General features: G+C 39.3%; 2 protein-coding genes across 3 annotated transcripts; both read left to right on the top strand.

Moving 5' to 3' along the window:
• The first annotated feature begins 3,986 nt into the window (after nt 1–3,986).
• Nucleotides 3,987–64,868, top strand: HBS1L (HBS1 like translational GTPase). Of its 2 annotated transcripts, XM_048296545.1 has the most exons (18): nt 3,987–4,136; nt 6,719–6,784; nt 8,560–8,697; nt 10,852–11,046; nt 39,442–39,550; nt 47,757–48,013; nt 48,479–48,644; nt 49,695–49,812; nt 52,403–52,549; nt 53,202–53,276; nt 54,042–54,159; nt 54,346–54,414; nt 57,631–57,735; nt 59,740–59,830; nt 61,412–61,520; nt 62,117–62,217; nt 63,106–63,250; nt 64,204–64,868. In XM_048296545.1, exons 1-18 carry the CDS (start codon nt 4,094–4,096, stop codon nt 64,213–64,215), a joined length of 2,064 nt encoding a protein of 687 aa, XP_048152502.1. In that variant the 5' UTR covers nt 3,987–4,093; the 3' UTR covers nt 64,216–64,868. The 2 variants fall into 2 exon arrangements, with proteins under 2 accessions (XP_048152502.1, XP_048152503.1); XM_048296546.1 differs by lacking the exons at nt 3,987–4,136; nt 6,719–6,784; nt 8,560–8,697; nt 10,852–11,046 and adding an exon at nt 21,733–21,803.
• A 1,185-nt stretch (nt 64,869–66,053) lies between these two features.
• On the top strand, nt 66,054–79,003 carry ALDH8A1 (aldehyde dehydrogenase 8 family member A1). The gene is made up of 7 exons (XM_048296547.1): nt 66,054–67,431; nt 72,008–72,155; nt 72,528–72,683; nt 74,423–74,572; nt 75,232–75,488; nt 76,298–76,459; nt 77,868–79,003. The coding sequence occupies exons 1-7, from the start codon at nt 67,294–67,296 to the stop codon at nt 78,318–78,320; spliced, it is 1,464 nt and encodes a 487-aa protein (XP_048152504.1). The 5' UTR covers nt 66,054–67,293; the 3' UTR covers nt 78,321–79,003.
• Nucleotides 79,004–125,197: the final 46,194 nt, after the last annotated feature.

Below are 125,197 nucleotides of genomic sequence, written 5' to 3'. Positions count from 1 at the left end.
CACAGTGGCTTTAGCTACCATGCTCTTGGCAACCATGCTTGAATTTGAACTCCTTCTCTTCCAGCTGTGTAGTTCAAGGCAGTTTCCCTCTTTGCAGAGACTGACCTTCCCTTTCTGGGCCAATATTTGGGTCACTACAGATGGGAAGCAGTCTGAGAGCAAGCAGGGAGGCAGCAGGGTGACAGGGGAATTTGGGATTGAAACCAAAGTGTTTCAGAAAGTATAGATGCAGCTAAAGTCACCAAAATATTTTATTCCTTATTGTAACAGGAAGTTTACATACTTGTCAGGAACACAAATGTGGTGGACTTGACAGCGTTAGGTTTATGGCTGAATTGGACTCAATAATCTTAAAGGTCTTTTCCAGTCTTAATGATTCTATGTTAAACTATACAAATAGGTTACTTTTCCAGATTGAATTGCCATTACATTACCATTTGCCATCAGCTGCCATCTAATTTAGCTGTTAATAAATCCTGTTGAAACTGCGTAAGGTTTTGACTTAACATAAATCACTCCCTTGTGAAACTTGTTGTTCTGCACTGATCCATTCCCAAAGAAATAATAAATATATTTAACAAGCTCATTCAGACTGGGGAAAATTGGAGACACTTGCTATTTACCATATGTACAAAATAATAATTTATTAATACTCTCTGTTTTCTAACTTTTAAATCGGCATCTGACTACATGGCATCATTTTAGACGAAAACAGACATGTATGGCTGCAGTTCTTTTGAGCTAGTTAGATCATTTACCAGCTGGAAATGTGTTTAGTGACATTAATAATACCTATATTTTAGAACTTAATACCCACACCTGGTAGTGTGGTAAAACATCTGGAATTATGCTGTTTTTTCCCAGACTAGGTCCTGCTTGACTTTGGTTTAAAAGGACAATACAATATTGAAGTAGACTGAATATTTTGTAGCTAAGACTATTAAACTACTAAAAAGCTTGGTAATTTCACTTTAAGAAGAAATAACATCATTTGAAAGACCTTCCACTTATCCAAAATGAAATTATTAAATATTTTATTAACTGATTCTTACAGTTACAAAAAAAATAATCGTAGTGCTGGGGCTGGGAGTGCCCAGGAGATTGCTGAACAAAACAGGATTACCAGAAAGGCTGCCACCTGAATCGAGACCAGTGATCTTGGTTCACGTCTTAAGGCACACACCTTAAAGTAATATATAATCTCAGTGGGCAGGAAGGAAGTGAGTGCCGGAAGTTACCTAGTTAGCCATTCCTCAGTCAGAGCTGCTGGAGCCAGATTGGCGAGGTTCTCTGATGGTGCTCTAATTGCTGCTGAAGGAATAATGCTTAGTTACAGACTGCTTTGCTGTCAGATGAATAGTTTTCATGAACCTTGCATTCACATACAAGTAGCACGAACTGAGGTAGAGCTAGGGCTTGAGAACTAAAGCTTATTATTTCTTGAACTCCTTTCCCTAAAATAGTTACATAGGTCTCAGAATGAAGAAAAGGCAAGGAATGATCACAGTGTATTTATGACTCTTTGAAGATACTACCATAACATGAAATAACTGTGCTCCTGTAAAAAATTGTTGTCTTTGGGTTCTTTTTCCTCAGGTCTCGTATGATATAACCTATTACACTTCAAATGAAGAAAAATAGCAACCTTTCAAGTTCACTGTTAATGCCATGGAAAGACTACATAGTATATCATGTCCTCCATTTGGCTTACCTTTATATTCACCTTTGTATTTTCACAACTGTTATTTATTTTGAACTAATTTTGAAGTCTTGAAAAAATGTTACATTTGACTATCAAACAAATGAAATGAGCATCATATCTGTGAAAGTCACAGCCACTGAAAATTAAGAGAGGCAATACAAAAAAATTCAAACATGAAAAATTTATTATTTGATAAGCAGCTGGTAGTCTATGTAAAAAGCGTCAATAAGAAGAATAAAAGAAATATCTTTGCAACAGAATGGTCAGGTGTGAGAAATGAGAACTGTCACTACCTGAAAGAAAAAAAAAAGCTAAATTTACATGATTAATATTTACTGGAGTTTTAACATTTGAGGAATGGGATCTAAGTAATTTAGAGGCGGGAAAGTGTGTCTTTTCCAAAGTAAAGCTGTTGGAGGCAGACTGGGAGGATGCTTTATAGTTGTAGTGATACAGTGTCTTAGGTTACTTCACTGAAGACTCAGAGAGCAGATGCTGGAATCAGGTTTTGAATTTAGAAGTGTGCTACCATGGCCATAGCAATAATGGATGATAGCAAGTCTTCACTTTTGTATCTTCAGCTCATGTCAAGAGATTGGGATAGATAAGGATTAGCACAACTACTGTCAAACCTCTGCTGCAGAGAACATTTGGGACACTAAAGGTCAACAGGACACCAGTACTAACTAGAAATCTTTGTTTCCAATTCTGTTGTAATCCTAGCACCATACGAAAGCCACTGTATAGAACCTAAGCCTGTGAGCTGCATGTGCTTCTCTGTAGAAATTAGTTAGAAATATGCAAATAAGGTAATGAAACAATCTGCACCTTTGCATACAATTTGTATATGAACACAAACTTTGGCTTATGGTTAACAGTCCCTGCCTCTGGCGGTGACCAGGAAGGATGTGGAACAGTAGATAGTGACAGTTTTGGCATGTGGGCAAGGACAAGACAATAGTTAGGTGGCAGTTACAGAAGGGCATGTGTGTTCGTAGGGATGTTTGGCGGTGTGCTGGGGTATCAGAGGACACCTGGAGCATGCAGCTGGCTGAAGGGGGCTCAATTTCTCATATTGTCAAGACTGGATGAAAAGATGGTAAATAAATTATTAAAGTTCTCAAAGATGAAGACACCTGACTTCAGAAATATTAATAGGATCACCGGCCAAGCAGCTCCCAAGCCCATAGATGAATGCAAGTATCTGGGGAACAACTGGGGCAGATACAGAAGCAGATTCTGTCAGAGCTGGAGCTCATGAACTGGGATCTCTATCCCAACTCCCTTTCCCACCAGAGCTTAAGGTGTTGTCTGCTTGTCCTTCTCTCTCTGCCCCAGCATGAGGAGTAGCTGTAGGGACATTCCTTGGTCATCTGAATCCTTGGCAGTGCAACTGCTCCTGCAGGCTGAAACTTGGTATTAGATGGTGTCACAGTAATGTGCCAATTAAGTCAGATCAAGGCTCCATGGAGCCTAATGGTTTGACATTTTGCTTCTTAACACTGCCAACAGCAATGCTAATTATTACAAATTGTATTTACCTACAGCAGTTCATCTAACCCTGGCCACTAGTCAGTCACTGGATTGTAATGGCTACTCGTCACCAACAAGCCAGGTCAAGTGATCCAGAATTGAAAAAGGCCTTGTACTTAATTTCAAAGCCTTTCAAACTCTCTTCATGCGGTGGTGCACAAATCATAGACTTTGTTTCAGATGTGTTTAAATGACTATGCCCTTGGTGAACTTAGGGCAATCCACAACGCTCCCTTTTCATCGATGATGCAGCCATTTCTGAATAAGCTTTAAAACACTAGCTTGCATCTGTGCATGTAACACTTCCCATATCTGGCTTGAATCAAACCCATCACTGACAGAAAATGGGCATCTCATACCTAGTTTTCCCTTGTAACTCACATTACTACACAGACAGATATCACAGGCAGACTCTGTACTACTAGACCCCATAGAATCGCAGCAGCACTTATTCACGTTGGAAGAGGCCTCCAAGATCATCGAGCCCAAACTTGAGCTGGGCTCCACCACGACATTTACACCTCAGCACCAAGTGCCACCTCCAGTCGCCACTTAAGCGTTCCGTCACCGGGGCCGGTGCTTCCCGCCCTGCCTCAGCCGGGCCGGGCGCGTGGGCGGAGCGCGAGCGCCCCAGGGAGCGGCCCCCGGCTCGGCGCGAGCCGCCGGCCCGAGGACGCGAGGGAGCCGGGCGGGCCCCGCCGCGCGCATGCCCAGCAGCGCTCGAGGGCGGAAGCGGTGCCCCGCGCGCCTGCGCAAGAGGCGATTCCGCCAGGCGCCGCCGGACTTCAACATGGCGACCTAGGCCGGCCGCGCCAGCGCCACCGCGGGCGGGCGAGCGAGACCGCCGCCGCCATCGTCATGTCCCGGCACAGGAACGTCCGAGGATATAACTACGACGAAGGTAGCGGTTATGGCGAGCAGGTGCTGGTGGCAGAGCTGCGGGGCCCGCCCCAAATCTGGCCCCTCCACGCTGCCCCCGGCCCGCGCCCCTTCTACCGGCCGGGCCTCCCGTCCCGGTGGCCGCGGGCAGCAGGGTGTGGCGGGGCCCGCGCCGCGGTAGGGGAGGGCCCGGGGGGCTGTCGGGGCGGTGGGAGGGGAGAAGCCGCCCCCTCACCTCCCCTCGGCGGGGGTTGGACGGGGCTCCGGGCGAGGCCTCTCCCCGCCCCGTTCCCGGCCCGTTTCACGCCCGAGTGGAGGGTCCGGCACACGTGGCCGCTCTGCCATCCAGGATCTCCTCCTGCTGCCGGGGCCTCCCGGGACTTTCCACACGGGGAGAGCGTGGCCTTGCTACGCCGTCCAAGCCACAGCTGGGTTCTACCTGCGTTGCCTTGAGCTCCCCAAGTTTGACTGTGCTTTTCAACAGCGGCATTGGCTTGAAGAAAGCCTCAGTCAGTTGAAGCCATCCATCCTTAGTCTTGTAAAACTTAAAAATTGGTATTCACGGCCAAACTCTAGTAAAGTATTGCTGATGTTAATAGATGGAGTCACCAGCTGTTACCTGAGGAAGAAATGTAATTCTTAAAGATGGAGTTGTGCATTTAGGGAATAACCTTTTTCAAGCAGCTGTCTCATTTTACTTAAGCTTGTGTGGAATGAGCAAGTTCTTCTGTAAGAACTTGGCTTGTACCTGCACTTTCTTTGTGCCCTGGCCCCATTAACTTAGCCAAACTGTAAATCAGAGGGTTTTTTTTTCCACTCGAAGTCTTTACTTTTGTTGGCTTGGGCCATGGAGAAATGGACACACTTCAGTTGATACCGGTATTTTAAAGAACCCTTTGGTAAGAGCAGCGATTTTGTTGCTTCACTTTGTCAGATTATTAAAAAAAATGCAAGAAATGCTTCAGCCGGCCTCTGGGCTTCTGCTGAGTGACCAGACTACGCGGTTTATATGTATGATAGTAGCACAAATTGGGTTTTGCACTGCAATCTTGGAATTTCTTGGAAGTTGTAAATTCATGTGAGCTGTGCTGTGTGTTCCCACCTTGCAGTTTCTGCTTGTGTAAATTTGCCTAATATAGGCAAAATATTGGACTAGATTGGGAATTTTACTGCTTGATTTTTCACCCTCCAGAAACCATTTTTCATCACAGATTTGTTGAAAGTATTTCAGCTGAGTCTCTGGCATTCATAAAGTTACGTGTGCAGTCCACAGAGTTAATTTCAGTGTTCCTACACTCATCAGACTCTCTTTTAATGAGTTTTGTGAGATACACAGTAATTTGCTGTAGCCATTAAGTTGCTGTTGCTATTGCTATTGGAAACCTGACTGTGAGGTTACATGTCAGGTCTTGACCCTTGTACCATATACTACCACTGTAGTCACACAGAATCATTTATGGCCCAAATGAAGTAGACTTTGTGTCTTCCTCTCTGTTAAATGCTATATATTCTTTTTATGCTGCTTGTGATTCTGTAATGTCCAAATATAAGTTGCATTTCTAAACTAAATATTTACAGTATTTTTTGATTCCCTTTCATAGGAAGACTTCTGAGGCCTTAGATCTTCTGGTCTTCATTTGACCATGTTCCATTTTTTCCCCCTCCTTTCTGAGATATTATGAATGTAACCAATGTGATATTCCATCTGCAAATATGTTGGCAATACAGCTGGAATGCTTCAGTAGCTTCTACTCTTCTCTGTAATTTATGTGATTTTTAAATACTTTTTTTTATGGTCAGTGCATGTTGTGGTCTGTAAGTCTTTTAAAACAGTAAACAATAGATGTTACTTGTGAAATTGCCAAGTGCAGTAGTGTCTTTAATAATAGTTTGTTATTTTTTTCAGGTGTTTCCTTATTACTTAGTGAAAATTACACTTTTTTAAAAGATTGACATAATAGGATTAGATTTTGGAGGGAAAGGTGCATAACTTACTCTTTGTATTTCTTGGTGCCTTTTTTTATGAGAAAAGAATATTTTTAAGTAACTGTATGAGATACTTGCTTTTTGCCTGAAACAATTTTGTGTGTTTAAAAGGGAATTGTGAATTGGGATTTTTGCCTTGCTGAACTTCATTTGAAAGGTGGATAGGTGTGAGGACAAAACGGAGAAGAAAGGTGAGGAGTGCATAGGAATGGAGTAGAAATGCTGATCCTGAGTTGTTGGAGTAGAAATTGCAGTTGAACTGTCTGTCTGGGGTTAAGACTGAGAGGTCAAGTAAAAATATCAAGAGAAGTGCCATTTTTGGAACTGGATTTGGTCTGTGAGGGCAGAGGAGATGCTGAAGGAGGAGGTGTGAGGTATGGTAGCTCTTGAAAATTTTCGGCCTAATAAATAGAGAATTAAATGTTAAAACATATTATTGTAATAAAATTTTATTACTGTAATGTAGAAGGTTACTTCTTACCTAGGTAAATAAACAGAACTTAACTGCACTTCTGGAATACAGGAAATGAATAATTTCATAAAACCTTATGCAAAACCTATGCTTTGAATTATTATTTAGAAATTGTGCAGATTAATTTTGCTGTTTTTGCCTCATAGACTTTGAAGATGATGATGTGTATGGCCAATCAGTAGAAGATGATTATTGCATTTCTCCTTCAACAGGTTGGTTCAGATAATTACATTCAAGTATTGTTCATTGATACCTGCTCTGATATTTATTTCTAAATTAAAACAATATTTAAAAGCTAGTGACACTTTTCGAAAGTGCCTAGTGGCCATAATCCTATTACAGTCAGTTACGTAGTGTTAGGCATTATACTTCTGAAAGTCTTATTAGACAGCTGGCCACATTTTGCATCCTATATGTACATTGTCTTAGATGGTTGGAATGTACTTGGTAATGTAAAAATCTGGTCTGTGGGAATATGTTGATAATCTTGAAACATTTGGTATCTTTTCATATGGTTAGTAGGATCTACCTGGGCTTAACAGTTGTTATTGTGCACCTGGTAGTCGTTCTATGCAACTTCGAGTAAATATGGGGTAGGGAGTCTTATTGTGGGTTGCAGTGCTGGTCCTCTCGTGCAAGATCATGTGGAGCTAATCACCCTTCCAGCATTTGTAATGTTGCAAAGTAGGTTTAAAATAGTGATGGCTGTGTGCTTAGGTAAGGCATAATTGTAGTCACTCGGCTCAGCTGAATTCAGCCTGGCTGTAGAACATTTAAGTTGTGTTCTCCAATCAAGTCTCTGACAAGATTATCAGTTTAGGGTTTCCCCAGATTTGGTGGCAATGTTTCTAGAGCTGAGTAGGCCCTGGAAATAGTACAGCTAGTGTTGACACAAAGCTGTGCTACTGCAGGTAGCTGGTCTGGATCCAGGTCCACTGTGACTGTGATGTCGTGTGTGACCTCTGGCCACAGGAACTTGAGATAATTTGTTCTTTAAAACTCTGGTCCTCTCTCATGCTCTCGATTTTAGTGATGAAAATGTGCAATGTGTACTTTTTACTCAAGTATAGACTGATAAATGGCAAAATTAATTCCTGCCTGTGTACAGTAATTTTCCTAAGAACTCTTCATGTGTAAGCTTCAATTATAAAGTAATCTGATCTAGATTGTTTAACAATCTTAATAGTTGCTTCAGTTATGGGGATTGAATATGTAATGCTGTGTATGCATTTGGGAAACAGTTGCCAAGGCTGTACTACTTCTGGATATACACCTGCTTTCAGTATGGATTTCAGAGCTGCAGAGACTATTATATAAGGCAATTTGTTTACATTATGCTTTGCACATTTCTGAGAGTATGGAATGACTGGGGCTCTTGTTCAGTGAGGAGTTTTATTTGTATATGCCTTAACATTGCTAAATCAGAGTGATGCCATGCACTTGTTTAAAGTTTTGTATGAATATGCATTTTTACTCATGGGCTGTATTTCAAATGAAATTCTATGAAAGAAAGGATGTGTTCAACTCTGTTAAATTCTTACCAGTAATTTGACAGTGACATGCTGTAAGAGCAATGTTAATTTCGTGCTAACTTTTGAAAATTGAGACTGAGTTTAACAAAAATGGTTGAGTAAGGTTCTGAAGACATTAGGCCATAGATTTGTATAGAAGGTACTGTTTTTCAAACCTGGAGTATATTCTTTTTTCTAATGCTGAACTTTGCAGAATTACTGCATTCCATGGATACAAGGATATTGCCCAGCCTGTAGTTTCACTGTGATGAATTTATATATATTCCAGCGTGAGCTGTTGTATGCTCTGTGCAGTCCTCAGGTAGTAGTAACTATACAGCAGTGTCTCACCACCCCCTTGAAACCACTGCAACAGTTCAGCATCCTAACTTATTTTACCTTTACTTGTGTTCTGCTTTTAAAGGAGGAAAAACATTTGACTTTTTTTTTTTACTTTGTTTTTTTATCTAATGCAGCAGCTCAATTTATTTACTCCAGACGAGACAAACCAGCCACATTTGCTGAGCCATTAGAAGAAGAATATGGCTATGAAGGTACCGATGCTGCTGCTGATTGTTTTCCATCCACGCATCAGTTGACTGAAGTTGATAGAGGTAATTATGGAAAACAACTATCAGAATAACCTCTTACATGAATTAAGGATTTACTAGAATAGTCTTAAATTAATGTTTCTTACTTGACTGACACGGCTCAGAATTCTGGAATCTTGTTATAAAGCAATACACTTCAGGAGCCTCCCTTCAGTGGTCATTCTTCAAGTTCGTAACTCCCTTTTGTGTACTACTTGTAACTTGGTTGCACACATTGAAACGTGTTCTTAGTTTCTTACTAGAAATAATGAGATTTCATGTGGAGACATTAGAACATCTGTACTGACAACTCAAGTCTTGACTTGAATATTATAAACTGAGTATTTGTAGAATGATTTTTTGGTTGTTGTTTTGCATTCCAAATTATAGCAATCAGCAGTATTTGAGAGGTTTTCAAAGTCTTGCATTTCCTTGAAAGAGTAGCCAATATTCTGTACAATCTTTTCTTATCCTGTTTTGAATTCATGAGACTTTTGTTTCCATTCAGTCTTGCAGCCGTGAATTCCACGTTTCAAGCTGAGTTCTGAGCTGAGTGGTTGGGGAAAAATACTTGCTTTTGTTTTTTAAGCTTGCTGCCTGATTGCTTAATTGCTTGCTTTGTGAAAAAGAGTCACAAGTCTCTTTTCTAAGTGTTAATAGTTAATGTAGTTTTTAATGTTTTGGAAATAATCAGGGTTATTTTTAAATGTTGATAAGATCGCACTAAAGTGTGTTGAAATTCAATACTTCAAAAACGTTGCAGAAAATTGTGAACAATTCTGGACAGTAAGTTAGAAAGAATTTTGATTCTGTGTCAAGTGAATTGGTAGAAGTTAAGCTAATGCTTAGAGATATGGTTGAATATGGTATATTGGGTAATAATATACATGTTTTTACAGCAGGAAATTAAGCTGTAGAGGGCGATTTGAAAGAATGAGCTAGTATAATGGTACAGGTGATCTAGACAATGCAGTCCTCTGGCTTTGCAGAACACTTTTGACACAGTCAGCTAAGAACTGCTATCGGGGCAGGAAGGAAAATAACATTTTGGACTATAAAAAAGAGGGAAAAGAAACCTCAAAATATCCACTCCTACTGTGAAAACAGCAGTGGTCTCACAAGACCTAATATGTTTGATACAGTATGTAGTGTTGGCCATTAATACAAAATTATTGATGTAGCCAGTGTGGCTGCAAAGAGTTTCACGAGGTTGTTCTTGTTGAGTATTAGATAGTAAAATGGCAACAAGCACGTTGTGCAGGGCTCTGCCCATACTTGTTTTGCAGGGCAGATGTCTGGGGAAGATTCACTTGCTATTTGAATTACAGGTAAAGGGTGCTAATATAAGTAACCTTGTAGAGGTTGGAATTCTGTGGTGTTGAATTCCTTTAAGCAAACTTCTTTAAACATCTTCCAGGAAGTGTTCAAATAAAAAGATGTAGTTGTCTTCCTGTTCTTCAGCTCCTGTTTTCTAAAATCTGAACTGGCAGCAACTGGACTATTCAGGAAGATTTTCTTGTGCTCTTTAGTGTTTGTATGGCTTCCAGTGAGTGGCAGCCTGGTGAATTTTCTGTCTCTTGTTGTGCAGCAAGTATCTTAGTAAATGCTTATAGTAGTTGCAGAAATACGCGCCAAAGAAAATTGATTTTATCAGCCAAAAATATATTACAATTTTAGAAAAAGTAAAGATTACAGGTAGTTTGAAACCTGGCATGTTGATCAGTTTTCAGTTAAGGCCTGAGGACCCTGAAAATGCTGTTGTACTTTGGGTGTTAATTGTAGCCTCTGTAAACACTTAAATGTGCTGTTCAGTGGGATTTTACGTTGACTTACTAAATTATTTTAGATAATTTTAAGGTGATTATTTGTATTTCTCCTCTGCAGTGAAGATACATATTTTACAACATCAACATATTTCAGTACTGAGACTTTCTAGAATAATAAATGGTAGTCAGTAAGATGTTCTTCATTGCAATATCTGAAATAGGTAAATATTCTGCAAGGTGTGGGAACAAAGTTTATCAGGGCAATAAGTGAGATTGAAATTAATTTCTAAAGGTTTTAGCTCTTACTGTAATATTTTTCCCTTCTGTTCACTAGTCAGAGGTGTGGTGCTAGTGGTTAGGCCATTGAAGACATATTTTTGGGCAGCTTATAACAGTAATATGTTTCTTTCAGCCCGTCTTAATTCATGCCTTGATCAAATGAGAGAAGTTTTGGCAGAGTCCATACCAGAACAAGCAATGGTGCAAGCAGTACTGGATACTAAATTTGATGTACAAAAGGCTTTGGATCTTGTGCTTTCACAAGGCAGTAAGCAAAATGTGAAGACCAAGAATAAGGATGCTGTGATTTTAGCAAAGACTACAAAAGGTATACTTATATTTAATTGTTTACATTCAAGGTGATTCATTTCTATCTACAGTTTAATTTTGGCTTTACAAACTGTGAAGACGCTTATCATAGCAATAGTCATTTCTTGGAAAATGAAAGAAGACTGACTTACTATATGTGTGTTCTAAAACATTTAAAGGAAACAGCTTTTCTTGAGCTAGAAGTCAAAATAACATCTCAGTGTCAGTTAAAATTCAAGCTGCGACCATCTACAGTTCATGATCAATTTCTGACTTACATGATTTAACTGAATTAATGCATGTCCTTAAATCTTTAATTTAAACCATCTTTAAATTTTTAGTGCTTCTCTTGTTTATTTGATGAATTGACATCTCCCATCCCTAATACCTCCCTTTTTTGGTAGTGTCTCTATAGTAGCTTTCTTATTTTGATTTGTACTTAAATATTGGTAGTCTTTACTGGCATTCTCTACTAATTCTTACAGTTCTTTATGTATTTCAATAGATACCTGTAATTTAATTGTTGAACATTCCTTACCTTTGGATAACACTTAGTAATTAAATGCCTTTTCATGTTTCTTGATTTTTTTTTTTTTTTTGTTCCTGCTGTCAACTTTTAAAAAATGGGATATTTCATTGTGACTGGACTTCCATCTGAAAATTATTGGCTATTGTAAGGTAAGGAGACTTACATTGTTGTCCAGAAATGTGTATTGATACAGGCAATTTCTCTTGTGCAGTAGACAATTTTGCTGACAACACCAACAGACCTGGGTTTGGAAACTTGACAGCCAAAAGTGGTTCAGCTCTTTATTCTTTAACTACAAATTTTGAAAAATCTGATATACCTTCATGTGAAAGGAAAGGATTGAAATCCTCTTCACTTGTTCTGTCATCTGCATTCAGTGAGGATTTGTGTAAAGGATCATTTTGTGAACCTGTGAATAAACAGGCAGAGAAGCAACTACCAGAAAATGCTAATGCTGTAAATCTGGTTCCTGAGAGTGAAGATGTTCACTCTAGCATAGGAAATAACTCATTGAAATGCAAGGAAACACAGGACTTGAAATCCTTGCTGATGCAGAATGTGGTTTGTGATTCTCTGAGTCCTGAACACAGCATTCCTCTTGTTTCCTCAAAAACTTCCGATTGTAATAGTAATGCACATTTTTATAGTCCTCCATGTTTAACAAGTGCTTTAGGAAACTTGGCTCTTGATAATGAAGTCAGTCATACTGTAAATAAAAGGAATGAACTTCTTGAAAATTTTTCTTCACTTGCGCATAGTCGAAAACAAGAAAGCCCCTCTTCAGATATGGCTGCTTTGCCAGTGTTAAGACCTGGAAGCACATCATTGGCTGACTTGCTTCAGGAGCACCAGGAAAGCAGTGCTAGCCACTGTTACTCTTTGGCTGATCTTTACACCCAGTCAACAGCAAGTCTCACTGATAGGAAATTGGGAACCTCATCATTATCACAACTAGTAAGTCAACCCCAGACTTCAGGTGGGATGCCAGAGCTAACAGGATCTTTGTCTTCTCTAGCCCTTTCTAAAGTTTCTCCAATAAAGGAGGTTGAGAATTTATCACTCTCAGATTTAATAGCAGAGACCATTGAAATAGATAAAACTCAGCTGAGAACTGACTTGGCCACGCACAATGTAATTGAATTGAGGCCCTCCCAAGGAACCAACATTGATTTAAGTGTCCTTGTAAAAAATGCAGAGGTATCTACAGAGAAAAGTGTGGTAGGACAGTCAAATATACTAAGTCCTGAAACGAAACTTTTAAAAGAAAAACAAGGAAAATGTTCTGGTTTTGCCAAAACAAGCAGGAAACCCAAAAAAGGGCATGGTCTTAAGAGGCAGGATTTGTCCCTTTCATGGATAAAGGCACTGCGTGCAAGACCTTCAGCTTTTGCTTTAACCTTGTGCCTCCGTTATCCTCCAAAAGGATATAAGCAGCGCACAGTTGGGATACATAAAACTTTCCTATACAGTAGACAAGTACAAGATGTAAAACCCAAGGAAACTGGTCCTACAATAGCCATAACACCATTTGACTTCAAATCAGCATCTCCTGATGATATTGTGAAAGCTAACCAAAGGAAAGCTTTTACAAGACAGTAATGAGGGAAAAAAAAAGCATCAGTATTAATATTGCATTATATTAAAAAAAATTATATAGGACCTATTTATGATCCAGAACTGACTTTTTAAAAAATTTTTTTAATTGACATATTACAGTTCTTGCTGATAGGCAGAAATTTGTATGTGAACTTTGAAAGTGTTGCACTGAATATCTCAATTTTTGCATAATTTTCACTGACAGTTTAACATTCTTAACTTTTGGAAAGTCTTGAACTTTACTGTATAGCTACTGCTTGTACAAAATTCTGTAAGCACCATTATGTGTTCAAGATACAGTTCATTGGGAAGAACAGTGAATGATTATTTTGTAAAGTAATTTACTTTTGCTATATGGTGTATAGTTTGGGGAGCAGGAGCCTCAGTTTATATTACAACTGTTTTATTAAATGTTCTTAAGGTTAGATATTCTGATAAAAGTATGTTATTAACCTGCCAGTCTTGTAATGGATGTTTCCAGTCAATGTCATTATTCTGTTTCTATCTTTATACTGATCACACTATTACAACAGAAATGCCTTTAGTTTTTAAAAGCCTCAAGGACCTCAGGTTTTGACACTTCTGGTTGTGGTAATACACGTGTAGGTTTTGATAGGACCAAATTTGTAGGGGAGCAAGCAATTAAATTGTTGTGCCCCCCGACTGCAATTAGCTATCAAAATGTGATATCCAGCATTTTAAACCAGCAATTTTATAGGTATGTACATGCTGCATGTATTTCATAAGAAGTTTCCCTAGGATTCTATTGTTTATTTTCAAGTCTTACAAAGAAGTACTGAAGTATCAGTTCTTACAACTGTAGCATGAGAGTCTCTGCTCAGTGGAAAAAAAAAATCAGGCAAAGCCTAAGTGCTATTTGTGTCTGCCTCTTGTCTTTTTTGAAGAAAACTTCCTTTAGAAATGGAGATGCATTCTCTTCTACTGTTTGTACCCATTGCTGTTACTTTGAATCCTTAGATGAAAGATCCAAATCAGATCATTCTGGACTTATTATGGTGCCCTGTTATTCAAATTAGTAGCTGCATGTATGTTTGAACTTTCCTTTTAGTACACATTATGACTTCTAATATATTTCCAGTGTCATTGTCAGTATTTTAGATTCAGAACAGCAATAATTTCAATAGAGATACTGCTGCAACTAGAAAATGTTTGTTCATACACTTAATTCGTGCTAAACTTGGCAGCTAGTATGAAACAGTAGATATGACTTTCATCTAGTTTTAATCTAATTTTTGTTGAGCATGTTACATCAAAAAGAAGACAAACGCTTTAGGTTTATTCCTGACTCCAGGTTGCACTACGATTTTGTTTCTAAATAAAATAAAAGAAAACACGTTCCAGTTCTCTCAGGTACAAATTTAATGGTCTGTATATTTTGCTTTTTGTCTAGTTGTCTTGTCTGTCAGTTGTCATTTAGGACTAAGAGCAGTGTGATCTTTGACCTTGTGAATGAAATTAATGTTTCTTAACCTAATTAATAAAAGTTTTATATAATTACAGTGCTGCAGTGTTTATGTTCTAGTTGACGTGTTAATCTAGCCATCTGTATCCTAACCTATTTGGGGTTCCTTTAAAGGATTAAATAATGCAATCTAGTGTACATACTATGATCTGATAAGTTCATTAGCAGGAGCATAATTGATTTCCTGAGAAGACTTTCCATAGAAGTCTGGTTTGATACTGATTGTAATACTGGTTGTTTTATTAATTAGTCATAATAGCAAATTCTACTGTGTCAAGAATATGAAATGCTTTTCAGTGATCTGTTTCTCTGAAGTTAATCTAAGCATTAACTTCCCCCTGCTTAAAAATCCAAGTCTGTTTTTCCTACTGACCAAAGGGTCCTATTAGCAGAGTTTGTAATTAAAGCTCACTTTTCCCAAAACCGTGTGTATTTTTCTAGTAGAGAAATTGTAATTTTTCAGCATAAAACATGAGTGCAAAGTTTGGCATTGTCATGCCTGTTATATTTGTAGGTGGTTTTGCTTTCCTGTGTTTCTAATACTCCAGACTTAATTAATGTCAATAGATTTTTCTAATACATGTGGGTCTTTTAAAATTGAATAGCTTTGCTTTCCCATCTGAATCTTTTCTTATTTTCTCTGTCTAGCTTCTCTTTGGTTTTGGTCTGTTTTCTCATTTCCCTGGCTGCCCTTATGTGCATAAAACTTCTTATAATTTGTAATAGTTTTAGAGCATGAACTGGATATACAACTAAATATAATAAATATAATATCCTGTGGATACCATTGGAAAAAGTAGTAGGGGGCAGTGTGTAGTACTTGGAGCTCAGATTTGGCATAGTTTTCATGCAGATTAAAGTTTGAACAAGTGACAAGCTAAAGGGCATCAGCATTGTATGTTAATCATGGATCTTACTGTGGGATTGTTACCTTAGTAAACAACTTTGGATCTTGTTAGGTACCTAGATTTTCATATATAATTAGTTTTTCATTGGCATTTGACTGTGGTGTTTGTGGTCATGAAGGAGCAGTATATGCTGTTCAGGGTATAAGCAGTAGGGGAGGGATTTTTCTTCAGTTTGCAATCCTGAATCCTGAAATGAGCCTTGAATTAATACAGACCTGCAGGCTGAACATTGGAGAAGGTGCCTAAGTGGTGGGTAAACCTGAATTCCAGTTAATTTTCAGCAGAGATTTAATTTCATGCCTAGACAATTTTATAGTTTTGTTTTTCTAAACAAAAGGTATTGTGTCACTATATTTGCTTTTTAAATTAAACAGGTATTTTAATAGTTTCCTTAATTATTCCTTTAATTTTTTTACTGAGAATGAGGCTTATGGTATCAAGGACAGTTTTAATTGTGTTAGAATACTGCATGATAGGGTATGTGGCATTTTTGTGTAACAACTGTGTTTGGCCTTTGCACCAAAGGGTTTGTGCCTAATGAATGCTGGAATTCTAGTAAACTTAATCTGCCTGTTTTAATATGGGTTGTGTTACTTGTTTTGGAATTCAAATATTAACATTGCAAAATACTTGTCTGTCTTTCCATATAAACAGAAAAAGATAATATTAAACTGCATAGACATACTACTACTGTATAGTCCTAAGGCATTTAGTACATCAAATTTATTTTGTGCATAGTTTTTAAGTGGCTGCTGACTATTTTTAATACAAAATTGACTTCTGGATGTTGCTTTATATATGTAAATAAAATGCATATTATTAAAGGACTGAGTTAATTACAATTTCTTGTTAACTTACCTGATAGAGTTGAATGTTCTGTAATGTTTGTATCTATTGTGGAAACAGACTCCAGTTCTTACCTAGGTTTGCATGGGCATTCTTTGCACAGAAGATTCCTTTGGAGAAGGCAAGGCAAAATCTATATGAACAGTTCTCAAGATCTTAAGTTTCACATGCAGCAAGCTGTTTGAATTTCTAGAAATGCTGCACAATAATATTTCAAAATCTTATTTCTAAGTGACTAATGGGTGCAGTGAGGTAGTCTTTGCAATCTTGTGTTTTTCCCTATTTCCTTACTGTGCCATTCAAAAACATTTTCCCATAATCAGCAATTTCTCAAAATCTGCATTTCTGCAAAAAGTTAAACAGCAACAACTACTACTGCAAAAATGAATATCTGTACAAAAGATTTGTATGAAGATAGGATACAACTCGTCTTTTTATGAAGCAAATGTGGTTTATTACAGTCCCATTATACAAGGGCAGTAGTTTACCTTTATACAGGGGCTGTAGGTTAGGATTATACAAACATTCATTCACATCTTTTTCAAATCTAAAGTACTCGACTTCTCAAATTTTTAAAATCTCTTTGTATTAGGTATTGATTATGGATCTATATTTCAAGCAAATACTTCATCAGATTGCAATTCATGTAGTAAAGGTAAACTTCCTCAGGTGCTGAAAGGGGGTGTTTTTCTGTTTTTTGGGTTGCGTTTTGGCTGGTTTTGGTTTTCTTTAAATTTTTTTAAAAAATTTTTTTATTTGAGTTGAATTTTTTAGATGTCTTACTTTTTTTTTTTCTCTGAAATGTAGAAAGCTGATAAACTTAGATTTTATGTTCAATTTATTGTGTCCAGGCTTCTAATGAGATAATAGGAAATATTATTAGTCCAAGTTATCTGTCTGCACTGGAGAACAGTGTTATGAAACAAAAAGCCAGTGGTGATTTATTTATTCATTTAAGCATGCATTTGTCTTCCCAAATTGCTATCTTAATGCAGTTCAGTGGGAATGGGTTTCTATTTTAATATTGCTGTATTATGCAGCCAGTTGCTTCTTTGTGTGGTCTGTGCACGTACACCATTTTACCAAAAAGTAAAAGCTAATTGCGGTTTGTGATTTTAGGTGATTCTTGAGATGAACAATCTGTATGAAACTGCTCATCAGCTTCTAGTGTCATCATGGAAGTGTGCTTTATCTGGTTTGTGGATTTGTTACATTGCATGCTTAAAAATGGCCCATTAGAAACAGTTGTCAGTGACTTCTGAGGTATGTCTGTAGTTTGTTGGTCAAATAATTGATTTGTATGCTTAGTGTTGGTAGGATTCCTTTAGAAAATAACCCATTGCCCTATAAGTTTCTGGTAATAGTAAGACCAGAAGATGACTAGAACGTGTAAAATGGTTGTAGTCTGTAGAGATTAAAATATGTGTTGAAAGAGAATCTTTGAACAATTTCTTAAGAATTAGACTTATGAAAACACAGTGAAAATTATTTTATTCTTTTTATAATGAAATTATGGAGATTTTAGAGAAGAGTTGTTTGTGAAGCATTTACTCATCATCAGTGAGGTCCCGCTGACTGGAAGCTGGTGAGCATTGTCCTGATTTTCAAGATGGGCATTAAGGAGGACCCCAGAAACTACAGGCCTGTCAGTCTCACTTCAGTGCCTGATAAAGTTATGGAGGAGATTTTTCTGGGTGGTATTGAAAAACATCTGAAAGACAGCACAGTCTGCGGTCACAGCCAGCATGGCTTCATGAGAGGAAAGTCCTGTCTGATTTTGTTTTATGACAAGGTAACCTGCCTAGTTGACCAAGGGAATGCAGTTGATGTAATCTTTTTGGATTTCAGTAAAGCTTTTGATACTGTCTTACAGGATCCTTCCTGATAAAAGGTCCAGCACACAGCTGGGTAAACACATCGTGAGATGGGTGAGCAACTGGCTCATGGGTCGGGCACAAAGGGTTACAGTGAATGGGGTGACATCAGACATTGCTAGTGGGACTTCACAAGGCTCCATCCTCGGGCCTGTGCTCTTCAACATCTTCATAAATTACTTGGAACACAGAACTGGAAGGGATAATGAGCGAGTTCACAGATGATAGAAAACTGGGAGGACCTGCTGACTCTCTTGAGGGCAGGGAGGTCCTGCAGACAGACCTCAATAAATTGGAGGGTTGAGCAATTCTCAACCAAGTGAAGGTCAGCAAGGGAAAGTGTCAAATCCTGCACCTGAGATGGGACCACCCTGGCTGTATGTACAGACTGGGGAATGAGGGGCTGGAGAGCAGTGCCACAGAAAGGGATCTGGGGCTCCCGGTCAGTGGCAAGTTGAACATGAGCCAGCAGTGCCCTGGCAGCCAGGAGAGCCAGGCGTGTCCTGGGGAACATCAGGCACAGCATCGCCAGCCAGGCAAGGGAGGGGATTGTCCTACTCTGCTCTGCACTGGGACAGCCTCACCTCGAGTGCTGGGGGCAGTTTTGGGGCCCACAATACAACAACATTAGAGATCATCCAAAGAATGATCTGGGTCTGGAGGTGAAGCTTTTTGAGGAGCAGCTAAAGTCACTCAGTCCGTTTAGCCTGGAGGAGACTGAGGACAGACCTCATCACAGTCTGCAGCTTCCTCATGAGGGGAAGAGGAGGGGCAGAGACTGATCTCTCTGGTGACCACTGACAGGACCTGAGGAAATGGCCTGAAGTTGTGTCAGGGGAGGTTCAGGTTAGATATAAGAAAAAGGTTTTTCACCCAGAGGGTGGCTGGGCACTGGAACAGGCTCCCCAGGGAAGTGGTGACAGCATCAGCCTTGACAGAGTTCAAGAGGTGTTTGGACAGTGCTCTCAGGCACATGGTGTGATTCTTGGGGATGGTACTGTGCAGGGCCAGGAGCTGGACTTGATCTCTGGGGGTCCCTTCCAACTCAGGATATTCTGTGATTTTGTGATCTTGTCAATGTATGGAGATAATAGCTGATGAAGACGGACATTATTTTAATATTTCAATTGGCTATTTTGAGTCTTTTTATCCATAACATGAAAGAATGAAACCTTAATACAGATTTCTCCTTTTGACTGGTGCGTATGTTCTTGACATGTGTAGAATTTCTCAGGTGTCTTTTGCTCTGGTATCAGTGATATTCAGAGATTGCAATTTGTAACACACTCTTGTAATAAGGTGCTCTTACTGGTAGTCAAAATAAGCAAAGATTTTTGTTTCAGGAGTTGTAGCTGGTATTTATGGATTCTCTGAAAAATCTTTCATAAAATTCAAATTTCTAAAAAGTATGTGTGTGAAAATGGTACCCTTAGTCAAAAAGATCTGCATTTTCTGCATCTTCGTTTCATTTCTGCATGTTTTTTTTCTGGCTAAACTACATTTTCATTTCTTTTTGCTTGTGTTAGTGTTAACAGAACAAACAGATACTGGTGAGTGAGCAAGGTTCTATTCCATTTCAGGCACCGATAATGGAATTGTTAACCACTTTATGACATTAAGATTTTTAATTTTAGTGATGCTTGAGCAAGAAGGAGGTCAGATGTCTGTAAATGTGCAGTCCTTGCAGGAAATAAAAAGTGCTGTGAACTGAGTCTCTTTGGTTTGATTGCCGTTGGGGCAGCAAGGAATCTAGAATTGAGCTGTCTTTGTGGTGGCACTGGCCATTTTGTTTTATGGTAATTTCTCAAGAATAGCACCAAGAACAGGTCTATTTTTATAAATATTTAATAAGAAGCAAGCTTCACAGTAAAGAGTCAAAGTTGAAAGTAAGGCACAGGAAGCTGAAAAAAAGCCTTACTCATGACATGCCTGATAATCTGGGAGTAGTGCACACGTCTCACATTTAAATCTAGTTTTGTAGATACTGGGCTTTACTAGTTTCTTAATAGAGAAGCAGTTAATAGATGTTAATAGAGACACAGGTATTTCTTCACTGGCATGTATTTTTGATTTATGCTTTTTATTAATACTGCACATGTTCAGGATTTTGACATAACTGTTAATACAGTGTGGGCAGTTTCAAGAAAAGCACGAATAAAGTTGGCAGGTGCTTACCTTGCATTTTGTTAATGTTTCTTTTCATTTTCTGAATTTTTTTTTTTTGCCTCTCCTGTGTAAGTATCTTCTTCAATTTTGCTTTACACCAGTTGCAGTTAAAAATGAAAAAATCATACAAACATCACCACAGTGTGACTCGATGTCACTAGCTTTTTCTTTTCTGTCAGTTGAGTGCAGCAAGATTTGGTTTTGGTTCACAATGATAGGTGATTCTCTTTCCATGAACAAATACTTATTTGTCTTCTGTCTTTTTATGTTGCAGATGGAGATTGTGATAGCAGTTACTTCCTAGTGCAAAGTGTCAGAATGCAGATTATTGTGCTTTAACAGATAACTTTTATCACTTATGCTTGTGGTTAATGGACAAATGAAGTTGGGAGCCTTCAATGAATAAAAAAGCAACCAAACCCAGGCAAACTGATACTTTTGGATTTTATTTATAGGGAGAATTCCAACGAGGAGCAAACATTCTGAAGGTTAATGGTGATGTACAATAAATTTTCATTAGCTTTAGAGTTCCTCAGGTTTTTCTGTCATTTATCATATAGGGCTCTGATGCTTTGATTTTGCGCATTTGAAAATCCATTCTTTATACATGGATATCTCAGAAGAAATTTTTATTCCCAACTTCAGTTGGCTGTGGTAACTTTTCTGTAGCATTACAATTCTCAAATGCCTGCTATAGAGATGAGGACCTGTTGTACTTAATTACACTGAGATATGCCATGCATTAAGTCTGTGACAAAGAAAATTGTTCTTTTCTCAGTGGAAATGTTTAAAATCTGACATGATATATCTTAAATCATGGAAAGTAAATGAGAATTTAGGACTTCCGTGTTTTGGGTAAGAAAAATATATACACAGACTTTGTGAAGTTACTGAATCTTGACACTGAGAGTGTACTGTGTGGGTTTTAGAAAGGAAGTGGCTTATTTCAGGGAAAAATGTGTCACCAGCAATGAAAAGTTTTTTAAAATCCTTTGAAATACATTTTTGAGATTCTCCTCATACATACTGTACACCTACACTGGAAAAAGTGACACTCCAGGCTTTTTCTGAGTTTTCCTTTATGGTCCTCTTAACACTAGTTACTTTTGTTAGGACAAAGTGTAAACCAATACAAAGTCAGTAATTTCTGTAGTTGAGTGTATCATGTATGAAAACTGGGTGTTTTGCTTGGAAGCGAAGGGAACTTGGATGAAACTAAAAATGATTGTGTCCTTTTTAGAACTTTGGGATTCCAGAAGAACCAGAGATCCTGGGGAAACCGTAGCTCCACTTGCTCTTACAGTGTCCTATCTCGGTCCATTCAGGTCACGGTAAAGATCAGCTATCACATGATTTTCTCGGTGTTGTTAGAAGGTAAAGTGAAGAATTTACTAAGTCCTCAGGTGGGATTGCTGGGGTGTCAGGAAGGTATAATTGGAGAGAGAATTCTTTTAAATCCTGCCTTAAGGATGAATTAATCACTGCTGCTGTAGTGCTATCATACACCAATTTAAAGATTGTAAATCCTACCTGAAGTTTGCACTTTGAGTGCTCAAAGCAAGGCTGTTGGGAATGCTGACACAGGAGTATTTCACAGTTGAAAACTAATGCATTTCAGCTCTAGAAACTAGTAAGACATCTAAATGTTAGAAGTGGCATATCCAATCCAACATAATGGGAGCAAAAGAAACAGTTTAAAATACATTACATACTGATAAAAAGGAGCTTGAGTGCTAACAGGAAACCTGGGAAAATTCAGAAAAGTAAAAGCCAGGAAGGTGTAAAAATGCAAGCTTTAAACACAAAATTACTTCACAATGTCTGTTTATGCTAAGTGTCTTTCGCTACAAATACTGTCCCTTCCCTAGAAAATTTGTGTCATCAGTGCAAACTTCATCTCTGTACTGTCTTCTGGATGTGTTTCTGCAGTATTGTGGCTGACTCAGAATTGTTACAAAGCATATTAGTTGCATAGTCTAGTGTATTATGGCACGTACATATCAGACATAACAGAAGTGCCACCTCTTGTTGTACCTCTAGTTATATTTGAACTGTTTTCCTCTTGGGTGACAAGATTTTACCCATTTTTCATCATCTCAGTTTTTCAGTCTTCAGCGTGGACACTTAAAAATATGTGAAGTACCAGTTTCCTTCCTTGTGTAATACTTGTGATGATTGAAATGCCCATTAGAATTAAAACTCATGAGTCTACTGTCAGAATCCCTGGGAGAAAGTAGAAATTCATGCTTAAAATCCCAAGAGCTTGGAAAACCTAGCTAATTTTGTTGTGGAAAATACTTGTCTCTGTAGAAGTTGTAATGCCATATTGTCAAAGACATGGAAGAGCTTTGAGTGGTTCTTGCTTCAGTTCTTTTTCTATGTTTTTACTGCCTATAAAAGCTCACCCTAAGTGGAAATTTTGTATCTAATTAATTCCAAAATATGAGTTGAAGTTATTTTGGGTACTCCTTGTTCAAGTCCCTGCTGCAACTTTTTGTGGTTTTAGAATCACATTTTCCTATTTTTAATGTTTTCCTCTTCCCTATTGCTGACCCACATAAACAGGAAAATGACTAACTTTGCTTGTCCACTAGGCAAGATGGCATAACTCTGTATACACCAAGTGCTGTGCTTAAGTTCAAAAAAGGAAAATAAGTGCTACCCAAAGATGTTAGATAAACATTTTTCAAGGCAAAAATGTACTTTAGATTTGAAGCTTTTGATGCTATTTTTAGGATAACATGTATGCAAGCAAACTATTACAAGATTGTAGATGCTATCTGTGTGCTTACAGGTGCTACTGTAAATGTGAAGTGTAGAGAAAAACATCAAGCAATGAACTTGAGTCCATGCAGGTTCCTTTCTTAAGTCATGATAGAGTGAAATGCACTGCTTGAGTCTGGCAAATGAAATTTTTCTGGCGTTGATCCACATCTGATAAATCTTCCAAAGCTCATCTAAAACTATAGGCTGTACTTTACTATATTCAATTTTGCTTCTAAACTCAGATATGCAGCTTTTTATAAATCAGTTTATGTCTCTGAACTATTTTGGCAATGAAGAATAGAGTCTCAAGTGTTATGTTTCATATCACATATATATATATAGGTTGTTGTTCTCTAAATATGGGTCTCTCTTTTTCAGATTATGGTAATAATAGGTCTCAATTTTTTCTAGTCTTAATTAAACGAGTTCATCTTTGATAATGCTGGGGTTCAGATAAGTTTGGCTGATGCCGGATGAGTTCATAGGAAAATGTGGAGTAAATTTTCAGAGTAATTATATAAGTATTGCAAGTGTAGCTAAGTAATGCAGATAATGTAGAATAGCTGCAGTTAAAAAGAGAAAACATTTCTTATGCTGAAGTATGGTCCAATTTTTATAAACTTTTCCTACATTTTAATGCAGAGGTGATAAAGTTTTTAAACGTATTTTGTGTTTTTCAAATGTGTGCTGCTGTGTATGTCAAGTAGCTTTTTTGTACCTTGCTTACTTCAGCTTGGCCAGTATCTGTACTCTTCCTTGCAGTGATTTCCCTGATAAATACAGTTAGAGCTCAATTCTAGGATTTTATATCAGTTAGCCACTCAAAGGCCTGCTGTCAGCTTAATCATCAAATGAATGGTTGGTTCTCTAAATCTGTAGTAATGTCCCTTGTTGCTGTTGCCATCCGTAATGTATTCCTTAGGGAATTATGTCTTTCTGGTATATAATGTGTTGTAACTAGGTGTTTGTACAAACTGCGTAGTGCACAGCAGTGGTCCAGGAAAACTTTGGGACATTTCAGATAGCTTAAGTTTAGTCTCTAAATTTGTAGTAATAGTTGTGTGAACTTTTTTTCAGTTATTTTTTTTTCTGCTGATATGTTGGTTTTGGTACTGTGGAGATTCTGGACTGCAGATAAATTAAGTACCTTTGATCAGCCTGCTGCATTGATGCAGCTGAAGTTTGTTTTGCAAGTTAGATTCAGAGATCTTTACCAGATTCACACCTAGCATTCAAATATTCTTTGTATTGCCAGTAAGATATTTAAATAAGAAAGAATGCTAAAGCTTTTTTTTTTTTTCCTTTGTAATTTTAGTAGCCATTGCTTCCTCTTCATTTTTGCCCTTCCTCAAATGTACTCTATTTATGAACAGGACAAGATGACAGTGTGGCAAACTAATTCTGTTTATTTAGGAAATGAGTAGGGTACCTTCCATTAGAATTGAAGGAAGAGCAGAAATAGATGTTGAATGAAGCCTCTTGATCTTACAGTGAAGACAAAGAGAAAATTTCACAAAAATGGAACTAGAAGAAAATTACGTGAAGTAAAGTATGCCTTAGTAGTATCAAACTTCTTTATCTAACAGTTTCCATCTCAAGCTGTGATAATATGGTCATCCTCTCCTGTAGGTGTATTTAGTTATTACTTGTCTTTTGTTAAAGATAGCTGCTGTTGATTAGGTTTGTGTGTGTGATAATTGAGCTTTGATCTGTGTAGCACTGAGGACAAAACTGAGATTGCACTCTTTCTTTCCAAAAGGCAGGAGTTGCTTGAGTTTAGGAGGTACATGCAAAAAAAAGTGTCCTTTACAGCACAGGAATACCCGGAAGGTCTACCAGCTAGAGAGGCTAGTGGTGATGTAGCTAGTCATATCAGAAAAACTGAGCTTTGAATATCAGTAGTAAGGTAGAATAAAATGCTGGTTCACCAGCGTAGTTATGAGCAGTCAAGGCTCTTCCAGTTGAGAGCAGTCACGTGGAGTAACACAACTTCACATACCCCGTTATGTTATGGACAAATTACCAAAAACTGGTAGATACAAGTGTGACTGGACTCGAAGCCTCATTTCCTTTTGTTTCTCTTCTGATGTTCCAGCATGAGTGGCAAATAGCATTGAGAGGGGAAGATGTTTGCAATAGTATCTAATAAAAAAATAGTGAGAGCACCCTGCTAAATAATAGCACGTTGTGAAATGTAATCTCTAGTATTGAACTGAGGGTTGTGAGCATATTGTAGAAACATTTGATGGTGTACCTACAACCTTTGGTTTCATGATGTAAGAACACTGAAAACAAAATTCAGCTGGAAGGAGGAAATCTTAAGTGTTTTCTCCTGGTATTATGTTTTTAAAATTGAATCTCTCTAGAGTACTTAAACTGTCCCAGCTACATAGAAATAATTTATAAATCTAATATTTTAAAAATTATTTTAGGCTGAATCTGGTATAAGAAAAAGTGTTAAACTTTATGTAGCTTTTCTGAAATTTCTGTGAAAGAATTGTGATCCTGCAGTTATTTTTTTAACCCCCCCACTTAATATTTTGATGTTGAGTAATAATGCAAAATTGAACTAATAGCCTAAAACATCATCCCTTAATCTGAAATCTTGGAACAGTTAAGGAGGGGAAGAGTAGGTTGATCAATATTAGTCTTATTTGGAGAAAAAATGCAAAGGAGAAACAGCACTTTGTTAATTATTTTGCTTGGTTCTCTTCGGTGTTTTGCTTCATTATGTTACATTTAATCCTAGTAAAACAAGCACTATCAGAGGTGTGTGTTCACTCAGCATGTTTCCTTTGAACAGATTGTGTGAAATGTTTAACTTGACCTTATTTACATGTGCAAAGATCAATGTATTTTTAATTCCTTTTGTTTCCGATTTGTCCTTTCTTGACATTTATCCCTTCTGAATGGTAAAAATCTGAACATTTAACATTTTTACCTTCAAGGTAATTGTTCAAGTGACTTTTAAACGTATGCATTTAACTGCTAAAGATTCAGTTTTCTAAAATAAACTCAGTGTATTATTTAACTTTTTACAAGGTTACACATTTTCAGTAGCTGCTTAAGTTTTGGATATTAAGGAATTAGTTGGAATAGCACAAGAGGTAGGATTTTCAAGTTACAGTACCTTTGAGCTATTCTGTTTTGTAAAATTGTAAATACCATCTCTCTTACTCTATCATCTTTATTACACCCCTGGTAATTAGGGGCCTATCAGCTCCTAGGTGTGGGAGTTCTATATTGGCACCTGTCAGAGGTACCTTTTCCATCATTCACGTGTATTATTAGTTCATGTGCGATATTTACAGTAGTTAGATATTTATCTTACATAAAATACATGTGTGCACTGCTACAAATACCTGCTCTGAAAAAAATTCCACTTTTTTGGGGGCACATGGGCAGGGCCACTCTGCTAGATTGCCTTAAAAAAGTGAGAGCATGTATTAGATGTAACATCTTAGTTCCTATTTCACTCCTTGGGTTTTGTTTTTTTTTGTTCCAGAGTAAAAGGTGTTGTTTATTCACTGAGCTAGAGGCCTTGCATAGAACACCACTGTTTCTGAAGGCGAGCTTGTTAAGATGTCATTCTTGTGTTTTACTGGTTTTATATTCACTGGAGCCTACCTTCCAGCATCATTATTTCCATTCTGGTTAATACTGTCAGCTTTTTCCTTGTCACTTTCCTGAATTTATTAAAATTGCTCCTGATCAAGAAACCCAAACACTATACGTTGTTTTCTGACAATTTGGAAAATGACTGGGTCTAATTTATTTGATCAAAGTGATATCTTTTAATGATTTTTATTTTGGGATTGAAAATAGCACACTTGTTTCACTGTATTATTGTTGGCAATGTTTTTTTGTGTTCTTGTATCTAATTGTAGTTTTTAATCTAGGGAATTGTAATATTCTTTGGTACATTTTTAATATGAATATTTAGAGTATTATTTATGTTTCAGAAGAAAAAGTTCTGGAACTTTATTCATCTTTGTTCCTTAGCATTTTTTTCTTCATTAGCAGTTTTCTTTCTTAGTGAAAGCAGCACAATGTCCTGAAGCAATTCTTCTTGAGTTCAAATCTCCACTATGGCTATGGGCTCTAGAATTCAAGTGGCATTTAAGTATTTGTAGCAAAAATACAAGCTAGGTCTGCTTTGAGTTCTGTGTATGAACAAATACTGAACATAAAGATGGTTCTGAACTGAGGCTCACACCCAAAGCTGGTTAGTAGTTATAGTGAAGTGCTTTTTAGTGGGAAGGTTGTCTCTTGCCTAAGTAGAAAAAAACCCGCTCAAAATATCAAGAGCCTGAACATTTACTGTGCTGCGGATGATACCCATATCATCCACAGTTTCTGTCAGTTGTAGTAAAGATGGAACTTAGTTTTGCCAGATCCCAGAGAACTACCCTAACTACTGGCTGGGGGAGATGTGTCCAGTTATGTTGAGTAGGTGGTGGGCATGGCAAGAATGATCAAGAAGTCAGTTTCATCAAACCAAAAACCCCTCTTGAAATCTAAACTGTTTCACATGATGTGCTTCCATCTTTTCAGTTCCGTTTCTGCTGGCAATCCCATACCTCCACTCCTACTGTCTTTAATGAAATTTTAGTAAATACTGTCATTTCCTTTTATCTTCATTATAAATAAAGCTTTCAAAATGGGAGTATTTGTCTGACTTCTTGTAAAATATGTAAGTAGAATACATCTATGTTTTGTCTTTTTAAGGGAAAAAACTCACGAACTGAAAGGGGATGTCTCTGAGGATTTGCTGTTTGATTACCATAACCATGCAAGCAGAAATGCAAAAGTAATTGGCAGTCAGTGAGTTTCTCCCTTGTACTCATGAACAACTCCTAGTTTTTGTTATTAAATGCATTTGTGTATCAGTTTATAGTAAGGGATGGGTGTTTGTGTATACACAGTATTATGAATAATTACTGTACTGCTGGACCTTGATTTTTTTTTCTTTTAAACTATACTCTATATACTATATACGTGTTGAATACTTGCTTCTTTAAAATCACATCTTATGTAAGCCCCTGAACTACTTTTTTCAATAACTGATAAATTTTTGATATATGATTAGACTTTTGGCATTCTGAAGCCACCAGTCTTCCTCTCTGGAATGTGCCTTACGCTGTGGCCTTGCCCTATGTGGTCTGCATTGCCATCTCTAAAATCATGGAACTAACTTTACAGAGAAACAAAAAAGCGAATGCGTGGACAAGTGAAATTTTCAAATTTGAGTTTTAAGACAAAAAATTATTGATTCGCCCACAGATACATCAGCTCTCTGGCCTGTTCAGGATCTAGTGTGATTGTAATGTCACCAGCAGAGTGGGAGGGTTGAGAATTCAGAGAACCTAAATTAAATAAGGCTTTAGCTAATCCTACCTAGAAGTTTTTACTGCACTAAATTTTTGCAATTTTCTGTAACATAAAAATGTTAAAAATGTTGGCAGCTTTTACAATCATTGGCCAATAAATACATTTTCTTCTGTAACTTTTAAAGGCTACCTTATTAAGTTTCTGGAGAAAATTTGCAGAATGGTTGGGGAAAAGTTGAACAATTGTAAGATGGTTTTACTCTTCAAACACTGTCAGTTCTGTGTTTTTCATGTTCACTGTTCTTATATTTAAACTTCTGTTTCATACTGAAATAGTTTCAGTGCAAAAATAAAAGTCATGGATCAGGAAAGCTTTCTTTTTGTAAAATGCACTGCACTCCTTCAATACAATCAACAAGAGTGTACTTAAATAAATAACATTGACATGTAAAGGGCATGATGTTGTTTCTGAATTACCTGGATGATGTACAGGCAAATAGCACCATCCTCTGGCATTATAACGTTAGTTATTAATTAAACCTGAAATTGCTATTTGTTATTTTTGGAAATTCAATACAATTATGATAGAATGTACATATTGTACTTTCAGTTTTACATACTCATTTTGGGCCAGGGTTTAACAGAAATTCTGGTAATTTGCATGGACTCTGTGTTCTGTTCAATTAAGTGACTGGCTAAAGGGGATATCTTTTTCGGGTTATCCTGCCCATAGTGCTGACTCTGCTCTTTACATGACCATTTATGGCAGGAAGTTGCACTTCAGAAATACCGGACTGAGCTTTTTCTAAATCTCAGTGAAAGACAATTCACAGTCATTTAAGAAAAATTCGTTGAGTTAGAAAACACCACCAACGACCTATGGTTGTGTGTAAAGCTGCTGTAACAGAACAACTGCAAATATCTAATAAATTATTTTTATAGGAGATCGTAGCTTCAGTTACGGGTTGAGAATGGGTATCGTTGGCATTGCTAGAGTGCAGAGCAGTACACCTCCCACAAATTAGGTTTCAGTAGTTACAGGATGAGTTGTGCTGAGTTACGGTCATGTGAAGGACTGGATTTTAGTCCACTGAACTATAAGCAGTAGGTATGAGAAATACCACAGGGACATTTTTTTGAAAAACTTGGTGGATGAGAAAGTTGCTGTTTTCATTGTTGAATTCCTGTTGGACCTTTACGCATTTTTTGTATCGGAAACATCAAAAGGAGAGACAGCTGTTTGGGTGCTTTAAAAGAAAAAGTACACCACCCCCCAGTCTGCCTTTCTGTACAGGAGAACTCCGTTCTTTTACAGGGGAGGTGTTGGCTTAGTGAAACTGGAAAACTTAAGAGTTTTGCTATAGCATCAGTGCCTGTCTTTCCCCTAACAGATTAACCACGAATGCAAACCAGACCAGTTATCCATGTTTCTGGAAAGACTGTACCAATGGTCTACATATAGAATCTGGTCTGTGCATTTCTTTGCTATTGTGTGTTGCTTAAACATAATTTCATAGAAATTGGAATGTTGTATTAAGCATCCAAATATTTAGACGTACAAGTTTAAGTTGTGAGAATGCTGAAAGCTCCCAGTTGTAATAGAAAAGAGTAAAGTCTTTCTATATAAAATATATTTGTACTCTGTTCTCTGAGACATGTTTCTGTAGCAACTTTAGATATTCTAAATTAAATGTACAGCATTCAATGGAATGATTGCAATAAGGAGTCACTGGGAAAAAATAGTTTTAATAGGTGCTACTTGCAGGCTTGGCTATACGTAATTTAAATAAGTCCTGATGGCCAGAAAATTCTCACGGGAAGACATTTGTTTCAGGCGAGAGGAGCAAGAGAATGCAGCTGTAACTGACTGCTGGATTCTGTATCATTTGGCTTCATTCAGGGAGGTAGTATTGATGGCAAGAGACATGGTGAGACTCCAGAAGTTTTGGCTATGTTTCAGACAGGAAAGAAAATGTGTTGTTGCCTTGTTCTAACACATTCCACTCCCTCTGCTTCAACCTGATCTAACATCAGTGTCTGTGTCCTTCGAATCCTCTTACTTGTGTTCAGTTTTTTTGTTGAATTCGTCTTTGTGCTGTAAACACAGTATTTCCTCATGTCAGTCCACATTTTTTATTGCAGTTCATTTTTTCTACTTCATAATTGCAAAGTTCTTATCTAGCCATTCCCAGTTTCCTACCTATTTTTCCACTCATTGGCCATTATTATTTTCCATGTTTGCTCTTTTCCAGTCGTAGTTTGCATTCGCTTTCAGTTCTGCTCCTGTTCTGCTTACTTTGTTCATGTTTAGCTCTGCATGTAACTTGTCATTGAGTATGTGGCCTCTTACTTTCTCCCTCTCCTTACACACAGCTTTTCCCCAAATTAGGTTGTTCACTATTACTGGCTTTTTTTTTTTCCCCCAGTCACTCTATCTCTCATTTCATCTTCTCTTCTTGATTGGTTTTCATTCTTCTAGTCTTTGTCCTTGATAATCTGTGTGTTTTGCTGCTTGCCAGTTCTCACTATATGTTTTTCTTCTCTTGCCCTCCAGTTTTGTTTGTTTTTATGATTTACCCAAGACAAATTTATGCCTCCAGTTTATTGATGTGGTAGGAAACTATGGAGACCATAGGAGAGGTAAAATTTGAGTTCAAGCGACACAGCTGTGTCCAGCCTGGACAAAAATAGTCGCAACAGCTACATACTGAATGTTAATGAAGTGTTTCTGGGATTTAGTTTTAAAAACTTAAGCCATAAGAGCATGTGCAAACTGTTTTCTAAGGAAAAAATCAAGTGGGTTTTCAGACTGTGGAAAGATCACTTGAAGGACTTAGTTTATGCAAATAATACTTTCCTTAGGTGCCATTTTAAAAAATCTCCTGTTGTATCTTTTGTCTTCCAGTTTCTCTGTTCTCCTGTTTGGAAGTAAAAAAAAAAAAAAAAAAAAAAAAATCAGCCTCAGGCAGGAGCCTCATTTGAACACATTAATTTTTGGACTAGAGATGTCAACTTGCTGAAAGTTGCAAACATTGAAAGTAAAGCCAGAGAGGTGAGGAGTGCCAGCTGGCTGTAGCAGGCTGCCAGGCCTTCTCACTGTGGCTGCTGCACACCCAGTTGTTGCAGCTGCATGTAGTGAAGCAAACTGTTTCTGGAACTTCAGTCCTGGGGTAGCGAGTTGTGCTGTTTGTGTATTGTGGATCCCAGGAAACTGGCTCATGATGGAGAGACTCAGGAATATCACCACTCAAGAGCCTGCTGTATCCCTCTTCCCTCTTGCTGTATCAAACTTTAAGAACAAAACAAAAACATTCTTGTAGTTAGGTGCAAGTGGACATTTTTATTTTCAGCATTTTTCAGTGAAAATGCCTACTCCCAGTTTCATGAAAAAAAAAAAAAATCGTATTCACCATCTGAAACTTTGCAGAGAAGGTAATAGTTATAACAACGAGACCAAGTTACCTGGAAAGCCCCTGACTGTGGTTTCTATTAGGAAATAACCTTTCTTTTAAAAAGAAAAAGTTCAGTGTTCTTGTTTGGAGAATTGTTTTCAGTAGTATCTTTAGAATGGCTGTCTCTCATCACTGGGTGGTGACTTAGCAAGTTGCCTTTTCTATTATTTTGGACTGTTGCATTAGATTTGGAAGTGCTGTGGATATTCAGTAGCATCCACTTGCATATTGTGGTTCATAGTAGCATGTCATACAGTTTCCTAAAAATGGATGTTTTGAACCAGTATAATTTAAGTACTGAAGTTTGCATATGAAAGAAATTCTGGATGTTGAAGTTCTCACACATGCAGACTTTGTCACTGCTCTTACATCCAAAGGCATTTAATTGATGGGCTATAGGGATGATGCACAGCAAAATATATGCAGGCAGAATGTTTTAAAGGTTAGGAAACTGTCTAAATTTAGGAAATCTGGGATGTTCTGAGTTCTGTAGTCATGTTATGTACTGGTGGTACATTGTTGAGAGTCTTGGACTTCTGGTATTGTTCTCAGAATTGTGATATGTTGGTAATACTAATACCCAGTACCAATGCCACTGATGATACAGTGTGCTACATCCCAGTGTAAACTTAACTAAACTGTAAGTTGCCACAATATCCTACAGCATTTTGTAGAATTTGACTTTCAAATAATTCAGTTGAATTACAAAACCAAAATAAATTATTTTCAGTAGCATATCTCTCTAATTTGACAAGTTTTGCTATTTCCTTATGTTGTTTTTTCCCATGTGCTGTGAAATTTGAAGAGAGAAAAATAAAATTCTACTGTATTTAAGGCAAATTTAAAAATTAAAGGCTAGAAGCTTGTGAGGTTTATGGCATAAAAAGAAGAATGTAAACAATTTTAAGTTTTTCAGGTGGGTTATGTTACATGATGGATTTATTAGATGTTAATATAAACCCAGATATATGTGAGCAAACCGGTGATACATGTTTCTGGGCATGAAATTGTGTGTAACCAGCTGCATATCTAACATCTACTTGACTCACTCGTCTATTTCAAAATATTTGAAATATTTTCACAATTGTAGGGCCTTAAAATTAGTTTAAAATCATAGCACAGCATATAGGAAGGGGAAGTATTATCTTGAGAGGGGCCTGAGTTATTAGTTCTGCTTTTCAGATAAAACTGTCTTCTCATGATGTGCGCCAAACTCATGACATGATGCACAAAGCCAGTGCCCTGTTTTCTTTTAAGTAATTGGCTGTTGCTGTATAATCAGCAGACAGAGATGCAAGTGGCTTGTTTGTGGTTATATAGAAAGTCTGTAGCAGAGGAAAGGATGCAAACCATATCTTGTAGATTAGAAAGCATGGTGTTACATGTGTATTATTTTTCATGGCAGTGCTGGTTTAGACAGCATTAGGAGGACCTGCTTAAGTTACTTTATTCTGTCAAGTATTCATTGAATGTAGGATCCTTAGCCTCATTCAAAATTGAAATAGTATGCAGCTGCCTTCAAGTGCACATGCAGTTTTGAAAAGAGACGAATCAATATTACCAATAAAAACGTCAGAAGCATGCAAGTGAAAAACTAACTGCATTCTGTCTACAGTTAATTGGAACATAATTCCCTTGAAAGTGTGATCCTTTGCCAGTGCTTATATACCATTAGTAATTGGTTTGTGAGTAGAGATGGGATTGCCATCTGAAAAAACATGGACTCAAGACATGCCTGACTTGTTGACATTTGTCTTTGTTTTTCATGCTGAATTCAGGCACATGAAACATTCTGGTTCATTGTATCAGAAACAGGCTTCTCTGTGCAATGGGGTAGTTGAGTGTAAAGTCTCACTACCAATTTGCAGTTTGATGAGTGAAAGACTAGTTGGGAGGAGAAGCTTACGTGTGTAGGAATTGAAAGCAGTGGCATTTTGTTTCTGCTGTTGAAAAGATATGGTCATCTGAACAAAGTCAGTGTGGATTTAAATACCCAGTGCTCATGTTCGTTTCTCCAAATTTGCCAATATCCATTTAGTGTCAATGTGTATTTCTTGAGAGAGTGGCTGTATAGCAGACTCCTCTTTTCATTCACCTCTAAACTACCTGGGAACAGACTAGACTGTCAGTCAACTCTTCCATTTACTGAAACCTTCCATACCTCTGTCATAGGTTAGCAAGCATAGTCCCGGAAGGGACGTCCTTGCTAAGGGGTGCTTACAGCTTCCTCTGGGATCTGATAGAACCTATCAGCTGGCCAGTTTGAATATGGACAATTCTCTAAGCCACTTAAAGTTGTGACCACCTCTGTGATCCACATTTAAGAATAGGCAAACTCCCCCTCCAAGCTCTCTCTCGTTTCCGGCGCTGGCACAGGTGGCTGCGGGCCCCGTGTGGGGGCCAGCGGGCCTGGCCAGGCCCTGCTTGGGCCAGGCCGGGCCGGGCCACGGCCATCCTGGAGCCATGGACCTGTTCCAGCCGTGGAACCCCCCCACAGTCCTGCTGTGGGCAGCCGGAGTGGCTCGGCTCTCCCCCCTCTCCACTGCGATAAGAAACATTCAACATTCCAGCTGCAAAGCTGCAAGGCCGAGGTGAGATTAACCCTTTTACTGCTGTGAAGAGCTGAAAACCTGAGGGAAGAGAGAGAGGAGATGCTTAAAGCTGAAATTCTGTTGTGAAGCTATGATATATCAGAGTATCCCGTTGTAATTTCATGAAGATATGGGGGGTCGAGTGTTCAACTCGTAAGCAAAAGCACCTGCGCTGAGATAGGCAGATGCTGACACAGCTGTAATTTCATGAGAAGTTTGGACAGGGAGAGATGAACCAGATGAGGACTTTTGCTCCAAACGGGAAAGGAGAAAACCTCAGTCCCTAGAGATGCTCCCAGAGATAGTCCTAACGATGAAGATGATGAAGACCCTTTGCTCCCAGGGAAGGAGAAGGGCCTCTGTTTTTGTTCCTGAACGGCTCAACCTTAAAATTGTACCCCAAAAAACTTCAAGAGTGAACCCTCGAAAGCAGTTGCGGGAAAAGCTGCAAGTCGGGGGAAAGGACTCACACGCAGGCAGAGAGACTCCTCTTCCTAAATGGACTGAACAATATTTGGAAGTGGGCGGCTGTCTCGTTGTGATAATGTTTTCATAGCATGAGCAAGAAGAGACTTCTCTTTCTAAATGGACTGAACAAGGTTATTATGGAAGTGGTAAACAGACTGAACATCTTAAGGGTTGTCTTTTTACATTGTCAGTGGGATAAGGGAGGAAGGTGGGGGGAGGAGGAGAGTTCTGAAGGTAGTATAATTTTTTTTTTCCCTCTTTTAGGTCTGTTAATAAACTTCTTTATATTCTTTCAAGTTTGGTGCCTGCTTTGCATTTCTCCTAATTCTTATCTCACAGCAGATAAACAGTAATGAGTATTTTGGACCAAACCACTACAACCTCCAACAGAATTAGAGAAAAGATCAATTTTTATCTTCCTGTTACTTTCAATCTCAAGTGTGTCTATGAACCAAAACTGAAAAAAGGACTCATCAAGCCTGCTAGGTTTGATAATGTAGCCAGAGTAATCTTTGGATTTCTTTGTACAGATCTTCTACAGGTACTGCTTACAACCAGTTTTAGAAAAGAAATCCAAAGGGAGTTGCTCACAGTAAAGGAAGATGGTTGACTATATACTTTTGCTATTCCATCTTGAACATCTAGAGAGACTGTGTTAATTTTTAAAGACTGTCCATATGTTTTATTTCTTTCCTGTGTATGTATGTGTCTGTGTCATGTTTATCAGCCTGCAGGTGCTTTATTGTGCCATCAGATTTTGGGCTTGTACTTCTAAAAATTTTGAAGTTATATCAGGTGTCACTAGTAATACTTTTTGACTAAGTCAAAAGTCTGTTTAAAGTCAGAAGACCAACTGGCAGTCACAGGAAAGGTAAAAAACCAGCCAAGAATAATACAAGAGAACTTTGTCAAAGTGTCATACCCTCCAGTTGTGCTGGAGTAATGGCAGTGCAGGCCTGTAACAGTTCCCTTTGGTGTTAGGCTCATCCCAGTTTAATACTGAGACAAGGTTCATCAGTACACGTTTAGTTTTGTAATACTGTTTGACTTGTAGCTACAGTGCGCTTTAGCCTAGGTACTCTGATGTTAGTGCAGTCCAAATACCTCTCTGGAAGTTACTTCACTTAAAATAGGCTAGAAGTTTGGAGTTCTAAACATTCTGAATTGTGAGAACTATCATGCTGATAAGCCTTTAAGGTTTTACTTTTTTATTTTCAGTTTTAGTTTTTCTGGTTTATAAATGTATACTATGTGTTTTCATGGCAGGAAAACTTCTAAATTTTCCTAGTGTTACGTCAATCAGTGCATTTACTTGTAGGGATACACACCTAGATTTACTTCTTGCAATGCTAGAGTAGTGAAATGTAACAAGGAGGTATTGGGGCTTCTTTTGGAGTTTGTGAAAGATGTATCTGTTTTTATTTTATGTGTACTCTTGATTTAGGAAACACTGAATTACCTAGGTATGTGTTTGAGAATGTCCAAATGGCAGTAGGCATGAAGAACTTTATGAAGGCCTTCTTGGCAAAAATCTGTATATCCTTGTAAACCTTTCCCTTCAGAAGTTGTTTTTCCACAGCTGCTCTTGTCCTAATCAGATTGGGATTACTGCTTCTGCATTTTTTCTGGCTTTGTAGTGCACTTCAGTTGCTATAGGGTACCCTGCCTGTAGATTAAGAAGTGTTTTAAGAATTGTATCAGCTTTGTGCATTGACTTCCTTTTAGTTCCAAGGTGCAATTTAAGGATTTGCATGCAATCTGTTAAGTGCCGAATAGCTTTTGCTTTGCCTGCTAGAGCAGATAAGAATTTATCATGCAGTTTTCTCCGGTTCCCTATAGATTAGATAGTAAAGTATACTCCTTTCCCAGCCTTCTGTCCTTTGTAATGAAGCCATAATTATTAATCTTTAATGGCGCCTGCAATGCATAAAAGACAGACTTGGTCCTTATCTCAAGGTGCTGCTTGATTTTATTGTGTTTGGTTATAAAAACATTGAAGGCAGAAAATTGTATTTGATGCTTCTATCAGTAGTGTAACTAATAATTCTTGCCTTGTCTTTTCATCTGTTTGAATGTTGCCATTCTGGGATTATTTCTATGGTTTGATTTGTCTTTATATGATCCCAGTCTGTTTCCTTGCTCCACCTATGCTTTGGTATTTATATATTTATATAATTATTATTGTTACTGTTACCTATAAAACTAAAGTATATATATAAATAAAGGAAAAAAGCCACCCAAACTGTCAGTTTTAATGGACCATTATTGTTTTACTTTCTCGTGTTCTTTGTGATTTTAGTTTTGTATCGTCTTTCCACTTGCGGTGTTTCCCAAATTCTAGTTTTATTTTTGTGTCAAATACTCCATTTGTTGAATGTATTTTGTCTTGTACAATTTCACTTTGAGTCTGTGTCAAACACTGCAGCACTACTTGTACAGAGTAAAGCTTAATTTCAAAATTGATTAGAGAAGGTATCTTTTGTAAAACCTTTGACGTTTGGAGTAGTAGATTGCAAGTTATTTTCAAGTTATGTAATATAAATTTGTCTTTTCTTTAAACTAATCTCATTTCAATTTAATTGTGTTTTACTAATTATTAGTTCCTTGCAGCCAGATTTCAAACGTGTGTTTTTCTGAGAATTAACTGTATTTTAGCTTTCAAATTACATGTAAAGCAGTTGTGTTTACCTGTCAGTCAAAAATTATGTCTGCTTGAAAATTGTTAGAATTTAAGCAGAAAATACCATACCAATTTGGCAGCAAAAGTAATTTTTACTGTAACTGAAGTGTTTAAAAATGCCGTAGGGGATCTATTTAAGAGCTTGAAGATAGAACACAATCTTTGTGCTTAGCTAATAGTCCCTGTCCAATGAGAATTTTATATTCTGAATATTTATATTTGTTAGTTACATGATTTGAGATTCTTGTAAGCTGTGCTTTCTGCTGTTGTCTTTATTTCTCTTACTTTTGTTTCTTATTTACAGTGTAATTTGTATGCAACTATTAATAAAACTCATACAGGCTACTTCTTCCAGAGATCTGCAGGTGGCATATAAATAAAATAGCAGATAAGACAAATGAGGGAGATGAAGACCAAGTCGTCAGATAAATAAGAATGTCTCCATCTGTATTGTGACTGCTTGCTTTTTTGGTTTGTAGTTGTAGACGTGTCTGTGGTATTCTGTTTCCTTGTCTGAAATCTTCAGCAGCCTTGACCGCAACCATTTATGTAACCTGCAAACCAATATGATTTTGTGGTTTAAAGGTGTAGCCGTTGTGCTTCAGAAGGAAGCACAGCATTAACATAAATGAGTGGGGCCAAATGGCTCCAATAGTTCATCCTAATGTAGTATATCTAAAATACTTGCAAGAGTAACTTGATATTCACTTGACTCTTGAGTATCCAAATTGGTCTGATACTGGAAGAGTAGTGGCATTTTTCTAGCTTTCAGATACACTTGTAGGTAAAGCATGTTTAAAAATTGCAGCTTAATTCTGAATTCGGGTTATTGTTTTGCTTTCTCATGTATGTAACATCCTTCAGAACACAATGTGCAGCTACTGTCACAAATGCTGTAAAGCAGGAAGTCTTTTTCCTTGAAGGAAGAAAGGATCCTAACATAATAACAAGGAAATTGTGGAAAGAAAATAACTAGTTTACTTCTTTTATAGAAACTCCTCCTCCGCAGAGTAAATAATTCGTCTTTTTTTTTTACAGCTTGATAAGAAACTAATAGCACTGTAGTGCTGTTAGTTGTGCAACTAGTTTCACAAAATTAAGAATGAACTTTAATTGTGTTTCCCTTTAAGTTATGGTAAAAGTTAATACCCTTAATGACTTAAGTTACTAAATTCTGGTAATTATTTCTAAATAACCTTTAAACTAGCTAACTTTGGAGTATTGCTTGGCTTCTTGAGTGTAATTCAGTACAAGACAACTCTGTTTACAGGTTTCAGGGAAGGCCTTACAGCCCACACATAGCTGGTGCTGCTGCTAGCATTCCCTGAGGTGGAAATATTTTTTTGCTTTACAATGTTAATAATGTTAAGGCAAAAGAAAAACTCTAAAGAAGAATTAATTCAATCATCTAGTGAGCAGCTGCAAAGTATTTCTTTATGCTTGTATTGTATGAAATGCTTCTGGCATCCTGCAGAGCTGCTTCTAGTAAAGCTCTTGGATAGTGTAGGTGTCAGGTGAATGCTTGGAGATTTTCACAATAGATCTAACTGTAGATTATTTCGATTAATTATGTAATATGTTCAAGTAAGATACTGAAATGTGAGAGTTGGTCATGAAGGACTGGCATCTTTGGGTTGGAGAGAAGTAATGGGACTTGTTAAACTTTGTATTTAATACCTGTTAGTCACAACCTTAAGTTCAAACTTACTTTTTGTCTATTACTAGGAAAAACAAGGGATTCCCAGTCAACCAGAATGGAATCTGAAATTGTGCCAAAAATTACCAAAATGACAGTGTCTGGAAAGAAACAATCTATGGGATTTGAAGTTCCATGGTAAGCCAAGCCCTCATACATCAAGGTACATCAGCAGCTCCTCTTTCAGACTGATGCACCTGTAGCAAGTTTTCTTCTTATTTTTTTCTATTTTTCACAGCAGTTTTAGTGTCTCTCTTCAGAACTAACCATCTCAGCTTCTTGTTTGACTCAGAATTACTTTCAGAAGATGGTACCTCACGTTTTGAATTTAACAAATCCTTTCACTATGAATAGTGCATAGAGATATCAGGTAGTCAGATTATTTAAACATCCGCTTCATAGAATACTGAACTTTCTTGGGGTTCGTTTATTTTAAATTTAGTTCTCTAAGTGGAATTATGAAATCAATAAATCTTAACTGTAATTGCTTGTTCTTCAAAGGAAGTAATATATTTAAGAATAGTTAATGGGGAAAACAATCACTTATGGCTGAACCTTGCCTTCCTCTGCAGCTTTTATTAACTTTAACAGGTGTCCAGGGTACAACTGTTGTAGAGTTCAGTCCTGCTTACGCTATAGCTAAATTAGAGTGGTTCTAATTTTATCCTGACTTGGAACTGTTGAGGGTGATGTCTCATGAGAGCAAGAAGACAGACATCTGGATCAGAGTCTACCTACAACAGTAGCTAGCAGTGAATAGTTAAAGAAATATATAAGGACGGGGCATGTATTTTGGGAATGTGGTCCACAAAATATCACTGAGTAGTGTTCTGTGCCTCCCCACAATTTTTATTTTCTTTTTGGTTTTGCCTATTTCTATTAAGAAAGGTCAATGTATTTTTCTTACTTAGGTACCCTTATTCTGTTTTTGAGCCCAGTCTTATAATAGCCACCTAATCTGTGGCAAGAGATTCCATAGTTCATCCTGAGGTCAAAAAATTCTCAAGTGTAAGTGCCAACATCACACCTCATCCTTCAATGTTTGTGGTTCTGGTCTGGAAAGCATTTTTGGGAGTACAAGGGCAGCATGCTTTATTTTACAGTATCTTGTGCTTGTTTGATAACTGAGTGGAAAGCAAGCAGTTTCTGCTTAAGGACATTTAATACAGGGCATGAAGCTGATGTCATTATTCCTTTATGCTGCTAAATGTCATTGCTAAAAAACATCACCTTCATTCAGTCTCCTTAGGTACAGTAAGCTCCAAATCAAAAATTTCTGTGACTTTCAAAATCTTTTGTCTGTACTGTTTGAGAGTTGCAATATATAAAGGAAGCATAATTTTTTTTCCCCTTGCTGTCTACTAATCAGTGTCTCTGGGTTTGAAAACTGGACTTGATCATGAAGTTTGGGGCACCTTCATCTCTTATGTTCCTACTAAACTTCTCAGAAGCTGGAGTTTTTCAAGGGGGCTTTCATGTAGTAATTTAATTTGGATAGAAATTTATAAATAGAAAGGAATATTAAGTGAGTGAAGACAATCTGCCAGCTAGTTTTAAGTAGTTGTGATTGATTTTTTTTTTTTAGTCTGTCATAATGACTAATTTAAATGTTTGTTTCCAAAAAAGAGCAAATACAGAATTTGTATCTCTGATACTTAGCATGTGTGCCTGCTCCACAGGGAAGGAGGAGATAAGAAGAATGCTTCCTCATCTGTAGACTAAAGTAATTCTTGGACAGGCTAGTGATGACTCAGTCTCTGATGAAAGATGATTGTCTGCAACATGGTCCTCAGCCATTCTGCTTCTTTTCAGGGACACTGAAATAGTTTGTTTCATGCTTGCTTACAGTTCAGTGGCAGAAAAAAGACCAAGCCCTCATGACCTGTTGGTAAATGCTTTAGATAAATCCTTAATATTGCTCTTGTGAGGCCCCATCTCAAGTGCTGCATCCAATCCTGGGGTTTTCAGCACAGGAAAGACATGGACCTGTTTGGAGTGGGCCCAGAGGAGGCTACCAAGATTATTAGAGGGATGAAGCACCTCTCCTATGAAGACAGCCTGAGAAAAGCTGGGCTTGTTCGACCTGAAGAAGAGAATGCTTTGGGGTGACCTTATTGCAGCTTTCCAGTACCTGAAGGGGATATATAAGAAAGATGGAGACAGACCTTTTGGAGGGCTTGTTCTGACAGGTATAATGGTTTTAAACTGCAAGAGAGTGTTGATCGTATGTAAGGAAGAAGTTTTTTACAGTGAGGATGTTAAAACACTGGAGCAGGTTCCCCAAAGAAGTGGTGGATGCCCCAACCCTGGAAACTTTCAAAATCAGACTGGACCAGGCTCTGAACAACCTGATCTAGTTGAAGTTGTCCCTGCTCATTGCAAGGGGTTTGGACTAGATGACATTTAAAGGCCCTTTCCAACCTAAACTATTCTGTCATTCTGTGCTTGTGAAGATGGTTTTTAATTCATCTCACTTAGTGGTACTGCTGAAATACTAACTGAAAACAAACTTCCCTTTACTGTAGAAATTGGATATACATTAGGTATTTAGCTTTAAGTGGGAGGAATAAGTAAGAAGTAGAATGATCTGTAAAAGAGCATGACATTTGGGGCACAGCCAATCAATGAATATGGAAGAAGATAGAATTTAAATGGCAAAGTTACTTGCATGTCTTAATGACCCCTGCTTCAAGGAGTCTGATGAAGGCCTCCGTTCTTTTTTTGTCCAACAGACTGCTGTGGAGGCACTGCCAAGGCCTATGACTTTGACTTTATAGAAGCAGAGAATCATCTATTTCTAAACTTGAAAAACAAAACAAATCATGAACCTCCACCTCAATTCAATGAGTATTAGGATTGTTTTTTTTCTTCTGCAGTTACCTCCTGCATTAATAGCAGGATAGGGATAACCTGTTAGGGAGCAGAAGGAATCTGTGTTTATTAACACCTAAGAAAGACTTGTTCCTTTGACCCTTATCATACCTTTTTTATGTTATTGTTTCATTGTTAATTTAATACAGGGTGTTTATAATTATACAGCTTTTTAAGTACATAGTTTATGTCACTGACCAAAAGCACTGGTATGAATTACTCAAAGCATTCTAAATGGATTCTAAAATGTCTTTGACTGCCCCCTACTTTCACCCCAAAATATTTGCATGGTGCTGGTGCAGATACCATTAGAAGGGGGTTGTATAGTATATATGAACTAGTTTTTGTTGTTACCACTATGGGATCTTAAAGGTAATTTTTGGACCATGTTTTTAGAAGCAGCAACACTGGAGTAGCCAAGAAACCCATTCTTTGACTAGCTATTCAGTCTATGATTCAGTCTTTTTATGGGGCATAACCTCATATTGATCAGTGAATCTTATTTGAAATGGATGGATTATTAGGAGTCATTAATTGCTTTGAGCATTGATTGCCTTTGTTGCTGTGTGTTAGTGGGATTGGCTACAGAAAATGGAATTTGCTGGTAAACTGGTGCTCTAGCAAAACTGTTTACTAGGCTTTTTCTTTCTGTTAAGTAATAAAGGAAGTCAGAAGAAGTTGTGACCAAAAAGGGTTGATTATTTTAACTAGTATGACCAATATTTTGTAATTAATAATTTTGAAAGGGGAAATAAATGCAGACATTTCTGTAATGACTGTAAGTACTCCGAAAGAGTCGGTTCTGTAAAAATAATTCACCCAGCATCCAGACTAGAAGATTGAAATTAATGTTTAAAAGCTAAATTCTGAAGAGTTAATATTGAGCAGATAAGCTTTCAGGTTCCTCTTTGAATGCATAGTAGTGTGAACCTTTCAATACTTATGGGAGATTGAATGCCTTCTAACACATCTTATAACAACATACATTGTATTTTTTAATATTCCCCAGTAATGTAACCATAACATTTTATTCAGTTTACTGTTGTGGTCCTTGTTGGCAAGGCAGCATAGGAAGTTTCTGGCCTGGCAGTTTTAATTTTGACTAAATGTTGGCACTTGCCAGGCTTCGGTTTGTCTGCTGATTTCCAAAAGAGCTGTTTTGACATTTGTGTGTGAATTGCTGATGGTCAAGCTTTCTTGAGTATGTGATTGCAGTGGGCATACAAGGTTCATGATAGTTCTGTCCTTTCAAAGAAGTCGAGTTGCATAATCAATCAATGGCTCCATGTTACCAGCTAGCAGTGGCTGGCAAACTGAGACTGCTTTTGATAGTTCCATCGAGTTCTCAAACAACAATGCAAGCAATTGGTTAGGAAGTGGTCTTCCTCCAATATAAATTTTTCTTCATATGGTAGGTCATCATGGTTCAGACCAAGCTGGAACTTTGCTACCAAAAATGCTTTCTAGTGCAGTTGACTTGCTTATATCCTGAACTGCCTGCACTAGTGACACACTAGGTACTGCCTTCTGACAGAAATTTTCAATTCAATAATTTTGGAAAACCTTGTGGGAAGAGGCTTGCTGAAGAGCATTTCCAGTGTCATTCATTTTGTTTATTAACTGTCAGAAATGGAGCTCCTTAGCATTTTTCTGAGCCATTATGAAGCTTTTAATAAATTACTCATCTAGTTGCTGTGAAGCATAACAAACTGTCAGAGTATTACTGTTGTTTTTCTCTTCATGTACTTCCATGAGACTGGAATTTCATCTGCCCACTTTCCTGTTTAGGTACCTAGCAATAAATTTGCTCTCCCTTTCCCTGACACTGGTCAGCAAGAAGCTGAATTATATTATTAGAGATACTCTGTAAGTAGATCATACGCTCTGTCCATTCTGGTGTTTCTTCTCTGGAATGGCAAGTCTAGGTTAATCAAGGCACAAGTTGTTTCCAAGTTTCCAAAACACACTAATATCTGAAACTTTTAAAACTCTAGCAGTGTACTGACTGTTCAAATACTGTACCCTTGAAAAAATAGCAAGTCCTAATGATGGCTGGAGTCATGTTTCACTCATTTCATTTGTATCTAGCACTTTTTTCTTTGCACCACCCAAAATAAAAGCTATTTGGCAGCCTTGAGCAGTGGTGGTTGCAATAAAAGCTACTTAGAAATGAGAGAGTATTTACTGTTTCTGGCAATAACCATCGTTCTTTCAGGTGCTGTCATTAGTTTGAATTCTACCACACAAAATCCATCCTGTTTTGGGGAATCCTTACTGACATAGGCTTTGGCCTGCAGGAAGATCTTATTAGCATCTGGGATTAGAAAAAGAATAATTAGCTAACTTAATGACATAAAATTTAGAAGCTTACAAATAACCTCTCTTTGAAAATACATTCTTGTCTGTTAATAGGCTGATGTGACAATGCTTGAATATATTTTGGAAAGGTATAGAAAAACATGAGAGTTATGTTTTTGGGTCATACTGCTTTCAGCTTCATCTAAATAACTATCTTTTAATTTTCTTTTTTTCTTTTGAAAATTTGGTTTGGGAAGAAATGCAGACACTGAAAAGGAGAGAAAACTATTGCCAGCTGTAAAGGCTGCTTTGATATGACTTCTTACACAAATACTTTCCTCCAGAACTTCAAATATTAGACTTTCAAGGAAGAAAACTTGATACCAATGTAAAATACCATATTTGCATTACAGTGTGACCTTTGCATATTGGCACTAGTCCTGGTACTTCAATGTGAACATGCTAGATATTATGCTGAGACTGAAGTGAAGTTTGCCTGAAAAAAGGGAAAAAGATGGAAGAGTCTTAATCTTGATGAAAGTTGTCTAATGCAAATTAATTGTAAATACATGAGGCTCTCTTCAATGATTGAGACCAAAATTATTTGGTATACTTTACATCATTCAGATGATTTTAAATACGTTATTAAAATATGTAGAAAACTTTGTTACCACAATTCTCTGCAAATTTACCCTCTATCAGCTTGATTGTTTCCAGTCTGTTTTCATGAAGTAAAATTTTCCTGCAGAGACATTGGCAAAAATAATTGTTTTGCCATTCCTAAGTAGATTTTCAACTAAAACTTAATGTACTATTTAAGTAATTTTAGAAGCAGAGCCTTCTGTTCATCCTTATAGAAATGCACTTACCTTTTCCAGTAAAAGAAAGCATAAAGGGTTGTAGTATATTTTTCCTGTGAAATAATTCATGTGTAATCAACGTTCTTCATAGCTACATGTAGAGCAGTGATGGCCAACTGTTGTTTTGGTTTAGAGAATCAAGTATTATAAAAGTTATTCAGCTTGTCAAGCTGCAATGTTATCTATAACATTGGAGCGGTAGTTGGTGATACAGAACACTTGGCTTTGTAGTGTGAATTCTGGAATGTCAAGACTGTGTGACCTAAGGCAATAGTTTGATATAAACTTGTCCTTCTCCTTCAAGTGGTTTACAATATTTTGATAGGGTAACTTCTTTTTAGAAAATACTTCAATACAAAAATATAAATAGACTTTATGCATCTATATTTTATTTAATATCAAATAGGCTTTATACAGAATTGTCTATCCATTCTGCAGAAGCACAGGTACCATCTAAACCCCTGCAACCATCAAGGCTGGCATAAAACAGGTTGTTTGCTTAGCTAATTTGAGAAGCATGCCTGGGTATCCAGCCTTGAAGCAAGAGCCTGACCTTGGGTTTTGGAACTGTAGCCAAAAATATGAGTGTTGGAATTTCTGCTTTGGTCTCACAATCAAGAGAAAGACTTGGCTTTGGGCCTTATGAAAAGGTGTCAAAATCAATCAGTCTGCTGCAGTACTGATAACACAGGTGGGTTCTAAAACTGTGGGGAAGAAGGGAGAGCCACAAACCACTGATTATTACAGTATAATGAAAATCCCTACAAAACACTGTATTTAAAATTTTATCCAAGGGGAATAAGCTTCTTTCCCTGGAAAACTGGAAATCCTTTCAAGTTCAGTGCCATCATGCTGTGATGTCCCATGTTACTTAGTGCTGTAATGAGAGGCTAAGTTTGCATTTGACCTGAACGTTTATAATATTTAATTTTTTAGATCATAACTCTTCAGTAGACTAGCATGTTTAGACTGTATTGTTCCATGAGATCTGTGTAATGGAAAGGGACTAATGCAGTGCAAATACGCCTACACAGACAGAAAATGAGAAGGAATGTCAAATAAAAGCTGAGATGTCACAATGTGGGATTCTAAAGTACCAAAACAAATAGTTTTGTTTGTAGAAATTGAAAAGATTAAAACTGGGTAGTTAATTGTGGCATGTAAACAGAAAGTGGAGAGTGAAGATTTCACTGTGGATGTGGAAACACTTGACTCTTTAGAGCCTGCATGAACCTGTTCCTGAGAAAGCAGTCTGCAGCATGATGGTACTGAACTTGAAAGGATTTCCAGTTTTCCAGGGAAAGAAGCTTCTTCCCCTTGGATAAAATTTTAAATACAGTGTTTTGTAGGGATTTTCATTATACTGTAATAATCAGTGGTTTGTATATTGACGTTTGCTGTGATAGAATGTTGGCACACCTGTAATAAGAGCTTCTGTTCCTGTCTTGTTGCTTACATTAGTGCCTCATCATGCAGCTGTCAGGCAGTAAGAAAGTTTTTGCTGTCTTTAAAATGTTACTTAGTGTTTGTTTTTAGTGATCATCTTTGCTATGATAGATGAAGAATAATATTGTATATTCTCAGAAAGCTTGTGTAAATCAGGAAAATATGTTCATTTACAAAATGGAGACAAAAAGAGAGAGTGTAAGAAAATAATATATTGAGGATTATTTACCATTAGGATTAGTATGGTGATCTGTGGGAGAACAAGGTGTTAGAAAAAGGGAGTTTGAGAATCCAAATCTCTTTAGTCCTAGGTGCCTTGTTTTATGCATGAAACAATTTTTTTCAATATTGATAAACCTTAAATTATCTGTTATGGTTCTATATAAGCATTGCACTTTAAATTGCAGCTTACACGTGCTTAATATCAACTCTTTATATTGTATTGCTGTTCTCACAATAGGACATCACTATATTCAGCTGCAGTAATTTAGTGTATGTGGAAACTGTTTCAGGATCCGTGCTGCAAAGCTGACTTGGGCTCTTAGTTCAGAGGAGACCTGCTCTCTGTGGTTGTTCTGCATAATTGTCCTTTCCCTTCCTGGTAGAGTTGATGGAAAGCTTGTTTGTCTATTTCATATATTTTACAAGATTACTTCTTATCTTGCTTTTATAGACAGTGCTTTTCAGACAAGATGTTCAGAGCTGGTATATCTGCAGTTTGTATCCAGCTGCTTATCGGTTCCACCTTAATGGGCTTATCCCATACTCTAAGGGGCTTACACAATACTGAAGGGGAAACTCAATTTCTATCCTATATATCTATGTCTTCTTTGCCATTTGCATTCTTTGTGTTTTCTTTTTTTCCCTAGTGCGATTGCTGAGGAAAATGGCCACACTAACACACCTCAGAAAGGACTGTTACCTGAAGACGCCAGAGTAGCTTCTGGGGTACTTGAGGCTGTCTCAAAATCTACTCTTCCACCTCAAGTAGTGCAGGTTTCAGAAGAGCAGAATATGGTGCCTAGTCCAGCAAAAAAGTCAAGCAAGGCAAAACCACAAATAGATGTGAAAGCAGAGTTGGAGAAGAGACAAGGAGGAAAGCAACTGCTGAATTTGGTGGTAATAGGTAATACTGTAAAATTACATTTTTGACAAACATAAAGTTTAAAAAGTGCGTTGATTGAATCTGGAAGTGATACAGAAGCAAAACTGTCCGCACTCCAGGGAAGGAAAATCTGATATTGTTTTCAGTTGCATCTGCATTCTTTGGAGGGAGTACATTCAGATGCCTTTGACGTGGACAGTGAGGTTGACTTGGCTTCCCTTTGAGCATACAGTAGAACATGTTTGGTTTGGTTTCATTGTTGCAGCGTGTTTAGTATGAATTTGGAGGTGCTCTATGGCTGTCATGCTAACTGGCTGTTAAGGATAAACTGTCTCCCTGTGTCTCTGTCTCACAGGATTATGAAGTTCTGTGGATTACACAAGCATTATTAGTGCATGTGATGTTCATATGTTTAGTATATTTCCTGTGCTCTACCTAAGTTGCATAAATGAATAAAATTGCTATAATATTTATTTTCCTCCACAGGACATGTTGATGCAGGCAAAAGTACTTTAATGGGTCATTTGCTCTACCTTTTGGGAAATGTGAACAAAAGAACTATGCACAAATATGAACAGGAATCTAAAAAGGCTGGTAAAGCTTCATTTGCCTATGCATGGGTCTTGGATGAAACTGGTGAAGAAAGAGAAAGGTAGAAATACATTTTAATGGGAGTAACTCATCTTTCTCTGAAAGAACAGCACTTGTTAGAAAATATTAATGTAATAAACTAAGCGTTGAAATGTCAGTTCATCACATTTGACTTGTGTTACTTTTAAAATTAAATCTACAAATTAATTAAATTAGCAATTATATTTGTATGCTTTATAAAATGCCTTTATTGATTTGAAATACGAAGTTTAAATTACATTTTTGTATTGAAGAAGTGAGTTTTCTGAATTGGTATTTTCAATTGATTTTATTTTCTCTTTGCTCTGAGATTTTTATTTTTAGAGAAAAACTTTCTGGAGTCATCCATAAATCGTTGGGATTTTGGGGGGCTTGTTTTGTTGTTGGGATTTTTTGGTGATTGGAAGTAGCATACTAGAAGTATCTACTACTACAAGATGTTTTGTCCCTTGAAAGTTTCTATCTCTCTTAATTGTCTGTAAAGGGAGATGCAGATGACTAACCCAGATACAGACATGTGTACAGTAGACATTTGCATTTGATGAGATGAATCCTATCCTGTGTATCATGCAGAACATGTAGTGGTTAGTGAGGTGTGGAACTGAGGCCAAGCATGTTGTGATCCTTCCTTGGTAATTGGGAGGTCTGCCTGTGGATCTTTGCAAATATGTAACTGTATCTCTATAGTCCCATACCACTTTTTTTTTTTAAACTCAGCTATGTTTCTCTTACTCTGATGATACCTTTTTCTGACGAACTAAATATCAAAAGTATAATTAGTAATGATTTAAATGTGCAGTTCAGTTTTCATGTTCTCGCTGTGCTTGTTGGGACACAGTCTGTGGGTGCATGGGGTTAGTACTGGGAATTTTGGGTGTTTTTCTTATGACTGGATTTACTAAAAGGCAGCTCTAGAGGTCTGCTCTTCCAACAAGCAGGTATCCCTATGGTGAAGGCTAAATCAGTGAAAGATATGAAGTGTATAAGTGCGTGGTTGTGTTTTTGATACTTCATATCTCTGTGAAGTTTTCAAAGCAGTTTTAATGGTGTGTTGCATGTATGCTTGTTTAAGGGGAGTGACAATGGATGTGGGTATGACCAAATTTGAGACACCGACTAAAGTAATTACGCTGATGGATGCTCCAGGCCACAAAGACTTCATTCCAAATATGATCACAGGAGCTGCACAGGTAGAGATGGTCTCAAATGGTTTTTCCAATATTGTTTTTTTCTTTTAAAATCTAAGATCGAATGGAATCATTGATGGTGTTAGCATATCTTTGAGTTTTCTAAACTTAAAAAAGAAGGTGCTTGTTAAACATTAAAGGTAGTTGCATTTTTTTGATGCTAACATTTGGGAGGAGGGTTTTATTATGCAAGTAATTTAATAGTAAGTTTCAGTTTGATAAAATTGCAGTTGAGTTTTGAAAGCTATTTAGATGTGGTATATGGCTACTCAGTGAGTAGTTCTGTGAAAGTCATCTTGTAAGTTAAGATTTTAAGTGATTTTGAGCTTAAAGAAAAAGGATTTATAGGTCAAACAAAACATTTTTCTGTTTTACAGTGTATTTTTTATGGGATGAGAAGACATAGATAACAAGGTTTATACAGAATGCATCTGTCTTGTCAAGAGGGTATTTGCAGAGACTGCATGTCACTTGTTTTAGGAACATTAGGCAAAGTCAAAAGTATTGGACACTACCCATTGAATTAAGTATGGCACTCACCAGTAATCTATAGATTACTTATTTGTGGAAGTAATACATCAGAGGTGGGGGAAATTAATATGGTTACATGACATTAAATGAGTGATTTTATTTTTCTTCACTTAAAGGCATCCTTCTTTAAATAATAAAATTGATTCTCCAAAGTAGAGATTTAATCAAATTTTTTTTTCAAAAGCAAAGCTGTGTATAGGTTTTTGCTTTGTGTGTGTCACAACAGTCTGAAATATGGGTTATATCTTAAGATCTTTGTTGAGTACTTGGATGAGTACTGCTAGTATGATCTTACAGATAGAGAACTACACTGTAGGGAGACTGATTTGTCCCAAGTTCTGCTTTAGCTCTGAAGCAGAGCCTGAGTGAGAACTCAGACCTTGTGACCCAGTGGTTAGGCTGCAGAATAGTCAGAAGTTTGCAAATTATGGTGTAGTGCTTATACAGCCATCTATACAGTGGAATATATGTTGTAGCAATTTTATGAGTTTAAAAATTAGAAGTGTATCTTTAGTTTCAGAGCAGTGGAAAATGTTGACTCAGATGTGCTATTTTCTTTACAGTTGTTATTTAAATAGTTTCTTCATTTGGGAGAAAAGTAACACGGGCCAGAAGTATTAAGAGAAGAGTTGCAAATCCCCCAGCAATTGTATCAGTTCAACAGAAGATGGTGCTGACCACATAAAGCTTGTTATCTTTGTGTTCCAGCTCTCAGGATGATGAGAGGCTGGTCTGTTCTGAAGCCTGTTAAGGAATCACTAAAACTTTGCAACTTTCCATTGCCTGTTAGAGTAGGCTCAGTGCTGAAGCAATGGCTGGAAATGGCTTTAGTGCCTTTTTATTGTGGAGAATGCTGTTAGGAGGTGAATCCCCAACTGCTGTTATGCAAAATGCAAATCAGCCTTATCAAGGCCAGCATCTGGCCTTTGATACACATTCAGTAAGTCCTGAGGTACTGTTTTTGTAATTTATAATTTAGAAAATGCAGGATGTCTTCTTTTTTTTTTTTTTTTGAAGGAGAAGTTCACTGCAATGCACTTCTGAGGCTGGGAGCTCTGGGGAAATTCATCAGTCATCCTTTTCCCGTTCTCACACTCCTGCTGTCTCTGAATGAGCTGTGGGGATTTCATGCCTAGGATGAGGCGAGGAGAGTTCAGAGTCAGGACTCAGTTCCTTTTCTTGGCATTCTGAAGCATGGGTGTTTAAGGAAAGGGAGAAAATACCACTTCTTCTTCCCTCTTTCCGTTATGTCCAACTCCTCAGGCCTATGAAATTGTCCTACACTTGCCTGTTGACACCAGTACCTTTGTTGTTCTTGTCTGTTGCCCTCACTTAGTACATGATGATGATCTAACTGGCAATTACTTACCAATGGAGGAAAAGTGCAAGAAATATTAGCAGCATTTAAGGCTAACAGCAAGAGCTGTGTTTTTTCCCAGTGCTTACATGCTGCATGACTTTCATGCAGCACTGTAGACTATATGCTCTTAATGCTTTGGTATTAGAGAGTTTGTCTAGGTGATAAAATAGGCTACTTTGTCTTTGCCACCTTGTGATTTTGGCAGGCTCTAGTGTGTTGAGTGGACTGTGAAGCATCCACATCCTGCGTACAGCCAACTGGTTGTCCCAGTTGTATAGTGTGGGGATTTGTTTGCTATTTTTGCAGCTTCTCACTAACAAGGTGTCCAGACTGAGACAGGGGGAACTGGACACTGTGCTCATACGTTGTGTTCTAAAGCTTCTGAGCACAGGCTGCTTTTGTTTAGATCTGTGCAGCACCCACAGTGGGTAGATTGAAGGGCACAGGTTCCCCAAACCAGCAGTTGTCTTGTGTTTAACCAGGAGGTGCTGGTTTATGACATGAGATGACATAATGCCATAATATCTCAGCAAAGTGGGTATGATACAGATGGGACTGAGCAGTTTCAATTACCTTTGGAGCACATCAGGATCCCTCCTCTGTAAAGTACGTTGTGTGCAAAATGTTACTGATTGAGGTGTTTACCCAGATTATTTCCACCTTTTGACCACTTTTGATTTTTTTTTTTTCTTTCTAATGTAGGCTGATGTGGCAATTTTGGTTGTGGATGCCAGCAGAGGAGAGTTTGAGGCAGGATTTGAGACAGGTGGACAAACTCGAGAACATGGATTATTAGTGCGCTCTCTTGGAGTGACGCAGCTGGCTGTTGCAGTCAATAAAATGGACCAGGTACACGCTTAATTTCTGTGTTTAAGTGAAGGGCTTCTATCTAGATTTGTGGACAGTAAGTTTAAGGATCAGTATTGTGGAACTAATAATAAAGCATTGTTTTTTTGCTTTCCAGCTCTGTCCCTTATATTTAGACTTTACGATGCCATTCTTTTCATTTATGGGTGTATTTTCACAGTACACAAAAGGTTAATTCTGGTGCTAAAATGAGCAGGGGTCCCTTTTGTACTTGTGGAAATCTCACATAATGGTTGATCTCAGTGGCATCTCTAAGATCATCTTGGTGGTCATTCAGGTCAAGACCGCAGTAGTTTTATTTAAATGTGTAAAGTGTGTTAAAGATGACTATTTATGTTTTAAGTTATTACTGTGTTGAATATATCTTGCTGAGTCTGAATTTTGTGTAAACTTAAAAAAAAAAAGTTGCTGTTGAAATTAAAAGGGCTTGCAATTTTGGTGGTGTGTTGTTTGTGATCAGTAATTGCTAATGTGTATGCTCTTATATATTCAAGTATGAATGCACCTGGAAATCTCATGTTTATAAATACACATCTGTTTCTACTACAGAATTGATGACATGCAGCTGTATGTTCAAGTCATGGTTAAAAATCTATCATTTTATTATCATATCATAATCTGTGCTTTATTTTAGGTTAATTGGCAACAGGAAAGATTTCAGGAAATTACAAGTAAGCTTGGCCAATTTCTTAAGCAAGCTGGCTTTAAGGTAATACATTTATGATGCCTTCATTGCTTTGTTCAAGCATTTGCTTGGAATGAGCTTTTCCTACAGTCAGGTTATTTTGTGTCACTTTCCTGCTACTGCTACGTGTGCATAATATAGCAGATTCCTTTTCTTACTGGTAGGGTCACACTGAGCCCTGGATAAGGGTAGTCAGTTCTTTAATACTCTTTGTGTCGTCATCTTTGTTTAGGTCTGTTGAATCTTTGGGGTACTCAGATCACTTGTAAGTTCTTGGGATTGTTGTTTACAAAGCAGAAGAGACCAAAAATGGTCTGTCCTAATGTTCACGATTACGTGGATGACAGTAGAGAGTTTTATACTGCAGCAGGTGTCAGTGTGGATTATGAGCTCATGAGAACCCTCTGCTCACGTTTTCTCAGTTCCAACTACTATTTGTTTGGACTGGGTGTGGTCTTCCTGCAATCTCTATGGATAAAGCAGCAATTCAAACCAAAGTTTTGCCTGTCAGACATGGATGAGTTTGTTACCTGAACTCAGTTTCTAGTTGTCAGTGTTGATATCATCATATTTAAGTATCTCCAACTCTTTTCTGGAGCAGAGTGATCAGGCAAGAGGTGTAACCACAAAGGAAACGGATCCACTGAGTAACCTGCTTTCTCCAGGGGAAATACAGATGTGACAACTATTCAAGTTTAGATGTGTAATGTTGAAAAAATGCACCTTTTGTTTCTGCTAACAGATCCTGTTGTTAATGTATGCTTCACATCTGTTTGTTTTTTTCATTAGGAATCAGATGTGGCTTATGTTCCAACAAGTGGCCTTGGTGGTGAAAACCTAGTCACAAGGGGTCAGTCAAGTGACCTCACACAATGGTATAAAGGAAAGTGTTTGTTAGAGCAAATTGGTAAGTGCAATTTTCCTCACTTGAAAACTAATACATCTTAATCCTGTGTGTGTTAAAACTTTTATTTTGGGGAAAACGTGAGACAAAGTCATTGGAATGCAACATAATTAGTTTCTCTAACTGAGAAGTTGCTGAGATAGTCATTATATGCAGAAATTCTAAAAGATCTTATCAATTTATTTGCAGATTCTTTCAAACCACCACAGAGATCAGTGAATAAACCATTTAGACTGTGTGTTGCTGATGTTTTTAAAGGTTGGTTGTTTTTATGATATTTTTACCATCATTTCACTGATATTTAACACAAGTGTTGAAAAATGCTGTCAAAATAAGACTTAAAGTTGGAACTTCATGTATGTCAGTAGTCTTGGACCAGAATAGTAAGTTTTCAAGTACTATTCCTTGTCAGATTTTAAATAGTACTGCTGAAGGTGAAACACACTGGAAAAGAAATTGAGAATAATAATCTGCATGACCAGTTATTTGTCTATGTAATGGGTTCACAGTTCTATGGGACAGAACGTGGGACTTTCCCAAACTGGTTCTACTGGACTAAATCAGTGTTTCTCAAAGTTTTTATTAGTGTAGCTTTGGGCTCTTTTGCTTTCCAGTCCTAGATTTTAAACAAGTTTGTCTTGTTTCTTTTCTGTTCATTGTTTTAGTTGTAAATAATGATACATTCCTTCAGTTTTGTATAAAAATTTGGGCAGGTGACGTGGAAGAAAAGGGTGGTGGTGGCTATTACAACCAATCAAGGATTTAAGGCAGTGAGCTATTCCCTATCATTAATAAAGATAGGAACAGCAAGAAGTATAACCAGTTCTTATTTTGATTGTCTGGAGAAAATAGACTGCCTCCAGCCTCTAAAATTTTCATGGTAAACTTGGTTTATTTTTTTTTTCCATTTAGTCATGTACAGTTGGAGGTAACTTAGAAGAAATACGGTTTCTAGACCCATCCTGTTTGAAACATTCTGTAGGTCTCTTGAGGAATGTTGCAAACTAAATGACAGCATGATTTGAAATGTTGTAAATATTTGTAATCAAGTATTATTATTGAAGTTCATATTTTAAGAAATTTTGCTTGATATTTAGGGTGTTTATAGGGGAAGTACAAAAAAAATCAGATCAAAATACTGATAATAAATGGAAATAACCAAGTTTGTGCAATTTTCATGTGGGCCTTTGAAAAAACACTAGATATTCTACATGCCCTTGGTTAGCTGATTTTACTGAAGCCATAATGCTAAATATTGAAAACTTGCCCGGGAATTTACCCTGATGTGATAGCACGGTTTTCTTCATCTATGCCATCACTGTGTTTATTTTTTATAATTTCGTGAGCTGTGGGAAAGTGTTGTTAGGATTATTGATTGAGATCTTTCAACATACTATCACAGCTTTTCAGCTGCAATAATCATTTTTGTGTTGAGCAAAGTTTCACAAAATGAGCAATTTTGACTAAATCTGTTTTGCTAAAGTATGCAAAAAAATAATGACTTTGGAAGGGACTCAATTTACATATACAGGGTTTATCACTATATGCGGCCTTTTAGGTGTTTTTTTAGGCTATTTTTTCTTACCTTATGATCTCAAAACTTAATTAACTTTGATGCCACCAGAGGAAGTAGCTGCAGATACAAGTACATGAACCAACAGTTGGTCTCAGCTCTGTTCCAGTACCTGTGCATGCTCAGGAGGAGCTGTCCATAGAAGTGTGTAAAAAGTGAGAGTGCTGAGTGTACTCTTACATGGTTTGGAAAACCCCTTTCTGTATTAAGGCTGCCCACATATATGATTCACCTGCCTCAGGCAGATTTTAGCTGTTATCTGCCACAGGCCTCCTAATATTCATGCTCTCCAGGCAAACTATCTCTTGATCGAAGAGGTCCCTGTAAATCCCTTCACTGCTTCATCGGTCCCCACTTACCGTATTATAATTCTGCCTAGGGTATGACTGATCTAACCCTGAAAGAGCCTTGTCCATCAACCAAATCCTGAGGACAAAGAACATGCCCTGGCAGAACCCAAATACCATAATGCACAGAAATGGGGACATTTTTTATGCCCTGATTCTGTCCCCCACTGTCCATTTTGCACTTACACTGATTTCAGGGGGAACTGAAGGAACTTGACACCTTTCAGGAAGCAATCAGCATGGGAGTTGGTGAAGCTTCAAAGACCACATTGGTTTACCAAGCCAGACCTGGTGATGAGGGGAACAAAAGATAAATGGTTCTCAATTGTGTTTGGGAGTGGTTAAGAACCTGGAATTGGTTCATGTTTCTGGTTGCCACCAGTGCTTGCAAAGCCAGCTTCAGGTTCTTTTGCGTTCCGTATTGAGGTGGTATCTGTAACGTGGCTTGGGTATTCTTTTTCTAGACAGGATCAGCTTTGACAGTTTTCTGTTTGACATTTGATGTCATCTGTTAATTGTCTGTGTTCATATCATTTGCTGGAATGAATAGAGGAAAATTAGCACGCAGGCATACTGGTAATATTTTTCCAGGTAGAAAGATGGAAGCATTCATTACACGGAAGCATTCATCACTATCTGTGAAGAATGCAAAGAGCAAGTTGGTAGTAAGTGACCTCAAGATTTGAGATCAACTTGTTCTTTTGAATTCAGGTTTAAATTCAGCTTTTAATTTAATGTGAGACACAAAATACTAAGATATTTGCTTATATCACTGAATTCAGCAAAGGGTTATTTGCTGTTTGTGTGGATACTGAAAATGTCATTGTAGAATCAGTTCAGAGAGTTCTTTTTAAATAGACCTGCAAACGCATGCTAAGAAGATGAGGCATTTGTTAAGGTGTATGTGCATAAATGTGCATGTGTAGCATATCTGTGGAAAGTAACTGGCATATCATTCAAATGATGAACAGTGTTAGGACATGAAGAAGAAAACTTTGCAGATCTTTTATTCAGAAATACTTAAATCATCTCCAGTTATAATAGTTTCTTGTGTTAAATAGGCCTCAATCATTCTTTGACTTTTCCAGGAGTAAAACTAATATGCAGACAGAGTATGTAGGTTTCTGACTCAGTTAAACAGTAAGTGGCATAGGAATTTGCACCTGTATGCATGAGAATTATTATGAGAGGTCTGTCATATGCCTTTAATCTGTAATTGTAGTGAGAAAGTGATAAATAATATTGCTAGAAATAAAGGGGCTTAGTCTAATACTGAAAAAACTAAAAAATATTTCTTTATGTACCTACATTTGTTTGAAAAAGAATGTTTCTTCCTTAGTTCTGAAAAATGTAAGATCTAGAGGTTTTGAATTTAATGTTTCATTTTCATTATGATGTGCAACTGGCTAACTTGCAAGTACTGAACACTCTGCTGGGAGGGGAAAAAGTCTTCATTATATTAAAAACTTGGCTATGCATTGATGAAGGACTAACTTGTCATGGGAAATGGACTGTATTATTAGGTTTTTGAAATTGTTGCTGTGTTTATTACAGACCAAGGGTCAGGATTTTGTGTGACTGGTAAAATAGAAGCAGGCTATATTCAAGTTGGAGAACGACTTCTGGCAATGCCTCCCAATGAAACTTGCACTGCAAAAGGTATAGTCTACAGAAGCATGTTTACTTTCAGGTCAATACTGGGCTAGAAACAGTTACTGAAATGGTAACAGACTGTCAAACTGATACTAACTGTCAAACATAGATTGTGAAAGCATAAAACGAATTTCTTTAGATGTGACTGTGTCTGTATAAATATGTCTGTGAAGAGTATGTGAAATCTTGCATGCATTTTTTTTACCATATCAGATAATCCAAATGTTATAGCCTTGTGGCTTTTGACATTGCTTTATGAAGAGCCTGTAAAAAGCATTTGAGTTCTAGCAATGTCTATAAAGATATTCAGTACAGGAATCATTAGTAATCAGCTTTACTGTGGAGTGTTTCTGCTGTTAGGAAGTGTGAGGATGTTGAACAACCTTTAGAAATTAATCTTATTAATTGGTTGTGAAAAAGCTTGAGAATTAAGTCATCACTCTTGTTTGATGTTGTAAGATTTGTCACTGATCCTTTCATAGTATCAAACTTTCAGGTCTTAAGCATCTAGAAAAGAGAAGAAAATTGGATTTAAATTTCAATGTATTTGATTTCTGAAAAGAGGAATAGCTAGACATTAAGTGCTTAGCTGTTTCCTGATTAAGCTTGCTGTCTTTGTACTGCATAGTTGGTTTTGTTTCATATGCAAATAGAAAGATAAAATTATGATTTTCCTACATTGACCAGTGAATAAAAAATTGGGTCTTCGAGGTATGAATAGATTTTTGTATCTAAGTATTTAGCCTGAATTCAGCAATGTGTTGGTTTCGTTGTCTGTTCTGTTCCAAACCCAGCTTGTTCAATGCTAATTTGGGAAGCTCTTCAGTCTATCAACTTACACAGTTCTATGCACATTTTTCACATGCACAGGAATGTTACAATAATGTAGATGAATTTGGGTAGCAGACCACTGTAGTCACTCCTCTGTGTGGGGAGTGGAGGAAGTACCATGGAAAAAGATGTATTTTGTCTGAGTATCTCCAGCAGCATGATTCTATGGTTTTTATTCTGTAATGCCTCTCTCATGACTGAAATGCAAATGAAGGTTGGGGATATTAGTTCATTAAGCATGTACTATTTATATTTAATGTAAAGAAGTAATAATTTAATTTAGCATACAGTATTTACTAAAGACAGTGTGCACATTAGGATTCAAGTTGTTCATTTCAAGAGGCTGAATTTCATTCATTCTGTGATAAGGACAGATAGATGAAATAATTATCAATGCTGCTTAAAAAATGGTACTTAACGTGCTTATAGTTGAATCATGCTTTCTGGCATGTTTTTGGCAGGTGATTTTGGGAACAAATCTGCAAGTCAAGAGGTACAATCTGCAGCAAAATGGAACTAGATCCTATAAATATATGCAGTATTTCTAAAATACAGTTTTTTTCTTTCTTTCTTGGTGCCTACTAGAAACCTCAGAATGTTTAATCAGAGCTAATTAGTCTTGCCCTCACCCACCAACCAGGCTGTCTTTGAAAGAAATTAAAATACATAAAAATCAGAATTAAATTACTTGTAAAGGTGCTTTCTAATAGACGCGATGTTGCGAACAAAAGGCGTCAGTTATGCTTTTTTATGAAAGAGTCAGCAAACCCACTTAAGGTAAATGAAAGTTGACACAGTACCATTAAAGTATATGAAAGATGCGGTCTAGGGTGTGCGTGTGCCTCAAAGGGTGGGTGGGGCAGATACAGAGATATTAGTACTACAGCGTTTTCGGGATTGCGTCATCTGTGCCAGTGACAAGGGCCAGGTCCCCTCCTCTGGTTTAAATAAGGCCATGTTATGGTGCAGGGTGTGGTGAGAGAGAATAGCGAATCCTCACCAACGGGAAAGAAAAGCTTCCTTGGTCTTCTCAGTTAAAAAGCTTTTACTCTCAACCCATTCATACTGAAAATTGATGAGTAATGGTTGATGAAGCACAAATGGCCCAAACAGAGCTGTTTGTTTGTAGCTCAGAACCTAGGTACTTCACTGTGAGGTTCTGTTCTTACTCATTTCCAGGAATCACACTGCACGATGAACCAGTTGATTGGGCTGCAGCAGGAGATCACGTTAATCTCACTTTGACCGGCATGGATATCATCAAAATCAAGTGAGCAGAACTGGGTTTCAGTCTAAGTAACGGTTTGTTTTTAATGAAAAGCTATATAACTATTACACTGGGCTGTATTACAGCGGTTTACTTGAAGAATGATGTGGCTACCAGGATATTTAAAACCAAAGTGATGCATATCACCTGGCTTGCATGTACAAACGTTGGAAACATCTGCCACATGTGCAACGGCAGCCTCAGAAGAATACTGTCAGTTTTCATCCTTTGCCCTAGTGCTGACACCAGTAACCTTCCAAGCCCTTTTCTTGTAGACTAGTCCTTGGACATTTTAATTGCCAAATAAATTAAACCTGTGTTGCTAAACTAAACAGAAAATTTTTAAAGAACTTCTCAAATTATCAGTTATTCTAACGAGACACATCCAAACAACTGCCATTTTGTAGTAATGAGTAAATCTGTACAAGTGGAATTGATGGAAACTGTTTATTCAACACATTTAGCTGCTTGTAAGATTTGTTTTCCTAAATGTTTTGCTGAGGGGTGGTTTGATAGTGAGACACAGCAAATCTTGTGTCTTTTCCAGTCTGTAGGTTTCATGCTAAGCATTAGCCCCAAGCTTTTAGGTGTCAGTTGTTGTTCAGGCCAGGTAACTGGATCCATAATTTGTTCAGCTTCTTTACATTCCAGTTGGACTTCAGACAGCAAACTTTCAAGGTATTCTTTGAAAATCTTGCATTGATAGCTTTTCAAGTTTATACTCTGATTTAAGAGAAAAGTACAGGTATTCTGTATTGCTATATTGGGGTGGGATTCTTAGTGGTAAAAGGGTGAGGGAAGTCTTGTTCTATTTGTTGAATGAAGTCTTGAGTCAATTTGTTACCTTGATGTCATTCATCTTTTGGAGATCTGCTAGAGTTGTCAAGAAAAGCTCTGAATTTTCAAGTCCTCTTGATATTGATGAACTTTGATGTACATGTTTAATTGTGCTGTTTGTTCTCTTCCATCATGTTTTCCTGTGTGGGATTAATTTTCCTTTCATTTTAGATGGCTAAAACTAGCCCCTGTAAAAAAGCTATATGCTTACTAAGTTGTAACAAGCAGCAGCTTTCTTGTGTTCTCCATGTAGAATTTTTTGGAAATGAGTGCTGCTGAGAGCTCAGGTTTTGAGTCCTGATCATGATGTTCCCTTATTATCCAGAAAACATTTTAGCTACAGGCAGCAGTACTGCAATTTTGGGGACACTGCAGTATTTTATGCTATTAAACGGAAACACTGAATCTCTGAATGAAAGTTTAACTCTTAAAAATACCTACGCACAGGAAACAATGACATTTTCAGAAACTGATTATCAATGGACGTAATTGTTCACTGAACTAGACAGAGCCCTTCATGCATACACATAAAATAAGGTAGACATTGTCTAGGAACTCATTTTGTTACAGGCTTTAATACAGTGTTGCTGGATATCCATGCACCCACAACCCCCCTACTACCCCGGTTATATAAAAGTGGTGTTGCTTTTCCTTTGCTTGTCTTAATCACTGCACTGGAAAAGGGTAATTATTTAATGCTTTTATGTCAAGACACATCTGTTTGATTTTTTTTGTTCTCTCTTGTAGTGTGGGCTGTGTATTTTGTGATCCCAAGGAACCCATTAAAGCTTGCACTCGGTTCAGAGCTCGAGTTCTCATCTTCAATATTGAGGTTCCAATCACTAAAGGATTTCCTGTAAGTCTCTGTGAAAACTGTTCATGGCAGGTTGCTCAGGGCTTTTCTTCTCCGTGTTCTACCCCTGAATACGAGACACATTCAGAATCCAGAAGTGGTTCTGTCTCTCCAGAGGAAACTGATTCTTTTATAATTCAAAGTGGATAAAAGGGGCTACTGTGGCTGTCTATGCATATTTTTACTGGCTTTTAATACATAGCTGAGCCATTTCAGAGAATGTGAGTTTCATCACATCTAGGCTTTAGAAGCTCACATCTTGTGGAAATATAATGATGGACTCAAATGTAAGATACCTTTTAAAATAAGTATCAGTTCATGCTATAGAACTGCACTGAGTTGGCAAAAGCAAAACACTAAAGGATGAAAAATGTATTTATGATAACATAAAATATGGCCTTTGTGTCATATCAGTAATCATCACAAAGTTTAGGAACTAGGAACAGTTACTGGATGTGAGGCAGACACTCCTGTGAGAGAAGTTTTATAAGCATTTCTTTTAAAAAATCAGTCTTAAAAGAAGCAGCTGTTTTCAAGTAGTAACACCTAGGATTGCTGAGTATTGTAGGATGTTTAATAACTGCAAAAAATGTTTTCAGGTGCTTTTACACTATCAAACAGTAAGTGAACCTGCTACTATTACAAGGCTGTTGAGTGTCCTGCACAAAAGCACTGGTGAAGTGACAAAGAAAAAACCTAAGTAAGTGTTTTGAATAGTTAATAATTACTCAAGAAATGGGTTGACTTTTAATACACAGTATGTCAAACAGGTTCTACTATGAATCAGTTGTATGTTATAAGAATATGCTTTTATTGTTTTAGTTGGTTTCGTGTTTGGATTTCAACGTGCTTTGCAAAGTGAAGAACCTCCTGCCCAGTTGATAAATGTGGAGCACCTGAGAAGTGCAATGACTTAGGCCCAAGGTCACTTGCAGAATTAGGAATGAATCCTAGATCAGCAGCCCTTCACTTAAAGGGTTTTTTTCTCTCTTTTTCAGTATTTATTTTTTTAATGTCAAAGTATGGGATCCTTGCATAATTCTGGAGGTGGCTAAATGTCTAAAATATACGTGACTAGACAGCGTGTCAGTGCAAAAGAAATTTAATGAGTCTTCCCACAGAACTACAGTATCATCCCTCTAGTTATTTAAAGCTGTATTTGGGTAGAAATGCTGTTTTATACATACAACATTTTCAGAATAATCCTTTTCCAGAAATTGCATAGCTGAAACTGTTGCAGACTTCTACAAAGCAATGAATTGGTTTTTTATTCGTGGGGTTTGAAACAAGACTTGATTTCCACTTGACATGAAAAAACAGGTGTTAATGAGATAATTAGCTTCAAAACAATTTGTTAAATGCTGTGGTGAATGCCAAGAAGTTTTTGAAGAAAACTCAGATGCCTTATTAAAATGTATACTCCAGGCAAATGAGTTTTCAGTCTCATGGTTTGGATTATACTTGAAATCAAGCTTGATAACTATACTTTGGGCCTTTTAAGATGATTTTTTTCCATTTATTCAGTGTTGTTTTATTCATTTATCCATGCATCTATTTCTAATAGAGTTTTCTGCTTTTTTACCTGCAGGTTCTTGGCTAAAGGACAGAATGCTCTAATAGAACTACAAACTCAAAGACCTGTTGCTTTAGAGCTGTACAAAGATTTTAAAGAGCTGGGGAGGTTTATGTTACGCTACAGTGGTTCCACTATTGCTGCAGGAGTTGTTACAGAGGTATGGCATTTTTGTAATAGACTTTCTATACCGTAGAGGAACAACGATATGGTTAAGTCTTGTTTTACACCCTCTAGCCCAAAAAGCGAATTATTTCTGCTAAAAAAGAGACAATGCTTCAGCAAGATGTGAGGAAAACTTGTCATGATTCCGTTTAATTTATTAGGAGTAAAAATTACTCTATTTAGAATTTCCCCTCTTCCCCCTTGAGTTAACATCAATCTTTTTGAAATCTGCCTGTATAAATATACTGGAAGCAGTTTGTAAATAAGACGTGTTGGCCATTTTTACTGTGTCTAGGTTGGGTCCAGTATCTTTTTCTGTTAAAATTAAAAACTATTGTACATTTGATTCTTACTTATGCCTAAAAACATTTTCTGATCCTGTGTGAGATGAAGCAAAGACTGTGGGGCTAAACATAAATGTTTTGTCTTCTACTGAAAGCAAAAAATATGAATGTCTCTCTATCTGTCCCTTTAAAAAGTCTTCCTGTGATTTAGACACATTAACCAAGTCCTAGTACTGAGAACTAAAGGCTGAGTCATTTAATGTCAAAACTTAGAGCACGAACATTTCTGGTTTCTCCATCCATGCATAGGAATGATGTGCTAGGTCAGCCAGAGGCATTATGGATCTGTCTGGTCTTAAATAAGATCCAGAAATAGGATGGATTGCACCCATTTTTCATTAAATTTAGGTTGAGGTGACTGGGGTTCTATTTAGATCTGCTATGTTTAGATCTAGACTAATGTTTGTAGAATTGGGACTAAATAAACTCTTTGATTTGTTATTTGGGAATTGCTACTTTAGTATCTGTCGTCTTGTTCTGAGAATTTAAGCGGAAAAGGAATTATTTTTTCCACAACTACATAATACTGAAAAACACTGTGATCATTTTACACTTAGTACTTAATTTTTCACCATAAGGTTTTTTCCATTTACTTGTATTTTAGATTAAAGAATGACAGCGGTGACAGAATTTCCACCGTCCAAGCAAAACTCAATCAGATATCCAAACTTCTGTTTAAGAATCCAATTATTTCAGTTGAAGGAACAAGTGCAATTAATTGGGGAGAAGATGGTGGTGACAAAAGTCAAATTGTGTGAGACATCTGGGGATCCCTTCATCAGTCTCTCCTGGTGCAGAACAAGATGCCAACTGACAAGGAACTGCAAGTGTTGCACTTCTTATCTCAAGAATCTCATATGTTTATCCATGTGGAATTTAGCCCTTAGAGAAGTTGATGGAAAAATATTAGAAAGTTGAATTAGAGAAAAAGATGATGAATTATCATGAAACAAACTCCTTACTTCCAGACACAAATTGTTTACATATTTTCTTTGGTTGCTTTTTTGCTGCACATTAATTCAGTAAAGTAACTTTATTGGTCTAATATATTTTTAGTTTTGAGTTGAATGCGTATTCAGGGAAAAAAAGAGAACTATTTACCTTGTTTTCAAGAGAACAGCATGTAGTATTATCATGGGATTGTTTTCCCTTTCCCAAAATTTATTTAAAAAAAAGAAATTTTCTTTTGCTGTGTAGTGGAAGCTGTGCCAACTTTGGCTAATTTTATTTTTTAAACAGTAAGAATAATAAAATTAATTTGTCTGAGCATTTTTGTCTCCTTCATCTTTTTTATTTAAACACTCCTAAATTGTGTTAAATTATTCTTCACTTACCATAACTGAGACGTTTCAGAGTAAACTTATGAGTTAAAATGCGAAACTGGCATCCAATTTGGCTTTCTGAAGAAATAATTTCAGTTTTTCTCATGTAACTCAGTGCAGCCACTGTGCATACACCTCTTTCATCCAGATTTAGTGCTCTTTTGAACAAAGGCTGACAGTTTAATCTTGTGGTATCTGCTAAAGCCAAATTGTGCTGACTTACTCCTGTAACTCCTTCCTGCTTTTCAGTAATGGGGCAAATGAAGTCTCCCAGCTGAAAGGAGGATCCTTCTGCCTCCTCCAGCTCAGAACAGACACACTTTACTACAACTTGGAAGTTTTTTTTTTTGGGTAGGAATTTTGAGAGGATGTCAGATATTTCAGGACCTGCATATGAGTGCAGAGTGGAGACAATTCACCTTTGCCCAGAGTTAGTAGTGAGGGACAGGAACTGAAGCAGTTGCTCCAGAGTGTTGGTTGCTGTGGTTAACCAAAGGAAAGCTGTGTCCAGAGTTGTGAAGAACACAAAAATGCTGTTTGTTATTTAGTTCACAGTCCTTCATGGTCTGTACCTACTCTTCCCACGTGATTTTTTTTTGTAGATAACTTTTTTTGCACTTAGGTGTTTTAGCCCCAATTCAGCAGCTACCTGCACTTGACTACATAGATGAATTGTATTGTTGACTGCATGGATATTTGTAGAAGTATCAGCAATGCTTTATGTAGAAATGACTTCTGTAAAATCTTACCAATCTGAAACACCTGAAAACTGTTACTGCCAAAACTGAAGCTATGAATTACCACTATTTGTTATGTCTTTTTATAGACCAAAAATTGCTCTTAAATATTTATCAGTTTCAACATGCCACTGTGAAGGTTTTGGTGCCCTTGTTGGATTCCAGAGATTTATACTGCCAAGCTCCTGCATTGAACCTGTTCCACTTGAGCTTGCTTTCAAACTTTGAAAGTGTTTAGGTTGCTCTTAAGTCAGGGGACAGTTGCAGTCTTCAGTTTTAAGACTTGCATTAAGTTCCTTACTGTTTATGGACAAGGAAGTGTGATACAGGGTGAACCTCTGATAACTCTTCTCACACATGGTTGCATTAAATTTTGAGGCTCACTCTTCTGTGATAACAGAAAAGCTACTGCATGTTTTCCCAGTTTGCATCTTGGGAGAAGCATGGTATTACTTAATCCAGTTTCAACTTGTCTGCACTACCTTTCAACACAGATTTGAACTCTGCCCGGAGGTGCTGCTTGGTTGAAGCATAAATGATTTGTTGTTGTGCAATAGAAGCATATCACCTTTCTTCAGTCAAAATATTATTGCATGTTAATCCACGTGAAACTTGATGGCTTGGCAGTGGTCTAGGATGCAAAACCTTCCTGAACTGCTGATTGAGATACTAACAATCTCCTGATGAGAACATACTGCTCTCTGGGTGTAGTGCTTTTAATATCTTTGGAGAGCAAGGAGGTGGCATGCAATCAATCTTAAAGCAATTTGATAATCCTAAGCATTGTCTTGGAGAAAATGTCTTCTACACAGCTCTTACCAGGCAGTTTAGGTTCTTGGGAAGCTAATGAAAAAACTAATTTTGTGTAACAGGCTTCTCTGTAGTAAGGTGGCTTCCACTGGAATATCTATGGAAAGGAAAGCATGAAAGCCAGTGTCTTGCTTTTTTTGTGGGAAAAAAAAGAGATTATTTTCTGACAACGTGTAATAGTGTACGAGGTACGATTATGCTTCTCAGCTGTTTGAATTTAGGGGTCACTCAGCTGTTTATTGTTTGATGTTTGGGGATATTGGTGGAAGAGTTTCTTAGTGCTTAAAATCTTTTGGTTTGGTAGGTGCATTGGTTTTGGGGATAGAAGGAAAAGTATTGAGGATGACAAAACAGTGAACATGAGCTGCAGACATGCTGGTCTTAAGTGTCTTTTCTTGTGTCTGCTGACACTTAGAAGCAGGTTCCTGGCTAGGTGTTTGAGTGTTGAATTATTTTGTTTAGTTGTTGCAAAATGTCTACAAACTGTAACTTGAAAAACTGTTACAGGTAGAAATTCCCTTGTCATACTCTTCTTTTTATCTTTTTTTCAGTACTTTATTTCTTATAGACAGAGAAAAGCTGGTTTCCAGCAACTGTGCTGTTCTTCCCTCCTTGCTTTGACTCCTAGAAAAGAACCAAGTGTCACAGAAATACTAATTTTTCCCCTTTCCTGCTGTTGTCGGTCAGGGTTTGTTCCCACTTGTAAGTGGTGCAGGGAAGAGGGAGGGGGAGGAGTTCGGACTCGCTGTGCAAATACATACAGACATACTAATCTAAATTGATGCCTCACTGAAAAAGAATCACAGATGAAGCAAGCAGCCAACGATGGCTCACCCACAGGCTCTCTTAGTGCTGGAAAACTTCATTGGTGGCAAATTTGTTCCTTGTTCCTCCTACATAGACTCCTATAATCCATCCACCGGAGATGTCTATTGCAGGGTTCCAGACAGTGGCAAAGAAGAGGTGAGTACTATCCACGGATACAAAGGAGTGAAAAATGTTAAATGCATGTAACAATAACCTTTTGGTGAGAGAAGCTGAAGGTGAGAGAACAGAAAAATGATGACTTCAATGCTTAAACAAGTAACTTCTTGATTATATTGTAGTATTGTGTAATCCACAGCTGCAGCAGCAAATGCTGTCATTTTTTTCATTTTGCTATTAGAAAGTTACGGTCTGGATTCTGAGCTGGTGTGAATCAACAAAGCTTCAGTAACTTGCATGGAGCTTCTTCAGCTCACATGGTGGGAGATGCCTTGTGCATAAGTTAACAATAACACCCAGACAGGCTGTAAATATAAACAATCTATAAGTGAGAAGAGTGTTTGTTGATCTTTTCTGTAAATAAATTTAGAGGCACCATATGCAACTAAATGTGTTCTTCCTTAGTGTCTTGATGATCTGCAGTTTTCATTTAAAAGGATTTTTGGCTTGGTGTCTCTTCTCTGAAGATGGTAAAAAGCTTTCAGACCTCTCTGGTTTTGAGATTAGCAGTTGGATATTCAGTGGCTGTAATGAAGTGGCTGTGATGAGTGCATTTCCTTACAACATACCCTGCACCCATAGGATTTTCCTGGTCTTGTGCTCTCTACTGGGGTGAATGTTTCCTGGAACTTTGTACATATTCAGGTGTGGATGGGCAATGACATTCATCAAGGGTGCTGCAGTTTCATTGATACTACTTTATAGGGAGCCTACAAGTCTATGTCCAAAATAGTATTTCGGACTTACTGAAGGGGGGAAGTGACTGTACAAGCTTGGATAGCACAGAGGGCTTGGAAAATATTGTCAAATACTGACAGCACTTTCAAAATGTATTTTTAAACAAACTACTACTGTGTGTAGCTGATCCCTTCACTTGCATTTCAGCCTTATTGACATCCTTTCTCTTTGCTTCTCTCTGCAGAAACCTTTGCACTGTAATTTCAACTGGGTAAATATTTGTTAGATGCTGATGACCAAGGGTTAAAGAGTAACAGGCTGGGTTTGTTGGAATACATCTGTGTAAGTTCATTTCTCTCTTAATTCTGCCTGAAAAGAATGCTGTTTTATGTGCAGGTGCAAATCTTCCTGTCCAATCTTTCGCAAAATTGTTAAAACCAGAGAGATTCGAGAATGCCAGAGGCTGCTGGTTACTCTAGAGATCCAGTTCAAGCATCCTAAGAGTAATGGCTTGTCTCTTTTCAGCTTTCTGAGTCAGTGCTTGTGTGTAGCAATGGGAACCCAGTTTAAAGACCTGTAGATTTGGTGAGTGCTTTAGTTGTGCCTTTAGACACCTGTACACAAAGGTTGGGCTCTGCAGAGCTGGCATCCGCTGGTGACTGATGGAATATGCTGAAGAAAATGCAGTCACATACTACTTGAGGTTATCTAGAGATATCAAAGTAAGCATCTGACCTGAGTTCAACAAAGGGCTCAGGATGCTGGTTTCTAGCAAGGCTCAACGTCCAGTTGCATATCTTCTTGGTTAATTTTAGTGGGAAGTTAGAAGGTGACACAAGGGGAGACAGTGAGTCTGTTGCTGACCCTGGAGTTTAACACCAGGTCAGCTGCTGTGGCCATTTTCAGCCACCTTCTGCCAAAAATGCCAAATGTATTTTTTTTCTAGGGGTTAGTTTGTTCCCCAGCTAGATGTCTTAAATTCTAAATAGCAGTACCACAGCAAGCTGAGTAGGTGCCCTGTATCTCCAAAAGACAGGCTGATGAGGACTAATTAGTGCTGACAAATACCTACTTTAAAAACACTTCTCTTTATGATGCCTTTTCCTGGTCTTAAAATCAAGAGTCATACACGGTTAGAAGGGGAAAAGGGATTTTACCTTGGTATTTATTTTAAGGATCCTTAGGTGCACACGTCCAGGTCAAATGCATCAAGATGCACCCCGCCGAGTCTATCTCTGTGTCCGCCTCCCCCCCGCCCCAACATTGGGTATAACATTATAGGTTTTACTAATTAGCATATCTATCAAAGATTCCCCAATGAGAGGTTCAAGTGAGCCCCCCTCCCCAAGGAACCTTCCCCTGGATGGTTCTATCTTAGTTTACAGAATCTGTTCTGGAGAGGACCTTGGGGTCTGGGACACACTGATCCCTAGCTACGAAGCTTCTAAAATGTTTAGTCTCTTAGCTTGACAAACAAGCCCAAGAATGTAGGCAAAAAGCACTAAGAATACAGAAGTTGTAAAAAGGTATAACAGGGGTATAAAAGAAAAGGCAAAAATCTTCATGGCATCATTTAAAGAACCTGTCTCCTGCACATCATCCCCTGCAAAAGCAAACATCATGTCCTGAGGGCAGTTCAGTTTGGGGTATTTTGATAGCAATCTTTTACGATGGGTCTGGATTGTGTGTTGTTTCTCTGTGTCTGTCTTGTGCAGAAGAGGAAAGCAGAAGGAAGTGTTTCAGACACATGAGTTCATAGTTGAATTCTTATGCGTGTTTTCTTTGTGGCTTGACTTTCTTTGCTGCTTTTTGCTAGTCAAACTAAGTAACTGTTTAACCTTTGTGTGCTCTCTTACTTCTCTACAAATCTCCTTTTTTCCTCTTACTTTTTTTTAGATGAATCTACTGCCACTTAATTCCTTCCTCTGCTAGTTTTCTCTTGTGCCGTCTGTGAAAAAGCAACGTTTTTGTCCTTTTAAACCCACTGAAGGGTTAAAAATGCAGACAGTCTTGACTATCTCCTTTCCTGGGACCACCTGGTGGAAAAGGCCACAGAGGAGAGGACAGATGAGCAGCATCAGCACCACAGGACGGGAGGGTGGAAGTACAAGTTAATTAGTGAAGGTGGTATGGTTTCACAGGGGGTGAACCTTTTCAGGGTAGCGTGGCATCTGCACTGGACTCACTCAGGAAGCTGCAGTTCCCCTTTCCCAGGCCTGGTTTGGTCCTGCTTCAGCTGTTCAGTGGCTGACAGCCTGTTGCCATTGGCACTTGAGCAGGAGGTTGTCGAACTACAGTCAAAAGAGAAGAGTCTGGGTTTCTGAGCATGGCCAGTGATCCATGTGACCCTCTGCATGTTGGTTTATTTCCCACCTTGCCATCTGTACTGGTGTTGTTCTGGCTTTCAAACTCTGGGCCTTAGTTTTACAGGGCCCATAAATTCTGATTTGTGTGGGAGGGGGAAGGAGAAGGGGTAGATAGATTTTATCTTTTTGCTTGCTTGAACTTTTGTGTCATTAGTAAAACATCTTTGGAGTATCTGTAAATTATTTTGTGATGGTTTTTATACGACCCGTCACAATCTGAAGGAACAAATTCGGAACTCAGTTTTGTGGAATTGGTGGAAAGGAGCCTTCAGTGACTTCATGGGAGCCAGCAATGTAGCAACATTCAGAGAGGTCATAATGGTCTGATTAATATTATATCAGCATCCTCCTAGTTATTGATTTTGGCAGATTTCCAAAACTGAAGAAATTCTATGAGCAAAATTTTGGGAAATCAGCTAAGACAGCTTTGACTAAATCACCACTTGGATGCATATATTGGACATTGGGAGTATTGAATAAGTGATACATAGGAAGCAAAAGTTGGGAAATAGGGCAGTTAATTAAAATATGGAAGGATATTGATTACCATCTTTAGTTAGCGTGAGACTGGTAAACCTGAAGAAGGAACTGCTTATAAATCAACAGATGGCAGAGGCAGGTAACTTCCATTTAAGACTCCAGAGGAAATGATTGATAGGAGAGAAAGCCTTCTTCTGAATTTTAATCCTTTGAAGACGGGTCTGCTTTAGAAAAGTGCTGGTAATCTGCCACTGTTCAGAAATGTCAGGCTGAAGGACATGCAGCAGTCATGTACATCTCAAGCAAAATACTGATAAGAGTGATGTGCATATGTATAAATGCATGTAATGATGCTTATTTGTAGGCTTCCTTAGGTGTCTGATGAGAGAACTGACTAAATCCTGAGTTTAGAAAGGAACTTTTTTTTTCCTGTGAGGGCATTAATGAGTTTCTAGCTGTGATCAGGTAAGATAAAATTTTTCTCTGAGTGTCCATTCCCTAAATATATTCTTAGTCCTTGCTTGAACCAAATGGTGAAAATCAAGAGCTAGCAGACCATCCAGTCCATTTCTTCCCCAGCCCCTTACTTTCATCATTGCCTGGTGTGGCCGAAGTCCTGTGTTGCAAGGGTTGTGTGTATTTAGACTGAAGCTGCATTTGCTCTGGGGAGATTGTTGCTCTTTCCTCCATGAGAAACAAGATTCTTTTCTGTTTTGGCCAGTGGCGCTTGCTGGTGCCAGTTGATCAGTCCAGCATTTCTTCCAGGCCTGGATGGTGGCCCACAAGTTGCTGTAATTTGGAGAAAAGCAAGAGTTCCAGTGGAAGTTTCTTTTCTAGATATTCTGTTTCAACAACACTTCTTGAGTTATGGGATAGTGTCTTGATGACAATGGAGAAGCTCTAAGGAGTTGTCATCTTCCCAGCAATGTCAACTGGATTATTAGTCTCTAAACTATGAATTAATCTGCTGAGTGTTTGATATTTTCTTAAGCCTTTCATTAGCATTCACCATCCCTCTTTTGCTTTTTTAGGTAGAAGCTGCTGTCAAAGCTGCCAAGGATGCCTTCCCAGTTTGGTCCTCAAAAAGTCCATCGGAAAGATCTCAGATCCTGAACAAATTGGCAGACCTGATTGAACATGACCTGGAAGCATTTGCACAAGCAGAGTCAAAAGATCAGGGTAAAAACTGGAACTGTTAATCTCAAATATAGTGTGCCTTGCTGAATATTGAAATGGAGGATTTGGATGAAATTTTTAGTGTGGTATGAACTGTTGGAGCAAATTGATGTGCGAGAACTTTGAGGATATTTTGGACTAGGGATTCCTGGGGCATTCTTGCTTTTCAGAATTGCTGACTTTGACTTCAGTTGTCAGATATTTGGAATGCATTACTAGAGGGGAGCTGTTGTCGACTATGGTTGCAGTGTGCTGGGATTACTTGGGCACAGGACAAAAGACATTTCCCAAAACATACACAAATCAACTTTCAGAGCAGACTACAAAGCACTGTTTCTGTCCATGATGACAGCAGCATGTTTGGTTTTGTTTCAGGAAAAACTATTACGTTTGCCAGAACAGTGGACATCCCTCGGGCCGTGCACAACTTCCGTTTCTTCGCCTCTTCCATCCTTCATCATGTCACAGAGTGCACCGAGATGCCAACCATGGGCTGTGTGCACTACACCTCGAGGGCACCTGTGGGAGTTGGTATGATGATCCTCACATGCTGAAAAGCTTGGCAGAATGTCTGCCTCAGTACGGGCTCAGCAAAGAAAAGATTTTTTTGAAAGCATTTATTGTCTCTGAGTTGTGTGCTAAACATGGGCTTGTCTGCCAAAGCATCAGCAACCTCATGTAAAATCAGTTATGCTACTTCATGGCAAAAAGAACGCATGTCTTAAAAAGCTTAGCCTATTGCTCTCACCTTCAAAATCTCGCTTGTGTTTTGTCTGTGTGTGTCTGTGGATGAGTATTACGGCTGTGGATCGGTGAGATGTGCAGAGAGCACTGAGCTGCTGCTCCTGCGGGGAGAGTGGGATCCCCCTCTCCTTTGGGAAAGCAGGAGTAGTTTGCAGTGAGTCTGTGGCCCGAGTGCACGTGGGTGAATAAACCACTCTAGCTGGGGAATTACAGAACTCGGCCACTAGATGCTGCTGCTGCTTCAGAAATAAAGTGGTTGTGCTGTGCTGACAAGTAACAGCGTGGCAATGATTTCATTATTAGGTTATGTTATATATATATGTAACAAAAATAACATATTAAATATATATGAAAGCTCCACATTTACACTTGAATTACTTAAAACATAAAATCGGCTGACGTAGAGGACCTTTTAAAAAGTTTTCTTGAGCAGTGGAGGACATGACTTCTGGTAAAATTATTCTCATAAGGAAAAGTCCATCACTGCATCTACTCCATCAAACAGAAAGAAATCCTGTGGCTTTTGTGAGGAGTCACACCTGACAATTACAGATTTTTTTTTCCATAATTTTCTATAAATATGTAAAGTGAAAATATTCCTAAAAGCAATTACTGAAAATAATTCTGGTCTCTCAGCAATTCATGGGAACAACAGTGATAAATACAGTGATAAATTTTGGCACTCATAAGTTAGACTAAAATTTGTCTGGAAGATGTGTACTATATGCTATACATAGTTTGTTTAATACTAAAATAAAAAAATAAAAAACAGCTTTAAAGAGCAAGAGAAAGCAGGAATGATCTGAGCTGGTACATTCAGCCTGGAGAAGAGAAAGCTCTTGGGAGACCTACAAGAGAGATGAAGAGGGACTTTTTACAAGGGCATGTAGTGATAGGACAAGGGGTAATGGCTTTAAACTGAAGGAGGGTAGGTTTAGATTAGATATTAGGAAGAAATTCTTTACTGTGAGGGTGGTGAGGCACTGGAACAAGTTGTCTGGAGAAATGGACAATGCCCCAACCCTGGCATTGTTCAAGGCCAGGTTGGATGGGGCTTTGAGCAACCTGGTCTAGTGAAAGGTGTCCCTTGGGGCTTGGAACCAGATGATCTTTAAAGACCCTCACAACCCAAAACATTCTATAATTACTTTCACTTGCTCTTTGCTAACACAAAGTACTACCACAGACCAGTTGTTGTAAATGATTGTTATGGCTAACCTTGCATTAATGTTCATAGGAAACACTAAAAAACTTCCTGAGAATATAAAATTCTGCCCTGAAGAAGCAGCAAAACGTATTCAGAGAGTTCAGCTGGTCAATTTTAGAATCATTTGTACAGATCTTTTAAGAAGCTATCTCCCTGTGAGAAATGCTGCAAATTTATTATTGTACAAGTTGTCTGGAAATAAAAGCCATGGCCAAATTCCCTTCATAAAACTGAATTGGTGTATAAGTGCTTGAGGTCAGAGAAATGAGTTTTGTATCCCAGCAGACTGACCTCCTGTCTTTGTGTTTTTGTTTTGTAGCTGGTTTAATCAGTCCTTGGAATTTGCCACTGTATTTGTTGACTTGGAAAATAGCTCCTGCCATTGCATGTGGAAATACTGTGGTTGCCAAGCCAAGTGAGATGACATCTGTCACAGCCTGGATGATGTGCAAGCTCTTGGAGAAAGCAGGTAAGTCCCATAGCACTCTAAGGAGGGGGAAAAGGGTGGAAATGCTTGTCTGTACACCACTATTTTTTTTTTTGTTGTTGTTGCAGAAAGCAGAAGGTGCTCAAAGGCTTTGGGAAAGACTGTTTGCTGTAGCTGAATGTTGTACTGGAGAACAAAAAGCTTTCTCTGTCCTCATTCTACCCTATCTTCCCCACCCCAGCTATTGCCCATTTTTTTCCATTATCTTCTGATGAAAAGTTTTTGTGTACATCCTTTGCCCCTCCTGCACTCCACTTAAGGATGTCCTAAGTCTGTGGCGCAAGCAAAGGAGCCATGAGAGCATAAAAGACTGAGAATCAGCTCTTGGTAACTGTGTCATGGCTGTATTTGGTGCACTATTGATTAAAACTGGGAGGACAGTTGCTTTTTCCCTGAACGACTGAACACCATATCTCTGATGATGCATGTCAGACAAGCTTGATTAATTAGTGGAATTGGTTTTATCATTTAACCCATGAACCCCAGACCTGTTTAACGGCATGGATTTCAGCTACTACTGAAGTTAAGGGTCAGTATTTGTCACCCTCGAGCTGCTGGTTACTTTCTAACAAAACACAGGGAAGTGACCCCCTCCGAGTTACAGGAAGGGTCCGATGACTGTGTGCCTTTGTTCCCATCAGGGGTGCCTCCGGGGGTGGTGAATGTCGTGTTTGGAACGGGTGCCAAGGCAGGAGAGGCCCTGGTGTGCCACCCCGACGTGCCTCTGATCTCCTTCACGGGCAGCACGCTGACGGCCCAGCGGATCACGGAGAGAAGTGCTCCACACTGCAAGCGGCTCTCGCTGGAGCTGGGCGGCAAAAACCCCGCCATCGTCTTCGATGATGCTGACTTGAGCCAGTGCATCCCCACCACCGTGAGGTCCAGCTTTGCCAACCAGGTGCGTCCCACCCCTGTAACACATAAGCCCCGCTGGCAGCAGGAGGAGCGTGTGCCTGAGGGTTTGTGTGCGTGGGTGCATCTGCTTTTGGATCTGAACCTCAAATTGTCAAGGTCTGTTTCAAGACCGTGTGTGAGAAAATCCTAAGTAGAAAAATACAAAAACGGTTTCATTATTCCACAAGGAGGGAAACAAAGTAATAAAAGGCTCTTTTTCGTGCTCTCCATCAGAAGATAATGAGGTGCTATTACTCGTGTCAAAGTAGATACATTTCTTACCTCTCAGGGAAGCAGCTGCTTTAAGACCCGCTGTGCAAGTAAGTGGGAAGCCTGCTGATTTGCTGGAATTCAGTCAGGGGACTCCCCCCAAAATTTTACCAGCATTGTTCTTCCCTCATCACTACCTGCGGGAGAGAACACCAAAGCCAGGAAATTGTATCTGGGCAAACGTTTAGAAAAATAGCTTGGTATCAGAGGGAGATTATCAGGAAATGAAGAGAGAGATCATTCAGAGTTGGAAATCATAATTCCCATTAAAAATGTTGGAGAAGAAAAATATATAATCAATGAAAAACGTAGTTTATTTATGGTAGTGATTGCATGATCCTGATACTGTTTTGCCTTTTCCATCACTTTTCCTTTTTTATCTGGAAAAAAAATCCCACTTTGCAGTGATGGTTAATGTAGTTTGCATTCCTGAGGTTGCAGAGACACAAGTGATCTGGGTTGTAATTCCTAGTACATATCAATAGTGCAATGTAATATGAACCAATATTGCTGATTTCTTGTTGGTTTCTTTCTTTTTGGTAGGGTGAGATCTGTCTTTGTACCTCCAGGATCTTTGTTCAGAGGGGAATATACAGCGAGTTTTTGAAGAGGTTTGTGGCAGAGGCCAAGAAGTGGAAGACTGGGAATCCCTCAGATCCTACAGTCGACGTGGGAGCACTAATAAGTAAAGAGCATCTAGAAAAGGTGATGTTACATGGACTTTTTGTGATTTCATGTCATCTTTTAGAGGGCTACAAAAGGTAGTGTCAGGAGTATATGGGAAAGGATCATGTCAGCTCTAGGATTAGCTCTGAGGGACGATAACTCAAAGCTATTGTAAGGCATCTTTTTAATGAGGTTTCTGTTGCCTGTGGCCTGGGATCATGTAATTACTCTGAAAAAATCAAACTCCCTGGAGAAAATAACTTAAAATGACAAAAGAATATTTCCTCCTGTTTGAATGGAATAATTCTAACGGTTTCTAAGTCCTAAATTTATTCTCACAAATCTTAGAGTTCAACAACATTTTCTTGGATTTTAATAGTCTATTTGCTAGGATCACTTATTTGCCTAATACGTTATTTCACAAGGTAAAAGTCTTATTTTTATATCACTCTGGCAAATTCTGGGTGTACAAAACACAATTCCCTAGAACTGCTTGCAGGAATTTGTAATGGTCTGTGTGTGGAGAGCAGCTGGTGCACAGTTAGATACAGTCTGCTTTAGTGGCTTATATGAAATGAATGCTGTGGTGTCAGAGTTCAGGGAGAGCAAATGCTCATATCCCAGAACTCTGACGCAAGAGGCAGACTGAAAAACCACAGTGTGAGGGAAAGCCAGACCTTTGATGTGCTTCCTGATGCCTCAGCAGGTTCTCCACATTCTCCTGTTCTGCAGTAGAGCGGTAGAAATACCCACTTCCTGAGGTCCTTAGTCTGTAGCACCACAGAGAACTTCCAAGTTTAACCTACTAAGGTGGCTAAAAGAGGAAAAAGATAAGGAAACCTGTGGTATATCTGTGGTCTTTCTGTAAGGAGAGAAACCAGGCAACGACTGCAGAACAGCAGAAGCAGATCAACAGTACGTCCTACATGTTCAAGGTAGCAAGCTTATGCTAGCAGCAGCCATGGAAACATCTTTAATTATTTATTGATGAGATTTTCTGTAGCATTCATGGCTTCATCATCCTAGTGGCATGTAAACATTTAAAAAGCCTTGCCTGTGAAGCAGGAAAATCCCTTGGAGTAAATGAGTGAACCGTGGCATGGGATATATGGCAAACTTCCCAGGCTCCTGGGAGAGGGGAGGGAGTCTCTGGGACCACTTGTGTTTTCACCAAGGGCCCTACTCTTTTGACAATACTTAGTGGGAAGGGCCAGCAGTGTTGCCTGCTAGGCTAGTAAGTGTTAGGAAAGAGAAAACCATTGTTTTTTCAGCAAGAAATACACAGCTTTGCATACAAAGAAACACAGCAACAAAAGTTGGGGAATGCTGCCCTCTGTTGTAAGAGGGCAGCATGTGCCAACTGGAGACATTTGGGGGCTCCTGCTGATGTGTGAACCCTCTGGATTTGGTGTCCTTTAGCAGTGATGTTTTTCTGCTGCTTCCCCAGGTAAGGAACTATGTGAAGAAAGCCCAGGCTGAAGGAGCCAGAGTCCTCTGTGGAGAGGGAGTGGATCCTTTGGCCCTCCCACCTGGCAACCAGAAAGGCTATTTCATGTTGCCCACAGTTATTGCTGAAGTCAAGGATGAATCTTGTTGCATGCAAGAAGAGATTTTTGGTCCTGTGACATGTGTGGTAGCATTTGATACAGAAGAAGAGGTGATCAAAAGAGCCAATGGTGTGAAATATGGCTTGGCAGCCACGGTGTGGTCCGGCAACGTGGGACGTGTTCACAGGGTGGCACACAGGCTGCAGTCTGGATTGGTGTGGACCAACTGCTGGCTTGTGAGAGACCTGAACTTGCCATTTGGTGGGATGAAAGCCTCAGGCATAGGCAGGGAGGGAGCAAAGGATTCCTACGAGTTCTTCACTGAGGTCAAGACCATCACAATAAAGCACTGACATGTATCAACAGAAGTATTTCAGAGTGAAATAAATGACAGCAATTTGAGTTATCAAAAATGGCTCCTTAGAACACAGGCTACTATTGTGGCCATTCCTTCTTGATCTTTGGTCAAGTAATATCAGTGACAGCTGAAAATGATCATCCCAAATACTAATGTTAAAGGCAGCTTTTCATGAGGTTGGATTAGAAGATCAGTGTGGACTCCACAATCAACTCATCCCAAGCCAGATGACTTGCCTGTCTTACAGATCCTAAATCTTTTTGATATTCCTGTCTCAAAAATCTGTCCCTCTAAGGCAGATTGGAGAAAGAGTAATATATGATGGTAGCTCTGGTTGGTGAATTACCTTCAGGGAGAAAGCAGCAAGCACGTGGTGAGGCTGATATTGTAAAGGGGCATCAGCTCTATTTCACTCTGAACGGTGTGAAAATCCATCCATATTGCACTTCACTGATATCAGACAAGGATTGATACTATACTACACTGAAAGCCTGAGGAACTACTTTTAACCTACTAAGTGGTTTTCAGCCACGGGGTCATGACATTCTCATGATATTCACAGAGACAATAAATGTTTTAATTATAAACTTCTTTATAGTAGGGAGCTGAATGATCCTATTACCTGTTCTCTAACAGGTATTATCTAATTTTTGAAATTAAAGCCTTTTGTCACTTTGAGACCTCAGTGATGGTGGTTTTTACATCCCTGCACAAAAATATGGCTGCATCACAGACAACATCACTCTACATTAATAAAACCTAGAATTTCCTCCGAAGAGAACTAACTGTTGGAAATGTTTGTCACCAAAATGTAAAACATCTTCCAACTCTTCCTCGTTTGTTAGCAGAGATTTTTTTTAATCAAATATCTCACTTACTTACTTGTTTCCTTTCAACAAAAAGAGAAATAGGGTTGGATGCACCTCAGCATCTCTGGATGCCACCTGGTTGCAGGGCATACCTAGCAGCCAGGCTGGAATTGTGGGCATTTGGTGGAGTTGGTACAAGAACCTCCAGTTGAAGGCATGTTAGGGGAATACGTAAAAAATAGGCCTAGTGAATTGATGTATTTTGAAGAAGCATAAACATTTTGTTTTAGAAATGCCTAGGTCTATTCATGACCATGTGGTGGCAGCAGGACACCTGCTTTGGTGCTTTTTATCCCCTGTCACTCAGCTGGGAGGGGAATAAACAGCCATGTCAGTGCATGTTTCATTTTGCCAGCTTTTTTTTTTTTTTTTTTTTTTTTTTATTTACACATCCTGTTTGGAAGAGCAAAAGATCCCAAAAGCTGTGAAACACTTCATTAGTTGGGGGGTGACATTTTCAGCAACTGCAGATGGGATATTGCACAATTAGTAGAAATGGTTGGATACCTCCCCCCACCTGGGTCTAGTCTAGGTTCAGGTTTAATGAGATGAATTTGCTTTCAGATGTCGATTTTATCTTTGCATTAGATGTGATGGGAGAGTTCTATATGTATTTCACATACTGGAGACAAAGGCCTGTGTGCCATCTACATGATTCTGGCCCAAGACATCAGTGGTGGAGTAGTAGATGGGGTGGGGCCAGAGCTCTGCAGGACCCCAGGTGTGGGGTATGGAGGTGGTGGCTGTGTGTCCAGCATGGCTCTGAAGGTTTCTCAGAGGTGAACTTCTGGGAAGCCCCATTCCATCATCCCTGTGTCCAGCACCTCAGAGAGGTAAGGGAGGTCTGCTGGTGCTAATGATGCTGCTTACTTTTGAGCAGGAGGAAGAGCCCATGTGAAGATACAAAATATTGTCCCTTTCTGTGTTTTCTGTCTCTAATGGATGGACTCCTTCTCTGGTTAATGTGCAGTTCAAGTGCCTTGCTTATTCTGCTATTTCTTGCCCTTTAAGATTAATAGACATTCATACATGTACATGTACATGGGGGGAATTTTTTTTCTTGCCTGTAGTAAAGGGTACTTCTTGCATTTCCCATGCCCACCTCCAGCCTCAGGTCCTAGCCCCGAAGGGAGCTGCTGGTGCTTGTGCAGTGAAGCAGGTGCCATGGGACAGGTTGCCTGCTTGTACCAGGAGCTCTCTGTGGGCACACAGAATTTTCCTGTATACCGAGAGCTATACGCTTCCCCATGTTTTTTATTCAGATTGACTTCCAGTGTAGCAATGTGCATGGATAACTGTCTCATCTTACAGATGAAGCAGTCCAAGGACTTCTTCCTGCAGATAATGAAGGTGTCTATTGCAGCTGCTTTATTTCTGAGTTTTCTGCTCTCACTGTAAGTGGAGAGTGAAAAGAATATCCTGGAGGATGAGGCAGACTGATCCAAGTCATGAGGCTGACAGCTCTTGCAGAGCTCTTCAGGCTGCACATTCTGGAATTTTCCAACATGACAGTAAAACTTTTTTTTTGTAGACTGCCCTGGCTTGTGCATGAAATCATGTGGTTATTGTGAGGATTTGTTTAATTACTGTTATGTAAATCTCAAAGAGTTGCTCCATCTGTTAATTCTTATTGATGGAGTGAGTACAGTTCTGTTTAACACTAGAAGATTATCTCACTGGTGTGAGATGATTACTTTACATGGGGAGGTATTAATATATTTTCCACCTTTTACAGCTCTCAGCATAGGGCTATTTTTTTTCTATTTCAGATCTTTTCTCAGCCTGTTTATGTCTGTATCCAGTTATTGTATAATGCTTGAAAGCAGCTTTGCTTAGGGAGACTCTGGATGTAGTTTGGAGAGGGGACACATCAGCTCTAATATTTATATTCAAATTGAGCTATGTCCATGTTCCCACAGTGTTTGTAACTTAGGCAAAGCAAGACATATTTGTAAAACTCTCAGGGATGAAAACAGACTTGACTTTTTGGGTCAAAGAAAGTTTTGTGCGTAACATAAATGTGCAGAATGAGAATGTAAATTAGGCTGGTTTTAAAACCCTAGCTTTGGTTTTCCAAACTTCAGAAAGCTGTACCTTAAGATTCAACTTCACAGGTAGAGTCAGATACTTAAGATTTTCCTCTTAATAACAACAAAAGAAGGAAAAAGAAAAAAAGACAGTGGGATTGTGAGGGAACTGTGAGGAGTTTCTTCCCAGGCTTGTCTTCAGGGCTGAGGTTTAAGTTTTTTCCCAGGCTTGAAGCTTGAGCTCAGCACCTGTCTCAGCTCTTGAAGGGATGCTGGCTGAAGTGTCCAAGTACTTGTCCTTGAGATTCTTATTAAATTCGTGGATTTTATGTGTGGTGGGAGAGTGAAAAAGGAAAATGGAATGAAATTTTCTTAGTCTTAGAGTAAGACCAGGGTCTCACTTTCCACCCTAGTTGGTAATTAAATATGCTATAGAAAGCTAAATATAATGAATAAAGGAAACCAACAACAGTTGCAGGAAATTCTGGGACATTTTCTTCATTGAATTGTGTTCCCCTCCTTTCCAAGCATTTGTTTTTGCACTTGGAGGGCGATGTTTGTACTTAAGGGACAACAATGCCCAGGCGTTTTTCTAGAATACATCAAATCTCTGTTGGTAACACTTGTAATTTAGGTGAAGATCGAGGTATAAGGAGGAAAAGAGGGAAGCCCTGCAGTATTAAAACTGGTTAAACAGGATGCATCTTAATGCAGCTGAAGGCTAGTTATGCAGCCAGAAACTATGTGTATGGTGCTGCCTCCTGAAAAGGAGCAGCTGAAAAGGATTTGGAGATTATGAGGGAAAGCGTAATCAGTGTGAGAATACCAGCTCAGCCAAAGCAGCCCAACAGTGTAGAACTCGGCCTGAGCCCTGCTACATCATTGCAATTAACAGGAGAGCCAGCATGATCCTGGAGAGAATAAGCAGAAGTGTGCTGAATCTGCAAATAATATTCACTTTTGTATGTAATATTACTGTCATGTTGTGCATCTAATTCTGTTCTCTTTAACAGAGAGATGTGGAGGGAGGAAAATTATTCCAAATTCTGAAAGAAGTCCTTCTACTGTGGGACTTGGACAATGTGTTGCAACAACTTTTGGCTTCAAAAAACACCTGTTTTACCAAGACAGCTGGTGTGTATGTGTGTTCATATGCAGGGGAGCAATTGCAGGGGTCAGTGATGAGTCCAGAGTGGCAGATGCACACTCCTGGGGTGCTGTGTCAAAGAGCAAGTTTTGCCTCTTAAAACACAGGAGGTGGTAGAGCACACCGGACAGGTGTGTTCTCTGGTGGGTGACGAGTTAACCATGGCACAGCCTGCCCTGTAGCGTTTCCCTCTGGCACCAGGCGTCCTTAACAATATCCTAGAAAATGCAGATGCTTCCACAGAGGGGAGCACAAGGGTCCTGAAAGGGCAGTTGTTCAAGATGGAAAGGGGAAGATGGAAGTCATGACCTGTCAGGTGGATCAGGCTGAGGTTTCTCACCTGGTTGCAACCAGTCCGTTTTTGTCCTGCACTTTGGGAAGACGTGCTGGACCTTGCATCTTGGCTCAAGTGAAAGCAGGAATGCCTGGTCCAAGGAGCCCACTGGGACATGAGGAGGTGACAGACAGATGCTGAGCTGCGGTGGAGCCTAAGGCAAAAGCACTTGTGCAGCTTCACCAAAGGCTTGTGGGGCCTTTGTGCAGTTACGTGAAAGATGAAATAAGAACATTTCTCTGTGTGTAAGAGCTTCTGTGGTGTGCCCAGACATGATAATGAAGGGGTTTGTAATATTACCCAAACCCACAAAAGGCTCCTTCCAGGGTATTGCTAGTGAGAACGATCTCCTGGTTTCAGAGAAATGAAAGTAATTATAGACTATTTATTGTGAAGTGAGGACACACATTCATTCACAGGGTGCTAAACTTGTCCAATTAACTCTGAGCTCCTGAAATAATAATGAAAATAGTATGCTATCATTTTAATAACTGGATTTTCTCCCCCTTTGGGAACAGTGCATATTAAAGTAAGGGTCTATCCTTGGTTGTGGAGAGATTTCGTGGTTTTCTTCAAGTTTGGCTGACCCAACAAAAAAGTCAGGCAAAAGTCACATTTTCCGCAGCTGTAAAATGGCATTTTCAAGGGTTGATGTTAAAAAAAAAAGAGGAAAGAAAAGGAACATTTCCTAATCTTGCCTTAATTTTTTAAAACTGATTTGTTTACGCTTACTTGGCTGCAGTGAATTGACTGTGTTTTACTGCTGAAATATGAGCTTTTATCCTCAGGATGAATGCTAAAACATTTGTTGGTGGAAACAGCAGAATGTCTGTCTGGGCTTCTCTTTGCAGTTCTTGTGGTGAAATATCCATATTTTCACATGAGTACTTGTTAGCTGAAAATGAGTAATTTCAGTCCTGCTGAATGGCTACATTTCAGCCACCCTTTTCCAAGGAGACACTGGAGCCAGTTTTCCAAGTAGAGGACATTGAGTAGGTATGATAAGATAGCCTTAGAAGTTTGATTAGGAAATTACCTCCTTCCTGTGCTGGTTTGCTTCCAGAAGTGCACTAAGCTTTTGGAGGATGGAAAAGATACTTTTGTAACCCATAATTATATTCCTACAGTGAATCATTTTTTTCCCGAGTTGTCAGTTTTGCCTATTCAAATGCATAGTGTGGAGAGGTTTTTTTGGATCGTCAGACGTGTCTCTGGCCTTTGAGTTATATGGGACAGGGGTGAAAACCAGCATCCTGCAAGAGCCACATGCACCAGAGTTTGTTGGTGATTCGAAAAGAAATTTGCTGTTACAGCGCTGGGAGATTCTTCTATCAGTTGACCCCTCCAAGGAGCTTCAGGCTGCTTCCTCTGTTGGTGATATGTTTTGAAACCTTTGCTTTATGTTTAAAAAATAAGTATGTGTATGTGCATAACTGTTCAGACATGCAGTTTCCATAGTGTGGTGCTTCAGTAAGAAGGGCAGGCTGAGGTATTTATCCAAGTGCTTCCAAAGAAAATCTCATTCTGGTCTGAGACCTCACTTTCCTGTTCAGTTTCTTTCCACGAGCAGCCTAAAAGAAAACAAGTTTTTCAGATTCCTGATCTCTTTATAGCACAACATGCTATGTATTTGTAGTGCTTAACACCATCCACTCATCTAAACAATAAAACTACCTTATTTTGAGAACAAGGGTTCAGGGAGGTCACATTCCTCTCAGCTGATACAAATCAATGTCTACTTTTGATCTTCAGCTGATGGTTTGGTTCACGTTTTGCTGTCATCCTACCTAAGACTCTCTTTTCCTCCCAGGATCTGACCAATACCTCTTTTCCCCAGTGGAATTAGAATATTGTTTACCAAAGCGAATTGTGCTTCTTTGCCTAAGAGATGTAGCTGTTCACCACTGAGGGAGGAAAATAATTCCTCCCATAGTTCTTCCTGAGGTTTGGCTAAGTTACTGCAGTTCATGAAGTTTGGATGTAAGGATGATAATGTTCTGTCCAAGGACAAAATACAGCAAGAGGTACATTTCAGTTTGATTTTTAAAGATGCTCATTCTTTCTTTCCTTCCTAATTAATATTTAGAAATGTGCTGCTATGTACTCAGATTCACTTGTTGTTTTGCTCCTGCATACCACTTCTCACTAGTGTTAGTCAGTGATACGAAATATTTAATGGGCATGCTGTGCTGCAGAAACAGCATTTTTAGCAGGGCTGTTATGTGCTTGGACAGACACAAAAAAAAAATCACTTTTTGAGAAAGCTGTCAGAAATCTGCTTTTTGAACATCAAAACTGTGAGCCCTGAATACTGAAGAAAATGTCATAATGTTCCAGCCATATTTACTCCAATGTCCCATTTGGGTTACCTGTCAAAAATAGGTAGTGAAATCACAGCTCTGACTGAGATACAGCTGGGAAATACCAGTTTCTAAGCAACCCCTTAGGCTCCAGGTAAAACTCTGATAAATAATCCTACAGTTGGACAATTCCTCTGTTGTACGTTTTTTGTGCAGCATTGATCTGCTTTTTATGACGTTGGAAAAGATGGATTCTCATTATCTGTTCTTAGCACTTCCTTTAGAGGTCTTTCCACCTTCAAAGCAGTATATGAACTTTAGTTAATTAACCTTCTTTGCACATCTTACATCTGGAAGTGTGAAGCATTTTTCATCTTGCTGCTGAGGCAATTTAAGGACAGACTATACTGTAATGCCTGCAAGACATTTCTTTAAAGTGAGTTGAGGGTAATTTTTCCCCCATGCAGTCATGTTCTGAAAGGTTTGATTAATCTCACCAGAGAAGAAAGTTGCTTTGTAAGGGAGAGGCAGAATGTTCCTGGCTGAAATTTTCTTGCTTATTCCTTTCTTTGGTGGTAATATGATTTATGTTGTCTTCAGGCATCCTGGAAAACTAACTGCTGTAACTCAGAGAAGAAGGTGTCAGCTGGTGTGTACTCTGACTGGGTGTCTGGTAAGGATGAGTTAGAGCAGAGCAGAGGTAGGGAGAGTGAAAGATTTCAGTGTACATCACTGGGAGGTCAGACTCTTCAATTCAGGAAGGCTGGTTAGTTCTTGTTTCACTATAGATGAATCTTGTAAATCAATTTTTATACCTCTAAATAATAAACATACTTAACAGCAGATGTAAAGAAGCAGAATATAAGTGAGGACTAGATAATTCAAATCATGTACACAGAGAAAAAGCAACTGCTGACACTCATCTGTGCACAGGAAAATAGTAAATCTACAGCAATATTCTGAACAATACAAAATTTTCTTTTGGATTTCACGGCCATGAAGTAGTGTAGGAACTTAATTTATTTTGGTTTTAGGAAACAGCCATTAAGGGCTGGAGTTGTACTGTCACTGGGATGCTGTCAGATTTTGATAGCTCTTGAAAGAGCTCTGTTCCTTGAAGCTAAGTCAGGTAATTTTTATGATTAATTCACAGCACTGATTCTCTTTCCACATGTGGCTACTTAGCTATCCTCAGAGTTAAATTTAAGAAACGTGAATACTCAAAGTAGTGACTGTGCACGGACTAAGCAAAGTAGTGACTGTGCATTTTCAGAGCAGCAGCTGCATTAGGCATGCCAAATCAAGGTTGTCTCAACTAAACTGGAAGTTGCCTGGGGTTTCACAAACCTCACGTGAAACTTGGTTTGTTTTTTTTTTATGTGGCCCTGAACAATTTGCCATGCTTTGAAGAGATGTGATTTCTGATCCTGTAGATCTCCATGCAGAACACTTGGTATCTGAAACATCAAGAACGGTAATAACTCTTATTTCTCTGTAGGGGAGATTGATACATACTTTGTTGAGTGAAAAATGTGAATGAGGAAAGTGCTCTCTAGTCCTAGGGAAGATGCTGAATGTAGCATTTGTTCTTCCAACGTCAATGGATGCCTTTTTACCATCAGGGACAATTTTGCTCTGGATGGGTAAGCATGGGGGTGAGCTCAGTCCAGCCCTGCAGAGCTGGGAGGACTCAGCCCGTTCTCATTACTTGGCTTCTGGTCATCACAATAGGAAATCTGGCCGAGCACAGCTCCAGCTCTTAACTTTCCACTTAGAGCTGCAATTCTCCCTGGAGCAGGATGGAGCAAAGGTAAAGAGACAGTCATTAGGCTGACCAAAGTATTGTTTAAAGGTGACTGTATATCTCAGATCAGGGGCAGTCTCATTTTCCCCCTTTCCCTCCAAGAGGTCAATATAGTTCATGGTCTCAGGCAGCAGTCACGCAGAGTGGCACTGCACCCTTTCCTCAGGATGCATCCCGTGCAGTCCAGTCTTTGTAAAGACCAGATCCTGAACTGAGAGGTGAGAGTCACATTGCCACACCTGGAAATGAGAAACCTTTTCTTACAGTTCTTGGAAATGTCAGGACTAAGTGATGAGCCCTGGGAAAAGGTGAGGGGAATCTCCCCACCCTATCCATGGACCTTTTGGCACCACATTGTGCGTTGTGAAACCCTGGGTGATAAAAGGAGCACTGCTATTTCTGTCTTTTGGCACTGCTGACTCCCTGCTGCAGGTTCGCAGTGTTAAACCAGCTGTGAGCTGCTCCTGTGGAGCCATTGCGGTGGCGGCTGGGCCTTGTCCCTTGGTGGCAAGGCAGAGCTTGCCGTGCAGGAATGAGGAGTGGCTCGGGTTGGTAACAGCAATTCGTGACACATCCCCACCTTCTGGGAGGATAAAAATGGGCAGGGTCACACACTCTTTCCTCAACACCCTCATTACCTTGGAATGACACTTTCCAAAGGGGCATTGCTCTTGCCCTATGTAATTTAAAATGATGGCTCTATGCCATTTTTAGGGTGGTGCTTTCTTCTACTGTAAAATGTTTGCATTGTGGTTATTTAGAGTTGTTTCCTCCACCACCCTTAATTCTGAGAAAACCATAGGTAAAATATGGAGAAATACTGGTAGAATTTACAGCCCAAGAGACTGACATTTACTTCTCCCCAAATGGAGGCAGATCAAGCAATGTCTTCTGCAGTAGTGCCTCAGCTCTGCCTTGCTAGGATTGAGAAGAAGAAACTCATTTTGTGTGCCCAGAAGCTACCAGCAAAGGTGCTGGCAGCCATGGTAATGCCAAGGCTTGGATCACACTCACTCACTTTGTGCTGCTCCTCAAAGAGGCACCGGACGGTACAGGATTTGAGCTACAGCACTAACTTGAATCAGGACTGCAGTGATAGCCCAGGTGACAAAAACCTCTGCAATTTATAGCTGCTCCAAGGGCCCTGGGAACACTCAAGGCCAGATTGGAAGGGGTTCTGAGCAACCTGATTTAAATGCAGGTATCCCTGCTCATGACAGGGGGGTTGGACTAGATGACCTTTAAAAGTCCCTTCCAATCCAAACTGCTCTATGATTCTTTGATTTTGTGATCTGGGAGAGTGAATAAAAATATTGTTGCTATGAGGAGAAGGAGGTGTGTGTACACACTCACCACCCTCCTCCTTGTCCTGCACAGTGGGATTGCACCAGGGTCTTGTAGCCTCCCTTCCAATTATGAATCTCTTTTAACCCTTGAAGTGGCAGCAGGTCTTCCACTTGATACAGTGGTTAGCTGCTGAGGGATGTATATAAACATGTTTACTCTTCCATAAATCCCGTTATCTGGAAATTCTTCACAGTAGCTGGCACTTCATTTCATGCTGCTTTTGCTCTTATTAGAGCTCAGAGAGAGTGACTGAGCATGTAAATAAACTCTCCAACAATTTTCCACCCCACTGTGGCCCACCCTCAGAGCACAAGCCTGCCATAAAAGCACTCTTATAAGGCAGCTGGAAAGCCATAAACATTCCAGTTCACTCCCTAAAAGTCCGTCATATTATTCTGCTCTTCTGTCCCTGTACACTTCCAGTCACATGTGTCTGCAAGTACTTGTGAAGTTGAGTGGACTTACAGAGCCAGCTTTGGATGGACATGGCAAGACATTGAGTAACTTTTGTTGTAATTTCCCAGACCCCTGCTTAGCCACCATATAAACTTGCCACCCTCTCTGCATTTAGCATCCAAATGTTCCAGGCTTCTCAATCCTTTCACATGAGTGTCTGGAAGCATTGCGACTTCTGCCTCATGCCAACCTCACTTGCAGCTGGTAAGGAGAGGGCATGGAATTCCCTGATAAAGATTTATTTTTCATACATTCCATAAAGGTAAATTTATGGGAGAGCTAGGTACACAAAACTCCTGTTTTCTTGCTCCCAGGACAGCATGTCCAATTTATTTAATGAAACATAAAACCAGTTTTTAATAGAAATGCCTGTATTTGTGGAGTAGGAACCCAGAATGGCTCTTCCCTGGAGCTGTTGGCCATGTTCACCTTCTCTAGCCTAGTATTTCTACCCATCAGTATGGATTTTCTTTTGCATCTAAAAATTTGGAGTTACTATGTGTAGATCGCATGAGGCTGTGGGTTTTCACATGGCTTCTTGGATGTTTTCAAAAGGTTAAAGCTGAGGGAGAAAATGGTGTCACTATCGAGGGAAAGGAAGGTCACACTTTTCCTATCGCTCTGTATCTGATTGCCTGCTCTCTCCTTCCTCTGCCCTTCCCAGACTATGAATAGGAAGCTCGGGGGTGTTTCCTGCAGGCCAGCTGTGGTATTGTTGCTGGAAAGTCTCAGTTACAAGTGAAGAGCACGGGCTGGATCAGAAGTGATGAGTTACTGGTGACTGATCTCAGCTGATGGGGGAAAAAATGACTCCTCAGTGAACTGGGCTGGTTCCCAAAAAAGAAATCCATCACTTTGGAAAAGAGATTCATGGAGTACATCCAGTAGCTCTGCTGGCCCCTGGACAGCGGTTTGCACTGAAGGCACCGGATGAGGCGTTTCGTTGTGTCATCGTGCATTATTTATATCTTCCGTTGACTAGCACGTTTGTTTCCCCAAAGCAGAGTGGGTGTATGATTTGCTATTTTTTATTCTTTATTAAGTTCTAAATATAAACCAGCCCCAAAGGGTGTGTAGAGCTGTCCTGCTGATTGATTTGGATGGGATGGGAGGAGGCTGAAGAACTACCCCTGCCCGCAGAGATCATCTCCCCTTCTCAGCATTCACAAACTTCGGAGCCAAGAAAGGAATTTTCCTTTCTGCCTGGTGGCTCTTCACTTGAGGAATGGTTTGACTTAGTCTGCAAGATTGAGGCGGTTTTATATCTCTTACCTTAAGCACACCAAAAATTTTACCAAAATAATCATTTGCAGGGAGTGGTGGTAATGTATGTGTTTTCATGATTTTTCCTAGAGGAAAACTAAATTCTGACGGTTGTAAGCTTCTGTGGCAATACATAGCAAGGAAGACTAAGTTTAGGGGCATTTTAGTAGTGCTGAACTACAAATGAAATCTTCTGGAAGCAAGTTTGTTGATAGCTGTAGAAAACTTATCTGACTGATCACGTATATTAGGAAAGTATTCTCAGTTCTTTCCCTCCCACTTTTATTATGTTTTTTTTCCCAATATTTTATGAAATTATATTTCAGGTTTGTAGTAATTTAAGTTTTAGAAGTGCAAAGTGATTTTTTATGTTTTACAATTCTAATATGTATATAAATTGAAAAGAGAATGAATGAAACAGCTCTGCTATTTCTGCAAAAGCTGATTAATATTTAAACAAAAGGAACATCAAGTTCTCATACTGGGTCACATATACCCATTAAAACTGTGGAAGGTGAATGACTGGAGGGCCTTCCTACTTTTGAGTAGGAGACCCAAGATTTGTGACGAACATTTTCATGAGGCTTTCCTATGTGCCTGTCACAGATGATTTCCCAGCAAGTAGTTCTCAGGCATTTCTCTGGACAAGGAGAAGATATTGGTTTCCATCTCAGAGCTTATCTGTCTTTATCACTGGGGTCAGTGTCCAGTGTTAAAGACAGTGAAAGACTTCAAAAATATTTTAAAATCATAAGTAAGAATTCTTTAAAAAGTAGTTACTGTAGCTCACCAACTTCTAGAAATTAAATTTTGTTCTGATTATTAAAAATCCACTGTGTTCTCATCTTTTTACCATGGTGTTTTTCTTGTCCTCTTTGCCTCTGCAAGTTTGAAGTACAGAACAGCAAAAGGACAAAGCACTAAAAAGGTAGCAGGAAAGTTGTTCCTGTGAGGAACCCTTATGCCTAAGGTTTCAGATTCAGGTACTAGACCAGATCCAGATGTGATATACTTTGAAATATCAAATCTTTGGATATTTTCCTGAAATTGATGTCAACCTGTGCCTGTCAAAATGTCCAGACACTTCTAGTGACAGATTCTGTTGGGTTTCTTTTCAGCTTTCATTTTCTATGCTGAGACTTTCAACTAGTGTCTTTTAAATGGAAGGATTGGGACATTTACGGTTGTGTAAGACCTGACTCTAACATTATGAAATGGACCATAGACATCAGGCTTAATAAAACAGGATTTGACTGAGGAAAGGCAAGCCTGGTTACCGTGCATGAAAAAGCATAGCAGAATGAAAGTATGTAGGGAAAAGCAGTAAGCATTTTATCAGCTGAAAACTGGAAAAGTCCAGGTGATATGTTTTTGACAAGTCCAAAAATAGGTAGCAGACGCAAAAAAATTTTCCACTGGTGTGTTCCCATTTCAGAGCCAGCTAAGTTAAGCAGAGATAAAGTGGCTTTTTGGATCCACTGTAGCTCTTACTAACACTGTTCAGTCTTTTTGCTTGTTTACTTTTCTGTATTAACATGTGACCGTTCTTTTACATGAAAACTGTCAGAATAAATACAGATTCCCTAGGAACATGTTATGGAAAGTACCCACCTTTTTTTTTTTTCCCAGCTATAATTTCAAAGTCTTAGCAAGTGTTTCTTGCTATCAGAGAAGTATTTGCATTGAATTTCAGGGATGTTTTCTGTTCTTTACTTTTGAAACAGAGCATCAGAGCTGCTTAATCCTAGGACACCCTTGGGACCTCAGTGTTTGTGGGTCTGTTGTCCTTTATAGCAGCTTGTATTCAGTTTGTATAAAATGGCCATGTGCCTTTGTGGCAGGTGGTAACAAGACACTGAGTCCTTGATTATCCTAGAGTGATGTCAAGGAAAGACATCTGACATTTTTATGCTGAGCACAGTCACTGAAAGGGCAGAGGGAATAGCTGGAAGTTGCAAAAGCCCAGCTGTGCTTCAGCTGAATCATGAGGACACTGTTGGGGAACTGAGTTTTTCTCTTAAAATTCCCAAAAAGTAGTTCAGGACCAGCCTTGAGACCATCTTCTAAAAGCAGGTAGTTTAGGAGGTCTCAGGTTTTTCAATATAGAAAATCGTTTCAGAAATTTGTATGACCTTGCCTGTGACCTCAAGGCTGAACAGTAACTTCTGTCTTCCTATTCTGTCTGCTTTGACTTTTTCATTTATTCTTTTCCACATATCTGTTTTTCCTTCTGACTCCTTGGGGATATTTTTCTGTTCTTGGTGGACGAGTTGGTACTATATTTGTTCTTTGCTCTATAAAGCTCTGATAAAAATTGAGTGCATATTGTGCACACACAAGAAGACTATAGACCTTTGATCATGGATTGGATATCCCTTATGACTGCTTTGATCATGATTAGCATTTGCATAATATAGTCCGTCAGGTGTTATTTATAGAGGAAGTGAGTTAAAAGATTTCTTTACCAAGGCAAAGATAGTTTCCTTGTAGGTTAAACACCTGTTCTACAGTGACATCTTTGGGGTGTTTGTTTGTACAGGGAGTCAATGTCTTGTTAATTCTGCAGTGCTAAGTGGCCTTCTAGAGCAAGCTGGACAATCATTGTCTTGGTGCTGCTTATCAGAGCTAATAAAGACTCACTGCAGTCTGCTGAGCCAGCAGGAGGAACAGTAGCAGCTAGTAAAAGAATTTAATTCTGAAGGTGTGAATCTTCACACGACAATCAAAACATTCTTCCTTTCAGCACAAGTGCTATGTTACTGATTATTGCCACAGCAACTATGTTGTGTTGAGTTAAAGAAAATGTCTGTGTAGTGAGTTAACCACAGACTTACTTCTAAACAGAATTCTGATGGACGTCAGAGGACAACGTGCATGCTTAAATTTAAGTATATATTTAAGTACTTACTAGAGCTGAGCAGCTTGCAGAGATATTATTATGCCTGAAGACAAAATCTTAAATTTAGCTGGGTGGAGGTGCCTCTTTAATAGTCCGTTGTGGCAATAAACAATGGAAATCATAATCTGGCATTCACAGTTAATAACCCACAGTTAAGGCTTGCTTATTTCAGAATTATATTTGGAAATGGGGGAAAATAAGAAGCTTTGCTAGAGCAAAACTTTAGGACACAATTAGCAAATAATGTAAGAAATAGCAAAGTTATTGCAGTGCTCAAGCAAGAGGATTACTGTAGTCTTTAGTGGAAGCTGTCCTTGCTTGGTACCCTCTCAGCTATGGGGAAGTGAACAGCCTCACCCATGACAAGTTGAGCTGTCCGGGGTCAATGGCATCAAGAATTCAAAGTGAGGACACTTTGTCCCAGATACCCTTGGTGAGTTAGTGGCCATTGCCTCACACTTCCAAACACCTTTTTCCTAGTTTGCAGGCTACTCATGTGTGGTCAAATGTTTTAAGGTGATTTGTTCATGCCTGGAACCTGGGCTTTTGATATCCACCAATCAGGTGTGTCTTGCTTTGTCTTTGTGCTGAGTCTGATAAACTTTGCTTTATCAGCTACTGGCATATGAATGTCTTCTTCCTGCTTAGTTTACTCACATTCAACATTTATCTTCAGAAATGGATTAAACATGAAAATGCACTTGTTACTCCTAGGATAAAACTATCCACACATGGGCAGTTAAACGTAATCACAGTGACAAGGGATGATGTTCTTCATGCAGCCAGGCAGACTGTGCATCCCCTTTGCCCCAAAGAGAACTTATTTCCACCCAGCAATAGGTGATATTAGGTGATCCTTGTCAACAAATTACCCCAAAACCAAAGTTGTACTGACTACTTGCCCTTCACGCAAAATAGAAAGGACATTAAATACTCCTGTGCACAATGAAAGCTGTCTGCCCATGTACAAAGGGGCAGACCAGCTTTTTGGGACGTGATAGTAAGGGAGATCCACTGGGAGAGGATGCAAATCCAGATGTAGAGGTACCTCTTGGAGGGTGCTTATTGTGTTAGAAAGGTGTCAGGCACCCTGTAGAAAAAGTGGGAAAGTATGTGCTGATTCCATTCCCATCGAGGCTGATGGGAGATTTATTCACTGGGCTCAGCACAGGCAGTCACTGGCTGACAGTGTATATCTTGGAAGAAAAACCACAGATCTTCCACTCATTTTTTGAATTCTGTCAAAAGCCCAGTAAAAGGAAATTGATTTCTAAGATGTTGGTTGGATTGTCTGCTGTGGTCTGTTTTAATAACTTGCGAATATGCAAAGCACCCTAAAAATCTTAATGAATCATACAGAAGATGTTTGGAGTAAGAAATCTACTATCTCTGTGTTACAGATGAGAAACTGGGGCACAGAGAAAATCAAAGATTTAGCTAGGCCCTTCGGTTTAATTTTTAATTATCACTTATCCTGTACAAAATTAGCCAGTTTAAAAAAGAAAGCTGTGTGAAACTGTTAGCTACAGAAGGTAGAGAAACTGGTTTACTAAGTAGAGTTTAATAAAAAGAATATATTCATTCTTCTATTGGTGGATTTAAAATATGGTGCAGGGGATCAAATCAACTTATTTTTCTCCTGGTTAATATTTTTTTCCACCTTTTACACTACTTAGATACCAGGGCAATGAGGGGATGATATCATTATTGCTATAAAACCCAGAATAGAACATAACAAAGAAACTAGAATGGGTACAAAAATATCTAGAAATTGCCTTTTTTTACATTAAAACCCACTAGCTTAATGATCTTAAAGGACATCTTTTTGGGCTTTACAGCAGTGTAATTCCACTGCCCCTAGTTTAGTACCTCCTGATTTACACCAGTATGTGTAAATTATAAAATTGGGCTGTACTTGTATTTTGACTCTCTGTTGGCAGTTGGAAGGAAGCTCATTTTCTTCTAGGCTAGAATTTTAATATCTAAAGTTCATGGAGCAAGGAGGGCTTGAAGAACCTCATGCATTTGTCTAGGCTTTGCCTCTGGCCAGAGTAATTATACCTGTATTTTTATTAAATTTGTCAGTAAGGATCTCTGGTTGAAGGGAGTCCACTCTCAGGTGCCCTGTTCCCCTATCTCTACCTCTGCTGCTAAAGTGCTTTTTGCTAGCATGGAACCTGAATTCTCCTAACTGCAGATGAAGGTCATTCCATCTTCCTCCTACCCATGATAGGCAGGAAGATTTTATTTCTTCTCTCTTCAGTGGCTTTTAATATATTTTTAGGTAGTATTGCCTCATGCAAGTTTTCCTTGTATGCCATGCTTTCTGGATCTCTCATTGTTCACTGCTTTCCACTGGATTTCTTCACACGCATCATGAAGGTGACACCAAATCCTGGCTATGGTATCCAAGTGAGAGTGTGCCAGGACAGAGCAAGGCAAAAGGCTTACTTCCTACATGTCATGTAAGTTGAAAATTATGTGTTAGTGGTGAACATAGATCAGCTTTGAACTATTAAAGCTCTCAGGATCTGCTCCTCTACTATTCTAGAAGCCTGCTCGCCATTTTTTTTAATACACCATCTCAGACTCTGTACGTTCATGGTGTTTTTATGGCCCAATATGCAAACTAGTTTTCAGGAAAGTATTTCAACTTGAAGGAGAAAATGTTAGCTTTGGGAAAAGGTAAATGCTGCACTAGTGCATAAAAACTTGCTCAATCAAAAATGTACAAAAGCTTCTCTTTGGTTTTGCATTAGGAATTGCTCTTTCTCACTGAAAGAATATGGAAAAAAAACCATCTGTGGAAAACTATGAGCTATGTTTGGCAATCCTAAATACTAGGCTTGTTGGCTGGTCTTCCTCTCAGTTAGGAATAAAGAAGATAAAACATGGATTTGCTGTTGAGGGAAAGGTAGCAGTCCCATATAGCACCTGCTGAAGCAGTGGACACGCGTGGTGGTCATGCCAAAGTCACGACCATACAGCTGCATCCCATTCCCCGCCTTTATGTGCAGCCTGAAGCTGTCTCCTGGCCAAGGGCAGCTACCCAGCAATACAAAAGGATGGGTTTCTTCAGGCCAAATGGGAGCAGAAATGAAATATGTGGAATTTCCTGGCATGTAGCCCAGTACTTAGCTCATGGGAATGTGTGCCTTCTGGAAGGCACCTACACCTGAACCTCAACTCACAGGACAGAGTTAATCAGATTTAGAGTAACTGCCAGCATACAGGGATCACTGTATATCATGAAGTCTTCTGTGATGAGAAACTTTGAGTTTATTTTCTTTAAAAAAAAGTTGCCTTCCCATTTTTGTAGCTTTTCACGCCTGTGAAATAAATATTTTGGGTTTAGCTATAGTTAACTATGTGTAGCCGAGACAGGTGAGCTGCAGTGCTGCAAAGCTCATGGTCAGAATCAGGACAGCTGTCATTTGGCGCAGCAGCCCCTGATTACACCTGGGAGCCCAAGTGCTGGCGAGCAGAACCCCAGCGGCACCTGCCCGGGCTGTGCTGCGCGTCACACGGCCCTGCGGACCCGCAAAGCCCGGTGTCACTGTGCGCTGGCTTGGCACCGAGGGGACACCCGGGACCCCGCGGAGGATGGCGGAGGTGGCCGCGGCTCCCACCCGAACCTCCGCGGCAGCGGCTGCCCGGGAGAGGGAAGCCTGTTCACACCCGCACCCCGTTACGGGAACAGGCTGCCTGCCAGCCTCCCTGCCCTGCCACGAGGGGCAATTTAGGTTGGTTTTGTTGTTTGGTTTTTTCCTTAACTTGAAGATATAATCTAGTGTGGTTTTCTTTCTTTCCTTTTTTTCCTTAAAGAAAGGAATCACTAGATGGCACTGCGTTACCGCAGGACAAGCCACCTCCCTCTGCCTCTAAGATGGATGAAAGACATCGCCTACCTTTGAGTTTTCAGCTGTCTGCTTTAATCTTTACCAGGAAACAAAATGAAAAAAATGCCAAACCTAAACCCCCACAAACCCACAGCCTTGGTCTGTGTCACTCAAATGTGATTTAGCACAGTTTTCCCTTCTCTATCCTCAGGGTTGCTAGCCCTGAATCATTTCCCTGTGGGACCTTCTGGTTAGAATAATAGACTTTATGAGACTTGATTTTTGTACTCTGTTCTTTTAGCTTGTTTTTCTCTCCCTGCTATCACAAATGTAAAGTACTCAGAAGGCTCCGTGAAAAAAAAAAATGGGATTGGATATCTAGTTTAAGACTAAGGTCCCCCAAATGCAAGTGATATTTGGGAATGCTGGTCCCCAGATAAGCTTCTAAGTTCTTTTAACAAGTGAAAATAAAAACTAATGAGTGTGCTTAGCTACATGGACATAAACGGCTAATCAAGGGCCATTCACTGACATGTGAGTGTTGATAGCACTGTTCACTGAGATGTAGTTTCAATAAATTATTTTTATTATGTGCTGCAAATATCCTTAACCGGAGGCTTGACCAAAATTATCTTCAGCCTCCAAGCTTACAAAATTGAGGTGTCTCATGATGGCAGAGTTGCTTGCAATAATTAACATTTTTATACATCCTTGAAATTCATAAATTCGCAGTTTAGAAGAAAAAGAGAATAAACGAATGAAAAAAAATCATTACAATGTATAAAATGTTTACTGAAGCCTAAATGAAAAGGTTTTGGTCATTTCCACCTGATCAATCAATTCAATGAACCTTAATATTCTTGAAGAAACACCTAATGTTTCTTTAAGAAACCTTGCTGAGTAGTAGCACTTGGAAGGAGCTCATCTTTGCACTCTCAGAGAATCAGTCTCATTGTGCTGGTCTCTTTTGTAGCTGCTGTAGCTGCAACACAATTACAGAGGGAAGAAATCTTATTGTTGTGAGGGAGACCAAGCTATTTACGGAATTTGCAAGAAATTGCACTGCACATGAAAATGTGATTCCTGGCTTAATGCTGCTTTAATCCATTTTTGTGTTGCAAGACCATTAGGATGAAAAGCATTTGAGTTTTGAATGTGAAAGTCTTGAAAGGAATGGAGTTTTGTGCCCAATTTACTCTCTTTTCTTGTTAAGAGGGTTGGTAAGGCTAGAGCTGCAGCCTGCTGATAACAAAGGATGATAGATTAGCTTTGTCAAGTAATGCATGTTTGTCAGCAGTCATTGGACATAGGTTTTCTTAATTATTTTATTGTATTTCCCCTTTAAATGCACAAATAGATATTTATTTCCATGAGATCTCATTGCAGTTGGAGGAGTGATAATTCTATATGCTTCATTCTCTCCATGGCAACTGTAAATAGGTCAAGCATGGGTGCAGCCTAGCACACAGCAGCTGTGGGAAGGCAGCTGCAGTGGTCTGCCCTCACAATGCCCTGCATTATCCTCACCTGGAGCTCCTGTGGATGATACTTCCTAGGGCTGCAGCCAAGAACTATCATGGAAGAGGGTTTTTTTAGTGGTCACTAAACCTTGAGCATGCCCTGGATCTGCGGCAGGTTGTGTTGGAGGCCACGTGCTTGGACGCCTGGTGCTGCAGAGACCTGTGCTTTGTGTCTGTGTGATTGCAGCAGGTACATTATGGTGCTTTCCCATTCTGGTGCAGAGCCTGTCTCAAGCTGTGTCCCATGGCCAAGAGAGCCTGGGCTAAGGCAGTGTGAGGGAAGTACTCGGGGGGAAAAAAAGGATGGTGAGCACAAGAAAGGAAGGAGAGCTATGGGCAGAAGGCATGCAGGCTTTGCTCAGTTGCAAAGTATGGTCATATTCAGCGCATTGGGATGCAGGGAGAACTCAGGACAGAGACACACAGAGAAAGAGCAGCGAGGAGGGGTGTCCTAGTACTTTGGTGCAGGGGTACCTTGGCATTAGGCAACCCCGTTTAGATCTTGCATTATATGATTTGTGACGCTACTTACCTTCCACGTGGATAACCAGTTACGTTGTCTGAAGGTGGCATGATTCAGTGCTGCAGCAAAAATGGACAAGATGAAACAAGAATCACAAATGACCCAACTTTGCAATACTGTGAGAGTAATTCTAGACTGATTGTTGAGGGAGAAAACCCAGACATGTTATACATTACAATTATAGTAGCGCTAGACAGATGTAATGGAGACATCCATAGGAGTTTTGTAATAGGAGCACTGAGACCTATTCCCAAGGCCAAAATGCAACCTCAATTTCTGAACATCTGCCTATACAAACTGGGATGGGTAACTCAAACCTGGTCTCTGATCCCTGCAAGTTTTGACACAGTATCTTTTAATTCTCACAGCAGTCTTGATTGTTCAGTAGTTGGAGGGTGTCTGAAGCACAAGTCATCGATTTACCACTTACTGACTCCATTACAGACTGGGGTTAATTTGGTGCATGGGTGGATAGAGAAGAGCTTTCGGATGAGTTTCTTGCTCAGATAATCTAGTTTGAATATGCTAAAACCACTCTGCAAATCCAACTGACAGATGGTGAATTGGGACAGTCGAGATTTCACTTCAACACCGAACCAGGAGGGCAGTATGGGCACAACCTAGTGAGCACAGCAACAGTGGGTTGTGAGGGTCAAATGCTTCTCGTGTCTAAATGGAGATGGTTTTGTTCTCAAGTCATTAAAAACTCAGCAGAGCTGTGGTTCCTTTGTCTGCAAATGTCTAAATGATCACTTAGCTCACCATGGCAGTTAATCTTTTTTTCTTTCTAAGATACGTGTCATGACACCATTGTTAGATCATTTTCCCTCAGGATATTCTTCATACTGTTTTTCTAACCTGTTAATTGAAAACCCCTTCTCTTCTGAGTCTCAAAACATATACATGAACTTTTGTGAGTCACACATACTCTTGTTTTTCAGCAACATGCAGTGGTTAAAATTATTCATTGATTTAAGGACAGCTAATGACAATTATTTCAAATAATGGTCATTATTTCAAATAGTTTACAATTCCCTTCAGGTGCAGAACCCGAGTCACATAGAAGCTGATTTTGGAGGAGAGTAAAGCAGTAGCAATTTCATCTACACCAGTGCACGCAGTATGGGAGGAACTGGAGGCCGTTGTGCAGCAGGAAAGCCATGATGTAGTCTCCATCAGGGAAATGTGGTGGAGTGACCATCATGACTGGAGTGCTGCAGTGGGTGGCTACAAGCTCTTCACAGGGGACAGGAGAGGAAGGAGAGGCACTGGGGTGTCTCTGTACCTCAGGGAGTGTTTTGACTGCACAGAGCTTGAGGATAGTGATGATACAGTTGAGTGCCCAGGGCTGAGAATCAGGGCGAAGGCTGGTACGCCAGATATCCTGGTGGGAGTCTGTTACAGACCACCCAGCCAGGATGAAGAGGCAGATGGAGTATCCTGTAAGCAGCTGGATGATGTTTCACAGTTGCCAGACTTTGTTCTTGTGGGAGACTTTAACCTGCCAGTGTCTGCTTGAAACCAAACACAGTGGAAAGGAGGCAGTTTAGGAGGTTCCTGGGGCATTTGGAAGATGACTTCCTGACACAGCTGGTGAGGGAGCCTACAGGGGCAGTGTCCCACTAGACCTGCTCTTTATGAACAGAGAAGGGCTGGTGGGAGATGTCAGAGGCTGTTTTGGGCAGAGTGACCACAAAGCTATAAGAGTTTTTGGTTCTTGGTGGATTAATGAAGTGGTAAACAAAACCTCTACCTTGGACTTATGGATGATGGACTTTGGCCTGTCCGGGACACTGGTTCAGAGAGTCCCTTGGGAAGCAGTTCTTAATAATGAAAGGGTCCAGGAAGGCCAGATATACTTTAAGAAGGAAATATTAGAGATGCAGAGGCAGCCCGTCCGTATGTGACAAAAGACAAGATATCAGGGAAGATAAGCCTGGTTGAACTGGGAGTTTTCACAGGAACTCAGGGAAAAAAAGAGTTTTTTACCTTTAGAAGAAAGGGCAGGGAACTCAGGAAGAGTACAAAAGTGTTGTTGGATCACAGAGAGAGAAAATGAGAAAGGTGAAAGCTCAGCTAGAACACAATCTGGCCACTCTATGAGAGACAATAAAAAATGTTTTTATAAATACATTAACAACAAAAGGAGGGAGGAAAATTTCCATTCTTTATTAGATGCAGGGGGTGGGACATTGTTGCCAAGGATGAGGAAAAGGCTGAAGTACTTAATGCCTTCTTTGCCTCAGTCTTTAACAGAAAGACCAGTTATCCTCAGGGCAACTGGCCCCTGAGTGGGTAGACAGAGATGGAGAGCAGAATGGACCCCCTGTAATCCAGGAGGAGGTAGTCAGTGACCTGCTTAGCCACTTAGACACTCAAAAGTCTATGGGGTTGGATGGAATCCACCTGAGGGTATTGAGGGAAGTGGCAGAAGAGCTTGCCAAGTCGCTGTCCATCATTTATCATCAGTCCTGGCTAACCAGGGAGGTCCCAAATGACTGGAATCTGGCCAGTGTGACACCCATCCACAAGAAGGGCTGGAAGGAGGATCCAGGGAACTACAGACCTGTCAGCTTGACTTTGTTACTGAGGAAGGTTATGGAACAGATTGAGTGCTCTCATGTAGCACATACAGGACAACCGGGGGCTCAGACCCAGTCAGCACAGGTTTAAGAAGGCCAGGTCCTCCTTGACCAGCCTGATCTCCTTTTATGACCAGGTAACCCACCTGGTGGATGAAGGAAAGGCTGTGGATGTTGTCTACCTGGAATTCAGTACTGTCTCCCACAACACTCTCCTGGAGAAGCTGGCAGCCCACGTCTCGGACAGGTGCCCTGTTCGCTGGGTTAAGGCCAAGCCCAGAGAGTGGTAATGAATGGGGCTGTATCCAGTTGGTGGCTGATCACTAGTGAGGGTTCCTCAAGGCTCAGTATTGGGCCCAGTCCTGTTTAATATCTTTTTTGATTATCTGGATGAGGGGATCGAGTGCAGCCTCAGTAAGTTCACAGAGAAAAAATTATCAGGTTAGCCTAGTTGATAGGTAGTTGCCAAAGGCAAGATGCACTTCATTCAGCTTTGGTTTCACTCTTACATCTTTTAGAGACAGATTCCAGAACCTATACCTTAAGAAGACAAATGTGGTGAGGTTCATAGGATAGTTAGAAGAAGAAATTTGTATTGGTAGGCTGGAAGGAATTCAAGGATGCTACTGTTACATTGGATCTGTGGAATATGGTTCAGATGAGAAGCTGTAGGGGCTTTCTGGATTTTTTTTTTTCCCAGTATTTTGAGCAATAATATTATATCAAATTAAAAGTTTTTTAATCCTGGAACTTAGCTTCCTAATCCTTACCTTTGGAAATAGGATTGTTTCTGAGAAGAAGGAGTGTAATTTTGATCTAGAAGGAGTTTGTAGAATATGTATAGTTTGGGAGTGCATGACAACACAAAACCTTCCTGTAGCTTCTCTACACTTATTTTCATTCCACATAAAAGGCTTTGAAATAGATATAAAGAAAACATAATATCTGTTGTCTGCTTGGGGAAATTTAACATAATAGCATCTGTATGAAGGAAATTACATAAAAATGAGGTGGCAGAAGTAATGGAGATTTAGATGAGAAGAAATCATGATGAGATAAGAAGATTGCTTCTCTGGCTGTGTATAAGAATAGAGTTCATCTATGAGATTTCTGTTGGTGAATCTAGATAATGGAATGAACATCATTTTCTTGCCTTTGGAGCTGGTAATTTCTATCCTTAGTGAGTGTATTGCTCATGTGTTTCCAAACATTATGCATGTCACAAATAATGTGAGTACGGAATTCAGCAAACATGATTGATATAAACATAAAGAAAATCAAAGTACATTTAAATCAGTTTAATGAATCACATCTTGACAAAAAAAGCAAGCAGATTATCAGGACAACTGGGAATCAGAAAAGCAAATCTTCAACAATATTTTGTGGCAATTATCTATTCTGAGATGCACAACTTACCAGCTAAATAGATTGGATATACTACAATAAAGTCTTAAATATGATTCTCTGTCAGTGCTGTGAACTGTACTGGTAAAAGCTGGCTGTGGGGACACAGTTTCTGATCCTGCAGATGCTGCTTAACTAGGCCAAATTTCATCTAAGTATTAGTGGGACAGCTTTTCTTCAGTGATATCAAATTTTTGTAGTGTGCGTTAGTGGTCAATGAAAAAAAAAAAAAGAAAAAAAATTGATGACTGCCATTCCCTGGCATTATTTCTGGTGTACACATGTTGCAATTTTGGGTTTTTTGGTTTGTTTGTTTTACTGCAAATGGTAGCTCTGCTTTCATAGACCTGGAAGCTGTTCCACAGTACACTCTCAGTAGTCCAGTCTCAATGGAAAAGCATCATGTCAGTAGGCAACATACCTGAGAGGGAATATGGGATAGATACCCTGTTCTTGGTGCTGTTATGGCTCCCTGTAGTCCTGTGGGTGCACTTTGAGGTCCTGACACTATTTGGACTGGGAGTGGAGCCATGTTTCCAAAGCTGAGCCCTTCTCTTGATTTCTCTTCCTATAAAAGAAATGGGATGGGAGAATGGGCAGGGAGTTCTTTGCCGTAAACCCTCTGTTCTGAAATTCACTTTCTACTCTGTTTGGGAAGCACCACTCGAGGCAGCAGCAGTTGCTAGCTTTCAGGGCAAGCTGCATGTCCCTGCTTGCTTTCCAAACCAGGACTTCACTCCCACCCATCTTCCCTTCCCAATTTTAAGCTCCTTGCTTCCTTTTACACACCCTTAAGCAGCAGTTCACTCTCTGGCTTCTTTCTTTCCTTCTTCTCCTGTCTGCCAAAATGAGGAATCCAGTCCTATCTTTCTTCTTTCTTAATTGCTCGTCTTCTTTCACCTCAGGGGTAAATATGATCTAGCCTTCCTTCCATCCTAATCCAATGATCTCTACCTCATTCTGCCAAGTTCTTGGCATTTGCCTTGTCATTAAAGGCATGGTTGTGTTGGTTGCTAATTGTTTCAACTCCCAGTTGCTGTGTGAGAACCATGAGGGATTTATCCAGCAGCTCCTGTGGAAGCATACATGCAGGCACTGTCAAGAGCTGTTTCTGCCGCCTGCTCCATATTCTCCTGGAAGAGTTTTCTATACCAGTTGTTACATGTAGACCATGGACTGCGAACCACAAATCTTGACATCTGTTATGTGGGAGTGCCAAGAAAACTGAAGGGCTGGAGCTTTAGGTGGGACAGGTACATGCTGTGGAGTGTCTGCATACGCTGAAAAGGAATATATGCTTGTTTAGAGAGAAGGGAAGGAGGGTTTGTACCTAAGATGCAGGAATGTGAACTGGTCATCCATAGTATTGTAGCTGTGCCTCACAATTTCCAACATTATATTAGCTTTATCTATGAAGCACTGTTCTCCATTTAAAACTAACTGTCTGGGAGCACAAAAGAACTTGTCGCTAAAACCATCGTAATCTTTTATAGGTGCATGAATCAGTAGCTTGAAATGATCACTTTCAGCATCAAGATTTACAATAGCTACCCTCCAAGCTTCATAATGCACTTGTTTTTCCTTTCTGAAATATCTGAAGAAGAACAGTGTTTCTAAAGGATACCAAGTAGCTGAATCCCCATTTCAGTGGCAATTGCATGTTTAACTTACTTAGACTGGTTTGAGAAAGTCAAACACACTGTAGAAAAACACCCCCAAGAAGAAAGTGCCTAGATGTTTAGTAGAGTCTCATTCACATTTGAAAAACTCCATGTGCTTTGTGTTTAGGCTATGCTTAGAATGGCTTGAGTAAACAATCAGAGCACATTTACATAATCAGTCCATGGATTGTGAGATCCCTGTTGACTCTGTTCCATTCTTCCGCTCTTTATAGCCATTGCCTATGCCCACATGGAAGGTTTACCGCTAATGTGCTTCTCTGGCTCAGGTGGCACACTTGTCTTATCAGTCAAGCTTTTATGAAGAAAGCAGTGCGTGTTATATAGAAACCTGATGGAAACCTGGGTCCTGTTGTGCTGTGATGAGCTGTGCTCAATGCAAAAGCTTTCAGATGCGGTAGTAAAGCTTGTCCAAAAAGCAGGGAAACATGTTTTTTCAGATCAATCTTTGTAAGAGCTCCATCAGTATGTGCTCACAGAGCTAGTCGTAAAAATGATGTGTCTGTGACTTGAATGCTTATTTATAGCCATATTTCATAGGTAAGCAGTATAATTTTTAACAGCTTTGAAAGAAAGATAGTTTGGGAGAGGCTCTCTGTTCAAACTGAGTGATCCAGGCCCCAAGCATTGAACTAGGCGCAAGTTATTTGAAGTTCGTCTCTTCTCTGTGCCATTGTTCTCTGGAAAGATGGGAGAGAGATCTCTTCCTACTCTTGTTTCTCCTTTTTCATGTTCATTAGCTTTGTCTGTTTTCACTGTAACATCTCGGGACAGAGATTCAGATCCAATCCATCAAGATTACCTAAGATCTCAAATGACTTTCATAGGGGCAGATCTTCTATTCATCAACTGTACCTTTTTAGACTGAACATGAAGGGAATCTAACTTGACAGACAGTAACAGTCAATACTCAAATTTGCTGAAGGTGGATACTCAGTTGCCCTATGTGGGCTCTCTAAGGACATCTGTAACTTAAATGATTGCTATGCCTAGAAGCATAAAATGCTTACTTCCTAGAATATGTGCTAGCTCTAATTTGTTTTAGACTTTATTGCTGATTGAAAATCTTAGAAAATATAAATATATTTATTCAAAAGACATCTGGACATAGACTTAGGCAACTAACTCTAGATGACCCTGCTTGAGGGGGGGGATTTAGATAAGTTCACCTCCAGAGTTCCCATTCAACCTTGACCATACTGTGATTCTGGGAAATATAACAGAAATTAGAGCATAGAATGCAGAAGGGGGAAAGAAAACCTGTAATAGTGTGGTGGGATACACAGAAGCATTTACTGCTTTCTCATGAAGTGTTGGCTTCAATGTAAATGCAAAAGCCTTTGGGGTTTATGCTGACTGAGCTGTGAAATGTGGCAAGTAGCAAATGGGGATGACTGCAGCTCATGTTGCCTTTGGGTGGAAAAGATGCAGGCAGCAATTTGGGCCTTTGATGTATTGGGCCTTGTGTATATTGGTCTAGGAACGGAATCCCTTTGTCTCTGCCATACACTCGTCTTTTATTTATGCCCTTTGTGGGCCTGACACTGAAACTCAGACAACATTATTTTACTCTAGCAATACATGTCTTAGTGGGAACTGTAAGTGAAAACAGGGCTTTTTGCAATTTTTAGTCTCTGTATTAATCTAGTATAAAAATTGACAGTACTTAACCATCACCATATAGAACAATTTCCACTCCTTTGGATTAACATGGCCAGTTATTTCCTTACTTAATTTTTATGCCTTCCAAATTCTTATAGCCACCTCCATTTTAGAAGTTTTTTTGGCCAAATTAACTACATTTAATGATTTTATTCTTTCTGCATAGATCAGACTCACATAACTTTATACTCTAGGTATCAGTTGGAGGAGGTGAAGGAAGATAATATCATGGATTAACATTCCCACCCCATGTGTGCTCATCTTGTGGACAGATGGTCGAGAGAAGAGATTCTTAATATATTCTTGGATAAAAGCAGGTTGGTCAGGGCAGGAATGCTTCTTATCTCCTTTCAAACATCTATATGGCCCAACAGTGAGGATAGTCCAGGGGCTGGAACACCAGAATTCACAAGTAAATTCAGGAATGCCTAAATTTATATCCCTGCTTCATCTTCAACCACCTTTTTCCTATTACTGTTGGCAGACTACTCAGAGGGGCTTGTACTCAGGTTTTCTCAGTGCTGCAAGACCCAACTCCTTCAGGGCCACTCCAAGCAGTGAGTTGAAAGTGCAGGCTTCCTATGCTGTGTGCCAGGAGAAGCAGCCTCCTGTGTAGAGGCAACAATAAGCACAATACACTGGAAAGTTTTTGGCACCAGCATAGAGGGCCTTGTCAGAAGTGGATACTCACTTTACAGAATTCCTGTCTGTTCACACTTTTTCCTGAAGTGGTCTCATTGCTCAAATGTGGTATCAGACACTATGCATGAGTAGCTGCTGGACTACATTGAAAATATCCAAGACGACAAAGAGAAGAATTTGGCTCTTTGCGTAACTGGGAGCAAAGACTCAAGGTCTTCCTCATCTGGTGAGGTATCCCAACCATAGATAAAGTCTCCTGTCCCTTGGCTGGAAGGATATTGCTCTGCCCTTGGACTTTGGTCTGCTCATGGAGAGTGCACAAGGGACTGCCTTCCCTTCATCAGCTCACCTGGCAGATGGGGATAACAGTGCTTTGCTGTCTCTTAGGGGTACCATAAGGATAAATGGATTAAAAGATTTTGTAGCGCTCAGAGATGTGTGATGGGAGCTCTGGAAGAAGTTAGGATCAGTAAACTGGCAGCAGAACAACAAAAGTTCTCCTCCTGTTTAATTACTGCAATATTGATGCTATCCTGAAAAGAGTATCTACCTCTTCCTAACAGAAATGATCAAAACAGCTTTCATTTTTGGAAAAGAAGCATTTCTCTCGAGCTGAAACAGCTTTTTTTTTTTTTTTTTTAATAGCAAACTTATGTTCAAAGGCTGGGATTTTAAAACTTTAATTTCCCTGTTTTTGGGCACACATACACAAAGAGAGGTCTGAACTGGCCAGTATTTGGGAAAAAATTCCAGTGTTGAGTTTTTTCACACTGATATTCCCTTAGAATATAGGGAATTCATTTGAAGTGTTGATTGTTTATTTGATGCCACCCAACAAATCAGTAGGAGCCAGCTTAAAAGCTTTGGCTTGTGTCTTTCAGCTTCACATCTTAACAACTTATGTGAGGAGAACTACAATCCTCAGAAGATTTATCAAGAGGCTCCAAGCCACACTGTTTTATACAGTGATGCTATTAACAAGCAATTGATTTTTACTGTGTCATAGTTGTATGTGTAGTAAAACGTGGTAACAGTTAAAATCCTTTCTTGACTCCAGCATGATAGCTTTGACTTCCTATTCTTCTCTTTCAGTTTTAGATCAACACCTGAGAACAGGAATTAAACTAATAATAAAATAATAATAGTGCAAAGTACATAGTTGGGTGAAGTCGTAAATTTTTCCTTAAGATCAAAATCCGAACTTTTTCCCCCTGTTGTAATCTAAAAACAATTAAGAATGTTGAAGCCCTCCTTGTTTTCCCCTTGTGCCCTTGATTTACTCTAATTCTCAGGGCATCAAACACCTGTGTTTGTCCTCTGTCACTCACTAGTATGGGTTGGATTAGAATCTGCAGGCTTTCTCTGTTTGAGAACAGTGTTTTCTTCCCCAGAGTTGTCAAGCTCATGAAAGTGTTGATTTATTCTAATATCATATGTTGAAGTAGATGAATGATGAACATCACTATTCTCTTTTCAGATTAATGATCAGTTACACAGACATAATTAATATGCTCTACGTTTGTTCTGTTCCTCCTGTTGCGCCCAAGCATAGTGTGGCTTTCATTTACTGGCTCTCTGCTGCTAGGGCTCTAGTGTAGGTAGTGTACTTTTCATGGTACAAGTCCAATTCAATTCAACTTGTTCTTTTTAGCCCCAAGGGGATATCTTCAAACACTTCTAATTCTCATACTGGTTCTTTCAACAGCATGCCTAACAAGCAGAGCTCATTTGGCTTAAGAGTGCTTAACATGGCTGTGTGGATTTATTTCAGCCAGCATATTGCCCATCAGGTTTTAATGTTCATCTTGAGAAGAAGAAATTGTCTCCTCAGATATTTGCAACAAAGATTACACTGGCATAAGGCAAAATGAGAAGTGTACTCAATTTTTGTCCTTCAATGTCTTGGGAAGTAACTTGCTCACAAGTAGAAAGCTCCTTGCTTTAATCATGTTGTAGTGTCTCTGTTATTTTAGCAATACAGGTTTTTCCTAAAACTAAAATGCAGACCTGAAAAAGTGAAATGCAATGTGAAATAAGTGAAGCTGATCATCTGGGATAGCTTTGTATATAGAACTATGCAAGCAAAACAGAGGAAGAAAAATTGGTAGAGATCTGGTGGTTGAGGCTCTTCCTTATGATCCAAAATCAAGTCAAGGAGCCTGAAATCTTGAGACCTGGTGGGTGAGCTAGTGCTAGTTATGGCAAAATGCTCAAGAAGCTGAGATGCTGGAACATTTGATACCATTAGATACCCCAAAGGAAAAGTGGCAGGCCAAATTCTGGATAAGATCCTGTCTTTCCCTAAAATTTGCCTAAAATTTCTTGGTTTTGACTGGTCAATAGTCTCCAATAAAATTAATTTTGTTGGGAAATTCCCCAGCAAGCATAATAATACCCATACTGAATCATTGACATGATAGCATATGAATGAGTAACAGCTCATTGCTCAAGTGGATAAAAGGACTGCAAACATCCAGAAAAGGCTACACTGAACTTTGCCACTCACTGGACACACGGCCTGAAGAGTGCCAATGTTTGTATTAAAGACTTGCTGACTCCATCAAATGCAGCCCTGTTGAACGACTTTGCCTAGATATCTTCACAGTCCTTCCTGCTGCTTTTTATTTTTCTTTACACAGATTTCGCATGAAGACAGAATAGGTTTTGCCCATGAATTCATCTGCTTCTCTGTTTGGTCACTGGCTGAACTCATCTCCTGTGAGAATGTTGTATTCCTCATTTCTGCTGTCACATGCTGGGGTTAGAGGATCTTTTATTTGTCCTCTCTGGATCACACAGGTGGAAGAACATTACAGTCCCCTTGCAGAGTCTGCTTTCTAACTGAAGTGACATTTTCTCTCCTGACTAGCTCTGGAGCCCATGGAAATGAATCCCAGCTAGGGTACCAGTCACAGAAATGGCTATAGTCATTGTTACAAATCCTGTCAGTTAATAATGTGAGGAGCTAAACAAGTCTCACCTGTCTCATCCTTCATGATATGGTGACCCAAGTGGGGAGAAACCAGAAAACAGGCAGGCAGGACTAACCCTGAAACAAATGCCCTGAAAATTAGGGCAGCACAGGTGTAAAACTAAAGGGGGGAGGTCCTCAGGATCAGGAATGAAAGGATATGTTTTTTCTGACAAAGTTGGAAAGAATTTATGTGCATGAAATGAGCTTGACTTACATGCTCCTATACATAGATATTATATATATAATATGGATACGTAGGTAGGGCAGGTTCCTGTTCAAATATTACAGGTACTGTTAGTATAGTCTGACTGTTAAAAAGAGAGAGATTCAAAGGATTTAATATGTACATTATTTCTTTCTAGTTTCTTCCTTCCCTCATAAGTAGGAAATAAGAAGTGTCATTTTAAGGAGTATTACAAAGATAATATAAACAGACTTTCTCATAATATCTTAATTTTTTAGTAAAGCACCTGGGACTTGCAGAGTCCTGTAAGACATGTTAAAAAGCTCCTTAGTTCCTGCATGGCAGAGACATGGAGCTGCCTAAAGAACTCTCCAGCATGCTAGCTGTGTAAAGAACCTCAGAGAAGAATATAACACAGGATAATAATCGGCTTAGTGCAGCTTTTCTTTTCTTTTTCCCTCCTGGTGTCCCCTCTGGGTCCATAAGAGATTGACAAGGAAGCATGACTTTAAACCCTGACTAAATCTGTATCTTTCCAACGAGCATGTGGACACGGCTCTACCTCTTCTTTCCTTTTCACCAGATGGAATTTGGGACTTGGGAAATGTTTGGAGATGCTGCAGTTTAGAGCACAAGACTCTGTTATTTCAGACCTATAATGTGATTTTTCAGTTGTGTAACTCTGAAAGAGGAGGGATTTTAGGGCATTTCCAAGAGACAGCTCACAAGGCAGGAGCTGTGTTACCACACCTATAGAACAATAGGTGATTTGGAAGTCACTAGCATGAAAGAACCTAGAGTTTTTAAAACTCACCTCTTGAATCATGCAACATACAGTACTCAGTAGAGCTTTAGAGGTTAAGAGCTGCCCAAATCAAATACTCACTGCTCAGTAGCCCTGGAGAGCATTACCTGTAAATACTTTGGGGATTATAGGCATGCCAAGGAGGCAAAGGAGATGAAATATACTTCTGCCTTCAGAAGGGGAATTCATGTAATAGAATATATTCCTTTTATAGATAACACTGCTATTTAGGAAGTCCTAAAGTACATGATGTCTTTGCTGATTAAACTTCCTGTGTAAGCAAAATGTTCATAAAGTTACATAACTGCATTTTTCTTACCTCCTTGCTGGCAGCAGCTATCTGGGTTTCTGGAGCACTGTGGCCCTTGCTTTGCCTCCATTTCTTGGTGAGGAAAGAGTGGAGGCAGAACAGGGAAACTGAGAGGTAAAGAGTGATGCTGTTGCACTAAATCCTTCTTTCTGTCTATCTATCTAACTCAAATCCTTTATTCCATCTGTGTAACTCATATGTACTTCCACATCCTTCAGCTGGTTTAGACTCCCTGTGGCCTGATGGTTCCCACCTGAGGCTGTTAAATACAATCTTGATGAACTAAGTGTCTGAAGTAATTTCCCTTTTTATCCTTGGTGAGCTGAGCTGAAAAACCAAAACCACCTGTCCTAGTGGGCTTGAGCCTGTTAAGAGCTCTTTCCCTCCCACTTATACCCCAAAGTCTCTCTTTCCATACTGTGGGGCCGCTTTCCCATAATGTAACTTTCAATGTATTGGTGAGTGAAGTGTCAAGTTGTGAGACAGATGTTTGCCAGAGGGTGTCAGAGAGGCATCCTCTGCATCATCTTCTGCAAGAAGTTCAACAGAAACAATTGGGGTGGTGAGCATTGCAGGCATGTCCTCTAAGGGGAAAATTACGGGGGTAGTTTTGCTGCCCCTGGACTGACTTATCTGACTTTTGTATCCCTTTGTTGGAGATCAGACCCTTGCCCTGAGTTTTCAGCCAATTTAAAGAGCGAGTCAAGGCAAGAGGAGTCTATTTCAAAGTTTCCATATTAATTATTATGAGTCAAAATAAAAATGAATTTAAGATTAGTTGTTTTGCTGAAGTAATGATGTCCAGTGTGATCCATAGGTACCCTCTTGCTGGCCTTCTAAAGTTAAAACTTCTTCCAGATAAGGACCAAAACATGTACCAAGACACTTCTGCTGTTCTTGTATTTGTTTATTGTAATTCTTCTCTCATTTCCTTTTCTGCCAGCAGCCTTTGAATGCAAAGGAGAAAACTGTGGATCAAATTAAAGGAAAGAAAAAAAGATTTTTAAAGAAAATGGTGAGAGATCAGCAGTAGAGCGTATATGAAATCAAAGTTTCGTTGTGCATGGTTTTGCAATACAATTCCCTCTTAACAGCTGGATCATTGCCCTGCTGTTTCTAGAAAGTCAATGTCCTCAGGGCTGAACCCTGTAAGGGATCTAGTGCACTTAGATAGGAGAGCTTAAAACATCCTGTGCAGGGTTTAAAAAGTCAAGACCAAAAGCTGCTACCAGCAGAGAACATTCAATCTGGAAATTAAGGAAGGGAAAAAAAGATATATAAAGAGAGGAGACACTTAAAAGACTCCAAAATCCCCTTGTTTTTTTTACCAGTATTCTGTAACTATTATATTGGTTTTTTGAGTCACATATCTGGGGTGATGAGAATCTGCTGCATGGCTCGAGGAGCAACCAGGAGTGACACGCTCAGCACACTCTGGCCTTTTATTCTGAGTAAAGGGTAGAGATACAAACTGTGCTGCAAGCCCTTTGGCCCAAGAATCAGGAAAACCTGGTCTTTTGTTCTGTCTCTTCACAAATCAGCAGCAGTCCTCTTTCAGACAGTGCATGATGGAAGGGTCAATCACCTCCTCTTCAGTCTAAGCTTTTCTCTGTAGTGCCATTTGTCTCATTTTTGACAGTGATCAGCGGTTTTGCTCAGTGTATGTGGGACATTGCTGCAGACAATTTACAAACATCGGGGAAAGAAGGGAGTTGGTGGTGTTTTTGAATTCGCATAAGTTCTTCATTTTTTGTTGTTTATAATGAGTAGCTGAAAGACAAAATGGGTGTTTTGTTTCCTGATGTGCACAAATATTTGTTCAAAATAACTTAAATTGTTTACTGAAGTTACTCCATTTGAACATTTCTTTTTTAGGCATCATGTGAAAGCTCTTATTTCTTCCATGATAGATACTTGTCATCAACTCATGTGAATGTTTTGGCAAATCAGAGGATGGATTGTTCTGTTTTACTTGCTTAGATTGTGAAATAGGAATATCCATAACATGACAGGGCATGAAAGAGCCTGGAATGAATTAAGGCTGTACTTTAATGAATGGGCTTTTAATTTAGCAGATTCCTTAGAAACAAGAGTGGTAAAGCCACTTTCAGTAAATCCAAAGTATGGTTGACACATACGTTTTGTATAGGTGGGTACTGGCAGACAAGAGCTGATGATTCATCATTCCAGATGGACTGTTTTTCAGCAGATGAGTGTTCTAGCTATCATACTTCAATTGGGAGAACTGCTCTGGTGTAGAGCCAATAAAATACGATTATCTCAGCTCAAAATCTGGACAGATGAAAACATTCTCAAGCTGGATCTTGAAATCCTCCAACCAACATGTATCTCTCAGCCTTCACTGTAAAATAGGCAGGTTTCTACTTGCTAATTTTTTTGCTAAGCTGGGCTGAAGGTAACTAAGGCAATGGATATTCCATGATGAGCATGGAAAAACTGAGCAGGCATATGCAGGTGAAACAAGTGACAGTGCTTCATTCAAAGTTGTGTGTTAATTCAGATGGAGAGCCCCTCTAGGCAAACGTTGCACCTGACTGTTTTTGAAATTTTAAATGATAAACAAAGATAACACCTACCATCCATTCTTAAGAGAAAAATAGAGAGATCTGTATCCAAATGTGTGTGAAGAGAAATGTTGTGACTGTGCATCTGTACTAAGTATTTAAAAACATTGAATTTTGCCAAGACAACTGTGCCAAAAAAAGTGGGTCATTAGAAAGCAAGATGTGTAAGGGAGCACATAAGATAAGTTGGATCATTTTGCTTTCCTGATCTTTTCAGGAAGTACAGGATAAATGTACTGTTTGTTCCTTAAGGGTTTAGTAACCCACTGACAGAACCTGATGTACCTCTAACCATCTAGTATCTCATTATGATGCAGGCTTGCATCACTTTTTGCTTTCAGATGCATCTCAGAGAGTACCACCACATTCATGTGCCAGTGTGCATGGGAAGAGTTCAAGGCAACTGACATTCTCAGTGTGCTCCCATTCAGAGTGCACTTCAGAGAATACTGGAGCTGAGCCCTATAATCACAACCCCAAATAAACCTCTGGGATTTCTGATTGCCAACACGTCCCTCAGAAAGCCATCCAGTGCTAGTCTGGAGAAATGTTTTTGTGGGATATGTGACAAGAGCACTCTTAAGGGTATTTGTGCCCCTTTCCTGTGGCTAGTTTTTGTTGTTGAAGGTGCTAAGCACGGTTTTCAGTCCTTGGTGATCCCTTTGTGTTAGATTTTGTATTAACCTGCTGTTAGGCATCTAGTCCCAGCTACAGACACTGACTCATCACCATAGAAAGGCCTCCTACTGCTCAGTGAGGCAATGGACTGTGAACAATCTTACCGTCATCAATCAAAATTATTTCACAAACTTGTTCCTGGCTTTTGTTGACCCCATATTTTCAGAGCTGAGAATGCAAAATGCAAACTCTGCAGCTCAGGACGGAAAGTTTGTATTGGATAAGAGACACTGTTCCTTTTCACTCAAGTATGAGAGTATACTTGCAACCAGGTCTCTGGCATGACTACTTTGTGAGGTAAAAATGTAAAACCCTTGCATCTGTAAGTATGAACTCCATCTCTGAAGATGCTTTAACTTAATTAAACAGGTGGGTGACTGCTTCCAGTAAGAGCGCACAAAAATATGTGAACACAGCAGTAGACAACTTCTCTTGTCTTTTTTATGACTTATGATGAGCTCAGATTTTTCACCCTAACATCTGCACAGCTCTTGCTGACCCTAATAAGAGCAATACCTAATGTGACTGTAGGTTTACCATGCATTGAAAGACACCAGCCAGTGCATCACATATGTTAGAGTGTCAGTGACTCAGTGACACAATTAGTGTGCAGTAAACAAATGCCTGGAACTGGTAACTCCACCATGCAAACATTCCCATCTCCCCAGCTATGTTGTCTGACTTTTTCCATATTTAATAACATGTCATTACAATAGATAAAGGATGGAGGATACAAAACTCAGCAAGGGGTTAGCATGGAAATTAGATGCCAGAGTAGATATGATAAAGCACTTTATCACATTTAGCAAGACTGTCCATTCTAGTCTGACCATGATGTAGACTGGCACAAAATAACTGGAGGTTATTGACCTGACCTTTTTTGCATCTGACGTTGCTGCTTTTGAAAGCAAATGAGTTCTGGTGCCACGAGCTCATAGGGCTGCCAGTTTCCCAGCAGATTAGCATTGGCTGACCTTCTTTTTCAGAGTAGCTTGTGCAAACAGTCCCCTAGTGATTCCCATAGATCACGTAAGTGGAGTGAAACGGACTGATGGAGGCAGTGAGTATTGAAATCTGGCACTGGTCCCTCTGGTTGAGCAGGATCTGATGAGTGCTTGCATGTGCACTAGGCAGGAAAATGCCTGCTCCTTCTCAGTCTAGGAGAGAGGAAGGCTTATGTGGAAGTGCTGTGTGGCACAGGGCGTTGAGGAGCACACATCTGACTCCCTCTTGACTTTAAATTTTAGATGCCTAGATATTGCCAAACAGTCTTTCCCCCTAAGCAATGGCCTGCAGTGATGCTAAGAACCATGCAAAGATATTTTGCTCTGTAACCACATGTGGCACTTCCAGTTCTCTTCCTGTCACGTGTCAGGGACCGCTGCAGCCAGTGGCAGGCGGGGAAGATGAAAACATGGCTCCTTTCTACAGCCACTGTCAACCCATTGTCTTCTGACCTGAGCAGCCCTGGAAGCCTGAACTCCAATGATCTTGAAATATAAGATTTCTGCTTAGAAACAGAGCCAGCTGAGCTTTGGTTTTTCTAAGACCTTGATCTTCTTTACACCTGATGTAATAGGGGTAACCTTACATAAGCAAGGCATCACTGACTGTAACTGGAAGGCAAACAATCACGTAGAAAATGCCCTCTTGTTATGCTGCAATAATCTTGGGTGGTTTACTAGAGGTCACTATGGACTGGCTGCTTTGGTTAAATTGCCAGGTGATCCTAGTTGAACCCAACACTTTCTGAAGTACTGTAATTCTTCTTACGCTGTGCATATTTTTCTGAACTGTTTGGGAAGTGCTACATGCATCTGTTCTCATGTGCTTTGTCTTCCTCTCTTCTTTACTTTTTTCTCCTACTCCACCCTCTTCCTTCCTTCCTGTCAAAACAATGACAGCTTATGTTTAGCAAAATGGGCAAAATTTTAGCAAAATTTAATATGGTAAAGATTTTTGACTGTCTCTAAATGTGTGCTTTCCTGTGCTGTCTAGTTCAGGGGTAAAAAGTACCTCCAGCTTTTTTCTCCCTGCTGCCTCTTGCCCATAAACTATTAAAACAAGACAATATATTCCTAACAGTTAAAATACCTCTTTATTTTTCAGATGTAAAAGCAGTGTCCTTCCTCACCCTCTATCCTCCCCCTGTACCAAAACAAAGCAAAGGCCAGTGGGGCCGGAGTGTGCAAATTCCACTGGCTTCCTCCTCAGCCATTCACCCCCTTCCCTCCCGCCGGGAGGTGAACACCATCCACACATCACTTGAGACAAGAACAATATAACACAATCTGTTTTCAGATTTTCTAAATATTTCCCAACTTCCATTGCAGGCTGTTGTCTCCACACTGTAAATTCATGCCAAGAACTCCCCAACAGCATTCTCCTCTGCCTTCCCAAATCACTTGGAGAGTAAACAAACCTTTCTCTGAGTCATTGATTTTTGCAAGAAAGCATTTTTATTCATTAAAAATGAAGGGAGAATGGCTAGAATGCACAATTTACTGGTCACAGCTCTTCAGTGAAAGCCGTAAGTAAGATCTTTGACAACACAGAAATGCTTTCACTTCTGTGTATTTCCACCTGTGAGCAGGATTTATCACTGCCTAGCAGTCAGGGTATGGCCGTGCTGGGGAGGAAACAACTATCTGGCAGTTTTCTACCCTCTCCAAGCCCATAAGGCCCTGGGACCTGTTGTTCCATCTATAACTGTTTTTTACTGCCTGAATGAAAAGCTTTTGAGGTAACAAGCAGTGTACACAGTGTAGGTGCACAGGACAATATGATGATCTGTATTGCAGTGAGCTATATTGAATGGCTCAGCCTAGCTGGGAATGTGTTAAATTAGTACTGGAAGAATTTAGCGGGTACTAGAATTAATTAGGAGGATTTTTTCTTTATTTGGAATTAAAAAATGTAAGCTATCTAGCACCTAATCATTAAGTTGGACCATAGAAATTTTCAGTACATATCATCAGAAGTACTTAAAATGGTTTCAGTAAGGGCTAATACTTGTCTGTGAGGTCCTATACTCATGAGGTTGTATACTTGTGATAGAAGAAAAAGTGTGCCTTGCCCTGTATGAGTGCACTTTTACCTGGATATGACTACATTTTGAGCAGGCATAATCCTTGATTGCCTTCATTTATTTCCCCACTGTTGTAGCAATGTAGCACATTTGCATTTCTATTTTATTATCTGGCTCAAATCACCATTACTTTCTACTTTTTTAAAGTGCTACTGGAGGAAAAGTCCTACCATTTGGTGTTTGTGTTTCAGCTCTCCCACTCGTCACTGAGCTGTTCCAATACAGAAAGCACGATCCAGTGACTAAAGCAAAGAAAGAAGCTTAATAGAGAGTGGTTCTGTTTCCCAATAGGACATCAGTAGCTGTTACATAAAACACACAAACAACATTTTCAATTCTTTGAGCCATGATGTAAAAGAGTACATCTGCACTGGGATGTGACAGTCTGCAGGTGCACAGCATCAGGAAAATAGAGAGAGTTTCCTTTCATTCCATTCAAAAGCTTGTGTACCTGTAAGATTGTCTGATCTTTTGTCCCTAGCTGTATCACCTGGTTTAAAACGTAAAGAGGTCAGTATTCTTTCTGAGGTGTGGAGAGCTTGTATTTTCCACAGGTCTGAAAACAACTTGCCACTACCTGGTGCCTGAAACCTGAAAATCTGTGTCAATATGTCCTAATTTTGGCACCCAGATTGCGAGGCATCCAAGTTAAATGGCATCTGATAATTCTGACAGTTGGTCCAATTGCCTAACAGAAATAGACTACCACAAAGCTTAGTCTTTCATCCTTACAGAAATGTGTCAGGGTGCTTGTATATAGCTGATGTATTGATATGAAACATCAACCCTATTGCTGTGGAATAGTTGTTTTGCAAAATTGTCTATTACAAAATTAAATCATTGATCTTCGAGTGTTTCTTTGTTGGCTGGCTGTTTGCCTGATCCAGCTAGAAGCAGAATAGTATTTCTGTCTGCTTTGGACAGAGCTTGGGGTAAAGGTTGGTAGAGCCTGGATCTGCATCTGCATTGACGTGATCTGGTTTGAGCTGGAGATAATTCTTCATCCTGAAGTTCTCTGTCACTGTTCACGGCACGTGTTTCACTCTAATAAGGCCTATTTCTAATGTTCATTAAAAAGAAAATTTCACTGTGACTACCTGCAAAGGTGTGTGAAGAGTGATAGGAAATGCTGTTATTTTTCCTCAGGGAACTCTGAAGACCACCAAGCAGGCAAGTAAGACAAGACATGGCAGGAGAAGCAGAACATGTTTATGATAACTTCTGGGTGTAGGACCAAGGACTGGATCCATTCACCATCTCTGCACAACTTGAAATCTATCCCAGTCTCTGGAGATTCAGAGCATCAAGTGTACTGAAGATATGTTGCAGACTCGAGTCTGCTTGCTCAGGCAGTCTGTGTGAATCAGAGGCAGGTCCAGGATTCACCACAGGTCTCCCAGAAGACATGGCAATAATTTCCAGATGTAATTTTCTTTCTTGGACTCAGGGGATGCTGCCATCTCTTAAGTATTTGAACTCAGGCTGTGAGTTGTAGGTGCATGACTTGGGAAGATTTGGGTCAAACAAAGCCTGAAATGTGGGCAAAAAGTCCACATGCTCCTCAGTCATGAGGAGCAAAAACTTTATGTCTGTACTTGAATCTGCTCCCATTTCTACTTACCAGTTTGTGATGGCCTTTTAGCAGCATTCACTTCAGGTTTCTCCCCCAGTATGATCTAAAATAGGGCTGTTGGCTCTCTGGGCCATGAAGGCAATTCCTTTTGAGGCACTCTACTGCTAAGCCTGCTCGATAGCTCTCAAGAGGAGTGTGAAGACTGTTTTTACAGCTGAATATGGTGCACGGGTTGAAATGCGAGCCTTTCATCTTAGAGGTTCCCTACCACATGTTTTTGTTATGAAGAACAAGGTCAGGTCTTCCAAAGTTTAGTGCTACATAACCAAGAGTTTGCATAGGGCTTTAGAAAAACAAGGGAATCTACAATATTATAAAAACAGAACCTGTGCTTTTATATAATGAGCTAAAGTAAATACATTGCTGTTTAACAGCTGATTTGGAAAGTCCTTCTCACAGTTTCTGTAGACTTAAAACCCAAAGCCTAGGAGTATGAAGACTTTTTGAAGAAACTAAATGACTCTAACCATGGTGGACAATTTCATGCAGATGATGAACTGACTGTTTAGAATAGTTCCTGTGCTGCAGGAGTATTTGCTTCTCTGTTTTCCATCTCCTTCAAGCAAACTGCCTGCACAGAGCTGGGACAGTCCTGTCAGGGAGTGATCAATGTGCTGCCACATACCATCTGCAACTCTGGAATTTGCTTCTCCCACCCACACCACGGTGGTTTCACAGAGTGCTTTCTTGTACTGTAGCAGGGACAGCCTCCTCAGGACATGTTTTTCTGAGTCACATGGATTTGTCAGCCTTTTTTCCTAATCAAATGAGCTTTTCATTGTGTAGTCAGCATTGGATAAGCACAAGGGCTTGCAGATGACTCTTCAAGGAGACTTTCAGTGTGTTTAATTTGCTGCTTATGATTTCTTTCCTAGAAGCATATCTTACTTCCCCATTTAGACTGAACAGCAGTTCCCTGGCACCTGTCCTGGGAGAAAATGACAGTGTGATCCTTTATCAGCAGTGAGCAGTATTTCATGTGAATAAAACCATGCTGTCAAAGGACTGTGCAGGGGTGGATAGATGGTGAAAATCTGTGGGACAGCATGAGGAATTAGCATGTGGGCAGTGTGGCCCACTTATTTGTTGTAGAGACCTGGCAGGATCTGGTCCTGTCGGACAGAGCCTGAGCTTACATGGACCAGTAGAGCTCTGCTACATTCAATGGCACTACAGCAGTTTATGAATCATGACTTGTTTTTCTTTTTTAGTATCCTGCTCCCTGGTGACTGCTCTGACTTGCTAATCTTTTTCGTGAGGGTGCATTTCCTAGCTGTTAAATGTCAAATTATCCAGATTAAAAAAACCTGCCAGTAAGGCTTTGGTTTGCATTGCTGTTGGTAATTAAAGAGCAATAGTACGTGGCTGCGCCATCCTCAGGGGCTTCATCTCCTCATCATGTTAATGGTTGATTATATCATAGAGACCCACTGCATGGAGACTATTCCCTCTTGAAAAATTGCTCTCTCCTCTAAAACAGAGGACCTGTCTCAGAAGAGAGGCATTTTGTAAGGCTGGTCAAATTCTTCAAAAGATCTTGAATTTTGGGAGGACTATAACACAACATCTCTGCTTTGTTAGTATCATGTGGGGACAGTACCCATGTCCTGGGGACTGCCAGGCTTGTGGCATCACTGTGGACAGCTTCAGTCTGTGAGCAACCATCTTGCTGCTGGTATTGTGACCCACTGCTGGTGAGCCTGACCTCTCCAGAGTGGGAGCATGAAGTGCAGCACAGTCTGCTTGTTGGGCTGCCTGAGGAAGCTTGTTCAAAGCTGGAGGCATTCACTGCTACACTGTGCTCCATAGTCTGGGCATGTGCTAATTATCTGGAACAGCTAGAAGAATATTCAGAAGAGGGAACCCGAGGTCACAAGAAGACAGTACTGGTCCACTGTTTTCAACCAGTTTCAGTAAGTTTTTCCCACTTCTCCACTAAAAATCTGTTTGGGAAAAAAAAAAAACCCAAACATTTTTTTTAGTTCCTCTGTTTTTGCAATTACAAATAAAAATGTAAGCATGTATGTGGCCCTCTTGAATCACATTTTCTTCATAGCTCTATTGAATTGGGTTCTTCCAAACACAAACAAAAGTCTTTTCAGAAATATATTTTTCCACTAATGTTTCCCATCAGACTTCTGCAGGCATTCAAAGAGTAAGTGTGTAAATAAAGGAGAGAAATAACAATGCCAAACAATGCTGAATTTCTGGAGGCTGTGGGTTAAAAAGAGAAGTGTTTTGACAGCTAATTGAAATGTAAGTGGTGTATTTCTGGTATGCTACTTCACCATTTGTTCTCTCTTCACTTTAACAGGCCTTTATTGATTACTGTGGCAGATTTGTACTGTAAATGGAATCTGAAGGTTACTTTTTTGTCCCCTAATCAGTGGCTACATATATTTCGTATCTGTCTATCTTACATACTTCACAAATCAATGCCTGGAAAAATCATGTTCCAGTATAGTTGTCTACAAAGGTGAAATAGCATTAGTTATTTTTTAAATAATAAATTTCAGCATCAGAATAAATTCTTCACCTAGATATGCAGAAAACTCCATTACTGCTGCATGACCAGCATGTCTGAATCTAGAGATGATCTCAGCTTCACAAGTCTTATAAGCTCCCTCTGAGCCTGCAGCCAGGTCAGCCGTCTCTGCCCTTCTGAAGTGGGAGTACTTCAAGTCTTACCTGTGGAAAATCTCTTTCAAATTCAGCTGGCAGCTGAAGATCTCTTCTGGCTTGGGTTTTTCAGATTCCCATCTGCAGGGAGCACCATAAGGTCCCACACGTCCTCTTGCTTCCCTGTCCCAGTCCCACATGTTTCAGGGGCTGTTTCCCTCTGGGATTTGGACCACTTGTGCATTATTGAAAAGCTCATTTCCCAACTGCACACACGCCTCTAAGACTTTTGCTTATTAGCTAAGATTTTTAGTCAAAAGGGGAGGGTTTACGAACCTGATAGAATCTGACAAGATGTATATCTTCTACACAGTTAATTTCTCATCAACCACAGTTCATTTTTTATCAACCAAACCGTTCCTATAAACAACTGTTAATTTCTAATTTTCAGTATATTTTCCTCCTCCTTTTTGCTTTCTCATGCTGTTACCAGAGCTTCTTGTGTCAATATGAACTTTGGCGGCAAAGTTCATTTCCATACTCCATGATACCCTTGATTTTATAACCATATGAAACATCACATCCGTACCATGAAGAGTGGCAGGCTGCCATTCTGGTCCTTAGTCTCCAAACTGAATTTGCCACCCAGTTCCACAGGGCATGTAAAACCACATCTGTACCATTTCCTCTCTGACCGCCACGCTGTTGCCAGTGCGGCTGGAGGGCTACAGGTGCATTTCCCCCATCACAAGTTTGTACCACTACTTCTCTTGATTTTGGCAGTGTTTTGTATGCCAGTGCTGGTAACTTTATCAAGCAGAAGTGAAATCTCACTGGAATGTGGGATCACGCTTGTCTTTTCATCACACTCCAATATTGTTAGTCATAAACTCCTGGTGTAGTTTGCCATAACTCTGCCTGAAATTGATGTCAGCTATGTCAGTTAAATGAATTGCCTCACTTTCTGTTTTAGTAAAAAATAAAACACTGACATACTTCTGAAATTTTCACTCGTAACTGAAAATTTCTCAACAGCTAACACCTCATCCATCACTTTTGTCACTCCTTGGTATGCATTATCTCGATCTACTCATCCATTTCTCTCCAATTAAAATTCTATAATATTCTTCCTACTTGGTTGCAAATTAACTGGAAGTATTTCATTGTCATCAGTCAGCTTGTTCTTGATTTTCCTTAAATTAGCTATTTGAAAACAGAAGTGTGAGCACTACTGATTGGAACTTTCTCTGTTTTCCTTTAATTCGGTCACGATTCCTGCTTATGAAGCAAGGGTAAGTGGTTCAGGGGAAAATGACCTGTTCATCCATATGTTGTACCCATGAAATTGTTACTCTTTGGATTCAGTACTCATTATATCCTTATTGCTATAATAAGGTCAATAGCAGCAATAGAAAGTTGTCAGCTAATGTTTTAGAAAAAGACTCATATTTCACTAATTGCTGCATGCTATTCAATAACATACCCTGAATTTTCAGATTCATGTCATAAGAGGCAGACATAAAGGTATGACTTCTCCTTTTGGCCTGTCTTAGCACACAGGACCCTGCCTGAACCTTGTATATCAGGATGTTGTTCAACACTAATAACTCCCAGTCTGAGACCCTCCTGAAATGGATCTCTGTGTGTGAGTTTTAGAGCACTAGGAACAACCAGTAATGGTAAAAGTAAGGAATATGGTACCACTTGAGATGATGTTTCTCAGATTATATTCTCCAGCTCTTCATTTTGCCCCTCATCTCCCGATGTCTTTTTTCCCAGACTTTCAGCTTCCCTTATACACATTCCCTCTGCTTTTTTCTACTCCATCAGTCTCATACAGTGCTGGGCACTGTGAAGTGGGCTGATAGAGCTCACCTCTTCTGGGAGCACTTGCTTTACCAGTCCATGTGAGTGCCCTAAACTCCTGGGAACTACATTATGCAGCAGCCCAGAGCCACAGGTAGGCTGCAGTGGGCAACCTGGACAGTTAACACAGGGCATCAAATGACATCTGCAAGTGGGAAATGTAAAACTTGTTCATTCCTTAGCTATAAATAATAACAAATTCCTTCAAAAACTGAGTATATCCTCTCTGTCATTGTTCTTTATTTCCGCTGCAAATAACTTGCAACAATAAAAATGAAGGGATGCCAAATTTGTGTGGCTCCTCAAAGTAAGTTCTTTACTTGAAATGAAATTCAGTTGAAAAGCCTGGCCCTCCTCCCCAGCATTTTTGCAGGCCAGATGGATTACTGCTGTCCTTCAACATGGAGCCATCCTTAGAGTGTGATGCTCCTTTTTCCTCATGAATCTGAAAGAAAGGAATGAGAAACTTTATGTCTCCCTGCTGTCTTGCAAAAACTTTCCCTGCTATCTCCTCTGGGTGGAGTCCCTTAAGGCCATATACATAATGATCTGCTCACTGGTTTTGGCTAATATCCTACTCTCCAGAGCCATTCAGTCATTGCTGACTTTCCTTACAGTTCTGTCCTCAGGTTCCTCAGACTTTTCTTCCTTTCTCACTAACAAGCATTCATTATTTCTCCCTTAAGCTTCCCAGTATCCCACGGTGGATTTTTGCAACTTTTAATTTCCCAGGAGGTATATGAAAGGTCTACAAGTAAAACGCTTTGCTTGCTCTTATCTGGGAGATTACAGAGGGGAATCGGATAAAAGCAGGGGTTGAATACTCAATGCTTTGCCATTGTCAGCAACAATGCACTTTTGGTAGAAAATGCCATTATCCTTATGCAGTGGGGTTTTAAAAACTTTTAAAAGGCACAAAAAATTGAAGAATCAAATTCTTTGGGCATTGCACTCTGCTGCCCTGAAGTTCATTTTAATTTCACTGGAAGCAGAGGAAGGAAATAGAGTGACTGGATCCCTGCACTCCCATAAAATATTCAACAAAGAGAGACTGTCCTTATTACATACCTGTTTCCCCCTCATTGTGAGAGCGGGAGGGGGATGTGGAGGACATGACTCCCCGTCAGCAGCATAATGAGGTGAACAGGCTGGCTTGGTCTGCTGCTGTTCCCAGGCTGTGCGGCGGGAAGCTGGGATTCACACGGATGTCTCAGTTCCTCTGGCCTTTTTAAAATTGGTAATTGTGAACATCATCCACACTAACTGCTTTTGAGAAGTTGCAGTGGGTATCCTTATAAGAACATTGGACTGTGTTCACAATTAAAGATTACCTAGAGGATAAAGCTGGCCTTTTCTTTTTGGAAAACACGGATTGAATTCTGACAAAACACATTTTTCCTTGTTTCTTTTGATGTACCCTTATGCTATGACATGAATAAATTACACAGCGGGAAGTAAATGAGAAGATTTCATACTGATAACTGTGTCTGTGCTTTAGTTTTCCTTGTTGTTTTGCTTCACCATATTCCCTGCTCTAAATAAGTATATGAAGTTACACACCTCTACTCTGTCATAGTATAAAATGGCCCTTCTTTTCCAGATGGAATTTTCTTGTCCCATGAAGCTGATCTTCATTCTTCTTTTTGGAAAGGCCTTGAGAAATGCAGAATTGTGCTTAGAAATGTAGAGATGGTAGATGAAATAATGTTAAATGTCTGTCTCAAGTCCCTATGCTTGTACCTGTAACTAGAAAAGTTGGAAGTTAACCTCAGAATTTCACTGCCAGCCCTTTTACATACTTTCACACTTTCCTCTATTAAATGTTACTGATTT

The sequence above is a fragment of the Corvus hawaiiensis genome, chromosome 3, assembly GCF_020740725.1.
Source record: "Corvus hawaiiensis isolate bCorHaw1 chromosome 3, bCorHaw1.pri.cur, whole genome shotgun sequence".
Classification (NCBI taxonomy): domain Eukaryota; kingdom Metazoa; phylum Chordata; class Aves; order Passeriformes; family Corvidae; genus Corvus; species Corvus hawaiiensis.
Note: the sequence above shows the minus strand (reverse complement) of the source record. Positions and strands in the feature narration are given on the sequence as shown.

Coding starts and splice junctions, on each gene's coding strand:
- HBS1L (XM_048296545.1), top strand. CDS start 4,094: ATGTCCCGGCACAGGAACGTCCGAGGATATAACTACGACGAAG. Junction 39,551..47,756: donor ATGGGATTTGAAGTTCCATG/GTAAGCCAAGCC, acceptor TTTTTTCCCTAG/TGCGATTGCTGAGGAAAATG. Junction 54,415..57,630: donor TGTTGCTGATGTTTTTAAAG/GTTGGTTGTTTT, acceptor TGTTTATTACAG/ACCAAGGGTCAGGATTTTGT.
- ALDH8A1 (XM_048296547.1), top strand. CDS start 67,294: ATGGCTCACCCACAGGCTCTCTTAGTGCTGGAAAACTTCATTGGTGGC. Junction 74,573..75,231: donor CAAGCTCTTGGAGAAAGCAG/GTAAGTCCCATA, acceptor TGTTCCCATCAG/GGGTGCCTCCGGGGGTGGTG. Junction 76,460..77,867: donor GTAAAGAGCATCTAGAAAAG/GTGATGTTACAT, acceptor CTGCTTCCCCAG/GTAAGGAACTATGTGAAGAA.